The sequence below is a fragment of the Centroberyx gerrardi genome, chromosome 16 (assembly GCF_048128805.1).
Source record: "Centroberyx gerrardi isolate f3 chromosome 16, fCenGer3.hap1.cur.20231027, whole genome shotgun sequence".
NCBI lineage: Eukaryota > Metazoa > Chordata > Actinopteri > Beryciformes > Berycidae > Centroberyx > Centroberyx gerrardi.
The window spans coordinates 18,014,996-18,139,724 of NC_136012.1; the positions used below are offsets into that span (position 1 = coordinate 18,014,996).

At 42.5% G+C, this 124,729-nt stretch overlaps 1 protein-coding gene across 3 annotated transcripts; it reads left to right on the top strand.

The window, feature by feature from the left end:
- Positions 1 to 19,516: 19,516 nt before the first annotated feature.
- fgf13a (fibroblast growth factor 13a) lies at positions 19,517 to 73,604 on the top strand. 3 transcript variants are annotated; one of them, XM_071917089.2, is made up of 5 exons: positions 19,517 to 19,679; positions 47,882 to 47,992; positions 56,680 to 56,783; positions 69,948 to 70,146; positions 73,361 to 73,604. In XM_071917089.2, exons 1-5 carry the CDS (start codon positions 19,550 to 19,552, stop codon positions 73,495 to 73,497), a joined length of 681 nt encoding a protein of 226 aa, XP_071773190.1. In that variant the 5' UTR covers positions 19,517 to 19,549; the 3' UTR covers positions 73,498 to 73,604. The 3 variants fall into 3 exon arrangements, with proteins under 3 accessions (XP_071773190.1, XP_071773189.1, XP_071773188.1); XM_071917088.2 differs by lacking the exon at positions 19,517 to 19,679 and adding an exon at positions 41,880 to 41,910; XM_071917087.2 differs by lacking the exon at positions 19,517 to 19,679 and adding an exon at positions 44,569 to 44,884.
- Positions 73,605 to 124,729: the final 51,125 nt, after the last annotated feature.

Below are 124,729 nucleotides of genomic sequence, written 5' to 3' on the forward strand. Positions count from 1 at the left end.
TCATACTTTATTCATCAAACTGTCTCCCAGACCATCCCAAACATTTGGCTGCTTTGTGTCTCCAATAGCAGATTTTAAGTTAAACACACTGCTTGTAACACACTGTGGGCTATTTGATAAATTACAGGAACATGTGATTTCGTACTTTTGGGCATGCTAGTATTCCATTCAGGTTTATTTATTTATTTATTTATTTTTTTAAATTTCAGTTTAGTTTCTCTTAGATTGCACTTGCTAATTTTCTTTTTTTTTCTTTTTGCATACTGCATACTTCCTCCATGAACACGCTCTACTGGACGGCTAACCGAACTGCCGTCCTCCTATTACACACAGTCCTCTTCTGACAGAATGGGGTTGTTCTGAAGAATAGAAGAAGTAGTAGCTAAATTATTTTGAAAGGGTTTTTGCCTCCCAACTTACTGACAAATGGCAGTAATCAGCCCTTGTCAGCGCATTATGGATAACTCTTGCCCTTTTTGCACCTTGGCTAGTTTACTTCCCTGTGTATGAGCAATATGTTTTGGTCTCTTACTGACCCCGGTGTCATAACTTTGCTATGAAAGTATGTATAGCAACTTTAGTTTAATAAAATAACAGGCAATGTAATAACTTCAAAATGTAATAAAATCTTTCTCTAAATGCGTCAAAATGTAATAAAACCTTTCAGTGTAATAAATTGCCAGATAATGTAATAAAATCTTCAAACTGATACTGTAACAATAATAAAAAAAAAGTGTTACTTATAATGTAATAATTGCTGGTTAATGTGATAATGTAGTACATTATCAGGAAAAAAATCAGGTTTTATTGGATTTTGGACTCACAAGGTAATTTTATTTATAATTTTGTTTTACACTATCTGGCATTACATCGTCATTTGCCACAGTATCATTTCATGAATTTAAATAATGAATAAGACTGAAGGAATTAAAAAATAAGTGACTTTCCTTTTTTGCTTTCAAAATGGTGCCCAGCTGAACAAGTGTAACCTTGTCCAGTCACATTATCAAGTACAGTCACCCATGCAGGACAATGTAAAGAATTTGACTATAATAGTGATTAAAGTTGTAGCCCCGTGTTCCATTATGTGGCTCTCCCCAAAGCCTAATGTTTCATTTATCTGCCTGTTGTTCCAGATTAATTGTGGGAGGACAAGTAATCAATTCACGTCCGGAGCTCTATTGGGCGAACACAGGAAAGAGGAAAGAAGTGAAAAAAAGTGAGATTTGTGCCTTGAAGTTGGTGTGCAGGCTTGTGTCCCGCTGTATTTGGACGGGGTTTGCTGTAGCGCATCAGTGCTGGGCTGGGGCGGGTGCCACTTTGGATAACATCAGTGCAGTTTTAGCTACATGTCTCACTGGCGCTCAGGGGAGGAGGGTGGCTGGAACCGTTCTCACATTCACATGCTTTACCCAGACAAATAGAAACACATAGATACACACAAACCATACACAGACTGACAAAAAATGGAAGTATACGCTCACACACACACACACCCACCCACCCACCCACACACACACAAACAACCATCGTCTCTCGGCAGGTCTTTTCTCCCAATGCTTTTACACAAAGGAGACATTAGAGGCCTCTTGAGCACAACCATGGAAAGTAAAGCAGGCAGGAGGGATTTTGTTTTTAACACAAACATACACACTAAAAGAGCCACTTGTGTAGAACATGACCCAAAAGTAACTCAGTATGTCCTTTGACATCTGAGTGCTTAACTTAACGATTTAGTTTGAAACCACATACGGTGACCCGGTGGTTAGAGAGACTAGCCTGTAACCGGAAGGTCACAGGTTCAAATCCCCACAAAGCCAGAGTGCCCATCCCTGCTGAAGAGCAAAACACACACTTATCAGAAAACAAAAAAACAAAAAACAACAACATAATACAGAGAACACTGCCCGCTACTGTGTATTTTCCAGTCCAATTGAAATCTCAAAAACATTTTCCCATGTTGCTGTGGGCATTAAGAGGTAAATTCAAGTCAGTCAGTCAGGACAAATATCTGTATTGTTTTTCAATTTGATATCACACTGACATCACACTGGCTGCACTGACAGTATTGGCGTACAGTCCATTTGGTTAACAATGCTCTGAATATTGACAGACTCTGCTGTGAGAGTGCCAACATTAGCTAGTAGCATCAGTAACAGGACTGCTACCCAAAACTGTGAAATGAAGTATTTCACTGACAGCAGATTTAACAGTCTGGTATGGTAATTCAGCTAATAGCGTTAAATGGAGATTCAGTCCTGTAGGAGTAAATGTGTAGGTAGGAAATCGCTGCCAGGCCGTTGAGTAAGGTCGTTGAACCAGCTCTCTGCCAGGAGACTGAACTCATGCTTAAAGATATAAAGTGAAGTGACATATGCGTAAAGTAGCCATATGTGCTGCTGTGGTCTGGACTGCACAGAATCTTAATGTTTCCACTGCAGTGCAAAATCCGCAGTTTTTTACAAGCCTGACCTGATCAAATTATGTTGTTTAAGTTAGGGTTCTCAGCTTATTGAGACTACATTTTAACGTCAAATTACAGTTAAAGTCAAATTCAAATGCAGTGTCAAAACGTTCAATATTTAAATATTCAGTTAATGGTTGTGAACACACACACACACACACAAACAGAATGAGACTCTTTTTTCCAGAAAGGTTTCAGCTTGGATTTGTTGACGCTGTGTGCGTTTTGCACCATCAAGCGTCCTTGATCCTAATGGAAATGTCAAAATTAAAATCTATTGCAGCCATCTATTTCATTATGTAATGGAAATGTCCTCAAATCGTTGGACTGTGTCTGTACAGTAACATTTCTGCTAGAGAGGGTGCCGTTGGGTGTTGATTATTCCCAAAAACACAAATTCGAGGACAATATCATTGATGCTGAGATGCTTGATCTAAAACAAAATTAATTAATTAAGTAATGACATAAGTTCCTGTAACCAGTAACCTATGGAAATGACATGGTTCATTGTTTAATTGAGAGGATTTCAAGCTACACGTCATGACATTTGGACTGTGGTTTTGGACTCATGTATACACACACACACACACACACACACACACACACACACACACACACACTCACACACAGTCTCCAGATGCCCTGATGCCTCTTGGGCAGATGGACTCCCCAGACAAGCCCGCCTACACACATTGCAGTATGCGTTCTGTTATTTGTTATGTAAGCATGTTAAACACACAGCACGCGTACACGTGCGTTTGTGTGAGTCTGTCCAGAAACACAGACATGACAAGCAAGACAAACAGAGACCATGACATCACCATGACATCATCAACGATATTCCAGTCGTTGTCTTGATGTTACATGCTAGCGCTCTCTGTTTTGATTTTTTCAGAAGTGACATAGCACACATTAAAGGTTGTTGTTTCAATTTTTTTTGGTACAGGAATGAGAAAAGAGTGACACTCACCTCTATGGGTACTAAAAGACTCAAATTCCCAGAATCCTATAGGCATGTAAAAGTGACGAGACTTGGATCGAAACCACTGACGAGTCACTGAACCTAAAGTCCAGGCCAAAGACAAACAGCAGAGAGGTTGCAGGTTCTCTTCTCACACATGACTGTGTTGCCTGACTGTTCTACAAAGCATGGTGGAATGCTAGCGCTAATGGACCTGGCTCTGTGTTTAGCTCTAAAGGCCTATATAGAGAGCCAAAACCACACACACACACACACATAAAAGAGGCCTCTGAAGTGATGCAATCCTGCCACAATATTACATAGAAAACTAACAGAAATGAGTGAGATGTTTCTGTGAAGCCGAGCAGCGCCATGGCGGCCGGTGTGCCATGCATTCAGTATCTCTGTCTCTCCTGATGCACTCCCACTTCGGGTGGGGCTGAGTGCTAAATCTCCCATGGGGCCACTGTATAATCATAGGACAACTACTCTGGCATTATTATCATTAATGACTGCCACCGGCAACACCCTTCATTGTTCCTGTGCACCCTCTTCCTCCTAATTTTCCATTTGAGAAAGAGTGTGTGTGTGTGTGTACGCGCGTGTGTGTGTGTGTGTGTGTGTGTGTGTGCCTGTGTGTGTGAAGCACATGATAGGTTAACAGCTGAGGTTGGCTGATGGAGTCGGAACTGTTAAGACTGGGGAACAGCTGCCTTGGAGACTACTGTCTGAGCGAGCAGGATCCATTGTGTCAGACCAGTCTACTTGCAAAATGTTTTTCAGTTCATATTCTAAATAGTGGGGTGGAATGGCACTGATGCATTTTGTTTAGTGCACCAGGCTGTGTAGTATGAGACGGGCAGTGAATTCCACAATGCATTGAACCTCAGTTGACTTTATAACTTGGCAACTGCTGCAGAAGGGACTATTCTATAAAATTGTAAAAGAAAGATTACTCTCTAGATCCCTGCATACTGTAGTTTTAGCCAAAGTTTCCAAAGAACAGCATGAAACTATTCACACAGCTTTCTGGGTCAGATTAACTGCCTTTTTGGGCTGTTTTCAAGTCCTTGCTTGAAAGCAACCAGATTTCTGTGTTATTTTTTATAAAATGTATTAAAGTGGAGGGTCCTCGTGTACAAAATAGTTTGTAGATCACAGTTAGTAGGAGTGATTGCGTGGAGTTGTTGCTCATCAAATCAGAAAATGCTAGGAACACACATTGTAGATGTTTAGCCGATTGGAGAGTTCCCCCCCTGTCACTTAAACTCAGAAGGACGACAGCCTCCACCAATGACTATTGTTGTGGAATAACCTTATTTGTTCCAGTTCAGCTCGTCTGAGAGCCAAGAAGGAAAGGCAGAACTTGTTCTTCCCCGTGTTTCTCTCTCGCTGTGCTTCACATCAGAAAGTGTAACAAAAAGCTAGATGTTTTCCCAACTTGACACAAACAAAACAACAACTAAGGGACGTGTGTATGTGGATTTTGTCCCACCTCAAATGCGTCATCAGGAAACTGAGCCATCAAACGCTAATCCTATATACTTGATGATTCAGATAGCGTTGGCGTTAGCTGTTCCTAAATCTCCTCTCTCTGAATGCCTTTATGTAATCCTGCATCAAGGCCAAGCTAGTTGGGACTCTTAGGTCAATTGGAATTGACAGTGTGTTCATCACTCGTTTATATAGCAGAGGGGTTAGCCATAAAACCAGCTTAATACCTTTCTCTGATACTGTATTTTTTATTTTTTTTGGGCCATTCCACTTTGTTCCCCTCTTCCCACCGAATAATTTTGTCATTTAACCTTTATTTAATACTCATAAAATACATTGAAGGACAGAGGCCCTATTCTTCAAGAGTTTACATACATAGACACAAAAAAGAGCAAGACACAATCAAAACGTTCACCAAGCATAATTTAAAACATCAGTAATCAGGTTCTTCAGTCCAAAATCTAAAAGCAGTTTTTCCCAGTACTAACCTGAGTAACCTGGAGCATCAGCCAGCACTGAAGGTGGGGCAGATAAATTCCAATAAACCATAAGATATGATGGTCATTTTTAAATAAATTCATTTATAAATAAACAAAAAACAATGGTGGTATCTTCTCACTTCAAGAGAGGGCCAGCTTACTTTTTGCTAAAAAGAAAGAGTGGTGAGTACCAGACATCTGGTTATAAATAAAAACAGCAAGTTAAGAGTAGAGACTACAGCATATCTATAAATTACATTCCTATAATCTAAAACAGAGAGAAATTAAGTTTCCACATTGTTCTGTCTATAGAGAATGGGAATGAGCCTTGTTTATATGCAAAGAGTTAAGCTTTACTCTCAGTTTTTTAATCTATATACCTCAATATTTATATTGTAAGACTCTCAATATGAGCATCATTAAGAATACTGATCCGTAAGTTACTGTAATTAATATGTCTGGCTTTGGAGAACAATTTAGTTTTTAGTATTAAGCATTGAAGGCAAGCCTGCAGGTTTTTGATCGCCAGTTGTATCAAATCAGCATAACAGTAGATAACTGTGTCATCAACATAGAAATATATACAAGTATTTATGAACTACACATTGAGACATATTGTGTCTGATAGGTAGTTTCGAAACCAACCTCAGGCTTTAGGATTTAGGCCAATTAATGAAGCCTATAATAGCAGGGAACAATGAACGGTATTAAAGGCTTTAGAAAGGTCTATAAAAAGCGCAACACAATGTTGATCACTATCCAAAGCAGTCACAACATCAACCAGTGAAGTGGCAGAGATGGCACTATGTTCAGCACTAAATCCAGGTTGGGAAATAATTATTAAGACCATTCAAATCTAATCCTTTATGCAATGGGAGCGCATGAGCAGCTTTCCGCACTTTACTCCTGAAGTAACATTTAGATTGGATATATGTGCTATGTGCTGCCTGATCAAAGAGGCAGCAAGTTTATGAAAAATGGACCTAAGCTATCCTCCCCATTGGAATCAGTAGCAAACGTAATGTAAAAGAGAGATGATGTAAAACGACAAAGGGTAAAGTTGCTGTAAAATAATTTAAAAGAGAAGGCCATTGTTTGTCACATGTGATCCTTACATTCCTTATCAAAGAGATGGCTGGCAACAATAAAATGTCTATTAAAGGCGGAACTTCTCCTTTGTTGCCCAATTATGAAACAATCACAAGAGTTTACATGAGCAGGAAGAGAGGTAATGCTTTTATATTTAGCAGAATTGACTCTACCAAAACTTTGTTGGGCTGACACAAGAATTAGCAGCTGAGTTAACGTAATATCCTGATTTAGCTTTCCTCACAGAGGAGGTACATTTGTCTCTGAGCTGCCTGAAGGCAAGCCAATCAGAGGGGTTCCCTGATTGGCTAGCCAGCACCCAATTATTACTTCTTTATTGTAACAATATTAATAGTTTGTAAGACAACCAAGGATTAAATCTGCCTTTTATTCTAAACTATTTGAATGGAGCATGTGTATCACCCAAAGAGTGAAAAGTACTTACAAAGAAGCTTAGTGTCAATTCAGCTGCAGGGATTTGTAGAGTGTGACATAGCTCATCATGGTAGAGATCATGCATAAAGGCTCTTTAAAACTCCTGAGGTTTCATTAAATGACAAAATGGGGTTGAGTTCTTTTCATTCTCATATCTCTAATGCATGTAATAGGGCAGTGATCACCAGGATCAAAACCATCACTTACAATTATATTTTCTGGCCTATTGGATAAGATTAGATTAATAAGGATTGTTGGGTCTTTAAAGTATGGTCAGGTTGGCTCTGCAATGGCCTGTGTTAAATTAAGATTACCAGATCTCAGAAACATCAGTTAACCGATCTAGACTAAAGTGTCCCATGATTACCATTTCTGAGTCTTCATAAGAAGAGAGCAGATCTGACATTTATCAAGGGAGCATGGTCACATGCTTGGTCACACTTCACATATGTTTTACATCCAGTATATATAATATGTAATATACTATAGATAAGGTGATGGTAATGTATTGTATATTATTAGCACTCATAACACTTGTATAATACATGAATATTTATACAGTATTTCATGTAGATATAAAATGTAATATCAGTGGTTTATGTAGATACTGTCACCATGTATTGGTTATATGTCCCTTTTCAAATCTGCTTACATCTTAATTAAGTTGCTCGCCACACCATTCGTGTCTTCTATCCAATCATTGTCTACATCTATCCATATTTCCTCCTGTAACCTGTGCTATGATTCCTCTGTACTGTTGCAAATGTATTATTATTGTAAGCACACACAATAAAAAAAATGATGCCAAAAATTAAAACAATGCACCTTAATCTCATTGAAAACTTTAAAAATTGAATTAAAGTGAACAAAAAAACCCAACTTCAGATCCAACTGTGATAACAGTCTTTTGCGGAGCTCCGTGGATGTGATGTAGGCAGCGGTATCGCTGCGTTCATTGTCCTTTTCAACCTCTCACTCTCCATTTTAACCTTCCTCTATGTTCCTCCACTTCCTGCTTCCCTGCTTTGTTTCTCTGTAAAATATCCGTCTGGCAGATTTTAAGACGGAGCTGTGCTTGAGATAGCTGCAATCTTATTAAACATCCACTGAAACCTCTGTGGTGGACACACGCTGATGGAGTTTGATGGAGTGGAAATTGTACCCATTGCCTTCACTCTTCCTCTTTCTTTCTCCACCCCCTCTCCATCCCCTGACTTTCTGCCCCTAATGAACGGGCCGGGCTGTGAACGTGCATTAATAAAAAGCCAGAGTGTGTGGCTTTGATGCCCATCTGGGATCTGAACTGGTTGGCACAGGGCAGAGGAAGAAACTGCCCTCCATATCTGCTCTGCCAAGAAGACAGTTTTCTTGGCACAGAGGCTCGGATCAAGAAGGAGGTGTTTTTTTTTTGTAAATTAATTAAAAAGAGGCTTGTCAAATCACGACCTGTGCTGGCTTAGTGTTGGTCAAATGGCACACTCAACAGATTGCATATGATTTGCATTAATATATTTCTGTCAATGAGTTTGGCTGTGTTCTTTCACGTCTCCATTGTTCTTCACCTTTATTAACACTGCCTGGCAAAGACGCTGTCTAGATGGAAGCCATATTGACATGACCTGTCAGTGCCACGTCAAATCAGGTTGAGATCTGGAGGAAGAGGAGGCCAGGAGAGGCAGCTGAAATTTATGAGAAGTGGAGAGGATGGATGATTAAAGTTCCCAGTGTCTGACAGGTGCTGAGGCGGTACCAAGCACAGAGCCAGGAGGACTTGATAACTCCACATAAACTTATAGCGATGGATGGGTTTGGAATGGGTCTGTGCACTTAGCCATCCATGTGTTGAGAGATCAGTAAGTGCACTGAGGTTGATGACAGAACAGAAGGGGACAAGACAGACACTGCTGCTAAACAGCCAGCATAATCAAATAATTGATTTGACAGTATTTAAAGTCAAATATTATGCTTGTCATAGTCTTCAAATTCTAGACAGACTATGTTTTCTTGTAGTGAATTTGGAACAATCTGTTCTCTGTGTTGATTGCATTCCGTAGCTGTTTTATGGCTGTTAGGTTAGAGACTGTTAGTTACACGGCTCTCACTCCCTTTCTCTCTCTCTCTCTATCTGAGACACAGGTCCCATGCTGAGATTGCTTAACATTATGTAACTTGCTAGACTACTGCTTTGTGCTGGCAGAGTGCGGTGGGTGTGTATGGCCACTGCTCTCACTGGGCCAGTGAAGGACATGTCAGTGAATTTTGCAAACTTCAAATTGATTTGTGTGTATGTGTTTGCGAGGCAGAACACTCTGCAGTTTTTTTTTTTGTTTTGGCAAGTGTAAGGGCGCATTGTTTTGCTCTGAGCAGTGCAGCCTTTGTTGACTAGGGCCTCGTGCTGTGAGCCTATTCATTTGGCTCCCAACTGCACTTTTATAGAAGCAGGAACCTGTTTGGCTCAATACATTTAGAAGCAGAATTAGCTCAGCTACAGCAACAGTCTGTTTAGCCTAATAACCCAAAAGCGAGTGAGTGATTTTTATTTATCATCCCTTAGCTGGCTTGACAAATGAATGATAGCCTATATAGTTGTGGCGATTGTTGTAGCTATATGTATGTACGATTTTTTCAGCCTGCAGCAATTAACATGCTACTTGGGGCCAAGTACACACAGCTGCTACCTAAACTCACCTTCAACAAAATACAGAACATCATCAGAAAGCAAACATTTTAAGCCTTGTTAGTGGTTTGACCTCCTTTCTTGTAGGCTTGTGATAATTGGCTCATTAGCCATAAGTAAGCCAAAGGCAGTATCATGTCAAATGACTGGAAAAATGGCAAATAGTTGTAGGCAATGAATTAATTTAATATTTTTAGACTGAATATTTTGAGGCTCAGATTTTTGTTCGTTCTTATGACAGTGGTCAATGGAACAAGTTAATTTCAGATGCTTAGTTGATATTAATTATTTTTTAGTTGATTTGGCCAAATCATGGTTGAAGGTTACCCCCCATGAATGAGGTTGCCGGCTTTTTCCATACTGAACTCATCATTTCAGATTCACTTGTTCTATAGGCTGCTCATGAAAAAATGTTTGGAGCAATTGCTGTTTTTAAAAAGGCTTGAGTTTGAACAAAATAAAAAACAAGCTCATGTGGAATTTTCCAAATTACCACAAACTGATTTTACAGACTATTGTGAAGGGGAATCATTTTCCCTGCATTTAGATTTCTAATATACTAGACTACAATTATCTATTCATCCCCTGTCATATTTCAGGGTTTTGGTAAGGCTTTGGAAACCTTTTATTTTCCCAGAGTAATTAATAAATACTCTTTGGAATATATATATTCAAGCAACACACTTTGTGTCTTGAGTTGACACAGTTGAAAATCATTGCTATACACCATGTGTACATTTTTGCATATGTATGCACGTGGGTGGGTCATGGTACCTACTATGCATGTTCACTGGTTCGTGAACATGCATAGTAGTTTGTGGAGGAGGTAGCACTGTGCTGACTGTCTTATGCATGAAGGAAGACAGATGTCTCCTATTTAAAACCTTGATTAAAGATGAACTGCAGTTAATAAAGCACTTTCACCCTCCAGCAACCCTTAGTGAGATAGGCAGGCAAGCCGTATATTCTATAAGATTCACTAGATCTTTCAAATGCAACATACTTGAATCGCATGTGACTTTCATGGGGATTTGACACATGATATATCATAAGCTACTCTGTCACTCACTGCGCAGCCTTATGTTGATCCTATTACATTTGAACCTCCTCCCACAATGTTTCAGCCAGTCTCCCCAGTCTCAAAGGCCTAATGATCGGTTAAGCAGGCAGTAGTGTATGCTTTAAAATCCTATTTGCTCCTGTCAGCTGTTAATTGCGGTGAATGTGATCCTTAGCATTAATCCGCTTTAGCGCTGGTGTGGGTTTGATCCCTGTGTGTTGACTAGCCTGCTATCCATGAAACCTTTGAATCTATGCTAGGGGTTGAGGTTGTGTGCAAGCTGATGCTTGTATGCAACATGAAAATTATCATATTGTGTATTTTGTGTGTGTGTGTTGGTGCTCACGGGCATGTTTTGTGGTCTTTTGTAAACGTATACTAGGACGTACAGTATACAATATGTTGTCTTCATATAATGTCTATATGTGTTGCAACTGCACTTAGCTTTTCAATTTTCACCCATTATCACCTGAGATAACTACTTGGAATTTGTCTTTTGAACAATATAGCTGCTCATATGTGAATGCTTTGACACTTTCTCAGTAGTTGATGCTATACATTGACTATTTGTGCCCATAGTAAACCAAATGAGTGCACATGATGATACTGTTCAGCAAAGTCAGACAGAGAGAAATGAGGTAACACACCATACCCTAAACCACTTACTCACACCTCACTGAACTCTGTGATCATTCTTTTTCATAAGCTGGTACGCTGGCCAATAGAAGCTGTATTGAGCAAATACAAGTATGTACTGTAACATGTGACAGGATGTAGATTTAGTCAGGAAATGCTCTTGTCATTTTTTAATCATGAAAAGTACCAGCACCGGGCAGCAGCAGCGTCAGCAGCTAGAATGCTCAGCGTGAATGAGTTTAGAAGTAGGTCAGCTTAAATGGACCACCATGTCCGTGGGTTGCATTGCGATCAGTGTGCGTCAACGGTCAGCTGGTATCCGCTACCTGGATCATGCCACTGTAAAGTCTGCATGACTTTCCTGTCCCACCAGAAGTTGCGGACTGTTCTGTTTACTGTACTTTGTATACTGAAGGGTGGTCAGCTTCCAATGGTGTGTACAATAAGAAAGATGTCTTCATTTCCACATTATCATTATTATTTTGAACAATATTGACAGTTGTTTCCTCTACTTTCTTGTGTTGCCTTTTTGTAATATTTAGGCAGGGTCTCTGACATTCCATTAGGGGAGCTATTTTAAAAGTTGAGAGAGAAGACAACAGCCTTTTGTTATTTGTTGTTGATGCTCATCTCCTCCCACTCCAACCTGCAGAGCTTTTGGAGTTGTTTAATTGCATTCGCATTTTGGGTTAATTCACTCCTCTTTGTTTCCTGCTGTGAAGGTCTTTAGGATTTTATTTATATGCTGTAGTGTGACAGGAGTGGGCTTATTGTTTTCATTTGTTAGAAAGTATTACACCGTATGAGCAAAGGTACAGTGTGTGTGTGTGTGTGTGTGTGTGTAAGAGACAGAGAGAGACAGAGGAGAGGGAGAGAGAGAGAGAGAGAGAGAGACAGACAGACAGACAGACAGACACGGAAAGAGATAGAGAGACAGACAGAGAGAGAGAGACAAACAGACAGAGAGAGAGACAGAGAGAGAGAGAGAGAGAGAGACAGAGAGAGAGAGAGAGAGAGAGAGAGAGAGAGATTTGTTTGGACCCAAATGGAGTCCCTCCACATTGATTTTCCTCTACCCTGGCATATATTCAAGCCGACTGCTGCATTACAAGGATTTAGACCTCCATTAGAAAACTATTGGAGGCAAAACATAGTTTTGGGTGAAAAGGTGAAACAAGGACAATTTTTCAGAATTTGTGTTCAGGAGCGAGGCTCATCAGATTCAAATGAAACAGGACTTGAGGAGCAAGGGAGGATTAATTGCTAAAGTAATTGCCTGATTTTTTTTTCACTGCAAGCAGGAGAACATTGTATTTCCAATGATTACAACGAAATAATAATGATCTCAATATAGAGTTTACAAAATGTTAGGACCACCAGCTCTTTCCATGAAATAGGCCTAGATAACTAGATCAATGTAACTAGATCAATTCAAATCCAGTGAACTCATGAAGTTGAAATGTAGAAGATTTTTTTTAAATTTTATTTTAATAATGAAAGAGACTTGGGTTGTTCAAAAGTGGGTGCATCTCAATATCAGGAGGGTAGCCCTAATATTCTGTGCACTCAGTCTACTGTAGAAAGTTATTTGCACCATCAAATTCCACTGTTGGTGCTACGATGACTGTTAAGTGTCGGGAGAGAAGGTCCCATGGCAGATTTAGAAATGGTCCTTCATATCACACCACTTTCTTCTGTTCTTGTTAGAGGACCTAGCCTCTTAAACATGTTAAATGAGTATTGTTTGTACATTGTAACACCATTTTGAGTGTGGTTGTTTTTTCACTCCCTTTCACAGCTTCACCAGGACAAGTGTAAGTCTGGCCCTCTAGCCTTGCTTCCTGGAAACTGAGATTAAACTGAAATCCAATTCAATCCGTTTCAATTATCCTGTCAGGATTTCACTGTAAGGCCAGTGGCATGCTTTGGGACCCACACTGCTATTTTTTTTTGGCTGAAAAGAGAATGTTCAATTGTGCAAGTGGAAATTTTACGTAACTAAGTAAGAGATTTTGAGTTTGCCTTTGGTCTTCAAGAGCCAATCACAGCGGTCCTTTTATGAATCAGTGTTACACATTCCTGTTCTCCTGGTGTAACACACCACACTGACAATCCCCCCCCCCCCCCCCCCACACACACACACACACACACACACGCTCATACACAGATGGCATACGACATACATCTCTGACTCATCAAGTGGGATTGGTGTAGTGTGTGCGTGGACTACTAACCCCCCAGGCTAAGGAAGCTGTCAGAATGAAGCAAAATGGTTCCCTCTGCAAGGTCACTCTTTGATGTTGGATCAATACTTTTTCATATGAGCGCTGTATGCGTATATCATCAACAGTTTCATCATTCATCTCTCCAGGCAAGCCGTATTGGCAGCCAGTAGTATTACTCTGGTCCTCCACCACCTGCTCTCTCCCCTCTCCCGCAAGCACACATACATGCATACACACACACACACCTGAAATCCACCCAACCCCCCCTCAAACTGTCTGATACGCAGAGTAATGACGGGGCTCGTATGTATGACAATCTGTCAGAGTAGAAGTGACTCTACTCAATCTGGCCCTCTTCTCCATCCTCGCCGTTTCCCCCTCACCATTCATCATCCAGCCTGCTGTTACCTCAAATCTCAGCTTCATATACCTGATTGAATCCCTGTTTTTTTTTTAAAGAAAACACTTAAATCAGGCTATAGCCTTATTTAATTATAGCCCGTCTTGGCACACTGTACTTCCACTGTCTATGATGGTTTCTCCATGTGTGTCTGTGTGTGTTTGTGTATCTGTGTTTGTGTGCAAGATGGTTTTTACTTGCCATTCGCCCTAAGAGGAGCAGTCATAAATGAGGGACTCAGAGGTGCGTGTGTGTGTGTGTGTGTATATTTGTGTGTGTGTTTATAGTTTACAGGGTCATGGAAAGCATCAGGCGGGGGAAGGGATCATCTGGCAAAAGGGGATGAGGCCACTTCACTCCACACAGCCTTACCCTTGATGAATAAATAGATATAATAAGACGGCCGCCTTCCAAGGCAGATTCATTGCCTCTTTACATAGATTGGCTTAAATGAATTGCTTTCTTGCAGAGAGGCACGAGAGGCTTGAGCCATGACCATATTGTGCAGCATTTGAGTAATCGCCAGCATTAGTGGAAATTGTTTCCCTCTGTTCTTATATGCATCACACCTACTCTATACTAATGGAATGAGACTCTGACAGAAGTTTTAATACAGAATGTAAGCCACAGAATGGAGCAATGGTAATGCACACATTTCTCTGAAAATATGCAGTATATTTGACATTTTACTATGCTGATATGGTGTACTGTGTTATATGTCAGTGGTTCTGAAAAATTGCTAAATAACTATTACCTTCGACATAGACATAGACGTATAATAAAGATGAATGAATGACACTTGAAATGGAGGAACATGATTTCTCCTTTGCAGTGTTGTGTTTATTTTAATTGTCGTCTCTACATTTATCCAGCGATGAATCTGCTGATTAGAATCGGCCGAGAGATTTGTCCCAAGCTATCATGTCACTTTAGACAGCTTCTGTTTATAGCAAAATGGGGAAGGGACAGAGATAGAAGAGAAGAGAGACCGAGAGAAGAAGAGAGAGAGCGAGTCAAAGAAAGACAGAGAGAGAGTGACAGAGAGCTGAGAGGGATGAAAGAACCTGAATAAAATCTGCAAGCTCATTCTGTGCTTCAAAGAAAAACCTCAAGTTCATCTCCGCTCACTTCCGCCGGTGCCTGCAAGGTGACTTACAACCAAAATAAAACTATTCTTTCTTGAGATGGAGCCAGACTGAACCAATGGCATCCCAGAAGACAATGTGCTAGATTCCGCTCCTTGTAAAACCACATTGAGGGCAGGCTATTTTAGAAACACATACCTCAGGCTACAGACCTGTTTCTGTGCTTAATTCTGATTTAGTGAGTATGCTTTTCGCCAAGTCATGATGAATGTGTTCCACCTTCTTGATGGATATGAATCCTGACTTGAGTAAACTGCGCAGATTGTAACCCACCTCTTGTAAATCCTTACCTGTGACCCCAATCTGCTGTTATTGCTTGTTGTAGGTATACTGTATATGAAAGTGTAGCTCGTTACTCTGGAGCTGACACCGCCTCGGTTGATGAGCTAACATACATGTCCTTGAACCGCTGTCCAATCTGTTCGACATGACATGACAGGTGGCATTTGTGAGCGTGGACGTCACTGATGGTGCCTTGTCAGATAAAGCCTGTCTTTCTCCTATAGACACGTCAACACTTGAAAGTATTAGTAGTGTCATTGCATGGCGCCTACCTTACACTCCATGCTGTAAACACTGTCTGTACAGTACCACTGCCATATTACTGCCTCAGAACCTGAACATGTCCTGTCATTTTTTCGGGGTCTTGAAAAGATGAGCGACTAACACAAGCAAGATATGTCTCATCATCGCACTCCCACCCCCCCCACCCCCCCCACTCCATTTTTGTACCCCGTCTCTCCTTAGCGTGTGATTTGTTCTCGCCAGAGGGGCAAGGACATCTATCGCAGTGTGGTGAAGCTCCGGTGTGGCAACAGTGGCGCCTGTAGATCACGGACCATGATGCAGCCGGGTGACAGCTCACTCTGAGTGGCTGGCCTGATAGGGAGTACTGTCCCGGGCCGAGCTGTGTCATCCATCACGCTTCCTTCAATCCCAATGTACGCTCTTCATCATGGCTGGAGCAGGGAGCAAGGAGACAGGCTATAAAAGATGGCTCCCACCCCCTCCCTCGGTCGTCCTCTCAGCCCCCACCGTCACTCATCTTTATTACCTCTGATGAGCCGGCAGTTAGCAGGCTCATTAATAACCGCATGCTGGAATTAGACGTTTGTTGAAGTTCTCCAGAGTCTGTTCCCTCTCTCTCTTTCTCTCTCACTCACACACACACGCGCACTCTCTCTACCTCAGCTATCAGCTCCGTCAGGAATAATCAAATGTGGGCAGACAGACAGGATGCCGAGAATGACAGAGAGGGACAAAGCAAATGGAGTGCAGTGTGTTAGCCCATGTGCCAGTGAGCAGTTTGAAGTTTGACCTTTTGCTAGCTAACTTGTGGGTATAGTGTCTCAGGGCACCTTCACACCTGTCTTGCTGGGACAGTTGAAACAAACCCTGGACTGTTTAGTTGATTGTCATGTTTTGCCTTGGAAATAGCTAAACACCACTATACTAACCAAATTGCATACCAAATTGCATGCAGCATCAATTTTGTAACCTTTTTTCAAGTCCTAATAGCCAACATGGAAATGCTAAGATTCCATTTACTCAAATAACTGCTCGGTTCAATGAGTTAAGCTAACCTACACAACCACATGACTTTGTTCATAATTGGTTCCTTTGACAACCAGTGATGGGGAGCATCACCAAACCAATGAAAAACTGCAACAGAGAAGCAATTTCACTTCTGATTTGACTAGTATTTCATAAGCAGCCAGCCGCAGTAGGAAACTGTGCCGCTACACAGCTCTGGAGAATAGGTAAGACTAGGCCATTTAAAGGGCCTCAAAACCAATGCAGATCTTCAACATTAGACAAAAGTAGACTAGAACACCTTGGGGGATAAGAATTGTTGTCTGATAATGGCATACTGTAGTGTACAACGCCTGTGCTCCAGCAGAATAATTGCACAAACAACAGGGTTTGAAGACTGTAATCAGTTCTCACGTGTTGAAGAAATGTCTTACTCCCATCACTTTACATACAGCAAGACCGAAATATGTTTCTTGGGCATCTCAAAATGGTTTGAACTAAAACGGAAGTCTTTTTCCTCAATACTTCCACTCAGTTTTCCTCTGCTCCTCAGGAGCACAGAATGGGGTCAGATTCCTGGAAGGAAGCTCCAGACTTCCTCTCTGTCAACCCAGAACACCATTAAAGTTTCATTAGTGCAGTGGTTTCCTTGGCTAGGGATTGTGATGAGTAGTAATTGTGGGGTCTTCGGGGCTGAGGTGCTGCTGGGGTGGAGGTGTTAGTGTAGTAGGTTAGTCAGGATCCTGAAGGAGACACAGAGATACTGATAAGTCCTGCAGGAGAAGAGGCATGTGGCGATGAATCGCCCTGGGTATGGAACCCCGAGTCTCTGCCTATTACTGTGATTGTGTGTTTGTGTGTGTGTGTGTGTGTGTGTGTGTGTGTGTGTGTGCCTGTGTGTGTATGTGCACCGAGGCTACACTGTTGAGTCAGCTAGTCTGCCTACTTATTCCAATGCTCCGTCTCTCCTCCTTGCTAATTGTAAATCAGTCTGCATTAATTGTGCCAGTGATCTAGATATACTGTAAACAAGGACAGTTTTAGATTCTCATTAGGCGTTGCCATTGACTAAAGTCATGTTTAATGTTGTTTTCAATCAGCCTGTCCTTGTTCAGAGTCAAGGTAAAAGCACAAGTTAATTCTAATTATTACTCTCATTTGAAATGCACTTTTCACCCCCATTGCTATTTCTGTACAGCAGAGTTTGCTCTTAGTGTGCACACAGCGTACAATAGCTTCTAATTTTGTCTCTCTGTTCTTTTTAAAGACTGCTATTCGAAACCAATAATTGGACCCATGGGCCTCAGATTATTTACGTGTTATATATCTATGTATATGTATACTTGCGCACTTGGGTTTATGTTTATCTGTGTGTATGTGTTCTTGTGTGAGAGAGAGAGAGAGAGTGCATATGCGTGTGTGCGTGCTTCTTGATCTTGTTTGTATGTGTGCGTGTAGAAATGTGTACTCTTTGTGAATATGCATGGCAGTCTGTGTGGGAGAGTCTGTCTATATAACGTCTTTAGTTTATATTTAGTAGTTTATATTCCGTGCGTGCTCAGTGGAAGCAGAAACTGAGCCAGCTCTGTACTCCATTCATGTTTTAGCTTTCAGAACAAAGCTGGCAGAGGGTTAGCAGTACAAGACGATCATATTCTCACAGCATCAGATGTCAGGTCAAAGAATTCATCAAGGATAACTCCGTGTCAGGGAAAGTGGGTCATGAGTTGGATGTGTAAATTTTTAAAGCAATTTGATGGCTCTTTTCTTGTGAATTTAGTTAGACCCAAAATTGAAAATGATAACGTTGGTCCCAAGTGTCATAATTGGATGGGGAATTAATCATTATGGTGGGTCGATGGTGGGCAATGGCTAATTTGCGTTTGTCTACTATTGAAGCCTTCTCTATAGTCATTTTCATCAAGCACTAAATGTGTCAGAGAGGAGGCATGGCACTCAAATCCATTAGGAGAAGAAGATACCATTTAGTTGGACTGATTCCCTTGTAGCTAATCCATCAACATAGAGAAAATAGGTCAATGATCGAAGCCAAGCAGGAACTGTGCCCAGAAGAGGGCAGATGCGAGAGGTCCAATGCATACTAGCAGAAACACAGGACTTTTCACACGATCCCAACTCAGAATTCCTATAGAGACATGGACTGATGCTATAGAATCTCTCCTAAACATCATTTAAGCATGCTGCCATGAAAGCAAATCAGACCATTGTCTACTGCAACATATGCAGTGTGGTCTGGGAGCCTGTGCATGCCTTTGCATCTGCTTGCCTGCTCATAAAAGGGGCAATGTGTGGTCAGGAGTGGGGGCCATAATCGCCGACCATCTGATCCCAGCTCCACTGATGCTGACTGACCTGGCATAGAGCAGACTGCACGCTTGCCTTGCAACCCCACAACCTCTTTACTCCTCTACCAGCCCGACAATCACCTCATCCAAATGGAGCAGCTCCTGGTACAGTGCCTGCTAAAGCCTGCCACAGCTCTAATTGTGAACATCAAGCCGTTCCTATTTCCCTTTACCTTTACTTTGTGTTATTTTCTCACTTTTCCTTTTCAGCAACCAAGGGAATTTAAATTGAATTAAATTTAAAGAAGCTCCCACTGTTGTTCATTTAGTTGTCTTTAATTTTAGTTGTTTAGTGAACTTGGTGTTTTTGCTCTATCTCTTTGTATCTCTGTATTTCTCTCTCTTCTGTCCCTCACCCCTCTCTCTCTCTCTCTATCCTCTCTTTCTGTCCCTACAGTACTGTGTTATTTTAAAGCTATTGTTGTTGCTAATGTTTGATGTCTTTTTATTTGCCTGTGTTTCTGCCCTGTGTTCTTGCTGTTGTTGTTTTTTTCTGTGTGTGGTGAGCTTTCTAACCCCAGTTCATTCTGTTATGGCACCACCGCAGTCCAGGATGACGCTGCCCCAGGTACCCAGGAGTACATTATGTTACGGCAGGACTCCATCCACTCTGCGGATATAAGGAGTAAAGGGTCCCCCTTTCGTGCTAAGTGTCACGAAATCTTCTGCTGCCCACTGAAGCAAGCCGTCCACAAAGAGAGCGCAGAGCCCGAAGGTTTGTTCGCACCCCCTCCTTGTTTTGATTTGCTGATGCTCCCCTTCTCCCTCGCCCACTCCCGTCTTGTCCTCCCTTCTCTCTCATATTCTGTGTGAACTGATAGTTCTCCGCCCCTCCAAACTAAGTTCTCTTTCATTCCTGTCCCATTTTTAGAGAGCATCTGGTGTGCTTCTGCCCCTTCTAGCATGTGTGTGTTTGTGCACGTGCGCATTTGTGTATGTGTGTGTGTGTGTGTGTATGTGTGTGTCTGTGAGAGAGAGAGTGTGTGTCTGTGCACAGTATGAGACTGTCTGAACCTGTCTGAATGCTTAGAGCATGTTTGCTTGCAGGGTTCCTGTAGGACAGCTCTCCCTGGGTCCCTGTGCTCCCGTCCAGCGTGGTGTGTGTGTGTGTGTGTGTATGTGTGTCTGTGTTTGCTTGCGCACCCCTTATGTTTGACTGTGGAGCATAGCATCTGTAGCCCCTGCCCACCCTCCCTCCCCCAAACCATTAACTCGGTCGTTGCCACCCTGAGGCACATGCACCAACCAAAACAAAGTGCAAAAAGGAAGGGGTTATAGATGGAGGCAGCCGCTGCCTAATGAGTTCAATGACTGGGCAACTTCAGTATGCGCTTTCACTTCACTATCTTCGGCCGTTTGGCCTCACAGAATGAGACGGGTGAAACTCATACTCCCCAAACTCTCCTCTGCCTGTCCTGAAGACATTATGTGATAACAATGACAAAGTAGTCAACTAATCAACTACACACTGCTCTTCAGCTTCGCTCTTCGTCTTCACTCCCCTTGTTCCCCTTGCTTCCCATGCTTCTGCCTGTGGCACTGTGGTCTTGCTGGCTGCAGCCTACCCCCTCTACCCTTCCTTCCTTCCTTCCTTCTTTCCTTCCTTCCTTCCTTCCTTTCTTCCTTCCTTCCTTCTGCCTACCTTCTTTCCTTCTTGCTTTCCTCTCACCCCCCCCTTCACTACTCTCTCCCTTCCCCAACCTTGTTAACCTTTTCCTCTACCTCTACCTCTGCCTCCTTTCCTCTCCCTAGTGCTTGCAGCAGCATGAGGATATGCCTGTGCAAATGCCATCAGTCTTTGTAGAGTTAGGACATGCAGTACAGTGCAGTAAAATCCCTTTGTGCTCCAAGCATGCTGCCATACTGTCTCCTACACTGTCTGGCACTCAGGCTCTATGATTGCCTCATTTATCATCTATCTCTCAGTAGAGTGCTAAGATTGCAGGAATTGCTTTCCTTTTCAGACCTCAAGATGGGTAAGATACATATTATATCACTACTGATACTTTTTCTGCAATGTGTTTCTCTGTTTTCTGTTGTATTTGAAAGGTCGCCATAATGTTTGGTATTTCTGCCAGTTTACATGCAACAGCTGATATCACTTAACCTGTTGATGGGTGTTTGTGTAGCTGTTGAAGGACACAAGCACAGATCTTCGGTTTTGGTTGGAAAGAAAGATACGAAAAGAGGGAAAGAGTGTGTGTGTGTGTGTGTGTGTGTGTATGTGTTTGTGTGTGTGAGAGAGACAGAGAGAAAGAGAGATAAAAAAAGAGCAGGCTGTATAGTAGTGGAGGTCTGGCTGGAGAAGCACAGATGTATTATTCAGTTTGGCTGCAGCTCCAGTTGGACGTGACTGAATTTACAAAGGAAGGAGGGAGACTACAGCTCTTACGTAAGCTGTTGATGGGGACGTCATTAACGCCGATGCATGATATGGATAGAGAGTGTATGAAACCGTGTGGAGAAGGCTATACACACACACACACACACACACACACACTTGTAGACCCTAACAGAGCTGTGTGCCTGTATTCTTGTCAAAATGGATAAATAACACATAAAACACCCAAAATACTCGGCTAGCTAGATGTGGCTGCATTTTGACATACTTTCTTGTCATTGTCATTTGAGCACTGGTTTAAAAAAACATTTGTGTATTTGTCTGAGAGATTTGTGCAGGAAAATCAACCTTGTCGCATTGCAACCATGGTAACATCATTCCTACTGATTTAACCCTCACTGATTTCCACGGATTTTAGATTTTATTGACACCTAGCTGCATGTGAACAGAGTTTGTCAGTCACAGTGGATTGCAGCACATACAGTCAGGCACCCTGTCTTGTCTTTATTTTACTGACACCATAGGATTATGGAATGGCATTGTTAATGAGGCCTATATGTAGAAAAAGCGTAGCTGAAAGACTACGTTATTGAGATTTGATTGACGTTCGTTCAATAGAGGACGCTGGAGTGTGTCTATACTGTAGATGAGTTACAGTGACGCTGACAATCTCTCTGAAGGGTGGAAAAAAGTAGGTAATTGCAGGCTGTGGCAAAATCTGCAATCTATGCTTTCCTGGGTATCTGATCCTCCTGATGCACATCTCACCACTACACGGTATAGGTAGCTGATAGAGATAGTGATATATCTGTTTCACATGTCGCTAGAGACATGCTCGAACAACACATCAGCAGCCCATGGACTAGGACTGTAACATCCCCAGGGGGTGAGTTCAAATCTGATCAGTTCATCTCAGTAGAGCTGCAGGCATAAGAGCATAGACAGCCAGAGAGAGGGGTGGACTCTCTCTCTCTCTCTCTCCCTCTGCCCTCAGGCCAGTGTGTGCTGTCTGCTGTCTGTCTATCAGTCAGTTTGTTTTCCCTCTCACTCTCTTTGGCTCAGTCTCTGTCACTGCCTCTCAAACCTTTTCTTCATTCCCAAATCTCTCTCTCCTTCTTGCTCTGCCTTTGTCTCGCTCCATGGCTCTGTTCTGTTTCTTCACAGTAGAAACAAAAGCTGGTGATCTGTGTACATATTCCATCCATAATTCAGCCGGGTGCGAGGCTTTGTGTTTATAGTCTGAGTCCATGCCGTATATACACAGACAGACAGATGGACAGGTATACAGACAGGCGTCTCACACACACACACACACACACACACACCTGCTCTGTGTCAAAACATTTCACTCTCCTTCCAAGGTCACCCACACAATCAAACCCAAATCAGTCCTGTCCTGTTGTGGAATTTATTGAGCTCCGAGCCTTTCAACCAGAGATGTAAACATAAGAATAGAAGGCATGTGTGTGTGTGTGTGTGTGTGTGTGTGGTCCTTTGTGTGAAATAAACTCAGTCATTGCACCCTTTCACTCTTATTGCTGCAAGGAACAGGACTGTGTTCTTAAAGCTGCACTAGGCAAGTTTGTGCGTTGGTGGTCCGATTGGCAGCGAGAGGTAACTGTTTGACAGCAATACCCAGAAGTCATGTAATGTGACGTCAGTAAACTGAACTTTTTGGACGTAAATTTCTTCTTCTTAGTGCCTGGTAGGGGTGGAGGTGGTGGTTCAGCCATCATTGGTGACTTTTCTCTTGACCTGACACAAAAATAAGAAGAAGAGCAATTAGGCGAACTCTACGCCTTATCAATTATTCAGGATAGGACATTCTCCTCTGTTGCAGCCTCACTTAGTCATTTAGGCTGATAAGACAGGTGTGTTCTTGCCTAGTGCAGCTTTAAAAATGATGATCCATATTAGGCGGTCTTGTGTTTTTCTAGTTAGCCTAAGCCTCCTCCGGTGTGCCTAATTGTATGCTGCTGTTGCTCTCAGTTCCCCTCTTCCACCACTCAGAGCTTGGCGGAGTGGTGCGGCAAGTCTCTTAGAGACGGAATGAGGTACAGCGCCTATTAAGCTGAGCATTCAGGCCACTATTCAGTCCCTTTCAGTGACACCGACTGTCTTATTGACAAACTAACTCATCTGCTGCCCACCCAGCCACGGAGAGGGAAACATAAGCGCAAGAAGAGTGAGCCGGCCCATCCATTTCCCACTCCCAATGTAAATTGCATGGCTGTGATTCACCACACGGACGACACGGCGTGATTACATTTCAGGAGGAGCTGCGTCGCTCCTTATAACAGAGTATCCCCACACTGCCTCTCACTGAGCCCGCTCACTGCTGCAGTGTTGACAAGAGACAAACACACAGCCTCGGGACGCACTTATGCTCCAATAGCAGCCTGTTTAATTGTCTTTCTTTCTTTCTTTCTTTCTTTCTTTCTTTCTTTCTTTCTTTCTTTCTTTCTTTCCTTTCTGTCTCAGTCTGTCTTTCTCCATGAAAGCAACAGCTCTAGCTATTTGTGTACGTCGATACATAAATAGACAATGCATGAATAAATAATGTGCATGATAATGTGGTTTGGTGCCTGGAGAGGGTAGGCTGGCTGTGCAGGAGAGTGTTAACATTGTGTCAATGTCACAGCAGCGCTGCCTTAATAACAAGTTGACTGCCGTTCTGCTTGGCTTACCTGACCTCTCTAGTACCCTGGGACAGCATTAGGATGCATTTTACATCATATTACATTTTCGGCATGCAGCTTACACTCTTATCCAGATGGACTTACAACGAGCCCATCTGAAGAATAAGCTTAAATTCTCATTGGCAACCGATAGTAAGGAGTGCAAGGGTCAAAGCCGCAGTGGCCAGATAATATATGTACCAAATTATCCTGTGTCCCTGGAATATCTATGTATCAAGGAGAAGTGCTAGGTATTTTTTCAGTGTGGGGGGTCAAGGCGAATCACATTGCTGCTACTTCTCATTCTAGTACCGTCTGCTACTCCAGACTGAAACAGAAGGAACGGCAGCGAGAGAATGAGAGGGAGAGAAAGAGAGAGCGTGTGTGTGTGCATTAGTGTGATGTAATCACCACCCTCACATGTATTTTCAGTGCTATCAGCCGTAAGTGCAGAATAGTTTGCATGGTCGGTTATGAGCTACCTGCCCTCAATGATGCATGCTCATTCTCAGGCAACACACTCAGACACACGCACACGCACGCCAGCACACATTTTCACACGTTTCCTCACATTTAGGCCAAAATGCAGATGGAGTATTAATTTCTGGCTCCTTTGGGGGCTTGGTCTCAAGGGATAAACAAATAGCAGGAGTGGGTGTGTGTGTGTGTGTGACAGCATTAACAAGGAACTACTCCAGGGCCCATGGGGGAAGTGAAGCAGAGTCAAGTTGCCAGGCTCATTACATTCCATCATGGTCTATTTAATTAGCACTTTACTCCTATTCGCCTGCTCATCCCAGGTCCTTTCCTCATGGCAGACTTTACGACAGCCACACAGACGGGAGTGAAGGAGAAAAAGACTGAGACATGGAATCTGTGAGAAACTGAGGGAGAGAGTGAGAGAGAGAGTGTGTGTACGAGACAGACAGAGACAGAGAAAACAGACAGAGAGCAGGGAGGTAATTGATATCTAAAGTGAGGTTTTACAGACAGGGTTTTTTTTCTTTTCAAAAGACGGCAGATTTTTTTTTCATCCTCCTCCAATATGCCACAGCAGGGGCCTACTTCACTCAGCCTTATGGACCGCTCCACTTTGCTCTAGGCATGAGCAAACAGATCATCGGTCCCAAATTTACAGGCTTCATGTTTTTAAGCACAATACTGTAATGATTGATATTGTTTCTTTTCGTACAGTATCTGAGCTCTCAGTACAGATACATGCACACATTCAGAGACGGGGCTGAGCAGGAAAACACACTAGCGGGTTACACACACACACACACACACACACACATACACACTTGTCTCCTTCTCACACAGTAGATTTCATTCCAAACCATCTAATATTTATCACCGGAGAGCCCAAATCTCAACATCTGTTCTGTATGTTTGTTAGCCTGTTATGATGTTAGCAATGCCACCTTTCACAAATTCCACCGTTTTTATGGCAACAGACTGCAAGAAGTAAGAATTAATAATTATAACAGGGAATAAAGAGACTGGTAGCAATACCAGGCAGTTTGCTGTAGCTTGCATGTAACCGGACGGGGCATGTGTATATATCCTCCGGGTCCATATTAGCGGCTTTACTCTGGATGCAGAGCCAGTCCCCATCGCCTCTGCTGCCTGACTCAGATACAGCACATCTTAACCCAGCCTGAAACTAAAGCCCCCAGCTTATGTCACTAACGGACTTGCTCTGTCATTTTTTATTTTTATTAAGTTCCTGTTGAATTTTGGACTTGGACCACATTCCAGGTCTATAGGTTAAACAGGAACAATCAGTAGTGAAGTCAGGTTGTAGTGGTGGTGACAAAGGAGGATAGCGTAGGTTTTCCCTAGTGTAAACAAGCGCTAAGCTATTTAAGCGGCGCGGCGAGGCAAACTGCTGACTCAGCGCCATGTTGAAGGGGGCTAGCAGAGTGGCTGCTGACAGATGCCGAGATAGAGACCACACATACACACACACACACACACACGCAAACACACAGGGGAGTTTATGTCCCTCATGGGTGAGAAGTAGTGGTTTAATGAGGTAAAATCTGCATATGTCGTTTCTCAGTTGGCTATGCATGGCATCAAGTCAACAAATGCTCTATGATATCCTCCTTTTACATAAAGTGATATATCATATGTCTTTGCTTGGCATACTGTCTATCATGAGCATGAACGCACAGAAATGTTTGATGGAGCGATATAGCAGTTGTAACTCATGGAAAGTGCGCGTATGGAAGCCTCGGAGGTTCAGACTGTGATTTTTTTCCTGTCACACAGACAATTATCTCTACTCTGAAAGCCAACCTGGTCCCAGTCAAAGTCAATAGGCAGCACAGTAAGTGTTTGGTTCTCTGCCAACACTGCAGCATGCCTCTGCTGGTTATTCATCAGCTTGTTCCTCTCCCCAAGTCACAATACAGATTTACACTGGTACCGGCTGTTCTCACCCGCCCTTTTTGTACTCTCTAAAAGAGATGTCTTCTTCTTTTGGTATTTACTTATTTACTGTACGTAAAAAAGGTTTTGTGTATGTACTTGAGCAACCACTCTGCCCCAACGCTCCCATCCTCTTTCTTTTGCTGGAGTTGTCCTCTGAAAGAGGGTGATGTTGTTCGGAGCTGTACCAGGTGCTTTATCTGGCAGACCTGCCCCTGAGTGTGGGAAAGCTGTTTGACACCATATTCGCCAGGCACAATCAATCATTTCAGGCTGTATAGGTTCATTTAAAACTCATTTGCGTTCTTGCCCTGTTTTTTCTCATTTTTTATCCTCTGTTTTTGTTCAGCAATGCTCCCATTTGCTGTAAATGTTTATGAGAAAACCGCCAGGAGAACCAAGACAAACTACCCCATTTTATACGCTCTGTCACAACTCCCCAGCTTAGACAGTGGGATTTGAGTGGCTGTGTGTCTTCTCGTTATTTGAACTATAGGAGTCAGCATGGTGGCCAAAAGGCTGTCGGCTAATTGAGAGGCCACAGGTTTGATCCCCACATCAGCTAATGAGTCCTTGCCCTGTCAAAGTTTCCTTGTGCAAGAACCCTACCCAAGCTCCTTGTTTACTTGCCCTAGTCCCTCTGGTGAATGTGTCTGTCTGTCTCAGATGTACACTACCAGTCAAAAGTTTGGACACACGCATTTTTCTTTATTTTTACTATTTTTCACATTTTAGAATAATAGTAAAGACAACAAAACTATGAAATAACACAAATGGAATTAGCCACCCTTTGTCTTGATGGAAAGGCAAAGGCTTTGGGTAGAAATTCATACATAGGCATCAACTTCACTATTTATATTTGGCTAAAGAACAAATTTCAAGCATTTAAGCATAAGCCTTTAGATCAAACTGACTTTAAGATAATGAAAAACATAATACATTCAAACAGGTGTGTCCAAACCTTTGACTGGTAGTGTATATGTGACCAAACACATTCTTATCTATACCATGTGTAAAATAATGATTGAGTGTTCTAAATCCATAAAGAAAAAAACCCTAAACGGTGGGACCGTGACATTAAACACGTAGCAGTGTGACTATTTAAGACCTTAAATGTTCCTAATTTCTAAGCAGGGGACAGCAGAACTGTCTAAGCAGCACGTCAGGCGGAGACCCAGAGAGAAACAGTTTGGCTCTGACACACACAGACAGTTGCAGGGTCATCTTAGGTGCTGGTGGGGGGTTATGTAAAGCCCTGGCATGTCTCGTCTCAGGGGGCACCAGGCAATGTGCCAGCCTGCCAGCCTGGGCTAATGTTGGCTGGGATTCATACAGACACCCAATTTCTCCCATCAAATCGCCTGCCATGCCCCGAGACAGCTTGGCTGTCCCAGAGAGCCAGACGAAACCCAGATTAAGGACCAGAGAAGTCGTGCTCTCGTCTACATAGAAGGGATATACAGTGATACTGCCAGACCCCATAGAAGAAAAGTTGGTGAGTTCACATCCAGCTAGCTTTGGTCAGGAGTACGGTACAAAAGTAAACTTGAACAACAAATACGTTTAACTCTTAAATACTTTTTCACAAGGGCCAAGCATTACAGATAAGGCAGGGGAGCCACACTTCAATATAGTCTCAGGTATCTTTTAATAAAGCTAGAGCTCAGCATCATTATGTCTCACGTGGGGGATATTATATATAGTTTACAGCACAATGCACAAGAGCAATTTTCCTGTTTCTCTTGATGTAACTGCCCTTTAATGGATGTTGCGTTACAGCCAGACAATTCCACAAAGGCACCGATCAAGAGGGGAATTGTGCTGCCATCTCTGTAGTCGTGTTAAATGCTGTGCCAGCCAGACAGTCTTTCTGTCTTCTCCCCCCCCTCCTTGGTTTATTTTTGTGGGTTGTGCTGGAGATAGATTGTTTGTTTACTTGCTTTGCAATGGTGGTTAAATGTCTGGAAAGTGTCCAGGGTATTCCACAGTTGCCTTAGCCAATTTACTGCCGACTCATTGATCTGTGCGCTGAGCAAATCTCTTCCCCAACTTCGCACCAATAGCTACTGTAAATACAGCTAAAGCACCCAAACTATATTACTATATATTTAATCATGATTGTATTGCAATGGCTGTTTACTTTTGTATTCTGCACTTATGCCCAGAGAGTATCATGTTTCTCCCCTGGAGTTTGCAATGATCTGTTTGGTTAACCCAGCCTCTCTACTGCTCTGTACATTTGAGTGATAATACACACACGACTATTGTGGTGTGTGTGCAGCTGTGTGCATCCATTAGTTCTGTTTGTTTAAAAACTCATCTGACCTCTCACTCACTTTTTTTTTTTTTTTCCCAAAATAAATCCAAGTTTATATTGGAAGAGTGACAGATACATTTCAACCATAGGTTTGACTGAAACAATGTAAACCTTACATGAGAACAAAGTGCAATGATGTAGCACAGTCTTGTCAAACAGCATCTCATTTTCTCTCCATCATCAGGAGCCCAGTGTGAATTTTAGACTCTCAAGGTTACTGTACATGTAGGGCCAGCACAATAGATGAGTGAGACATAAATAATGCATACTGTTAATGAAGAGGTAATTCTTCAACTGTCAAACAGTGCTCCCTCCTGCTTCCCTTTGTTGGCAGTCCAATCCCTTCATCAGCCCCCCCCCCCCCCAACATGCTCTGCTGTGCACCAAGGCGTACAGTGCCACTCCATTACCCTCTGCAGGTGTTTGTCAAATGAGCAATGATGTAAGTAACTCGATTGGCCTGTATGACGTGCCCTTTTTCCCCAGCAACCTCCAGCAGAGTGTCGCGCTCCTGCGCTGCACAGCCTTGTTCCTCTCCATCGCTCTCACCACACACACACACACACACACACACACACACACAAACACACAGCCGGGTTTCTTGCATCAGCATGCAGGGAACAGGAGGCCCGCAAGTCATCATCGTAGACCCAAATCTAATTTTGCAGCAGGCGGGTGAGCGAGCGAACGGGGCGGGCTGGTGCGTTGGAATGAATAAACAACGCGGAGGCAGTGTGTGTGTGTGTGTGTGTGTCTGTGTGTGTCTGTGTGTGTGTCTGTTTGTGTGACTGTGCTGCAGCTCGGCAGACAGGTGCCAGGGAGAGATGGCAGAGCTTTCTCTCTTTCTCTTTTGCATTCTCTTTCTCTCTGTTCCCTCTCTTGTCTCCCGTTCTCTTTCTCTCTCTCACACGCACAAACACACACCTGCATGGCCACACACACACACACACACACACACACACACACACGTACACAACAGCAGCAACACAGGCAGGCTACTTCACTTGCCAAACATATTCCCACTGCTCAGCCAAGCATGCATTCTCCAGCCCAGCCCCCCAGACCCTCTGCCCAATGTGCCCTATCAAACAGTGCCAGCATAGCTTCCTCCTTCCTTGATACCTTCCACACAGCTTTGGCCTAGTAATAGCAGTCAGCTGTCAGATTCCTTTTTTCTCAAAGCCCCATCATACAGCAACCGGCCCCTTATTTTGGGAAAAGTACTGAAAAACAGAGCACATCTATCCTCTTTGTATTAGGAGAATTATCTGGTTGTGCTTGTTCTAAGTCTGTCTGATCTGCAGTTTTGAGCTGTGGGTGTGTGCGTGTGTTTGGGTGTGTGTGTGTGTGTGTGTGTGTGTGTGTGTGTGTGTGTGTCTCTGAGACCTACGGCCTTATGGCAGCCATTAGTGTTAGCTCGCTAATCCAGTGGCTGGACAGATAATTAGACATCGCGCATCACATCAGGCCCTGCCAGCACACATTGGCAGCTGCCTCTCTCTCTCTCTCTCTTTCCCTCTCTCCCTCTCTTTCCCTCTAACTCTCTCTCTCTGTCTCTCTCTCTCTCTCTCTCTCTCTCACACACACACACACTCTCTCTCTCTCTCAAAGAAAGACAACAGAAAAGGAACAGTGAAAAAAAGAAAAATGAAACACAAAAAGCTTAAAAGTGAAAGGTTGAGATTGGACAGATTGTCATAACATGGAGCAAAAGGAACTGGCAACTTAACAATAAATTTAACCACGCACAGAGACAGATTTTACACACAGTTTTAACAGCTGACTTACAGTAAAACCATGAGTGGCTCCCGAGTGTGATGCTGCATGGGTGAAAACGCCATTGCCTCTGCTGTTGGTGTGTGTGAGGAGAATGTCACAGGCCTCAGATGCATGTTCGGTATGATGTAATGGGTAGCAATCAGGCAGACAGGGAGGCAGTCCTTCAGCGGTACTGATGATCACACGTAAACCATCATCACAACAGGCCAATGTCACGCAGCCTCCCACCACTAATCTGGTTCCCTGACTGCCAAAGCATTGGTTAACATGTCCTAATCTCCTCATGTTATCTCCTCAACTGCAAACACACACTTTGACCCTAGATGATGGTGCAGATCACAGGTCATGCCTAGAGATTCAGAAATGGTTCTTTTTCCTGTAGTCTGTGGTACAAATGTGATTCCATATATTGACATAGACTTGTGCTAACTTGTTAAATATGAGTGCAAGTTGTGCCAACTGTTTCTGTAATAGCAGCTGCGTGGGTTGGGGAACTTAGCCTTAGTAATATGATATAGGTCACAGTCATTTGCACTGATCCTCCAATCAGTAGCAGAGGGCTCAGTGCAATCACTCAATCATGTTAAAGCATAACCTCTGACTTAGTGCATGACACGGGGTGTGTGTGGCTCTAGGGCCTAACAGGAGCAGGAGCGGCCTGTGATACCCTTGGGCGGTGTGATAACATTCCCCCTCGGCTCACACTAAGAACACACTAAGCCTCAGTCAGATAGGGAGTTCCACTCATCCACCACTGTCCTCCGCCTGTAATGACTCAATTCAATTCAGTTCAATTGTTTCACTCTCATTATGTGACTTAATTGATGTCTGTGCTTTAACATCAGCCTGTTATTTTTATGCTTGCTATAGCGTGGCAAATATCTACATCTAGATCTGTTGAAGTTGCTAAGCTACTGTAGGATTTTCATGAGGTCCTTGCGTGCATTTCTGAAATGCCTGTGGCAGTAACCTTTGTAAGCCAGCTGATGACCCTCATGTAAGATCACTCTTAACACAACATTGCGGCAAACACTGTTGTAAGAAGGCATAGCAATGGATAGGCCCCATAGGTGATGACATGTCTAGAATGAGACCATGGACAGATCGCCATCTCTCAAGATCAGTAAGGTTTCACTACATGCCAATCTTCATCCCAGTCTTAAACTGTAAAAATAAAATGATATGGCAAGAGAGGCAGAGAGATGTAAGAGAAAGGAGGAGCGGCGTCTTTTTCTTTTTTTTCTTCCACACACATACATACAAACAATCTCCTGATAAGCCTGTAAACAGGTGGGACCTCTTTGCAGAGATGAAGGCAGAACCGCTTCAGAATCGTATACAGATCTTTTCTCTCACCACTCAACAGGATTGCTGAACACAGCACACACACCACACAGCATGCACCACTATACGGCGGAGGTGGAGTCTGCTGTAGTGCCTTTGGATCTTTTGGGTTCCTCTCCATCCTTTTTGAGGAGATCATAAAGAAAGCAGGACAATAAAAAAAAGATGTGTGTATATTTCACAGGGTTCAGTCCTCTTCAACGGTTCACAAACAAATCAAAGAGAGGCCTAAATGTAAGATGTTAGCACAGTAAAAAAAAAAAAAAAAAAAAATCCTCTGTATTAAAGTCATGGGTAATGTTGGGCACAGGGATTAGATAACATTGTGGTATGACTTAATAGGCTTAATTTTGATTTTACTAGTCCAGTGGTTTTCTATAAATCCAAAGCAGTCTAATCTAAACTGGCCATGTTTTGTGCATAAAGCAGGCCTTATCAATAGTGTATTGCGTGTGTATTGTATGCCCAGTCCAGGCCACAGACAGCCATTGCTGCTTCACTGCTGTGTGTTGGCCCACATTTTATTTCTCTGGGGCGCTTCTCTGGGTTTTCTATCAGCTCTGCACAGCTCCTCCCACCTGTTATTTTCAAAACACTGGTCCACTACCATCCATTGTCATTATGTTTCCATTGATTTCTCTCTGCGCTGGATTCACAAACAAGCATGGGGAATGGAAGTGAAAAGTGGGATACTTTGAGTTGGGTAGGGAACATGACCTATTTACCCACCCACTCCCATCAGTTGAGTCACGTCTCCTGTCGTGTCATTTTCAGCTTAGTCGATCTGTTCCACCAAGCAGGGTGGGCTTTAAAGCCTGCAAAAATAATCCATGCCAATCTGAACCACGGCAATCAACCTAATCACATTGGAATGCTCACTCGCATTAAGATCTTTCTCTAAACATATATAATCATATTATCCTCAACTGCAGTGCCATACAGTAGATTTATAATCCATACATAGCCAGTATGGCCATTCATTACTGTATACACACATAAACAGTAACTGCTGAAGAAGCCTCTTCCACCCCCGGCCTCCCTCTGTCTCTGATCTGGAGTCAGGCATCATGGGACAGCTATGTCACCACTGCACCCTATAACACCCAGCCATGGGAACGAGACACCCAACACCCTCCTCAAGGAAATGCATCAGTAGTGAGAGAAATCCAGGGTGCGTGGCCAGACTAAATCGAGTTTCATTACGGGTCACATCCAGTTTGCCGCCCTGCAAATTAGACCTCATTGCAAAACATTCACAGTTATTGGAGCACAGACTGGGGATGTGATCTGGGTTATTTTGAGGTCACTGACCTGGTTGATGGCTAAGATTAGTGCCTAGTATAACTACATGCATGCAAGACGACAGACACTGATATGGGAGTCAGTGTTTCTTCCCACCAAGAAAGCACAATATTTGTCTATCATTTGAAATGTTTTCCCCTCCATTAGGACCTTGTTCTTGTTAGGTATTGAATAGTTTCAAGAATAGCATTGTTTGTTCCTTTTGTTTGTCCTTCATCCTAGTTCGGAAAAGTTTCCATCTTTAATGATTATGGTGTCATAAATTAGCAAGTCCTAAAGAAAGATACAGCCATGAACTTGTGTTCTTGTGTCAGTCTCAAAGCTTTCCTTTGTGTCCATCACACAGTTTAAACCAGTTGGTGTCTGGGACGATGCCTATAATCTCACTCCATTCCCTTCCTTGATGTGTCATACTGGGAGGGATATGTAGGGCGGCATCACTTCACATATTGTGCGACCAAGACTGATCCTGCTAGATGGGGTAAAATTAGCATGGAGTTATTAATACAAACTTTCTGTTCAGAAAGCCAGAGCTTCATTATTTTGGCAGTAGCAACCTTCCTTGATTCTGATAGATTTCTCTTTGATACCAGATGTGCTGTTTCACTGCGATGACAGCCGATTGCCTGGGTGTGTTCTGGTTAATGGAGAAGGAATAACTTGAAAGAGAATAAAGGTGATTTTCTTGTGACTTATGGTCTTTCATCTCCTAAATGCTGTCTCTGTAGCTTCCCTGTGATGGATATTGCCAAGGGGCTTTCATTGACTCACCAGCTATGACTCACATGTGACTGTTCAGTCATCCATTTTGGCAAGGGAGCGTCTCCCGCACTTGATTTTCTCCTCCGGCTACCTCCTGTTCTGGCACTGGCAATGACAGAGGCATGGATGTTGTTCTGATAACATTTATTTAGAGATTCGTTATCATCTTTGGCAGGCTTGCTGCCTATGTGTGTGTGTGTGTATGTGTGTGTCTGTGTGTGCATTTATGTGTATTATGTATACTTTTATTTGTGTGCAAGAGGGGGTCGGGAAGGTATACGTTTGTTTTGTGTGTGTGTGTGTTTAATATAGAGTGTAATATAGTGTATATGCGCATATGTCATACTGTGTGATCTTTTCTTCCACTTGCTTGTCCTCAGTTGACTGATGATGATGATGGAAAAGTAATGTAATCAGAGACTGTGTGCAGTGGCTAACCTAGAAACAGGCGTCATGTGCACCAACCTGATTCTGGAGTGCCAGTATTATGTTATTTTAGCCCCAGAAGTTGCTCTGAACTTGGTCCTCTGGCTTCTGTACAACACCTACCACACTAAACTACTTTCCATAGAATCAGAGCTGAATCTTTTTTAAAGAATGGACCTTATAATGTAGGCTGCCTTTAGTTCTCTAAGATTCGCTCTCCACCCCCCCGAAAACATTTAATGTTGTGCTTTTTAATGTGTTATTTACGCTCCCTGTGACCCCCTACACAGCTGTCAGTCACAGGGGCTTTTAGTCACCTTCGTCCTCCTTACAGCAACGGTCACATTGGCTATGGTTTACCCACAGTCCCCCTGGGGGAACTGGGAGCTGGCGGGGGTCACTGAATTGGCACAGACACATACACACGCGTCACACAAACACATGCGTCTACATACACACACACACACAGACGCACACGTCTCCATTTCAATTTCCATTAGTGACTTACACCAACAAAACCATAGTTCACTGACATCATCTCATGAATGTTTCATAACCGATACTGAGCGTTAAATAAAGCTGCCTCGTTTTCAGTCTTCTGCTCGGGGCACCTGAGGGACACAGAGGACATGCCACACTTTGTTAATCAGCCTTTTTTATCAGTGACAATGAGCTGTAGGTCTTCTAGGTCTGCGGCCTGGAGCTTTTAAGTAAAGTGTCCCCCACCACCGCCGTCTTTGTCTGGAGTGAAGGCACAGAAGGGGCGAAGTGTGTCAGGGGCATCTGTTTAGAGGAAGGGAGAAATGGGGAGCGTCCGTGTCCTGTAGTTTTACACTCTTGTGTCAGAGTAATGAGAGCACATCGCCGGTACAGCATTAGTCATTCCGAGCAGGCTGCTCTCCGAGCCCGAGCCATTTCACACACCGTTTGGTCTCTCTGATTGAGATTTCTTCACGTCATTACAGCCTAGGCACTCACCATACACGCGCACACACACACACACACACACACATCCGCAGACACCAAGAGAGCCATTGCGTGTGGAAGCTTACAGTATGCTTCCTGGCTAAATAATGTACTTAACATGCAATTTAATGAAGAAGTGATAAGCTTATGGAGACAAATATAATCTTAGTTACTCGGTTTGTGGGATTCATTCAATGTTGTTAAAGATGGGTAATTTTCCCAAGGAAGAGCTCATTTTTAAACAGAGGCATGTATATTGTTGTTTCCTAATTGATCATACAAGCTGAATAAGTTTCTTACCTTATAAGTCCTTTGTAAATTCCATTTTCACAATTGTCTTTGGTGTTGCATTTTTTAAACACATCCAGCTCAAATTGTACTTGAAGTAACTTTCATTTTTATGGCTAATAGGTTGCAGATATAGTTCAACTTATAATGACCCCCTCATTTGAATGTCAGGTAGTTGTTGCTTATTAAATTCCCAGGGAGAATTTAGTTTGCTCGCCCACCAGTAGAACAATCAAGCAAGTATGGAGCACTCAAAAATCACAAAGATGTACTAATATACTCTCTTCACCTTTTGACATCATCCATCTAACTCTAATAATCTTTCTTCCGCCTCATGAGTCTGGCATTTAGGGCATTTAGGGCTGTGAAGGTGCAGATTGCAAATAAATATGTCACGGTTAAAAATTATTCAGCAGTGCTTCTCTTCAACAGTGACCATTTGTATCAGTTAAGCAAACAGTTACAGTGTCTCTGGCACTCTCAGCTCAATGCCTGGAGTTGTTTCGGCACAATGTTTCAGTGCCATAATTAGCTTCCATTGACGTATGAAGTAGACTTCTGTTACTCTTGCCTGGGTGACAAAAAGATCTGCAATTATTCTCTCTGCCTGAGCGAGAAACTATGCCAAAGTGTTGATCAGTAGAACGACTTTGAAGGCTGTAGAAATCTGCTATACAAAAGGTGAGAGGTTGGATAGAAGCTGCCAGACATTCTATCTGCTCCACTTAGTTTCAGTGTTTTTAAGTGCGATGGAGATAGAATTGTGTGGCGGTTTAATGAGGAAGCGACTGGCACGCAGTTCAGATGGTGTCTGATTAATGTTGTACTGACGTGTCAAAGCATATCAGTTTTTGTTATATTCACTGTATCTTAAAACTGGCAAACCTGCGCTGCCAATAAATGAAAATTACGAAGTTTACACTTTGTGGCGCTTCAGACACAAGCACTTTTTGTGATAAAGCAGCGCAGTTGGTGGACAGTGGAGTTGATATCTGGGATTTCCATATGGAAAATGTCTGTTGTGACATGCAACTGCTCCTCAGTGCTGGTTCTTTCCCGCGGATGTTGGTCTCTAATGTGGAGCTTGTTTTGGTTCTGCTGTTGGAATGAACCCACTGGGAGAGATAATAGCAGTCACGTCTCCCAGTCCAAGTCCCTGAGCTCCTTGCTCTCATTTGGTGAACGCAGTCCTCCGGATCCAGAGAGGGCAGGATAGAGCGCACAGCCGTGGCGATGGCTCTGCTAGTCAGCCATGACTGCACACTAGCCCCCCTCCTGTACTGGAACCTTGAGTGGCTGAGGGTCTCTTCTTCTATCATACCCAACCCCCATTCTCAGCGCACAATCTCCCTCCCTTTCTCTCTCTCTAACACACACACCCTCTTACGTATGTGCAGTCTCCATGGCAACGCGTGGTATCACCATGGCACTGGTGGTCTTAGCATGCTGCAGGCTGCTGTTGTAGTGGATTTACTGTACCAGTGCATGCACAAAGCACAGGCAGCCAGCAGTGCGCTGCCAAGTGGCTGAATGGTTTAAGCAGAAACCCATTTCAGCTTATCAGAGATCATTCCTTTTTTCCTTGTGAATATTTTACTTTATCCTCTCCACCAATGCCAGGAAGTTACGCTAAAATGCCTGCTCTTGCAGTTTGCAATGTTAAGGCATTAATTTATTAAATATCTCGATATAATCAGTGTCACAATCCAAGTATGAAACTTTGCCCTCTATTAAGAACCATGAGCAAGGTTAACCTCCCCATTTATTCAATGCTTGCCCTTGGAGACCACCTCTCTGTCTGAATTTAGAAATTCATTAAACCGTGGGGTGTTATCACGACAGCCTCGGGTTATTAATAAAAAGGAGACAGCTTTAATTGTTTGGTTATATCGAATAATACAAAGGTCAACATGGTGCTCAACCTTGGTAGCACACACATGCCCATCTTCCCCCTGCTGCTCTCTAGTGGCCAGTGATAGTAAGAGCAGCAGGGTGCTGGGACCCTTTGGGGCTGTGTGATGTCATGCGAGGTGTGTGTGTGTGCAGGCTGAATGGTGCTCCTGGTAAAGCCATGTTCACAGTTTGAGCAGCTTACCATGAAGGGAAGTGTAAATGCCATGTGTGGGCCTTTTGGCAGCAGTATGTGCAATACTGCTGCTGTTTCTGCCTGTTTCACAGTTCTGGCTCTTAGTCACAGCTTGTAGCACTAAGTTCTGTATTATACAGAACTTAATATATAATAGTGTGTCCATGTGTAATGATCTATACTGTGACACATCTAAACTCACACTGCTTAAACATACGTTTAATTGTATTGCAAAACCTAATTATTTAGTGCAGGTGTTGTACATTTGGGAATTCTTAGAGTAATATGTCTGTGAATACCATGAAGGCACTATAATGGTAGCAGTCATCATGTAAACGTATGCATTTGGCTATTTTTAGTTTTTTCTCCTCATTTCTGTGTGTGTGTGTGCGTGTGTGTGTGTGTGTGTGTGTGTGTGTATGTGAGTACGGTATAGTGAAGGTGCCCCTGGGAGGCCACAGTAGACAGGCATTCTGGGGCACTACAGTAATTAATGTACCCATGGCACATTGCTACACAAGCAACCAAAGCGCACACGTGCACGCGCACACACACACACACACACACACACACACACACACACACTGTACAGAGACACAGGAGTAGTCTCTCTCTCTCTCTCTCTCTCTCTCTGTCTCTCTCTCCCCTCTCTCTCTGCCTTGTCTTTCTTATTTATCTACCCTCTAGGCCTCCTTGTCTATTTACAATATGCTTCTCTCCTTTTCTTATCTTCCCAATTCCATTCGTGTCAGTGTATGTTTTTCTCATTTTCCATTCCCCATCATAGCAGCAGCCAAGCATGCAGAAAAGCACCAACAGGAGGATAGACATTATCTGGGCTTGTACACACTTGCACTTTCTTTACTATCATCTTAGGTGTTTGATTAGTGTTGCTGTTGTACAATGCAGCCCTCCTCTCATCTGCTCCCTCTCTCCTCCCAGTTGTCGGTGATAAAGCCAGCCATCATCCTGTAGAGCCACACTGTCTGTTGAGTGATGGCCCAGGCTTATCAGTGGCGGGGGTGGGACTGAGGCTACTGAGGCAGAACCTGGGCTCTGCCTGTTGTTACAGTGTAGAGATCTGTCCGTCAGTATTATCCCAGGGAAGGATTAGAGATGATGGACAGTACCAGGCAGGGATACATGCAGTAGTGTAATTCAGGGTATACACATGTATGTGCGCCTGTTTCAGATGGTAAAATAAAATATATTGGTGGGTGGGATCAGAGTATTTCTACCTTCTAGTCACATTATAGCAACAACTACGTCTACATCACTGCATAAAAGGTTTGATTTTACAGGATACTGCATGAAGAGAGGACAGTGGCTTTTCTTCTTTTATAGATATACGGCCCACAGGATAAACAGTAACATTGGGTGTCCACTCAAGAAGGGGAGACCGGGAATGGTTGTAACACTTTTGGTTCCAGCATCTATAACTCAGTGGTTGTTTGTGCTCTCAAACTTTGATGTAATCTACCCCTTTAAACATCTACTACACAAATGTAATGAAATAAGACCGCACACTGTGAAATGAAAAAAAAAAAAAAAGACAACTGACAGAGAGTGTTTTCTGACAGAAAGTTTTTCTTAAATTTTAAAATGGCCCTTTCGTAACTTTTTCAATGTTTTCAAAACTAGTTTTGTTATCATCACGAAAGCACTTTGAGTGAAGTGTTACAACCATTCCGCTGTAGCCAACTGTTTTAGCATGCAGTTTTGAAGTTAGCATGAATTTAAAGTATCAGATTTAACTGGAGAGATTACTGATGTTATGTAAGCTAAACCATTTTGTCTACAACACCAAGAGTGCTAATCAAATATAAACTCCCTCAGAAATGTTTCTTTCTCATCTGAATATCATTTGGTGTAAAATCCTCAGTGTTGCACACGGCTCCATGGAACTTTTCCTGTGAGCTCAAGAAGGAAGTGGGTGTGCACAATATTGACAATAACAACGCTCGTTCCTGAGTGATCAAACAGAGACGGAGTTACGACCCTCTGTGTTACAACCGTCCCTGGTCACCTTTATTATTAGATTCTGCACAGATTTTATTTGTCCTGCGGGTTTTGTTAGTGTCATAAATGTTATGCTTTGCTTTATGGCATGTTGGGGGTAAATTATATACTCTTAACAAAATGGGTTCTATTGAGTACAAGAAAGAGGTTATTTTAAGTTGCACAAAGCAGAACCATTTTGGTGTGATAAAGTGTCATAAAGATAAGCTGTAATATCAGAAATTTTTCAAAAACTTTACTCTGATTTTCCTGTTTTTGTTTTGTTTAATGAATACAGCAAATAAATAGCTAAAAAAAACAAGTCAGTTTGGTTATCACTGGTTGCCGTTTTCTTCAAAAAGAAATATACAATGGGTAGTTTCAGCCAAGTAATCTGATTGGTTAAATACATCTTCCAATCTAATAATTCCCTTAAAGCTCTGCTAGGATTTATTGGTTGCTATGTCATCTTTCGTAGTAACCAGGGAGCTAATTAGTGATCTTGTTTGTTCTCTCCTGGTTTTTATTCTTATGTAGGCCTATGTACATGACTTTGACAAAACTTTTCAGTCTGTGCCCTTGTGTTGGTAACTAGCCCTTGAGTATGTTCTTTGCAGCGGTTATGGGTATTTATGGGTGCTGCTGACTGTTGCATTACCGTTTTACTCATCATCAGTAAAGAATGACCCCTCGGGTATTATTGCTGTATTGTGAAGTTCAAGTGTTTCTTCGAATAGTCATAATTCTATAAAGCACAGTTCAATCCTCAAAGGACCTTTGGTGAACCATCTGTCTTTTTTTAGAGTGTGTGGGGTTAAAGGTTAGATTGTTTTCCATGGAGCAATCCTATCTATTTCATTACGGAGCACCATCTATGGAGAACGCATCGATGACAGGAAAGGGGAAAACAAGTGCTTTCCTCTATATAGTTTGCTATATGTAATTCAACCCACATCCCTTATAGATCAATACACCAGCATATTGATCCATGAACATATTATATCCCTATCTGATGTTTCTGACCTTCAGTACATGGACACAATAATAGATGACCCTCTGATAAGGGCAGAAAAATACTTGCTTCAGCGCAGTTCACTGCTCTTTTTATCAGAGGTCAGCTTCTTGTGTGATTACTCAACCTGCAATGAAATATTTTGTTTGTTGCAGTGGTGACATTCACTTGATTAGTGATGTGTTGTTTCACTGTAAGGGGGTTAGGAAGTCGTAGATATAGTTTATATAGGTGCGACCATTGTACACTCTCTTCCAGGTTGATATACTGCTTTCTATAGCTGGTCCACTTGCGCCATCTAGCGTTCAAAAGTGTGCACTTGATTACTTGAGGCTCAGGCACCAGAGTGCACTAACCCTCAGGAACACTTAAGACTCCCAATATCTCACACATCATTAAACACATCAATAAACACGTTCTTTTCACTTAGGCCTGTCTGTGCTAACTTCTATAATAGCAATACATCACACTGTAGGCTATATTTGTCTTACATAGGACTGTAGTTTGTGTTAATATTTACAGGACAAACAGCTTTGTGTACAGTATGTCAATGCTGTATAGAAAGTAATCTGTGCAATTATGTTGATAAATAATCCCATGGCATATTGGGTCAAGCTCAATATTAGTTGGGCAGTTTGTATAAAACACCACTACAGTTTCAGAGAACAGAAAATCTTCTTTGTAAAAACGCTTAGCCTAATGCATATTGTCGTCTCAGTTGATTGTACATCGATATTTTTTTTCAGTCGAAAGAGGAAAGGCCCGCATAACCGGTTTAGCCAACGCATTATCGGATCATTTTACATCATTTTTTGTAATATGAGAGCAAAGTCTTCTCAGCCCAAGAAGGAAGTACAATCACAGCCTGCATTTTCTATCACTTTTCTTCATTCTGGCCCGCCGGCCGCAGCAGTATAGTGAACACACGCCCGTGTTTGCCGGATCAACAAGACCTCTAAATGAATGTTTAATGAGCATTTTAGAAGTCATAATGGCATGTCGCTAATGTCCTTTAATGATCTTCCTGTTGATGGCCCCGCCTCGATGCTTTCTCTTCTACTACGCCTCTGACAGTTCTTTGACAATGGTTTGAACTTTGTTGAATGTAGACTTCTCGCTTTCACTTCACTACCCAAGGACCGCACGTATCCAAGTCACTGCTTTGGCATCGGCATAGACAATCATGACTTTTCCCTTGAGAAAATCTGTATCAGGTAAGGCGGCTGTCGTTTTATTTTAGAATGTCTGCTGTACTTATTTTGTATTTTTCTTTAATGTTTCAGTATTATTGTGTTACAGTGGACTTTTTTTCCAAGTTATCTTACTTAAAATAGTTTCTGTAGTTGTGCTTATTTATTCTATTTCCATCCTCAGAGGTTGTGATTTTGCTTGGCATTAGTCTTGCAGTAGTTGACTGTCTTGGAGCTGTCCGTGGTGCTGAAGTGGCGATGCCTTCAGCGATAACAGTTTCAGCACCTCGTCCGATGCAGCAGCTCTGCTCTGGAGTTTGATGCTGTTTGGTTGCAGCTTTTTCGACATTGTTTCAGAACACAGGTTGGAGCTTTACATTATAGTTGTTTGTAATGCTTAGATTTAAAATGTTGTATATATATATATTTTTTTTTATTCGCTAGAGGACGGACTGAATTTAACCGACTCTTCATTTTAAGAGATGTTAATATTGTTCGTAATGTGTTTGATAGTTGGAGGGTGTGCTACTGGCATCTAATATAAATCATAAGAAACAGAAAATCTATACGGCAGTTTTAGTGGAGGACTGTAGATGGCACCATTGGGGAGGCTGTAACTGCTCGCTTCATGATCGCTGGACTGTGGAAGAGGATGACAGTCAGTTCAGTGTCAGAACGTGACATTTGGTCTGGGATTTAGCGTTATGTTACTCCTATGGATGTAGTAAATGGTAAATCCAACTTAACCTAGTTTTACCCGCATTTTCAGTTGACATTTTCTACAATGTAAATTCATAGTATGCATTATAGTAAGTAGGGAGTGATGCAGGTTATATGAGTATTTAAGGGGGAAATGCATACATTGATGTTTTTACTGAGAATACAGCTACATTGTGTTTATATTGCCGTTTGTGATGCCTTATGATCCCCGACTTGAGGTTAAAGTTTACTTTCCTTTCCATCCCACTACACTACAATTCTGCTTTTTCCACCATAGTCTAGTTGAATGGCTGTATGCGTCTGTCTGGTAACGGGGCAATGAACAAAGTTTTGTTGCGCTTTTTACTGCATGCACCCCCCGTGCGGTTGCAGGCTCATCCCCACCCAACTCTGGAAACAAGAGGATGTGGGTTATCGACCATCAGCTCATATAGCATATTTCCCCTGAAACACAAAAGCCTGGCTTGTTGCTGCTGCTGTTATTGTTGTTGCCCTTGTTTCGGTAGTTTGATGCTATTGATTGCTATATCTTGGCGATCACGTCGTCATTTGCACAAAGCGGGCCTGCAGCTAGAGCAGTCCCACGGAACGATTATACGTTGATTAGCTGTTTAAAAGACGCATAAATGGTTTATAGCCATCTAGGCTAAAATGAGGCTCCACAGGGTTTAAAAGTGAAAGTTTAGTAACGTCTACATCTTAGACTACATCTTCTGGGATATGACAAAGATAAATAATTATCTTGCACATACGGACTTCTATAGTGCATAGTTTGTTGATAATTACAGCTGCTATGCATTGTTTAAATATGTAATAATGTATGCACTGCTTGGTCTAAAACTGGGCTGTATCCAAAAAGATCCTGGGCTATAGGAGAGCTAAAGCAGAGACGTCACGGTGAAATCACGTCTAGTGCTCAGTGGGGTATAGGTCATGTAGTTAAGTTTTTTGTTTTTTTTCTCCTTCTTGTTCTTTCTTTCTCTCTCAGTTCAATTTAATTCAATGTGTGTCTCTCTCTGTTCAATTCAATTCTCTCTCTCTCTCTCTCTCTCTCTCTCTCTCTCTCTCTCTCTCTCTCTCTCCCTCCCTCTCTCTCTCTACGCCCCCTACCCTGGATATGAAATATGAAGAAGCCCAGATGATGGGCTATATGAGAATATTCATTTTCCACAATGTGGTCACTGACTGGGTTAGTGTCACACCGTAGACAGTTAGGATCCAGTCGGCTCCCCTCCCTCCTGCCTGCGCTCCTTCTCCAGCTTCTAGGTGGGATGGGATGCTCTCAGCAGTAAAGCTGAGTCTGTGCTTTGCGCTGGGGTCGGATCCTGCATCTAAAATGAGGCGACTCCTGCTATCACCTTGCGTTGCCTCGCTTCACCAAACGAGAGAAAAACAAGTGGAATCGCCTTAGTAATCGCTCACATCCTCTTCGTTGCCTTTCAGAAACGTGCTTAGTCTTTTTTGCAGCAGCAGCTTCAGTAAAGGATTAGGGGAACCAGATAAAGAGCATTACAAACATTCTCTCGGCGCTTGCAAACAGGTGTTTTTTTTTTATGGCTGCGCATTAAGCTTCATTCACGACTATCTGCCTATACCCGACTCCATGTGCGCGGCCATGTAGCCTAGTTTAGCGGGATGATGCAAAAGCGCTTACAGAGAATGGGTCTGTGCGTATTTGTTGTGATGGCGAGAAAATGACACAATCGGAGGACCATGCAATGTGCTGTGGTGAAACTCTTTGTGCAGCATCAGAGTGGAACGTGTGCCTTTCATTTTTTGTTGAGTGTCACTTTTTCTCGGAGAGACAGCGCACAATTTCCGAATAACGCCCAAAGTCATGAGAAAATGACCCATTTGGACGTCATCTAACTGGCTTTACAGCACTACGGGGACTTTTTTTAATTAACGACTGTAGCAAATTGTGCAAATTCCTCGCTATTTAACGATCTCATTGTAGTTACTGACGACTGTTATCACTGCGCCGGGACATTTTCCTTTAGAATCCAGTTTTCTGGATTCAGGAGGGGTGATTTTTTTTTTTTCTTACAATAGACTGGAAGTTTTTTCCAGCACGCTGTCAAACTGGCCATGGCTGCAGCAATCGCTAGCTCCCTTATTCGGCAGAAAAGGCAGGCGAGGGAGCGGGAGAAGTCCAATGCCTGCCGCTGTGTTAGCAGCCCAAATAAAGCCAAGGGAAGCTGTGAAAAACCCAGTCGACTGAGCGTTTTTTCCCGGGTCAAACTCTTTGGCTCCAAGAAGAGGCGAAGGAGGCGACCAGGTCTGGTGTGCAATTTCTTTAGGCCATCATTATAATGATCACTTATATCCTGTACATGTCTGTTTTCTATTGTGATGTACTATCATGTTTCAAAAAATCATCTAAATAAGGCAAGAAGATTATAGATGTGTTGTATTTGCCTGTAAGATTCAAAAGATTAATGTCTCTGCCAAAGTTGGTTGGAGACAAAGGGGATTCCCCTATTAAGTTTATCCACAGAGAAGTCACCTGGCATTTGAGAAGGTGCTGAGGGACATATTATATTGACGCTTCATTCCTCAAAGTCTCCTTATTCAATTCAAGGTGGACTAGATGCAGAAGTGCTTGCTAAGTAGATTTTGGAAATCACTAAAAACTTAAGTTATTGCTCATTGTTTCAAATTACAATGGACAATAAATTTCAATTCAGTTTCAATTCATCTTAGATTATCTATTTAATTTATCTCAGAATTATTATACACATATGACTTATCTATGTAGAAAAGGCTTTGGCCAATCATCACCCAGAAAACTAAAACCAAAAATCTTTGTAAAACTAATACTTGATTATGCTTATTAGTACAAGATAATAGTCCTGTTATTGCTAGGGTTTACTCTGGATGTAGTATGTATGTACCCTGCTATCAGGGCAGATCATTTAAGTATTGTTGCTTGATGAATCTGACACAAGGGAGAGAAAAGTTATTTAAGATTTAGAGTTTTTCATAGGCAGGCCCCACCTTTTATTTAGAATGTTTTTATGCAGATCTTGAAATTTCTTGACCTAACAATTAGCACAAAAAAAATATTTCAGTGATCATTGCCATTTTTTGTTGTTGTTGTACTTTACCAAACTAATTGATAAAAAAAATTATGACAGATAAGAAGAAATGAGAGGAACCTGGATGCTGAGCTCTAAGTGAACTGATAACTCTAAGTGCTTTATCCCCAGAGAGCTGAGCCCAGTTCCAGGGCGGCCAAGGCTCTTATTAAGATGCAGTTATTAATGCAGTCAGGAGAGCTTCACCCTCCGCAGCCTCCAGCAGCCACTGCCAGACACAAAGCCAGGGCAGAACTGACCACAGCTGTCTGTCTGAGGTCCGAGGCCCGCCTTCTGTCTGCGTCTCATTGATGTTTACAGAGCCGGGTTAACCGGGCTGCAGGTTAATGACGACTGTGGAGGCTTGCTGAGCGTGATTCAGCCCAGTGTTTTCTCCCCTTAATGAGCTTGGCTAATTCCACTCCCATCCACTTCCATCTCGTTTCCAGGCTGTTTTGTAACTCAGCATATTATGCACATGGAGGTTGAGGTGTATATTTATGAAGTGGGGCTTAACCATCCAACAGTTTTGCCTCCCTTCTCACTCCGCTGTCCCATTTCTACCCTGGGGAGGGAGCAACGAGTGCCAAGGAGCAGGAGTGTCTCTGTGTGGCTTACATAACACATGTGGCGCCTCACCAAACACACAACTGACTCCTTTTGGAGACACGGTGGGGAGTGGTCGCTATGTGTAGTTTAGTGCAGGGTAGTGTAATGTCGAGTAGTGTGTGTGTGTGTGTGTGTGTGTGTGTGTGTGTGTGTGTGTGTGTGTGTGTGTGTATACATGCTGCCATGTCTACGCATCTCAAAGCATACGCATGTGTGAAAAGCACCCCACTGTAGATTTGTTGTTTGCTGCACTGCTCTACTTAAAGCTAATTCCTTTGTCCAGTAGAGAGTGGGAAAGAATGAACTCTTTTTGGTCTAAAACTGCAGCAACAGAATCATCACAATACAGTTATAGCATGTGTAAACCTTGAGTGAGTAAACCTTGTGTGCTGCAGAAGTAACCTTAGTGTGGCTAGAAATGACAGTATTGAAAGGTAAGTGAGATGAAAGGATAGATGAAAGGTGTGGTAGACCACAGTAAAGGACACTCCACTTGGGACAGTGAGCAGGGAATGGATAGCACTTAGCACTTACCAGACATTACAGTGATGTGACACGGCCAGGATACCCAGCCACTTCAAAGATATATGCTCTACCACCTGAAACTATTGTCATTTTCACTTGTGAAGTCCAGGTGATTTTTTTTTATTGCCATGTACAGTACTGTAGTTTTTGTCTGTATGATGTTATGGGTTTAAATGATTAGTGACACTCAATTTTCTACTGTGTGTCCATATTTTAAATCATAGGGATATTTGAAGTCCTCATTTCCAAAATGTTATAAATCTTTTTTTGGGAAAAAAAATAATAAAAAAAACACCAATAAAAACCAAGACCAATCATTTAAGTTCCTTGTTCAATAGCTCAAATATAGAGGAACCAGTCTGTATAAGTGTTATCATTTAGTCCTAAGTTATCTACTCACATTTAAATACCACCATCATATTGTGCTATCAATATCTTGTAAGAGTAGGTATCACAATTTTTAACATTTGGATATCTCCTTTTGGATCACATGGCATTTTGCTAGGCTGCACAGCCACACAGCGCGATTTCAGAAAATGAAAGCAGCTTTTAAATGAGATATTTGCTTTTGCTCTCGAGCATCTATGCTGTTAATGCTGTGCGGTCTGGCTGAAGGGTCTGTGGAATAAGCCCAGACTGTCTTTGTAGTCACCTCTGTTCCTGTGAAGAGAAAAGATAGGAGCAGTTTGCCAATGCTCATGAATGTGTTCAGAATGCAGTAACACTGCACAAACTGTAGTTATTTATTTTCTATTTAAATACCATCAACATCAATTTGTCTATCTAATCTTGCACTTCCATTATATATCTAAACAACTTCTGATTTCCATCACTGTTCATTTGAGTGGGCATGCATGTTATAAAAGTTATTTCAAACCATGAGACCCCTTGGTTCTCCATTTGTTCATGCACCACTGAACAATTTAAATGGAAATGGCTCTTACAGTGGCTTATTGTGCCTGGAAACCTGCGTATAAGATATCATCAAGCCCAGAGCCTTGATAAAACCTCTGGTCTCACCCCTCTGTCTCCCTGTCTCTCTGTTTCCCTCTCTGCACCCACAGAGCCCCAGCTGAAGGGGATCGTGACGAAGCTGTACAGTCGACAGGGTTTCCACCTGCAGCTGCAGGCAGATGGGACCATTGATGGGACGAAGGAGGAGGACAATGGTTACAGTAAGTTTCACTCTGATTTTCTATTCCCTTTATTTTCATCATACATCTAGTGCTTTACCTGAGTTTTATGCGTAAGTAGGACAGGGAGAACTTTTAACCTTAGTGCTGTCAATTCCATGCACTACAAACAGGATTGCATTAACCTTATTCAGTCTACCATTTATCTCCCTACACCAGCATCAAACTTACTGCGTAACAACATTGCGTTATCCTGAACACCAAAGTCATGCCCCTTGGTTCTGTTTCAAAGAGACAAATAGTAGTAGCTTTGTTCTGCTTAGGTTTGAATATCATTGCTGCATTCTCTCTCTCTGAGTGGTGCTTAGTTTTGCACAGCACTGCATGCTGTTGTTTGTGTTTATTTTTATTTTTACTTCTGTGGATAAACAGTATGGATTTGTAGTATGTTGACGTACATAATGCTATTTTTTTCACGATGCATCTCAACCAGTTCAGTGGATAAGACCCCTAAACCTACAATTCAGTGGATAAGAAAATGTTGTTGCAGTGATGAGGAGCATTCAATTGTGTTTAATCAGAGTGATTCTATAGCAACCTGACCGCGGTTGTTGATTGGCTTTTTTAATCTCCTACACAATGCCTCTTTGGTGAGAGCCAGCCATGTTTTATACTCTGGTGTATTAATGCGTCCCTATCATTATCATTACACCCACCAGCTCTTTGTTTTCCAATGGACAGATTAAAGAGGAGATCAATGCAAGAGTAATAGCACACAGTCGCTTGTCTCAAAAAACAATACAGCAGAAATGGACCGACTGATAATTAGACAGACGGAGCATGTGAGCATTACATGCTTTTGACGATGTGAACTGGCCTTGCAGTGGTTAGTGATCTGTGCGATGTCCACTGTGCCCCCCATGCCAAAAAATGATGTTGAGAAAAAGAGCAGCATGACACATTGGAGCAGCTTTGATTTAATACGTACTGCATAATCCAGACACTAAGCGGATGTAACATTCTGGAGGCTTTGAATTAGTACCTCTATATTTAATTAGTCACTTAGCGGATACGACATGTATATCTTACAAATAAATACCAGCTCTGTGCAAGCTGGCTGTTGTCTGAACAATACAACACCTTTGTAATTTGTATGTAATTTGTTTCTTTCCTCAGTGAAGTGATGAGAAAGTGAAAGTCTACATAGAGCAGCCTATGTGCAGGAGTAGATATGAAGATGAACACTGAAGGGACAACATACTGTACACACACACACACACACACACACACACACACACACACACACACACACACACATACACGCACATATACGCATGTGCGAAACACACATGCACGCTAGATTTACACTAGACTACACACTTCGACCACCCTCCACCATGTCTGCATGGAGTCAGTTTCCTGTTGAGATGACTTACATAACAACTGGCCTGCTTTCCCACCAAAACAGTTTTGAAGAGAAAATTAAAGAGGGCTGCTGAATAGGAAAAGGAGAAAGAGTGAAGCTCTTTGCACTGCTCCAAAAATAGCGTTGTTAGGCGCTGGGTGCGCTTGTCTCCATGGTGACGGCAGCACAGTCCTCTTGGAGCCATGGGCGTAGGAAGCAGTTGGCCATTGGGGGGGACAAATTTGACTACTAGGGTCCAGGGGCATGCTCCACAGGAGGAAAATTAAAAAAAAAAAAACAGCTCTGCAATACTCATTTCTAGTAACTTTTAAAAAGGCTATCTGAAAATAAAGAAAGAATGACTCAGGTGCTAAGTGACAGATCAGACTTTATGTGTTGGTTACAGCAGGCTTTCAGCCAATCTATCTAGTTTCGCCTGTTTCTCATTAATAATAATACAATAACAATAATAATAATTTCTGTCTTGGAATTACAGTGTTTTATGTAGTTGTATTTTCCTTCCAACTAACTGCACTGATATTATCTTGTTTCTAGTTATTTATTTTTTGCGGTGCACTGGTCCTTTTTAAGAGCCAAGTGTGATTTTTCCCCAAGCCCTGCTACAACACTGACTGGCTTTAGCTTGAAAAGATGTTAATTATAAAGTACATACAAAAAGCCAGCACTGTACCTGTTCCATTACGGTAGGATAATGAGCCATGCAAAGAAACGTTTCAGACAAGATGCAAGCCATCCAATATGGTGAAGAATTAAGTTTAAGTTTAGCTGCAAAACATCTAGACCTAACCTACCTTGCCATTTTAAAAAATCAGCACAGACGAAAATATAGTGCTGTAATAATATCAGAGAAAGATTACATACTTACAAGCATACAGGACACTGAGGCAAATAGACAAAGTATTGTCTTTACATAACTGACGGACAGATGTCTGCTTTTTGGAAGCAGTGGCAACAAAGCTATTGACCTTTTTGTTGTTGACAGTCATGAAAACTAGCTTTATATAACTTTTTACACATTTATTCCTCCTTGGCGCAATATCATACCTTTCATTTGCTGCACATCCTCTTTTTTCCTTTCTCTCTCTATCGGCACCTGACCAGTAGTGTTGATTGGACATCTTGTTGTTTGATTACCATGAATTTCTTCATTATGATTGACACTTTAATGGCCCTGTGCTCGCTGACTGCTCTGCTCCATCAGATCAAGTGAAGAGGCATCACTCTGCTCACAATATAAATGTATTTATTTTTTCTACACAGTTAATATCATTCCATTGTCGTTTTGCCCACAGAGGCCTGCATCAGAATGTAAGCCATTATATTCTTTACAATCTGCATTTGCGGGCCAAAACGTCAGTGGAATGATTTTAATATTGCAGAACAGAACACGTAATTACAAGATATTTAATTTAGGCCCAGAGTGACACCTCTTCACACGATTTATGCAGCTTTGTTTTTGGCTGCAGTTTGGAGCGCTGCCTTGGCTGCTTTCTGCTCCTCACCGATATGAAGCCCTATCAAGTCTATTTCTTGTGGCGTACTTTTTTCATATGGAGATACTTCATTCAACTTCATTCCACATTGCACGAAGTCAAAGGCTTTCAAAATAAAAGTCCCGAGGTTGATTTTTCAATGCGGAGGCAAAATAACACAATGTCGTGGTTTATTTTTTGAGGGGGACATTTTAATCATATTTTAATATTGGAGGGGACATGTCCCCCCTGTCCCCCGTGCTTCCTACGCCCATGCTTGGAGCTACTGGTGTCTTGTGATGGTGGGAGAGGACCTACTCAAATGCATGCTCTTACACACACATACACACACACGCACACACACACGCACACTTGCAGAAACGCAAGGAGTCTAACTTTGCTACTGTCGTTATTACCGCATTCTCGTTTAAATAAACACATATTGTATCCAACTGCTGGTATTGCTGAGATGAGTTTGGATGTTGTAATAAAGAAGTTTGATATTTCACCGTGACATTTTCATTAGGAACGCAAACAACGTCACAAATTCAACCAATACATGTTTCATAAATCCCACTTTCTATTTCCATTCCATTTTATGTTGCCCATTTCCTGGTGCTGCATCTGCATTGGGGAAATAGATTGCATATCTAGAGCAAAAACAGGCAACTGTAGGTATCTGTGAAAGAAAGGAAGGTACAGTAGCAATGTCCAAAATGCAGTCCGTTCTCAGTCTTGAGCTAAATGGTAAGATCTACATCCATGTAAGCAATATCTTAGAAACAGACTCAAAAGTTCACAGAATTGCAAAAATGTCCACTCCTTTACTTTCCTTTGATGAAGATTAGAGACAGATCTTGAAATTTAATGATGGGCAAATTATCTCTTCTGTTGTGTATTTCATGTAAGATACATGCTAATTTTATAACCAACAAATTGTTTCAGTTTGAAATGTAAATCTTCTCCTTCGCAATACAGTGGAGCAACTTGTTTTTGATTTAACCTAAGAGTAGTTGTAGTGTTTCTTTATAATTTATCCTGTGGTGCAGTCCTTGTTGCACAAGGCTGCCTCAACATAGTCTAATTAAAAAAAGAGAAAAATCCATTTCCTTTTTGGAAAGGCGTTATGGCCACATACATATGCAATTAAGTCAAAACTAAAGTATTTTCTGTTGAATACAAATGAGCCTTACATTATTTACTTACTTCATACAGCCTTGCATGTTTCTTCAAGTAACCTACTTTACTCCAGAGAAAGAGCTGCTGTATAGGTACAGTAATCATTCAGATCACACCATATAAGTATAGTCGAGAAATATTATTTTCACAACAACTTACTTTTCTACTCCAAGAATATATGATACTGTCATATTCAGGGTGCTCTAATTATAGGTATGTTGCTCCCGGAGTGAATAACAGATGGGAAAAGTGTTTGAAATGCAACTACAGCCATTGCTGGGAATCTTCAGGTTTATCATCACATTGAATTGGCCATGACTCCTAGGCTTCTAGTGGGTGGAACTGAGACATAGAGACAGCCAGCAAGCAATCGTGAAAACTGTCCCTCAGGCCTCCTCACCTTTCTTATTCCCTGCGCCTCTCTGTGCCAGGAAAGGTCTGTGAGTGGGTGGCGGCCCTGTCATCCTCTTCAGTGTGCTCAGGTGTTTCTAGGAGCCAGGAAGTAATTGAGTTTCCCCTCTTGAAAATCCCCATCAGCACATGGCTGGTAATCCTTCTGAAATGAAGTGGACTGCAGATGTGTACGTGTGTGTCGTGGTGGGAGTGGTGGCCATGCAGGGAGAAAGCGAGAGAGAGTAAGAAGAGTGCAATTATAAAAGGAAGAACCCCTCGCACAGCAAGATGCTTCAGGAGAGGAAAAAAAGAAAAAAAAAACTAGTGAATAAGAGAAGACAAGGACGAGAGAATATTGTGAAAATATGGAAGGAAGAAATTGAACAGATTCTAAATGCCAGCAGCATCATGACATTGGAACCTTTGTCCAGGATCAGGCTGTGCCATAAACCTAAAAGCGCTCTACAGGAGAAAAAACTGAATTCGAAAAGTATTGAAAGGTGCCTCTTCACTAGAGTAATACTTAATATGTACTTGAATGGTAAAGGTAGTCACAGATCTGCACAGGGTGATGCCACAGAGACGGTGATTTGCTTGACAGAGTAGCGAGGTGAGATTTCCAGTGAAGACTAGACACTACCTCACGTCCCCTCTGGAGCTATATACAACTCATTTAAATGGATCTATTTGAAGAGAGACTAGCGAAGCAAGTTCACCGGTACTGGCATCTCTTTGACCCATCTTCTAGCAATTACCAAAAAATTCTGTGATGAATTCCTGGCAAGAAATCACTGAAATTCTGCAATCTGATATTGAAGAATGTACCAGAAAGTGGAAAAACCTTAAGGACAGATTTGTTAAAACAAGTAATTAATGTCATTCTGAAGGCTCACCCAAAATAGCACAACGGATAGCTACATAGTTTCTGTGTATTGGTTAATTCCAAATCAGTGCTTGGAATTCTTGTGAAGAACGTTCTTCCCCAGTATTATTGGGCAGAACAAACTACGTTAGTACGGAAAATGCAGTTTGAGATGGACTGTGTGCTTCAAGTCACGCAATTGGTTAAGTTCATTTTCCTGGCTCTGTATTATAGACTATAAACTATTATACTACAGACTGCACTATAGACTGTAGCACTGTTTATTCGTGTGAACTAGATTGGACCTAATGCACCTTTCTCGCAGTGAAAGTGGCTTCATTTCATTCTGGTCGGCCAGGTCACCATCCAGTGCATTCAAGTAAACATCCGGGATTTTGATTGTTCCTCGTTCCCTAGATTCTTGTTGTTTTGAAATCGTACTTTGGCCATTCGTTATCACATTATCAAACGTGTCATCAGGGATATAATAATGTACAAGAATGCATACTGAGAAAGACTTTTGATGTGGCATTTGAAGGGACAGAGGCAAAGAGAGAAAAAGGGAGAAAGAGGGAAAAAAGAGAGACAGGAGAAAGGACAGGGAAAAAAGATGGAGAGGAAAAGATAGAGGAGAGATAGAGAGAGAGAGAGATAGAGACAGAGAAGCACAGACAAAACGAAGATGAACAGAGACAGAGAGAAACAGAGCGAGACCGGCTGAGAGAGAAGGCGTGACATGGTGGTTCAGAGTGTATTTCTGGGACTTTTATGTCTTCCTGCTCAACCAAGGATACGCCGGCTATAGCTGTTTACTCCAGCAAATAAATAAAATATGCATTCCTATCCCTGTTGTTTACAATGAAAGCCCAGGGAGAGAGAAGGTCTGCAATGTTTAAGCGATAAGGGCAGATGAGAGAGCCCATCAAAATGCCTCTATAGTGCACTTCGCTGAAAGGAGCCAGAAGATAGGGATCTACTGAGTGGTTGACAAGAGGACCTATAGTGAGGGCACGCTCTGACTCACAATGCAGCTGATGTTAGAATGGAAGTTTAATTTCTCCTCTCACAGGTGTCCCTGGCAGACTTTGGTTATAGTCCATATGGACAACGTGGCAAGTAACAGTCTTAAAATGTTGGGGAGGAGCATTGTGGTTCTCACCTGTGCAGAATTGATTTGGCACCAACAAAATGCACATAGACTGTATAGGCTGAGGCTAATTAGGTGTAGGTGCACCTCACTGACCGTCTGGACCACTGCTGGCTCTCTCAGCCTCCCGACCAAGCCTCCCCACCCCACTGGCCACAGACAGGTGTGTGTGTGGGTGACGTCTCTGTGTGCACAGGTGTGCATGTGCTGCCTGTGTGTTTCCATGTGTACATGCACAAAAACAAGTTAATGTGTGCATCAGCAATTGAGTTAGTGAGCTTGAGTACATGTCTGCAGGAGCATTTTGCAGCATAGTAATTTAATTTACTACACCTGTAGTTAAAATATATTAAATGTCCATTTTTTTCCACCACAATAGCTGAAATCACAGTGAATAATTAGACCAGTGTGCGAGTGTGCTAATGCATGTGATGGATGTGTTTATGTGAGAATGAGTGTGCGTGTTTGGTTAAATCCCTTGCTGTACAGATGTGCTAGGCTGTGTCCCATGGTACAGAGTGACCCTGTCCACTGGTAGATGGCATGAAGCAGACAGCAGCACTGTCCAACACCAAACATTGACATGTAGCTGTGATGAGGCAGTTATGCAATTTATGTGCTTATATTCAATTTTTTAAATCACAAATAACTCATACTCAACAATAACTAATATTTTGCTTGAAATAGGGACATAGTTTTACAAATGAATCCATGTTGACTGGGTCTGCACAACATTACTTCATCACAGTTTATGTAAAGATAGAAGAAATATATATCTAATCTTAGAAACAGCTGAATTACTTAAAGAAATCTCTTTAGTTCAAGTAACTACATTGTAGTTGTCACAGGTTTAGAATGGTAACAGCCTGAGTTTAATGGCACGGTTCAGACAGAATTAGGCTACGCTTTCTTAGAAACACCTTAGAAACCTTGTCAGACCATAAGTGTTGTTTCCTTTTACAGTCCAGTTTCAGCTTTCTTATTTAATACATTTGATTTTTTAAATTTTGTTAGTATATACTGGTCTTAATGGAACTGAAAAGGAAACAACCATCATAAAGGATCTGGAACAAACAATTCTTCCCTTTACAGTCCAGTTTCAGTTTACTTACTCACAAAATTGTCATGTTTTACTTAGTACTGATGCACAACACACATTGCACATGTTCATCTTGATGGAATGGAAAACGAAAATAGACAATTACTGTATAATTATAAACCATTATACTATAATTATAAAGGACATGGTGGGAACCTGGTAATTCCATGGGAACAAACAACACTTTCTAAAACAGTCCAGGTAGGTTTAACAAACCCTTGCCAGTTATATCCTATTTCTAACACACATAAAAAAGTTGTTATCAAAAATAGGAAAACCCATGTTGAAAGAATGGTCAGATCTGTGAGCTGCTTTGTTACTTTCATTTTTCTGCTTCCTGCACTTGTTTATGATTTTGCTCATTTGCCTCTGGAACCCCCAAGAGTAGCCGAGTCCCTGAGCGTCTGCCATCTTTCTATTTGGGGTTTGACAATAGCGTTCTCCTTACCAACCAAAGACCCACTCTGCCGTCCAGATAGGGATAGGGAACACACAAAAAAAATTATGTAACCCCCTAAAAGTGACTGTAGCTATATTGGGCCTGTAGCAACTCACACTTGGCACTTGCTCTTGAAATTGGGTTTCTGTCTTTTGCCCTCCGATCCCTTTGCCTCTCTCTCTCTCTGTCTGTCTCTCTCTCTCTTAATCCCCTTTCTTGACCGAGAGAGCTGGTATTGGTATTGAAAGGAGACTTTGTCCACTTTCTGGCTTGTGTGGTGACAGTGGGACAAAGGTGCGTGTGGGTTTGACATGCGGGACAGCTCCAGATAGAGGTCTCTGTTTAGATCGCTAAGCACCAACTCTCCATTCAGGAGGCTGCTGCAGAGTTAAAGGAAGTGGTCGGCAGTGTTATTTTATCCTCTGTCGAGTTTAGCTCTGCTTCAGTGGATCTGCTTCTGGGCTTTACTTGCCTCATTGTTAACGCATACATGCTGCACTGTTGGAACACTTTCAAACATCACTTAAGTCTTAATTAGAGTCATAAGGAAGCTAGGTGCAGGTATTTTATATTTGTTGTTTTTTTTGTATTATTCCTCGTATTTCTTGTCTAATAAGAGGAAAAAAATGTTTTAATCTCAAGTGAAAACTTATCCTAACCCTAACCCTAACCCTCTGTTTCTGTCTCTCTCTTTGTCTCTCCCTCTCCCCAGCCATGTTCAACCTTATTCCAGTGGGGCTACGAGTGGTGGCCATCCAGGGGGTGCAGACCAAACTCTATCTGGCCATGAACAGTGAGGGCTACCTGTACACATCAGTAAGTCTAAGTCTGTCACTACGTTTAATTTGTGTGTGTGTGTGCGTGTGCGTGTTTGTGTGTATAGGCTGGGGTCCTGGCCTCTTCCCTAGCGGTTGACCTTCCAGTCCGGTTGTATGCAGACAAAACGCTGCCTCTCTGGCAGACATCTGAGTTACTATGGTGACATGAGGAAGAAGCAGATAGAGTATGTGGGCTGAATGAAGCCATGAAACACTGTTTCTCCACTACCAAAAAACGTGATGTGAGAGAGAGGAGCGAGATATGTTCCAATCAGTGCTTTGGTTAAAACAATAGCAGTTCTTTTGCCTTCAACTGATTCTATTTGATTTTGTTTGCTTGCATATATTTATAACACTGTTCCTGCAGAAATGGGTAACTCTCTCTCCCGCCCTGCCCACTCAGACACAACATCACTCTAAGCCTGTTGAGATAACAACAGCATCATTTTCTGATATAATTCAGTGTCAATAAAAAAGGTGAAGGATTGTATAGGCGGAGAGAGCAGTAACATATCCGGCCGTGGCAGCTGGCTCTTCATCTTTGATTAAATGTGCAAAGTTATGAATAATTCAGTTGCTGGCCGAACAATGTTCCTGTTCGTCTGCCTCCCAAATGTCACCATCGCATTGTGTGGCAGGCGTCACTGAGAAGACTGACAGGCTGGGTGGATGTGCGCCCACAGGGCATGTAGACACACTCGCACACACACACACACACTTGCGCTGTTGACAGACAATCCTCATAGTCAAATTAGTAAAGATTGTGCTGTATGTTAAAGGTCTCAGCAGGCAGGAACAATCCTGATTGATGGAAACAAGCTCAGAGAACAGCAAGGGATGCGCACAACTCAAGGATCTTGTAGCTGTTTATTCTCCAGTCGCTGCCAACAAATAATCTATTACTGTGACAGCAGTGTTGTGAAGGGAGCAGGGAAACCACCCTTCAACCAAAGGATCCGGGGTCAAGCCCCTGTGTCGGCAAGCATCCGCTCTGCTGAAGTGTCCTTGAGCAAGACACTGAATCCCTACCAGCTCCAAGGCGCTGATCTGTAGCTGAACCTGACCTCTGACCTCCCTGTATAGGAGGGAAAGCAGAGAGCGAATTTCCCTACAGGGATCAATATGTCACATTATATTATTAGTGGTAGTATATTTAACATTTGAATGCCATTCTGAAATCTGTTACATTCAGGAATGGGAGCAATTTTCATTATCAGTGCCAATACTGAGTTTTATACTTAGCTTTATTTGTAGGCCTATCAATTTGCATTTACAATAGTGAAACACTGGAATAGGTTTTATTTATTAGTTTGAAATAGAAAGTGTGAAACTGACATAACCTGAAGGAACCCAGATAATCTGTGGTTTTAAGCAGGCTACATTACCTGTGGTTCAGCAGGTAATAATAATTAGAATCAATTGATCTGCTGTATAGAGATATGTGTCAATCTCTCTAAATCTATGCTTTAACCACTTTATTAATTGAATATAAATATGTGCTTCCTGGTAAGAAAAAGTACCAATCCAATGTAGCCTTTGTAAGATCAAAACAATGACAGCCTACTCACCGTAGCCTGTTGAGAATGTAGTTTGGTCTGTCTGTAATTACAATTTAATGAGCACTAGCAGTGGTTTGAAAACATATCCGTGGGGATTGCCCCAGCTGAGCGCGCCTTAGGAGAATATACAAATATAATTGAAATAAAACATACTCCTTCAACCCTTCCCCACATACACATACACACACTGTATTTAACACGGCTCCCCACCAGTCCACAGTTCCCAGTGAGTGATTTTAATGATGTGAGCTTGGCTGTCAGTAATTAAGCGTATGAAGCAAGCTGCAGGTTTAATTTAATAAAGATGAATCTCGTTGGTTAAGGCTCTACAAGTGGAGTCTAGCAACAGAGGCTGTGTTGCCTGTTTGCTAGTTTAGAGCTCTTCACCTCAGTCATCTGCAAATACTTTGTAATGTTGGCTTTAACCTGCTGTGAGTACCAGATGGGTGTGGTTTTGGTCAGGTGAATTGTTAGTCAAAAAAAAAAATTAAATTAACTTTCAAAGACTTCTTTTCTCAACTTTGCAGCATGTTATCCTATGCCACAGTCTATGCTATGTGGCAAACTCCACCAATCTTGTATTCCACGCGGACTAAAGCAAAAGCTAAGAATTATTTGCAAATACTGCTTGACCCAACTCTGATAGAAACACGAAGCAATCCCTCTGAAATGCTATGTGCACTGTGAATCACAGAGTAAAGCCAAAAAGCCTTTCTTTCTGGCTTTGGGTTATAGTAGAGAGAATATAAAGGGAAGGTTACATTATAGAGTATAATGCTTTGAAATATTTCCCCATGGACTGAACCCCTCATGGCTCGGCTGTGGCCTCCCTCTCTCATTACCACATGAAGACGCTTCAAGAAACTTTGAGGTTTTAACGAGCCTTGATTTTGCCTTTTATATTCGTTTGGGTTTTTTTTATGGTGGTATTCATGGTGGTGTTAACCTTTAATCTGATGTTCAAGAATATAAAACCAGTGATCTGAGAAGAATATTGCTAACTGGCTTGGATATCATCTATACCCTTTAAAACCCAAGCTCTCATGTGAAATACAGTACATCTTCTAGGAGTGTTCAGTTTGCCTCTAGCCTGTTAAATTGGAAGAATGCAGTTGGGGGAAGGGGGTGTAGCGCTTTCTATTTCAACTAAATTAGAGGGTGAATTGAATTGAACGTGTAGCTGGCTGCCTAATAGTGCCTGTCTTTCTTGCTGCGATTGCTGCTATGGTAAAGCGCTGCCTTGAAGCTACACACTACAACCAGCCAATGGCAGGCCGGCATTGCAGGGAGATTCCCAATCAATGGTGGAGAAACAATACATGATGCGTTCTAGGTAGGGGGATGGAGCGCTGCCGCTGGGATCCGACTGTCTCCCATTCTTCTTTGTCCATGTGTGTGTGTGCATAAGTGCGTGCACGTGTTTGAATGGAGAGACTTGAGTGGGTGTACTATAATGCATTAAATGCATATGCTGGCACTATACATTTTTATACTCCATTTAGATTTTAGACACATTAAATTATACATTTTTTCTGTATGTTTTAGTCTAATCTACTCTAATCTGATTTTTTTTCCCTTAGCCTTAATTTCGGTGGATTTTAGTGTTTGGCCTTTGGGTTGCTTCACATGTCTCTGTGCATCTGTTTGTACATAACTGTGTATTCTGTACATATGAGAGAGAGACACACACATGCCAAGAAAGAGAGAGAGAGAGAGAGAGGGGGGAGAGTGATTGGGAAATGAGGAGTGAGAAAAAGAGTGCATATGTGTGGGTGAGGCAGAATGCACCAGTGAAAATGTATTCATCCATCAGTGTCACAGTGTGTGGGAGAGGGAGAATCAATTAAACATGTATTTTACTCTATCCTCTCTTCTCTCTTTTGCCCCTCTACTTTTGCAGTTTTTCCCTCTACTTCAAAACTGCTCAAAGTGTCTTCCTTTCTCAGCTGTAAAATACAGCTGGTCTAAAGCAAACCATGAGAAAGGGAAAAAAAATTGTGTTGTCATCACAAACTAAGATCATCCACAATAGCACACAATTACCACCTTAACATATCCTCTCATATTTCTGTGGAAATGCAGCGAATATTTCTATTGAATCTGGAAAATTAAATTTCTTGATATGTTTTCAGATCTAAGGTTCATTTTTAGATCCTGAGCTAAGTGGTCTTTATATATTTCATGAGGCGCCTTTGAAGTGCAGTTATTAATTTCCTGGTGGGTCACTGGGATTAGTGTGACTCACTGAGGCTGCAGTCTAGTCCCGTCTGGACTGCGATGGGTGTGTGTGTGTGTGTGTGTGTGTGTGTGTATGTAAAATGCTCTTGGGATGGAGAGATTCTCGGGGCATCAGGAAGGCCTGGTGGTTAAAGAGACTGTTTGTAACTTAAAGTTAACAAGTTTGATCCCCGTAACAGCCTTGTGTCCTGTTGAAGTAGTTCCTGCGTATGACACCAAACCCCCTACATGCTAACTCATTTATAAGGCCCTCTATGTAAGAGTGCCAGCTAAATGTCTGAAATGAAAAATATAATCTAAATAATGCACAGGAGAAGACAAAAGAGGTGGCCGCTGTCTGGCAGTAGTTACATGATGAGGTAAAAAGAAAAAGTCTTTCTCTCCCGTTTAGCAGTCTAAATTTAGATGTAAATTCTAGCTTCAAAATAGGGCTTTTGCAAAATCATTGAGACGTTATATAATGCAGAAGTTGTGTAAGAGTATATTGTATTCTTAACAACATAATCTTAGCCTTTGTATGTTTGTGTGAGAGAAATAGAGAAAGGAAAAGAGACAGGCAGAAAAAAAGGAGTGTGTATGGCATTGTACTGTATGTATTTATATTTTAGTAAGCTCCTGTTAGATATGTATTTGGCTCACACCCATGCCTCTTCAACCATTTAGTAAGCGCAATGCCTTTGGTAAATAACCATTGCCGTAAGGTCTCTCTCCATTGAGCTGTGTCATTAACTAGCCTGTGTGTGTGTGTGTGTGTGTGTGTGTGTGTGTGTGTGTGTGTGTGGTGCTGGCTTGCGCATGCCCCCTCTTGCATGTGTGTGTTTGTGTTTGGTATTTGCAAGGGTCTTTTCCACTAGCTTAAAGCTCTCCAAATTATTCCCAAACAAATGAGCACTGTAAGAGCGTACTTTATCTTGAGCTAAAGAAAAAGGTGCCTTCTAATCCACTTCCACTCCAGTGAAAAGACTGGGACATTGAAAAGCAGCATTTAGGGGGATTTGTCTCCACAGCCCAGCCGTAGCATTAGCTTTTGTGAGTCTCACAAGCACTGATGTGGCTGCAAAGAAACTAGAACAGCACTCAGCCCTGATGCTATTGGCATAATTGGTGTCATTTTAGTTCAGATATGGCTGCTGAATCCACACGGGACGGAGTGCAGCATTGATTTGGCTTGTCTTGTGAAGGACCTAGCCAATATCTTTACGGAGGAGATCAGATCCATTATGCTAGTATTTCTCCTCCCGCTGATCGGATCAGGAAAACATTGGGTATAATTACTCCCCTGAAGCCAACAGATTGCTGTTTGAGAGTACATTGTAATTGATAGTGTTTTCTTGACATGGCTGCAACAATGATGGAATATTTAGTTCACAGTTATCCGTTGCTGAATTGTATAGTTGTGTGAGTACAAGAGGTTTCCCGGATGAGTTGTGTGTGCGTGTGTCTGTGTGTGTTACATGCGTGGATATTATAAACGTGCAGGGAACCCTCCTGCAGTATGTTACACTGAACGCTCGCGTCAGCCGGTAAATGTCTCCACCCTGCATGCAGTTATTGGATTGTAAAGCGCTAAGGCAATGCTGCTTTAACATGAGCCGGGATTCCCCCCTCTGCTGTAAATCACACGACTCTCCTCCGCCTCTCCCTGCCCTGGTCCCACGAGACAAAATGCACTTGATATAGAAAGGCAAGTGTGAATGGGTTTGTGGATGTGCAAGAAGGGATATCATTGGGAGGGGAGACAGAGATAGTGAAGATTTTGACCAAATTCAAACCAACGTTGTGATTTACAAAAAATAAATCTTGATGTCAAAATCAGTAGGTTTAATTGGTCGTTTTTCCCCACTTCCCACTAAAGAAGCTAAAATAAGTTCTTATCATTTCAGGAATTTCAGATATGGGTGCTATAGATACAAGTTTCATTTGGTTAGATTCTATTCTTTAAAATGATCATACAGTGGAATCTAGGATAAAGTATTAATTGGTTCATGGGGTGGCAGGATGGCCAAGACCATACTATAACTACAAGTTTGATCCCTGCAACAGCCTTGTGTCCCACATACTCACTAATTTGTAAGACACTCTGCATACGAGTGTCAGCTAAACACCTGAAATGAAAAATGAAATAATGGGCAGGAGGAGACAAAAGTATATAAATAAAAAAAGGCTGGCAGATGAAAGTGAAAGATCCTTTAGCATTCAATCCACTCTATCTTACTTATCTTATCTTATCTTACTATTCATTGTCTTTCTTCCTCTGCTGTCTATCATTCAAATTCTTTCTATAGTATGAGGTAAGACAAACAGTTGAAGAATGAAAAGTGGAAAAAGATGACGCGAAGAAAATAGAAGCTAAGGGGAGTGGAGTAAGAAAGAAAATGGAAGCAGCACACAAGTAAAGCAATTGAATGAATTACCACATTTCTCGCACACACCTGACCACACACTTTTTATTTTAAAACATAAAACATGAAAGAATAATACTCATTCACAGAGAACTGACACAATACAAAGAGGTCCCTATACACACCTACACACACCTATTGTCTGCCTCCCTCTCATTCACCATCATGTCTTCTCTTTACCTACGCTATACTCTCCCACACAAGGACACACACACACACACACACACACACACACACACACACACACACACACACACACACACACAAACACACATGGTCCTACCCAGATAGGGAATACCCTGTGGGGGAGGGGAGCTTCAGAAAAGTGGGGTGGGGAGGGGGGTTACTGCGGGGTTTCCCTGTGCCACTCCCATAAAAATGAGGAGAAATGCGTCACAGAGCTCCCAGCAACGTGACTGCACTACCCAATCCTTGATATATGAGATAGGAGAGAGTCTAGGGAACAGCCAAGAGGCATGCACAGCAGGGGTAATGTACTGTGTGTGTGTGTGTGTGTGTGTGTATCTGTGTGTCTGTGTGCATGTGCGTGTGTATTTTCACATGTTTAAGTACACAAAGCACATGAGGTTGTTCCTATTTTTCCACAATGAGCTACTTCCGAATCTATCTCAAACACAGCGACAGCAGCAGAGCCTTTCATCTCATTCTCCTTCAGCATAATTGGCTGTATATGAAGGGGGCTGCTGTATTACTGCAACTCCCCACAGCATATTTACACTAAGGCTGAGCTGTAATAATGTCCGCTTTTACAAAACCACTTGCCTGGACATAGAACGCTAGTGAAGGCTGCCAGCTGTGCATCATTTGGACAAGGACTCGTCATGGTTGCGTTTTTCAAGGAAAAGCCCGAGTAGTATAATGGGATCATTAAAAGTCCATTTAGCCAAACCACCATGGAGACATTGGGGGGGGTATGACACAACAAATCATTTCTATGCAGATAGCTTCCTCTTTTTCTATTTCTAAAATGATTTTCCCTTGCTCCGTCTGGCACTGGAGTCGTGATTAAAGTGCTGATTTTTTTTTTTTTTTTTTTTTTTTCTTCACCACCGGGAGATTGGTTTCAGTGAACAAAAGCTATGCTATTGACTGAAGGAGGCACTGTTGGATCCCATTCAAAAGAATCTGGATGTTTCTGTCTATCACAGTCCTGTTATAATAGAAATGGGGTTCCCCTGCCATTTTGGCCCCTCCTTGCGTCAGTCTGAGGGAGTCTCTTTCCTGTAGACCCACTCTAATACAATAGTACTGGCCAGCAGCCTCTCCTCCATCTTGGCTCTCAGTGTGTCTGCGTCTATCTGTGTGCGTTTGTCATCAATAGACTCTGTTAGTCCTCTCCAGGGTGACTGTGGCCGGCCAAATCCACATAAGCTCATTATTAGAGGTAGAACAGAACTCCTGGCTGAAGAGCTGAGCAGCCCATTATTTAGCCACCAACTGCTGCTAGCGCATTACTCAGCCCTGAGATGGATGCTGCCCAGCCTCCCTGAGACTGCTGCTGCTAATCAGGCTGACCGGAGGGAGAGAGAGAGAGAGAGAGAGAGAGAGAGAGAGAGAGTCAGGCAGCGAGAGGGAGGAAGAGAGAAAGAAATATAGCAAGAGGTTGAGGTTGCGAAGGGGATGGACAGTGATGGAAATAATAAGAATGTGAGAGAGAGAGAGATGGAGGGAGCAATGAAAGAGAGACAAAATATGACTTATATTATTAAGTAAGCAGGGAGAATGGGATGTTTCGAAGGTATTGGTTTAATGTTTTGCCCTTTTAGAATAACCGGTCTCCTCCACAGTCTAGACAAATGCCCTATCCTGACGCTAAGCTTAATGTGTGGCCAAAGCACAGAAAGAAGAAATAAAGCAAGGTTAGGAGCATGAAAATACTATTAATATATTATGCTGCTATACTACTCTTCCTGTTCTTCATGTTCTCACAAATTCTGTTGTTTTTTTGTTTTTTACTGAGTGCTAAAGGTGGAGATGAAACCACAGATAGGCAGGGTAAAATCTGCTGTTAGACTAAGAGGAAAGCTGTGTGATCTGTGATGATACATGGGCTTTTTAAGTTTTAGTCAGGGTTAATCATGAGAATACGAGATGACACAATTTACATATATAGACAATACTATACAGTTTAATACTTGGAGAAAATTGCTATTTAGCTCACCGCTATCCAGCTCAAACATGAATCTCTCTGGCTCAACTCTGCATCCCGTGAAATTTTTTCATGAATGTCATCATTATAATTGTAGTTAATTATCTCTCGCCAGATAAAATTACACCTTTAATCCAATCCCTCACCAAATACAGAAAGCAGATTTGCATTCGGGTCTGAGGGCTCAATTGATTCTAATTAAGCTGACCTTCAAACCCTCTGCATTAGCTGTTCAATGCCAGCAGACCGGTTATGTAAGCGGCAGCGAGTCTCCTGGTAATCTTTTTAAACTGTGAAGAGGCTCCGCTTGTCTGGGAGAGTGTGTTCATGAGGCTATTCATACGGATCGGATGGCAGGAAGGCCAGACACTCAGAGAATCCTCGTTTCCCCACAGTTACTTTTTACAAGACACATGGACACAGGACACAGTGTGAAGCACAATGGCGAGATGATGATCTGAGCTCACTTGCATGCTCAAGACCTTGACATTGAGTCTAGATCCAAACATGAGGACGCAAAATAATAATTGCAATTTCCAGACACAGAGGAAAGATGTCCAGCTACAAGAGATAGAGATAGGCAGTTGAGGCACAGAGCAGTTGAAATAAGACAAATGGGAGACATTGGCTGGTAGGCAGACACACACACACACACACACACACACACACACACACACACAGGCAGTCTAGATATCCCTAGGCTTGTCTAGGGCTGAGGCTGAGATCAAAGACAAAGCTAAGTGCAGACATGGCCTCTGATAGACATTGATTTCCATGGCGTCAGCTCAGAGCTGACTATTGAAAACCAGATAAACTATTAGTGACTACAGATACGCATTTCAACACTGCTGAATCAAATCGAAAAGAGCTGAGTAAAAGGATCTCTGTTGCCTTACAACATTTTCTAGAACCTCACCCTATACTCAAAAAATGTGTTGCATTTGTTTTCATGTAGAAGCCTTTTTTGCATTTTTTTCTTAGAATGCAAACTGTGTATGATTAGACATGAAATTTCTCACCTTTGGAAAGGTTCTACCTAAAGGCGACATATTTAACCATACATGCATTGGTCAAAGACGTGCTCCAACCATGTAATTCCAATAAAGCACGGCTCATTGGGCTTTGTTGGTTGCTATGCCAACTGTTGTGGTACCTAGGGAGGTAGTTAGCAATCTTTCCTGTTTTCTACTGTTTTTTTACCGTTGATGTACTGTGCACATGCTTTGGTAATTGTTGTATGAAAGCCATAATACCATTTAAGACATTCTATACTATGATTATGGGTACAAATTAGATGCAATAGGTATGAGGCACAGCCTCAAAGAATGCCCTCTCAAAATGTGTTTTTGTTTAATAAATGACAATATTTCAATATCGTGTATAAAGGTGTTGATCTTCTGGTGAATGGTCTGTGGATTTCATATTGTGCTGTGTATCTTATTGCCTTATCTCTTCCAAATCTACTTCACTATTGTTGAGAGAACCCTCATTCTAAGTCCATAAGAACCCTTTGTCAGTAGATATGATTTGTCGTGAAAAAATAGTTATTTTTTAACCATTTCCAAAATCAGGTCCTAGGTGGATCAAAGGAAAATAATGTCACAACCCTGGGATTTAAGCATATTTGACCAATTGGAGGAACTGAAACAGTTCAAGTGTGTATGAGATCAGAAAAAAACAACAAATTAAAAAAAAAAAAAAAAAAAAAAAAAAAAGAAACATACCGTATTTCCTCTAATAGTGGCCTGTAGTCAATTAAAAGCCGGGTCTCCGATAATGGCCGGGGCCGTCGTCGACACGAACAAATAAAGGCCGGTCTCAAATACAGGCCGGGGGAAAAAACAAAGGAAACAAGACTAGGTCAAAACCTAGTATATAGCTGCACCGTGTCCGTCTCCTCTCTCCGCCGCTGCCTCTCCACCGCGCCCACGGCCCGCATTGATCCTTCCGATCCAAGCCCCGGACCCCCGCCGAAATCTCGGCCGGATCACCGGGAACACATCGGCGCCCAGGTTCAGTTAGCTTCAGTTAGCTTCAGCTTACATGCAAACAACGGTGGATACCGGTAAACTCCTGGTGCCTGTTTGTAACTGTAGTTTGTAGTAACGTACAAGTGCCACAAGATGGCTCGGCCGGCGGAAGTCTCTGGAGCATGCCGTCGTCGATTACCGTAATTATCGTAATGCATTGCAGTAACAAAAAAACGGCTACCTAACGTACCCCAACAGAAGCAGATCAGAAAACAAGGAGGCTTCGTACTAAAATATGAGCAAATATACTTATCAAACAGAGGGAATTAGAAATAAAGGCCTGTCTCTAATATAAGCCTGCTTCCAATAAAGGCCTGGTACCCTCTGCAGTTGAGGTAAATAAAGGCCCGGGCCACTATTAGAGGAAATACGGTATATATATATATATATATATATATATATATTCTTTTATTTATATATATATATTGCATGGTTACCATGGAAACATCACAGTGCTTTCACAAAGATTAGGAAGGGTTACACATAAATATACCATGTCTAATTTTTTCAAAAAGCCTTTGGGACAAAACACTACCACAAATCTATGTGAACAGAGGAATAGTGTACAAGTGCACATGTCACTTCTCGTTCACTTTATAACCAATCCTTCAACCTCTTCATTTCAAGATCTTCTTTGTGATTTCTTTTACAAAGTAAGTAGCATTTGGGAGTCTTCAGTTTTTACTGAGCAGCCACATCGTCTGCCCCCGGCCGCTTCTCCAGCCCTCCTGGTGCGCTTAGCATTTAGACAAATGGAGTGTTGGTCCCCTCCTGTTAGTTTGCAGCTTAGCTAAGAACCGAGGCTGAGCCAACAGGATGTATCCCCATAGAGGCGGCATGTCACCAGCCTCCTGTGACATCAGCTTTGTTTCTGTTACCGCTTTTTGTCTGGCGTTGTCTGTGCAAGGCAAGGCATGGGTGAGAGAGGATGATGGAGGGATGACTGAGTCCATGATGAGTGTGGTTGTGAACTACTGTAGGTTAGGGCTGAGATTCTGCGTCCAGGATGGAATCGCTGTGGCTGAGAAAAGGCATGATAGGGTGTGGTAGGATTCAATGATAGGTTGCTCTTTTAGCAAGCTCAGAATTAATGGACATTTCTTGTAACATTTTCAGAATAAAGTTCACTCTTTTTACATTGCATGGTTTTTATCTGTTTCATTGTTTGCAAATGCTTCAACTCAAAAGCACATCACCAGACACAAACCTCACTCGGTCTTGTGAAGCCGTATTGCCCCCGCACATGGAGAGTGACACTGTTATGAAAAGCGGAGAGGCCGTTATTGATGACTGCCTGCGTGACAGTGACATGTTGTTTGTCATGATCTCACAGCGGGTCTTCGGCCCCAGGGACACGTCATCTGTCTTGCCACTGACACCCACCCAGGTGAAGTTCTTTTAGCCAAAGTAGGACTGATGCTGGCTTGACCTGCCTCAGTCTGACAGAGGCACCCATCCCTCTCTCTCCAAGGAATCTCTCTTTGCAATTCCCATTAGTTTAACTTATTGGCATTTTCAAATGTGTGTGTGTCCATGTGCTCACATAATATAGTTGTGTGGGTGTGCGATGTTTGCATATGTTTTCATTTGCAGACAGAGTGCATATTCTGTGCTAACAAGGGAATAAAAATCAGAAAGCAGATCGAATGCAGTTAGAAGAAATGAGAGCATGGCAGGAACGATGCTCTGCCGAGTAGCTTCAGTTGCCCCAGTAATGCCTCTCCCCCATGCACACACTGTCCCTCCTCTCTCAGGGGGGACGCTCTCTTCTCCTAACTGATTAGATTCTGCTCTGTAGACTCACCACCAAGCAGCTCCACAAATTGGACAAACTAAGGTGCAGAACACACGCGCGCACATACGCACACACACACCAGCCTGCCTCAAGGGAAATAAACGTCAGCCACGCTAGTGTAGCATTAATGGCCAAATCCTATATAGGCACTGGAATCTAAACCAAACATAGGCAGTGGAGAGAAAAAAAGGGAGAGTGAACTATTGTACAGTATGGAGTCAGGAAGATGAACGACGAAACCAAGCGTCTCTAAAGAGTCTCCAAGTTCCCCCTTAGAGCCATGCTCCGTAGAACAGTCAGCTCATTAGCGAATGGGACATGGGAGTACCTGGATATCATATATAAAAAAAAGCACAACACACACACATACATACACCATGCAGGTACACACAGATTGCATTTAAACCTGTTAGTGAAAGCACCTCAATTATTTTCTTTGTCTGTACTTTAAAAAGAGGTCAGCACTTAAATAGTATGATGACAATTCAAATGATAGTAATCGCTTATCATGCTGAACAAAATCTTAAATACAGGGCACCAACCTCTGAAAGATAATGAATTGCCTAATACATAATTTAGAGCTGGGAGTAAAATGAGAATATACGCTTCATCTTGCCTGTATGTTTTATTAATGCTCCTCTGTATCTGTCATATCACTGTTATCTATGCCATAAAGAGCTACATTATTCACTACAGTAAATGGAATGAATACATTTAGAAAAGTCTCAAGAGATGGGAATCTTGAATCAGGGGCGTGAGATAGAGCCTTGATTCTTTTTCGTGTTTGAGTGTGTGTTGGGTGTGCAGCGCGCCGCACCGTGCCGTTATTAAGTTGCACTCTCAAGTAATGAACTATTACGTTTCAGTCGCTGTCTCTTCGTAAGAGGATGTAAAAGACTCTCGGGACCGTGTTGATTACTGTCCAACAACTATTATACACTGTATCTGCGTCTCTCTTTTCCCCCCAGGAACACTTTACGCCGGAGTGCAAGTTCAAGGAGTCGGTGTTTGAGAACTATTATGTGACATACTCCTCCATGATCTACCGCCAGCAGCAGTCGGGCAGGGGCTGGTACCTCGGTCTGAACAAAGAAGGAGAAATCATGAAGGGGAACCATGTCAAGAAGAACAAGCCAGCAGCCCACTTCCTCCCCAAACCTCTGAAAGGTGAGCCAGCCCAGATCCTCCTTCACATCATGCTGTTAAAGCTTCAGAACAGTGCAGTAGTTTACTTTGAGGATAAAGTTCCTGTACCTGCACAATCTATTGAGAAAGTTTCTCGATTATTCAGCAATGTCACTTTTCTAGCTTTGGCAAAGGGGCTTGTTTGTTAAAGTGGGACACCTTCCAGGAAGACCACTAGGTTTTCTCTGTGATTAAATGTCCCCATTCCCTCTATGCTCTCTGTCCATGCGGGTATTCTCTTTCTAAAGACTAAGAGAATTGCTGCCTCCCTGCCATTTAGCTTCCTCCTTGGAGGTGGTGGCGTGGACCGCACTATTCAGTGGCTCCTTCCAGCTGGTCACACTCCACTGCAGACCGAATATAGAACGAGGCACAGCCATTGTCTGTGGCCAGAGGCAGCAGGAACGATATGGTTATGTACTTTGAATAGAAGCACCCGGCACTTTATTTTACAGTGAAGTCAGGAGGAACCCCACCCATCCAGGCCCATGTGCCTGTGTGTGTAGCGTGGCTGTGGAGAAGAGAGGAGAAGGGGAGGAGAGGGGGAAAAATGGTTCTGTTCTCTCTGTTGAAAAGGCCACGGTCCTTTCATCTCCAACAAGACACAGATTTACCTGTCAACAGAAAGAAGAGAGAGAGAGAGAGAGAGTGTGTCTGTTTTCACTTCAGTGGGATGAAAGGAGAGCACTCAGATGAAATTCTGTCTGAGTGAGAAAGGAACCGCTTGCAGCACAAAATACTCAAGCAATGAAAAAAGAGGGCAATTTATTTAGATTGTTGATTGTTTGGATCTGTCAAATTTGGCCTCATTTGTGGTTTCACTACATCCTTTTTTTGTCTCAGCACATCGCTAGTGCCTCCTAGCACTGTCAAGTAATTACCGGTGTCTAAATAGACAAGTGAAAGGATCATAACTGGTGAATCCAATGCAATGCATGGTATTATAGTATGGTAAGTATTAGATACAGTACAGTCAAATGATCTATGGCTGGCTGATACAGACAAAATTAATATCAGGATAATCATAAGAAAGTATTTCAGTATCGATCTTTAATGATATCTGCTAGCATTGATATTCATCACATTGAACTGCATGGTAATATAAAGTAAGATAAAAAATAGTACTCCCTAATCTCAGTCTAAGTTTTGTGAGAGATTGTAATTAATATTTGTTTTTTATCATTACTTTAGATCCCAGAATTGTATCCTTATTTCATCCCAATATGATTCTATTAAAAGACAATAAATGATAATATTGAATTATTGCCTAGACCTTTTGTTATAATTACAGTATAGTATTATATAGTATGGTGGTGGAGCTGAATTTTTCAGAGGAATGGAAAAGAAGCCGTACATATTCTATGTGGAGACGGATATTGCACACCACGGCATTCTTCTTCATTGCAGAGACTTTCATTAGTTGGATAAAACTACCGTTATAAAGCCTGGTGAGTTAAAATTTTATGCCAGCAATCATTTTGTAAGAATAGGCGAAATGGTGGATATCTCATTTTGGAGTGAAATTCTTCATTTGCCAGTGTGATGCTGCCCCTTCTAGGGTGGCTGGTGGAGCTCCTCCAGCCAGCAGCTTATTAAGAATCCATGTCTGCCCCCTGAGATCACTATAATAGCTTTTCACTTCCATTTAACGGACCATCCAGGGGGTCTCAAACACACTTAAGAGCAATAGCCAGAGAATGATTTCTTTATGCTGAGAGAGAAATAGAGGAGTAAGAGAGAATAATAAGAATAGATGAACGCTGGATGAGAATATTAATGTCTCAAAGAGATACTGTGGCTTTCAGCTGCCTTTTGTGTATTTTATCCAAAAGCACAAATATAACATTTTATGAAGGCCAAAGGCAAATACAAAATGAAAGAATTAAATTCAATGAGGAAGTTAGCTCTAATACCCAAAGATGTTCAACATTCTCGCTGGTTTGCACAAACTTTAAATTATACAGTAATGCGCGATATTTACTAAATCTTTTATGTAACCAAAATTCCAGATGTAGCTAGTGCTTTGCAGCTTTGCAAAGGAAAAAAGAAAGAAAGGGAGAGAGAGAGAGAGAGAGAGAGAGAGAGAGAGAAAGAGAGAGAGAAAATAAAGGAGAATTTGTTCCAGCAGCTCATAAAGATTCAGAGGCAGTGGTGTTACAGGGCACCAATTAAGAAGCTGTCTCTGCACTGGCAACAGCGTCTCCAGCAGCCACTCCTCTCTCCCCATCTGGTTCCAGTCTGCGAGTCTCAACCCACAGCCTCTCCTTCTGTCTTCCTCTGGATGAAGCGATTGTGCAAGTGCAGTCTGTGTCATTCAAACCCAAACAGGAAAATCCTCTTAAAACCCCTCCTAGAAGTCATGATGCATTACCACAAAGAGCCGCCTTTATCACGAGTGTGATAGTCTGTCATGTGGTGCGTTTCTGTCACTGAAAAGATAGGGACAAATAGATGGAGAGATGGAACAAATATGGAGAGATGGATGATTGTTAACGGAGATGGCGGTGTAAAAATGAAAAAACAGCGGTGGTGTTGAGGTGATACCATGCCCCTGAGGTCAGCCGCCTACCATTATAATTACACGATACCTTCACTAACAAGCCAGGTATCGATCATCAGCAGTTTCCCATTGAAGTCCTGCCATTGATTGATGTGTGTACATAGGGATGCTCTGTGGATTGCTGCTGTAACTAAAAATGCTAGGCTAAGGGAAGTGTCTGAAGGACTGGGTTTGCTGTTTCAGCCGCACGCTCCCTAAGGAACGGACATCAAATAGCATTCTCGGCAGAAGGATGTTGACTGCATCCTGAAACCAAAGACTGTGAACCTCAGATTACTGATATTTCTTCTGAAAAGTGGCTGCTGAGATGCAGAATGGGCCATTGATGCATACACAGCAAAGCTAAAGTACTAGCAGCTCCTGAATTTATAATGCCATGCTGTGGACATAAGAACACTTTCTGCCCTCAAAGCCAACCTGGTTGCGTTCCCTCGATTCTGCAGTTTGCAGGATACTGTGTGAATTCTGAAATGTTTCGCCATTAAAATGAGCCACTGTGGAGGAAACTAAGGACACTCATTTTATTCTATTTTGTTGTTTCATAATAGACAATAAATCACAGTTCCGCTTTCCGTTGTCGTCGGTCTAATGTATGCGTCAGTATGTCTGATCGGCACTCTTTCTGTGTTTCTGCAGTGGCCATGTACAGAGAGCCGTCCCTCCATGACTTGACAGAGTTCTCCCGCTCCGGCAGCGGCACGCCCACCAAGAGCCGGAGTGCCTCAGCTGTGCTCAACGGAGGCAAAGCCGTGAGCCAGAATGAGTCCACGTAGCCCGGCCACCAGACCCAGGCCTGGGGCAGAACCACGAAACCTTACCTCCAGCAGAGCGTGAATCCAAGCAGACTTCTCTCTCCAATCAGCGGTTCAGGACTAGCTACGACGACAAACCACACACACACACCCACCCACCACCACCTGTCGCAATCCAATAGGTACCATCCCGGTCAGTCTTTGTTTCCTTCGCAACACAACATCAATAGTAAGAAAATAACGGCACATAAACCATCCTGGACTTGAAAAAAAAAATGAAAAATGACTTTCTTTTCTGGGCTTGACATTTATTTCTTCTCTTGGTCACTCTCTTTTGGCAATGGCCACATACGAGTTAGCTCATCTTTAAGTTGTTTTATTTTTCTTTATTTCCTGTGGACAATAACTTGTTTTCTTAGGTCATGTAGACACCAACCACTCGTGCATCTGTCAGACAGGGACAGGGAGGTAGACAGGTAGGCGTCCAGGGCAGCCAGTAATGGTGCTGGTCTACAAGGCTGCAGAGGTACAGTAGAGTACCCCTGTCCTCTGTCTCATCCATGCTTCTGTGAATACGAAGCCTATAAACCTCCCTGGTGCGGCACAGCCTAGCGCTGCTGGGGTTGCAGCCAGCCAGACGGTAGCTCTCCTGCGTCCTAGTGCACACGCTCAGAGACTGAGCTCTCTAGCATGGGAAAATAAAGCCTATGTTCAGCTGACCTGAAATATGAGGGACAGCGTGGCTCCTGCAGTTTTTTTTGTTTTGTTTTTCTGAGATGCCACAGCTGCACCTTGCTTTTGCTAATTTTCTGAATTAGCTGAGAGCTTTTTATTTGTTAATCGGTTTTGTTTTCTCCCCCCTCGTTCTCTTCCCTCGCCCCCTCCTCAGTATTTGTGTTTTTGTTGCTGTTTCACCATTGAAAGGAGTTCCAGCACACCAAAGACAGAACTGAAAGAGTGTCCCTTTAAGCCGTTGAAAACCAAGCCAGTATAGAGGCACAGCTGGACTTTTTTTTTTTTTATGTACATTTTTCGATGAGAGAAAGCAAAGTTTTTGAGGAAAAGAGAAACAATGGAAAGAGGAAGGGATTTTTAAACACATGGGAGTTGGCAGCGTGCTCGGTGTTCTAGTGCTTTTTGCTGATGCGCTCTAAGAAAGAGGTATGAAACGACTGTTCAGTGTCCCCGTTCCCTTCTGTTTCTACTGTGTCACACTGTCTCTGTCTCCTGTCTTCGTGGTCTGTTTCCTCCCCTGTGCTTGTGTCATACTTCGACTCCCCCCGCCATCCTCTTTTGTGGACTTAATTGACTGATTCAGTTCACCATAGGAATATGGTGTGAGCCCCTTCCCAGGATGCTTGTTATGTGTTTGAGTAACTTATTGTGGTGACAATTTTCTATATTTAAAAAAGAATACTGTGGACTTTTAGGTGGCTTAACATTTTATAGGATATGTCATATTTGTAAAAGTGAAAAAAAAAAAATAGAAAAAAAACATATACAGTATACAAAAAATTAACATCTTCCCTTTCTTGCACAGGGCATGTACAAACACAATTATGTACAAAAAGGACCCTTTTTGTGGGCTATGTACTCTTTCCCTTCAGCTACATAACTTCTTTCTGGTACATGCTTCTGGGAGGCTTTCTTTTCTTGGTTTCCTCCAGAGGTGGTTTTTATTAGGTGAACCTATCTGTTGCATGGGAGAAAGCAGGGAAATTCTGGTCTAGAGCTGCATGATGTAGGCTATGTGTATTAACCCATGTTGGATCATGTGTTCCAAACTACCAGGCTAAATCTGATAAAACAACATGTACAGGCAGACGATGTGGCTGTCTGATACCTTCCAGTTGTTTATTATTTGTTGTATACACAAAATGCACTGAATAAAATGTTTATATTAAGATATACTTTTAAAATGTGTCAGACTTTCTTCTTTGTCACATCAATTCCCTTGTGTATGTAATCAACATGCTCCATATATTTCATCCTCCAGGCACGGCAAATATAGTAAAGATGGGGATGTGGGCGTTTGATTTTGGTTGGCAGGATGGTTGGTGGTGTGGGATTGAGGGGGTGGGGGAGGGGTGGGTACTGCATTATGGTATGATAAGCCCTTCTCCCTTGAGGAGCTACTGAACATATAGTCCTACTCCATCTTTCCTGTCTGCGGACACAGATGAATTACCCAGAGGCAGGATAGGCCTTTAATTGCCTTCAGAGTCAAGGCTGATGGACAGGCTTATAGGGCTCGCTGGCTCGTTCTATCTGATGAATCGATATCTCTGTTGTATTGAAAGGCTGAAGAACAGATACCTGGAAATAACTCCACTGATGTGGACTATTGCCTATGTCTGTATGAGCTCACCCTTGACACACTAACGTAAGGCCACTTTTACATTTTTACATTTTTGGTGGTAAAAATTACCTAAGTCCGGCCTGCCCAACAGATGAAACTTGTTTGAGTCTAGGCACGAGCCTGCACATCCTGACCTCAGTGTTCCTCCTAAATGAGGGGAGCTGCAAGCACTTCACGCTCACAAAACTCTTGACATAATTAGCCCCATACAAAGGAAACATTCCCATTTGATGAGCAAAACATCTGGCAGAACACTTTAATGCAATATGGTCTTCACACATGCGGAGAGGACGTGACATAGTGGAATAATGACCTGATGAGCCCTTCAGTGCCAAGACAAGATGGGAAAGGATGATTTGAATGATGGCACGACACAGAGTTAACCTACACGGCTTTGTTAATAAGGTCAGCTCTCTCCCTCGCCCTCTCTGTCATCTTGGGAAGAAGCACTTCCTCTAATGAGAGATTTTGTCCATGATCACTCCGCTCTGATTGTCGCCCACAGTGCATGTCAGGAATGATAAGGGTAAAGGGTGTCAAAATGTCACACACAGATCCAGCCATGTAGGAAAAAAGTCAAACTGACTGCAGTAATTGTCGTACTGAGAGAGTAGTAGCGTAATGGAAAATACCAGAATTATTGAGGTTTTTCAGAACTTTTCTAGTTGTTTACTGCCTATGGTGTTTCGTAAGATTTATAACTGAAAGTCTCAACGCCTTCCACTGTTCATAAGATTCCATTTAGTTTGAAAATCTATGAAATCCTGCATTCCGACATTCCCATGAAGCCAAAGCAATAATGCATCATTGTGAATTTGGTGTTGTCCACTTTCTGCAAGTCAATAGCTTCACTGTTCTTTTCGGGTAATAACTTTGATGACTGCCACTGAGTTCTTGCACAAGTATTTGAACCAAAGCAGGAGCAATACAGTTTGCATGCGAATTGATCACTTTAAAGACTGAATTCGACAATTATTATGAATCACCATTCCCTCCAAAATAATAAAGCAAACATTACAACAAAGCTATAACATGGAAAATATATTCTGGATACTGTAAGACCGAGGCAAAAAAAAAAGAGTCAAAAAGTGAAAAATCTTTCCTTTCCTTTTAATCTTTCTTTTCCTTTCATGATCCTTTAACTGATCATGATTGTCAAGCTAGTTTATCAAAGATCAGTGACCACAGTAATAGCACCACCTCCATACAGCAGAGTATTGTGCCTTTTTAATTGCTATATCGTTTCTAGATTTAATGCATTGACATACTGTACATTAGCTGGAAAGCATTGTAAATGCGGCACGGCAAATGATAAAACGTACAGTGCAATGCCAGGTTGAAGTCAAGTTTCAATTAAACTGAAAGTAAGTGGCAATTTATTACTGGGTCTGAGAACATTTTTTATGATAAACTCTGCAATTGTCAAAGCAGAAAGAAAAAACAATTCCTTAATTGACTGAAGTGAAATTGATTTCACCAAAGAAAATGAAAAATCCTTACACTCTCCTACAGATATGTGCCTGAGTCATGTCCATTTTATAAGAAGAACAGCCTATTGTACAATGCATCTGCAAGGCTGTTCATCCTTCATCTGCCTGATCTTTATTCTGAAGTCGACTGTGTGGGATAGAGTAAGCATCAATTTGGTCTGTGGAGTCTGCCTCATTACGTCTATGGCCAGTAGAGACAGGAGAACTAATAGGCCTCTGTAATATAGGCCCTGATATGAGCTACTTCATCGTTCATGTAGTTTGACACCTCCCTACTCCCTTCATTTCCTTTCACCCATCTCCAGGCTCCATTCATTAGCATGGGACAGTCCAATTCATTAACGAAGGCTGCTTGCCTTGTTCAGAGATGGGGACGTGAGGAGCAGGCACTTTCACTCTATGGTATCTCTCTCTCTCTCTCTCTCTCTCGCTCTCTCTCTCTCTCTCCATCTCTCCCTCTTTCTCTCTTTCTCTCTGTCTCTTTCGCTCACTGACCAATCAGTTATTCTGCCCTTCACTTGGCCAGACTAATGAGTCTTCATGGAGCACCGAAAAAGAGCAGATGCAAATCCTGAGGGTGTGTCAAAAAAAAAACACACACTTGCACACACACACACACACACACACACACATACACATACACACACGCACATAAACAAATGCACACGTCAAGCGCAGCTATTGCCGCTCTAGTGTGCAAGGATTTGAGATCTTCAGTGAGATCAGTCTGTAATAATCAGTCACGAATCAGGCAGAGCTGATGGAGCTGTGATGCATGTGACGGCTGTGTACCTGTGAATGCTATAACTCATTACCCTTTATCACTGCCAGCACAGGCTGACTGGCCTCATCTCTCTCTCTCTCTCTCTCTCTCTCTCTCTCTCTCTCTTTCTCTCTCTCTCTCTCTCTCTAGTTTCTTTTTCTTTCATTCTTTCATCTGTCTTTCTTTCCTCTCCCTCACGGTCACATTGTTACTTTAATTCCCAGTGCCACATACTGTGGATATACAGACATAAACATTTACATAATATGCATTGTATGGAAAATTCTAGAGCAGGGCTCACATAATAGTCAGCATGTTTTTTTTTTCCTTGCTTATGTTTTTTTTCTTCTTCTTTTGCTAGGCAGAGTATGTGTAGGAAATGCCAGAATTACCAGAGCCTAAAAGCTAAAACTATAATCTCATTCCATTTCCCACTCATGTATTTTTCATGTGCCTTAATATTTCATAGGGATTTGGAGTTTTTTCCTCTGTTAATTCTCAAAGATGTGATATAACCAATCTTTGTTCTACAGATGTTGAGTCTTGTTGCCCTTATATAACTCTTTACTTACAGGGTTGTCCCGAGAGGTGTGTTTTACAGAAAACAATTTTCCACCTGTCAGTCAAGAAGTCAGCGCATGAAATTGCTGTGATTATGAAACAAGTTCAAATGATTTGCTCCTTTGCATTTTCCAGAAGATTTAATATACAGCAACTGAGTTAAGTGCAGCTTCCCAGAAATATTGATGTTTTTACAACCTTCGGAAGAGGAAGACGACTGAATTTAATTGACTGACTGACTGACGCAGAAACCTCCCACGAGGGGCAGCTGCTGCTCTCATTTACGTCTCTTTCCCTGCTCCTGCTCCTTCTCAATCTCTCCCTTTCTCTCTAACTCATTCTCATGGTAAGGGCTCATTCACTCTACATTGATGTGTTATTATCAGCTGAAAGGGGCAAATGAAGATTATTTTTTGTTGAGCGCTGGTGTACTGATCAGTAACAGCTTGCTGAGTTCATAAAGCTTTAGGGTTGTTTTTCACAGGTACTGAGCCCTGAAAATCCACTACAGCAAAACAAACAGAGGGGAAGAGGGTGTAAAATAAAATTGAAGCTAATAGTAAATTGCCTAGTTATTATTTGGCTCCAAACCCTGGAGACATACTAAGCTTGAGCAAGTGGGAGAGGAGAGAGAGAGAAAATGAGGCAGAGGAGATAGAAATGGGGGGAGAAAGGCTTAACAGCGAGATAAATAAAGACACCCAGCAAGCGATAGGAAACAAAGATGTGCATAAGACCTCCTGGGGAGAACACAGCGGAAATGAGTGGCACTGAGTTTAGTTATTGTGTAAAAACAGTGAGCTGAGCTGGCAAATGATGTCTGGGTTTTCAGGAGAGAAACAAAACAAAAGAAAACAAAACAAAAAAAAAAGGCGAATTGGGTGACAGCAGCCACAGACACAAGCCAACTGACACTCTACAATCCTTCAAATAATTCGTGAAATACTTGTCAAGTTGTAAGGATATGATGAAACTGAATGAAATGCAATGCCGCTGAACCTGAAACATGGGTGTAAAGTGCCAGTCCTGCCGGTCCATCTCCAATACCACAGTGCCCTCTGTGAGCCGAGAGTCTAAATAGAGTCTGCCGCCGTCTGTCCCTGCAGCGACCTCTCTCTCCATCCTCCTCCCCAGCGAGCCCCCGGTTGGCGCAGGGAAGGCAGCGAAGCTTCATCTCAACAGATTACCCTGAGCAGAGAGTGTCTCACACTCCTTCTTATCAGTCCCACTAGCACATCAGAGCACCAGGGGCCGGAGGAGAAGACGGATAAGACTCACTGCCCGGCGAACGCACCGTGATAACATCCACCACGAATAGTAACACACACCACTGCTTCCCCCCATCAGAGGTGCAATACAGCTGGGTGTCACAGCAGAGCCTCCTGCTTCTTCCTCAGGCTGTAGGTGAGTGGAATGTCTGTCTGTCTATCTATCTATCTCTGTAATTGTGTGTGCTAGGTTTTCTCTCATCTCTCAATTGTGGCTGAGAGAGCATGTATAGATTAATGTAGAGAGGGAATTGTTGAAAATTATGCAAATTCACGCTTGCGTATTCAGAGTACAACACTGTGGGCGAGTTCAGAGAAGGATGACTATACACAAGACTTCTCCTAGTAGCACTCAAAGGGATGGTATCACTTCTCAAGAGAGGAAAACACAGCTGCTGATTTCTAGCTACAAACCGTTCGGACATACACTGAAGAATGGGAAGTTGCATCATTGCGGATGCTCTTTCTCACAGCACAACATTCAATCCATTATCTCTTTATTCGATAACACACTTTGACCACACAGCATTAAAAATGACATGAAAGCAGAATGAAAATTCATTAATTAAAGCCCTGTGTCTAGATTGAGCAACCTTTGTGAAATCCACTAATGACATATTTATCCCCACAGCTATGAGTCATATGTTAGAGGTCTGCTGCGCTCCTGGACCTCCTGGGCTCTGTTATCTGGGATCCTACATGCCGTGACACTGTTGCGTGAGTCCCATCATTATGTCAAAGATGACGTCATTCTCTGCCTCTGTGGCTTATATAACCAGATGAGGAGTAATTACACATACACATATATTTGAAATATAATTGGTCGATGCAGCACAATGAAAGCCTGAAAGGCCTTTGACCAGCCAACGAGTGACCACATATCCAGGTCTCAGCCAGGAAAGTCGGATTAACGTCATTATAATCCAGACAAAGAGCCCAACCCATTATTTTAATGAATAATCCCCAGCTAATAACCTGGAAGCGTAGCTTTGGACAGCCTATCTGTCATTGGTTATGAATTGTAATATGATAATATAGGGAGAAAACAAACAATATTTTCGTTTTTGTGCATGCCAGTTGTTTTCATTCCAGCTTTATTATGCTCTAGCCTTGAAATACCAACCTAGTTGCCCAGTGGCCATGAAGTAAGGAAGGCTACCAGCTGTAGTTTTATTGTCTTATGCAAGAGAGAGAGAGAGAGTTTCAGAGATAGAGTTTCTGAATGTGCATTGCTAACACTGTTCATCTGAGGAGCTATAATCTAAAAGGGGCTTATAACCAGTCTGAAGAGCAGCTATGTCACTGTATTTCCACTCTATTTAGAGTATTCAAACCTGGCACACATGCCTTACCTCTCCTCAACAGCTTATACTGGTCTGCAGTGAATATTTAAGGCCACATGAATGTCTTCATCCTCTGCATAAAATCATAAGACACTTTCCTCCTGTTACCCAATCTGTTCAGAAAAAAGTCTGCAGATCCTTTGGACAAAAACTGCCAAAATTGTGAGAGATGCCAAACTGCATTGAGAAACAACTATTAGGTCCTGTAAACACAACTGTAAACCTATGTCTGAATCTATTTTATTTGTCTATTCTTTTACACCATAAAATTGAACTATCAATAAAGTCATTCTCAAAATGCATCTCCACTTTCAGCAGCCAAGTGCAGATTCACTTGGAATTCTTAACGTAAATAAAGAAAGAAAGTGGAAATTTCAATTAATGAAAACAAACACTAGCTATTTTGTATAAACCAAGTGCATAATCTAGAAATAGTACTTCTGGGTGAGTGCTTTCTTTTCTTGTATTGAAACATATTTTTTTCTTAGTGTCGGGGAAAATGGAATATTACATTTCAATTTAGACCTGTAATTTTTAGATTGGATTACATATTAATCTCAGTGAGAGGTCAGAAATACAAGTATATTGCATTTTCTCCCTTGAAAGGGCACATGCCACCGTACAAAACTCACCAGAAATGAGTTTTTAAAAGCAGATTTTCAAAAATTTCTCCCCCGGGGGGCATCATGCCCCCGGCCCCCCTAGCATTTGTGGGGAAGTGCCCTTTTAAAGATTAATTTCATGGCATTTCTGCTTTATTAGACAGTTCACAGTGAAAAGAGACAGAAAGGACTGAACAAACCCATCTTTCATAAGCAACAAAGATTCCATTTCAAACCCAAGACATTGTTTTTACATGGTAGGCGCCTTAGCCAACTGACCCAGGACAGTCCAGAAGTTGCCATTGCTCTTTTAGAGAATTTTGCCCCTGCCTCTTCTACATTGGATTTCTCCTTGCATGATTGATAAACATTGGTGATTTTTTTTAGATAGCTGATAGCTTTTTTTTCTGCTATCAACCTACAGTTTGGGCTGTTGAAAATATCTTGATGTGACATCACATTCACGAGACAGAGATGTTCATGGACACACGCCTATAACCTATATCAATCATATTGCTATATAAATAAACTTTATCAATTGATATAGACAGAGACACCAATTAATTTTACTCCCTGAAAAAGAAAAATTCAATGAAAATCACATTCATTCTAGAGGGAAGAACCTCCAATCTTCATGTTCAAGTTTAGTCAACTGCAATACAGTTTGCGTATGCTTCCATTATTTCGCTATTTCTGTACCTGCTCCAATTGGATTTGCTTCAATAATTTCACTCACTAACTGATTCAACTCCCAGTCTCCCAAAGCCAAGTCACTCCCCCAGGACTGGAGGAAACACTTGATGTACTTCTCCCTTCCCTTGCCTCACTGGTCATCTAACATCTTCACTATGTCATCTCCAGCACTATGAATCATCCCTTCTTATTTACCATAACCAGCCACGCAATCCAGTGAGCAACAGAAAACAAGAATGAATAGTTCCATCTTACTCATTCTTTTTCATTCTTAATTTTTTTGGTTATTACCATATATTTGGCTTCATATTGTAGTCATCTACAATCAGAATGAATTTCTTTCAGCTAATACCTACCTCCCATACTGCCTGTGTCCCTACTCTTATCTTTCATACCACCCATCTTTCTCTTTGTGCCTTTGTTCTCCCTCCTTCCCCTCCCCTCTCTCTCCTCCCTCCTTCCCCCTCCTTGTTTCCATGTGCAGGAGGGAATCCCGACTCTTGCCTCACTGCAGTGGATGAGGTCTGGTATTACGTAACGGAGAGAGACGGAGACAGACAACCAGCACTCACCGCTGTTAGCATGCAGTCAAGCAAGCAGGCAGGCAGGCAGCGAGAGGCAGGCAGGCAGGCAGGTAGGCAGGCAGGGGCCACATCCAATATTTATGAAGCCTCTGCAGCATCAGAAAATGCATTCTTCTCCTGTGCTGTGCGGGCAGCTGAGCCTTTCCCTGCCCTGCTACAGTACAGCAGACAGCTCTCTGTAAAGAGCTGTGAGGGGAAAACATTTTACCTCCAGTCCTCCATCCTGCATCCTGCACCCCTCCAGCACATCCCCCCCGAAGGATGAGGTATGTGTATTACACAAGCACTTGGAACATCTACTGCTTACTGAGATACAACAAGAAACACAGAGCCTGAGGGAACATTAATGAGGACTCACATCACTGCCTGTTTAATGTGTACAGCTGAGCAGACGGATGTAAGAGTGGATATCGTACGATAAAATCACTGGCTGAGATTACATTATGAAATGAAATGTCATAACGTTATGATATTGCATTCAATATGCATGACTGATAAACAGCAAAACCAAAACAAACTGTGTAAAAGATGTGGTGTGTGATGTCTGTCCCTGTCAAAACAACAAGAGCAGCTTTAATATCCTGTGGGATTGACTGCCACAAGCCAAAGCCTGGGGATGCATCAATATTGCCGCCCTTATCATATTGGGGGAACGACATGATTTACCGATCTGATATTTGAAGAAAGCAATTTGCTCTTCTAAGAAAACAGGATGGTGTGTGAAGGCTATTTCCTCTCCCACATATACATACCAATAACATACACCCACGCACAAATGAACGGCCTTGACACGGAACATGCGAGGGGAAAATGGAGCGAGGGAATGGAAGATAAAAATTGGTGAAAAGTGCGTGAGCCAGAGGAAACGCAAAGAGGTGAAGGGAGAGAGACAGATGAACAGCACAGAAAAATAGGACAAAAATCCAGTGCCCTGTAGGAGAACTCTCTATTTGATCAATGGTTGACTGTTTGCAATAATTGAACTGTTCATAAAGGGAGCACAGATGGAGCCGGCTTCTAGTCTACCAGTGTTGAAGAGCATCACTTTATTTGTGTCATCCTATTAACTCTGCCCTCTTCTTACACACCAAGCTGGGATCTTCTCTCTCTCTCCCTCTCTCTCTCTCTCTCTCTCTCCTACACACTCGACCCCGCACCATCTCCCCCTCCTCTTCCACACCATTACACTCCCTTTCTCAGTTTCTCTCTTGGCTCCCCTGTTCCGCTATATCTCTTGGTCTCATCTCCCAATCACTTTCTCTTTCCCTCCGGCTCGAGCCTCCCTGTGCTTTATACTCCTGCGTCATATCTGCGCTCCGAATCTCGTGTGTGATTGTTATCGCCGTGCCTCGCACAAGTGGCGTTGCTGTTGTGGAAATTGCCTCAGCCCGGCACCACCCTCCCCTTCCCCTCTCCGATGATTTGGTGCTGATCCCACTCGTCAATAGCGGGACTTGTGGTTAGGGCCAATAATGCACATGCTTGGAGATCCGTGGCTTAGATCCCCATTAGCAGCTCAGCCTCTAAGCTCAAATGAACCAGAATGTCGATATCTTGGCCACCTATCCATGAGCCTTCTAAGTGGTGCAGGAGACAGCGACCTTAGGGAGACCTTTGAACCGGCTGGGGGACAAGGCATCAGCATTCAGTGATACTTGAAGACAAGACATAGACACAAGAATCACTACACTTTACCATGAATAAACACTGAAATGGGAAAACGGATATGCATCTACAGGACCATAAAAATCTGGAATTTATGTCACTAACATTGTCTTTTCATTATTGCTCTCTCTCTCTCTCTTGTTGTTGATGTTGATGTTTTATAAGTGTTTAACTTTGTGTTGTTTTTAAAAAGATGGACTCTTGGAAGATTAGCCCTTGGGCATCAAATCAAATCAGTGTAATGTTTATAATCATCATTATCTTATTGCTGTAACACAATAATCCTCATCACCCACCCCCTTTTCTTCCTCCTCCTCCTCCTCATCATCACATCTTCATCGTTATTATCATCATGGTCATCATCACTTTCCTCATCACCCGCAATAACTTCATTTTTGCCTCACGTCTATTTTCCATTTGGTATTTCCACTGTCTACTTACCACTGTATCAGGCAAGTAGACCTAGAATAAGAATGAGAAACGTTTCAGAACAATTTAGCTTGGTAAACAATTTAGCAGAAACATTTAGCTTGATAGTACAACAAAAACACAAGGTGATGAGAGGCACAGTGAGTGGTTTCAGTCACAGCTTTTATGCAAGCCATGGCTAGAGGAAATCTGCTTTGTGAATTATCTGATCTTGTATTTGCATAATACCAGTGAGTGTTTACATTGGGAAGCAGAGAGTTTAGCCCATTTCACCAAGAGGCAGTACTGTCTGCCAGTCTCACTGGGTGAGCTGGCAAGAAGACGGCATCTCCGCCGCCTACTTTTTATCAGCCACACATATGCACATTTACACACAAAGATGTGCAAACACAGGCCTACACACACATGCATGCATGCCCAACATAGCCATTGAGATAGGCCTATCATGATGGAGTTTTACTGAATGCATAGGTACATACGTCTACAAGGACATACATATGTGCACACACAAACACAAACACGCACACACAGGCTCATGCACACACACACACACGCATTTCGTGTCAAACACCAACAAAGACATGTCTTTATAGCGGCGCCTACTTTTTTTAGATTACTGACATAACCACTTTCCTCTCTGGATGGATCTGACTCAGTTTCTCTGCATGCCCTACTTGTGAAAACTTTTTTTTTTTCTCCAGAATGATTTGTAAAAGACTTAATTAAGGCTAACAAGCTGTCAAAAATAAGATCAGAGTTAGGCAAAAACCAGAAGCGTCTACATTTTGGCTTTTTGGCTGAAATTCATAAAGCATCCAGCAGCAAGATATCAGATGAAATATGTGTTGAAGAAGGTGATAGATCAGGAAGTGTTTTGCAGTGTGTGTTTGTGCCTGCATGTGTGCCTGCGTGCATGTCAGAGGTGTTATGGATTGACAGAAATCACTAGAAATCACTGAGGAGTCTACAGACTGCTGTTGTGAAAAGAGGGGGAAGAAGTGTGTGTGTATGTGTGTGTGTGTGTGTGTGGTTGTGTACGTATTTGTCATTAATATTACCTATTACTATCTTATTCTATACTTAGGCTACTCAGCCAGTTTGAATGCACATATATTGCTACAAGGCTTCCCAGTCGGTAAAAATGAATGATGATTCATCTGTCAAAGAGCTTGTTAGAATATCTCTCTCTTTGCTCCTGTTTGTAAAATACAATACCTCTTATTAACTTCATGTTCATGTCAGAATTGTTCACTTAATAGCCAAGAACATGCCTCCATTTCTCTATTTCTCTTTCTCTTTCTCTCACTCTCTTGTCCAACCACTCATGTTCAAATCTGGTAATAATGAACATGAGTATTCTCAAACAATACCTCTAATATCCCAAATATTTCTGTTGCTGAATCCAGGAGGTGTTCATTATATAAATGTATCTTGCCATGAGTTACAGCTTAGAAGAACCATTTAACCAAGCTGTAAAAACAGCATCGACTGTCTCAGGTAATTTCATTACCAGGCTGCAGGTGCCAGCTACTGGTTTTCACATATTAGTGGCCATACTGTAAAAACACATACATGCCCATGCTGCTAGAAAGCATCTGTTTAGCATATGTTATTATTAGTATTCAAGGAGAAGATCTGGCTTTTTAAACGTATGAACTACTAATGTACAGCTCAACTGGTAAATCTTGTACATTTCCAGCATCTAGTTTGTTTATGTCTCTGTGAGCAATTGTAACTGATATGGGAATAAATTAATCATTCATATGAGTGTGTGCATGTGTGTATGTGTTTCTGTTTATGTGTGAATTTGTTTGTGGGTGCCGTTTGCAGAGTGGAGTAGGGGATGTATCTCTGTGGGTGATGAGGGTTGAGGTGGGGGTCCCTGGAGCTGGGAGTGCCGATAATCAATCTCTCAACAGGAGATGAGGAGAGAGAGAGACTAGAGGCCTCACTGGATGGATGGGATCGTCCCTGGGTGTGTTCACTTCAGGCTCTGGGAGATTGAGAATGATAATTTGGTTTGAGTGTGTGTGTGTGTGTGTGTGTGTGTGTGTGTGTGTGTGTGTGTGTGTGTGTGCATGTATGGGATCGAGTCTGTCTGTGCATGTGCGATTGAATGAGAGCAAAAGGGACGCTGTGTGGGTGTGTAATGTGAGTGGGCTGGGTGAGCATGTTCATAGCATGTGCCGCGATATATTGATATAGCGCATATGTTGCATGTGAATACACTGTATAGTAGTCTTGTACTCTAATAACTTTCTGTATTACATTTGTCTTTATATCATCAGAAAAGCAGATCTTACACAATGAAGACGAATATACACACACGCAGTTTACATTTTTAATTTTAGAAACGAAGGACCTTCTCTTAACAAAAAGAGGATGAGAAGAAGGGAAGGAGAAAGCGGAGGGGGCCAGTCGTTACTGGAAGCCCACAGGAGGGAGCCGGTTGCCATGGTTTCGGAGTATGTTAGTTGTGGCTGGTGTTGCTAGGCCGATGGGAGGCAGGCAGCTGGCTGCCTAACAGCAGCAGATGGAGCAGCGCAGGTTTCCAAGAACACACAGGCGCTGTCCCTCGCCTACATGTGTCATATCATTCCCGTCATCATCATCCACACACACATACACACACACACACACACACACACACTCATATATACATTCATACATGCACACACACACACACACACACACACACACACACACACACACACACACACACACACTCATACACACCAGACTCTGTGGGGAGCTATGATTGGGCTTTAGCAGCCTTTTAGCCTTTGATGTGGCAACCTCTTCCAACAGCATATACAGCACAAAGGACCACAGAGTATGTCAAAAGTCTTCAACTAGAGAAATTAAATTCTTAGGCTGGATTTAGACAGATACAAGAAATACAATGTTTAAGTGACCTAGATATGGCTTAAACCGATTCTTTGTTCTTGTGCCAATCCAGTGGAAAATTGAGATCCATCAGTGTGCCAGCTAAATAACCTGAGGGGGCTGTACCTTTTTAACCAAGAATAATACATTGTTCTAATCCATACAGATGTGGTTGCAGTAGCATCTGACCAAAAAAATATGACAAATGACCAAAATAAATCATTCTTTGTCCTCATTAAAGGGGATCAGGAGAGTAGGCTTGAAGAAACAAATCCATTAAGCGTGAAGTAAAAAAGATCTGCAGGATTATTTGGATCGGATGCTGTTTGCAAAAATCTTGCCCTGTCTCTATGGGATCATTTTGCAGTATGTTTTAGTCCTTGAGCTAATAAAGCTTAGACAACAAGAAAAAAATATCCTCAGAAGTATTCTGAAGTGTACTATATTTAACTGAGTAATAGTCTTTGCAGATTTTTGTCAAAAACACACGCGCCTGTGTGCACACCCACACACATACAGTACCAAGAGTTGCTTCTGCTGGGCTTTGAAGTTGGTTGGCAGTAATAAGAATTTCTGCTGCTGATTTTTATAATATATATATATGTGTGTGTGTGTGTGTGTGTGTGTGTGTGTGTGTGTGTGTGTGTGTGTGTGTGTGTGTGCATGCATGCATGCCTTCATGTATGCGTACATGTGCTTGCATGTGTGTGTGTGTGCTTGTGTGTGAGTATCTTTGTGCAAGATTTTTTTTAAAGTTGAGAAAGGGAGATAAGCAGAGGAGGCAGCTGAAAACAATAACCAGAGGATCACTGAACCCACGACTCTGAACTTTAATAACTTCACAGACCTGTGCTCTCACCCTGGGCAAGATAAGTCTAAACATAGCCAGGCAGCATGAGATATGATAGAAGAATTTCTTTCAGACCGCACACAGAAATTCACACTGTAATTCTGTGCCATCCATCTAGGCAGGATAGCATCAAAAGATTAGCATGGATTTGAGTTAAAGCCACCTGAGGTATTTTAGGTACAGAAGCAGGAAAAGAACAGATGAATGCATACCGTACATATGCTACCGTCTTAAAATGCCTCTTCCTCAAACCTATCACGACTTGAGAGATAAAAAGCCTTTTTTGTGCTGTTACCATGGAAACCATAATTGGAGTCCAGTGTGATGGCACTGTTTCCAATTAGAGCATGGCTTTGTACCAAGCGGAGCCATGCCAACTGGTTGCTGGGTTTTATCATATATCAGGGACAGCACAGCCGTGAAAGGTGCGTCTAACAGAGCAGAGTTATCCTGGCCCAAATCAATGTTACTGCCAGGCTGGAAAGAGAGAGAGAGAGGGAGAGAGAGAGAGAGAGAGAGAGAGAGGGAGGACAAAAGTGGGGAGCAGTCATCACCACAACCAACAAACAACTTTCTTTATATGTTTGGACAGCACTGACTTGGCTAACTTCCAACGGATGAATGTACTGCAAAAAAAAAGAAAATGTAGCCAGAGGGGACGCTCTCAACATAAGCTAATTAATATTTATTAGATTGTTATGACTTGATTACTCATAACTATCACCCCCCCCCCCACCCCCCCCGGCACCGTGCCCCCGGGAAGCATCAGCAAACTCCGGGAAGCGTCGGCAGTAAGCCCTCCGCGCGCTGAAACCTCCATGCTTGTCTGTGTCTCTCTCTCCGCCGACAGAACAGAGGGCTGCATATACGGCATATGCATCGAAATAAACGGCGATATAATTGTATAGATTCTACTTTAGCTTCAGTTAGCTTCAGCTTACATGCAAGCAACGGTGGATACCGGTAAACTCCTGGTGCCTGTTTGTAACTGTAGTTTGTAGTAACGTACAAGTGCCACAAGACAGCTCGGCCGGCGGAAGTCTCTGGAGCATGCCGTCGTCGATTACCGTAATTATCGTAATGCATTGCAGTAACAAAAAAACGGCTACCTAACGTACCCCAACAGAAGCAGATCAGAAAACAAGGAGGCTTCGTACTAAAATATGAGCAAATATACTTATCAAACAGAGGGAATTAGAAATAAAGGCCTGTCTCTAATATAAGCCTGCTTCCAATAAAGGCCTGGTACCCTCTGCAGTTGAGGTAAATAAAGGCCCGGGCCAATATTAGAGGAAATACGGTATTTGAATGAATCAGACCCTGATGAAAATGTAGCTCATGTGCAAGTGTTTTCCTGGGCAGCACATGCCGGCCCTGGAGTCATGCTCATAGCTCAGCTTAAGAGGCTCTGATCGCTACATCCATGTCACTGTTCCACTCAATCACGCATCTCATCCATCTCGCCCCGCATGTTAAGGAGTGGGGATTGGACAGACAATGGAATTATCCCCATTAGAATAATTCATTTCCCCCTGGCGGGCCAAATGAGAATGTATCAGCGTTATTAATAATGTGGTAGCCAGGTCCAAAAACAGCCTTCCTTTTGACAGAGATGGAGGAGGCGAGTCAAACTGAGAAGAGAAACTCACCACGGGCCTCAGGCTGCTGCTGGGCTATGCTGCAATGCACTTTACCTATGCACACACACACACACACACACACACACACAAAGACACAAAGATATATAGACAGTGTATAAAGAGTGTATACTTGGTATATGCAGCACTTAGGCACTTGTATTGAATATGTGTAGTGCACTATGACACCAGTGTACGAACTCGATGCATTGATTCACTCCCAAGGATACAGCAGCCTATTCATCATTTCTATAGAGCGCTATGCATTTCCCACACAGCTATAAATCACGGTCTGTAATTGCCCACGATATAGCATGATTTTTTGCGGTATCCAGAATACAGGCGGACAGAATATGTTCATATTGATTCAGAGTGGTGTTTTTCGGTTTGCTCGTGTGACAGAGAAAAAATTCCCTCTATTTTTTTAACACTGGGGTATAATTACTGATCAGCGCCCTTTGTTACCGACTAAAAACATCAAACCTTTGAAAGGATAGTAGACTTTGTACTCCATTTTTTTCTTTCACCTTGACAGGACTTAATGAACAGTCATCCTCTGATATTAGTTGATCTCAGAATAGCATTTTCATAATTGACTCTTTACTCATGGTCATATTCAGGTGGAATTATTAAATGGAAAAATGGAAAAATCACAGAAAACCATATGTAATTAATTTCACCCGTGATTAAAACAGGACAGTCAGAGGAGTGTAACATTTCACATACCCACAAAGCCCTTGTAGCTTAAAGGGAAACTTTGCTGATTTTCAACCAGCATTGTATCATTACAATATGGGTAGTATATGCAAATGAACAATGTTTAGCTTCCCTCCATGTTGCCTGCACCCAGAGCTCCCCGCACATTTGCCGGCAAATGTGGAGGAGATCGGATTTAGACTACAAACTACGTTTCTGCATTTTCTGTAGTGGTGCCTTCAAGGACGGTAAAATGTGGGTCTCCCAAAACACTCCTGTCCCATGCTACACTAGCGATAGGGAAAAGCAGACACTAAAATATCATACTACTAAATACTTTAAAATATCAGTACATTTGGAAGAAAACTAGTTTCATGATACGAGGCCGAATATCGCACTGTTGAATCAGACACAACAGAGTCTGGAAGAGGAAGCGACCACCGGACCGGAGCGACGTTTCAGCCACAGCTAAGCCAAGCTGCTAAGTTTCTCCGTGATTCATCCGGAAGAGCTGAATGTAACTCAAAAAAACAACTAGCTTTACAATATCATGTCGGAGCAGAGATGTGGCGCCACTATTACAACTTATGAGGCCGAATATAGTGCTGTGGAATCAGACAAAACAGAGTGTGGAGGAGAGGGCGACCACGGGAGCTGTAACAGCGTCACTATGATTAGCCAACAGGTGTTCCCGCCTGTGGAGTATGTTATTGTGACAGCAACACACAGCTGGCAGAGGCATGATGTCATCACTCTTGGTTCCGTTTGCATCTGCTCACATAGACCCAGATTTGTCACAAAATGAGATAAAGGGTCACACCCACCCTTATGCAATGAATGACAGCACAAAATTAAATACTACTCTGGTTAGGCGACCATTTAAAGGAGAATACGGTGTCATTGAGACTTATAGCCCATTTACATGTCTAAGTCTAGTTTACATTTTTCCCAAACAGTTTGCAATGCTAATTACATTTTTAGAATCGGCCCGTCTCTAATGTTTTAAATTTTGTGCTGGTTTTCATCATCTATATCTATTGATCCCAAACTCGCACTGATATGAGTGATGGCTTGTCGGACTCGGAGGAGAGTTGACAATTGATTGGTTATGTTGTTTAAGCCCCCCCCCCCTTTCCTGATTATCTGTATTGATCCTGAAGTTGCGTTGAGGTATGTGATCATGTTAATCCCAAAGTCACATTTAAATGAGTGACTGATCATCGGACACAGGATAGAGTTTCCTATCAATTAGTGATGTCATTTAAGCTCGTCGTACTTGGAAGTGAGTATCCTATTGATTGGTGATGTCATTGAAGCACCTCCCCTTTCATGATTGGCTGATTTTTGATCATATATATTTATTAATCTCACACTGAGATCAGTGAGAGATCATCCTCAGGAAAGAGTTTCCTATTAACTGGTGATGTCATTAATGACCCTCCCTCTTGCCTGAATGGTTGTTTTCCTTTGTCTATATCAGTGGTTCTCAGTTCTGGTCCTCAGTAGCCAGAGTCCTGCTGGTTTTGTACTGTATCTGGTAGTTAATTACATTCACCTGGTGGCAACTACCAAGTAAAATATAAAACCAGCAGGGCTGTGTAATCAACTACAGGTGTATTGCACTGATTTCAAATCTGTGGAAGTTGTTTTTCACACTGTACAAGAATGAACGGCAGCAAATGACTTCTTCTGAAAACGAGCCCTGAAACTTAGACAAAAAACATCACTGTTATCCTTTAACAACAGTATATGCTCAGTTTTTGAGGAAGGATTGATGCATCCGCTGAAACTGAATCAATAGAAACAAATGTTAGTGGTTTACTGCTTCTCAAATGGATTTACACACCATGTGGGAGCCTCATGAGCCTCATACAAGCTGACTGTGCTTTAAGTACATGTTGTTCAGCTCTGGTAGAACATCACCATGTCAGCCTGACATTAACCCACTTAAAAAGAGAGCAGATGTATCTAACCACAAACACACAGCAGCCCCACCCCCAGCAGAGTGTGTCTATTATTCCGTAATGCAGTTCTCTAAGCTGCACTGTCATACGGCCCTCAGTCTGACCCTCGAAAAACCTGTTAGTCACAGCAGGGAGCTCAGCAAGAGCTCAAAGAGCTTGGGTGTTTGTTTGCTGGGAATTTTTCAAGAAAGATATACAGCCTGTGTGTATGTGTGTGTGTAAGTGTGTATGAGAGAGAGAGAGAGAGGGGGGGGGGGGGGAGAGAGAGAGAGAGAACATTGCTACTGCATACTACCTGTATGCTGCTGTGTGAGTGAGAGTTAGTTTAGTTGGCTTGCACTAAAGCCTACAGAACATGCTCCTGAAAAAATAATTGCATGCTGATGCAAGTGGCCCATTCCGCCTCACCTCAGCATTTGAACCTAGCCACACCTTCCATTATTCATGACTCCAGCAGAGCCACCTTGCCACTTTTTCTTCCTGTTAGCCTTTTAAGTTGTTTATCGTACTGCTGCCCACTTTTCATTGGATGATCCAACTCTATTCTTTCCTCACTCTTCCTCTGAAAAGCAACTATGCTTTTCAGAGCCACTGGGAGGGGTACACAGTTCATGGGGCATTATTTAAGTGTTTAATAAAAGTTACAGGCATGTAACTAACCCTGTACTGAAAAATCTTTCCCATGGAAGCTCCTCAAGCCCCCCATAGGAGCCAGGATTTGGGGCCACATCATTAGACACTTCAAACTCCAGGATGTGAAAGAGGATGAGTGTTAATTTGCTCAAATCAAATCAAATCAAATCGAATTACATGGAATGACCAAAAAAAAGTGTGTGTGCGTGTGCGTGTGTGTGTGTGTGTGTGTGTGTGTGTGTGTGTGTGTGTGTGTGTGTGTATGGAATAGCATGGAGTTGTATGGAAGAAGGGTCTTATGGACTGAATGAGTGCTGCTGATGAAAAATGCAGTGAAAAGGCCTCTGAATCGTAAATCCATAAAATTTTAATTAAAGACACTCTGCCTCCTGCCCTTGATTCTTAGGTGTTTTTGTGCACTTTTTTTTCTTGTTTGGCTGCATAAACTTGACTGAATACAGACTTCCATTTAAAGTCCTCCGAAGTCCATCCGATCATCATTACAATGAAATGTAAGAAATGTAAGAAACTCAGAACCAAAGGATTAGCCAAACAACAATTCCCCAAAAAACAGGTTAACAGCTGAATGTCCCCGTTACAGATCTACCACTTAATGTTCCTTCACTTCCTCATCCAACTCCCTGTCCAAAAGCTCCCACATGATAGACATGCAATCAGAGAATTTCTCTAGAGTCAAGAACAGCTGTAATGTGTCTGCCTTCATCTCATAGCCACTCTAACCCAGAATGCAATGTTTCAGCACTAAAATGGAATATTTCATGTAATCTGTGGTGTGAAAATGGTTGAAGCCCTTAGAGACTTGATATGAATGCCTTGAGCTAAGGTAAAGAAATATGATTTCTTAATGGTTCATTTGGGAACCATTTGGGAATCATTAAGTGGTACATTACACCATAAAAGAAGTGGCCTATACATCTCAAAAGAGCTTTTAAATCAAATACCTCTACCTTGTTCTTATGCTACATGATAAAAAATGATGTCATTTCCCCTAACGACTCATGCATCACTGAGTAGTTTGCTGCAAATAAGCACTGACATGGCATGCATTACACCTTAACAACATCAGCGACTATTGCTCTGCTGGCATTTCTCACAGGTAATGCCTATTTATTTTAATATGTGATAGTTCTCTGCAGTGAAATGGTCTGATGTGTGAGCAAAAGCACAATTATCTATTCATCAGAGCCCAACATGTTTTTGGCCTCCTATAGTGACACAGCCATTACACTATTATATGCTGACAGTGAATGAGTGAGTCAGTAACCAAACAACCCTTACTCTGTCTGACACACACACACACACACACACACACACACCCCACACACAATCACATATCAGCTTACCACTCTGATAAAGTAAAAATCAAAACAAAAGAGCCAGTAATGGTTTCATAGGCAATATAATAATAATAATAATAATAATAATAATAATAATAATAATAATAATAATAATAATAATAATAATAGGCATGTAAAATTTGTTACAGATTTCCCATTTTTGGATTTGGCTCCAACATTTTCAGTTCTTACAATGTTTATCCCCATTCATGCTGTAAATGCCTTTAATCCTGTAATATTATTACATGGATAAGATTAAATATTAACCTTATTTAAGCAAAATAGCCTCCCATCTGTGTTTGCAATAGCCATAAACAAAATTAGGTTTCCATGACCATTGTTTAATGAAGGGTTTATTGATACGTGGAAACAAAGACATTCAGTGGAAAATATTGTGCAATGTCCACTAAAAACACACAGCATCTTATATGCAGGTTGAAACCAAACTTAATGAGGGTGAACTTTGGAAGCTGGGTACTATGTTCGATATTTTTATGTTCCACCACAATGGTACATGGTGTGCGGGACATCGTGTTGTCATGGTGATATCTGTGTGTATGTGTGTGAGTGTCTGTGTGTCTGTCTGTTTGTCTGTGGTTAGACACATTCTTGTAAACACAATAACTCAATAACAATTAATGATAGAAACTTCATACTTACACCACAGATTCCCCCTATAGAGTAGATGATCTGATTAGATTTTGGAGCACCTTGCTGCATCATGTGAATACCACCCATGTGTTCTGTGGCGACAAGTATGTTGACATATGTTGAAATATTTGCTAATTATCGCTTTAATTCACTTAATTAACAACCTCATTAGCATAACTGGTTATGTTTAATATATCATGGTGATTATTGCAGCTCAAGTGCCTCTTGTTTTCTTGTCTGTTTTTGCAAGTATTTGCAGAACATGTTTTCTAAGTTCATTAAAAATTTAAGTGAAATTGTACCAGCCATAAAAAAAAGATTGGAGGAGGCAACATTACACTGACAATCACCTGCAGCGGAGCTTGGGAGACAAAGCCCTACCCATAGCCAATGCTTTGTATATAGGTAAAGGTCAGTTCTGTGAATGAATGAGTGAGTAAGTGAGTTAGTAAATGAGCAAACAAAAATGATATTGGTATGCCATTCAAAATCGAAATGGCTGACAATGGTTTTAGGTGAATAATACTCTGCTTTTGTCATCCCGGGGCATTTGTGTATTTACAGTACGTGTGCAGGCTCACAATGCTTGTGTGTATATGTGTGTGCGTGTGTGTGCGTGTGTATGTGCGTGTGTGCGTGTGTGTGTGTGTATTTGTGTATCAGGCTGTCAGGGCTGTACTCCACTCCTAATGGTTTAATGGGCACCCTGTGGTGCCTCTCAAGCCCCCTGGAGTGGGGCACACTCAGAGTGTGTGGGAGCACAAAGGCGCAGCCATGTCTCTGGAGAGGAGTGTCTTTGTGACGAGGGGCCACTGCTGCGCTGACTGCGGCTGGCCTCATGGTGATTACCCTCCCCGGGGGGTCCGCTTTGTGGGCCCTGAGACCCAGAACCTCACCTTTACATACCCCCCTGCTGCGCCCCAACAGGGGGTCGCAACGCACCACCGTCGATCACCCCGGCACTTCACAAGAGCAGCCTGCCCGCAGAGGAAACGTCCTGCCTCAGCGCAGTCTCCTGATCAAGGAGAGCAAACACACATCTAGCAGACAGTGACAAGTCATACATCCAGATGTTTCACAACCACACATACAGATACACATGATTACCTACATTTAAAGGGAAATTAAGGCACCTGACTATAGAAATCAACATACATACACACACATACATATATGCATACAGACATATCAGTGTTTCCCCCTGAATTTTATTCTTGGCAGGGTGGAAAAGCCTCAGAAACAGCATTTAGATGTGGGACACTAAAATTCTCCAAATTACTCTCTTCAAACTACTATTGAAATTATTTTAGGTTTTAGGTTTTAGGGTTAGCAGCTCCTTAAAGCAATGTGACCCACCCCACCTATTCAGTGGTAGGGGAAACTGTGATACATACACACATAGATACATAGATACATAAAAAACATACATGCATATGTACAATGCATACATACATACAAACATGCATACATAGAGTACATACATCAGCAACCCCTTAAAATCTCCTCCTGTGTGATGACCTACTTATAAGCAAATGCATATTTCATATGTCGAGCAATTTCAGGCACATCACACACAGTACAGTATGCAGATCCTTTCCCACACACTCTGCCCACTGGCTTCTATGTTCACACCGCATACACACCATGCACCATGCAAGAGGCTGTAATTGTGTTTTGACTATGTTCCTTAATAAAGAACCCTGGGACTTAATATGCCTTTGAGGAGGCTCTAGCCTGGAGCAGCAGAGCGGGCATCCCAGTGCCTGGCTCCAGGTCCAGGGGCCACGGGGGCGAGCAGCTCGGCTCCTCTGTTTCCACTGATCAGGGTCACACTGTGGGGGCCCGTCCCCGGTGGACGGTTCAACGCCCACCGCTGCATTTTGCTGTCATGGAGACTGTGGTCGTTTCTTGTTCAATCTTGATAAATCTGGAGACTAATGTGTATGTCTGCCTATCTTCTTATTAACCTCCTCCTCTCTCTCTCTCTCTCTCTCTGCCCCCCCCCCCTCTCTCTCTCTCTCTCGGTCTTTGTCTCTCTCTCTGTGTTTTCTGGACTGACCTTCCTGTTGTGTTACCGGTCAATTTGATCCATTTTTGACTGAAATACTGGTTAACCTCTCTTTCAATCCATGAAACTGTATGACTGTTCCTTATTTAAGTTCATGAAGTTAAGTTCATATTTGAAAAACAACAACACACTGATGGGTTGTGTATGTCTATGCTGATTTTGTATGCAAAGTTGATGCTGCATTTTTTTTTTTACAGTATACGTGCATGCCCAAAATAAAACAGAGGCTTTGATGTGTTTTATTTTTTCGAATTTATCTATATTTAGACTCTCGTATGTTCGTATCTCGACTCTCGTCTCTCCCTCGCACACGAACATCCCCAGGATTACTACACACACACACACACACACACACACACACACACACACAAACATACATTTTTTTTCAAGGGATAGAGCAAACACCCACACCTTTGAATCAAATCCAATAATAACACACAAAGGTAAGTAGGTAGTTGTTCAAGGCTGGCCTGGTGGAGAAGATTAGAGAGTGGAGTGCAGATGGAGAGTATGGCAGACAGCAGTAAATCTAGCCCTGCATGGAATATGCATGTCGACACTGAAAAGCTACCTGGAGGAGAAGAATCAGGGAATGTGGGTGGCGTTGGATCTGTGCGAAGGGCTGCAAGTTAAAGATATCACATGTGACAACTTCCTCACATCCTATTGCCTTTGAGTTGAACTGCAGAAGAGAAAGCTGACCATGGTGGTAACAGTCAGATACAGAACATTTTCTGCCCTGCATTGTCTTTGTCTGAAAACTGCAAAGGTTATCTCACACTGCCCAAAGAAAACCAAGAATGTTTTGTAATGAGCATAAATCACAAACATGCATCTCTGAGTGAAAGAGAGCAGATGAAGCCACAAATCATCCTGGACTCCAATTCACTGCAAAATACAGTAAGCAGCGCGAACATTGTGGTTGTGCTACAATGTTCATATCCTGTGACTTGAAATCAGCCAGCATTGCAATGTCGGCAAAGTGTACCGATGTCAGCTTTCTCAATCTGAAGATCCACTTAGATTACAAGTGTCATGTTTCCATGATTTTTTCACCTTCTGTTTTTGTGGCTTGTTGAATTGAGATGTTTAATTTCACAATTGAACTGCTCACATTCAGTGTCTAATTTTGGGAGCAATTTTCCAGTATGTTAAAATTTAAAGACTTAAGGTAAGGGACCCTGTATATTAATATTTTAGACTTTATGGACAATTCATTGTTTTACTACTGTATGTCATCTGCATAAAGGAAATATTTTACCTGTCTATCAGGCTGATGGGTGGAGAGTGGGGTCTGTCTCTTTCTGTCTTTTTATCATTCTGTTTCTCTCTCTTATCTGTTTCTCTACACAATAATGCCCATACCTCCACCATGGCTTCAACCTGGAATTAGACACCGAGCCATTGTGAGGACATGTTTAATTTTGCTATCGTGATTGAGGATGCATCTGCGGTGTCTGCTTGTCCACCACAATCAATAAGCTCTCTGAGCAGCGTCTGGGAACAATGTTAGTGAAAAGGTCTGCTTAATGTGGAAATCAATGACCAGGGTGGTTCAGGGAAAATGCTGACATGAAAATGGGCCATTGTATTTTATTCTTTTTTTAATCTTCTCTTTACTTTCATTTATCTGTGGCAATTTGTTCTATCATCTCTTGCCTCAGCGTTATAGTCACCGCACCCTTTGAAATCAACTCTAAAACCGGAGTTGGGCTTGTCCTTGAACCACAGGTCTAGTTGCATCGATCATTGAGTTTGTGGGGTTGTGACTTAAAGGAGACCTGGTTTCTCTTTCACCAGTGCAGAGAAAGCTTTCACCAGCATCTCCGCTTCCAAGGCCGGGTCCGTGCAAGTGTCAGAGCAGTGGAAATCAGGGTGGAAATGTTCACAAGCTTAATGTGTGAACTTATTTGTGTGAGGGTGTGTGTGTGTGTGCCCCATAATGTGTTCACCCCTAGCAGTAGATGTTGAGCCCATCGCTTCTCCACCATATGACATTAGATAACTTCATTGAACAAAGCCGGCCTTTCAGCGCTAATTTAACACAAAAACATGCAGTTGCAAATGCAGTTTCATATTCAATATTCTGTCCTCCCTTTCCAAACAGTAGCTCAATGGCAGTTTATGGCCACATAAAGTTTTGGCAACAACAAGGGGAGAAGCAGTGAGTCGTGACTGAGGCAATGTAGTCTATTTCCCAACAACCCTCTCCTTTTCAATTAACTTCTTTCACGCTCAGCTGCGATTCAGCTCTACAATAAGCATTCAGGCAAACATTCAAAGGCACCACCCCAAGTGATGTCTAAATAAGGCTTTGTTTAATGGAAACATTTGGACAGGGGATTTAGGGTTACATGTTTACTGGTTGTGAGCCTGCTGTATGTGCTCAGCTTCCATTTGAGCTCCCTGCTAAATTGGAGATGCGTTGTCTCTGCCATTATCAACTCAGAATCTATAAGGTCTCCTCTACATGCAGAGAAATTAAATTTACAGTGAAGTGGGTACTTCAGTCAGAGTTCACTTGGAAATATCTATTTTATTAGAGCAATACAGGCGAAATTACAATCTCTCTCTCTGTGTCATGTCATTTCTGAACAGACAAAGCAGTGACTGTTTTTCGGAAGCTCTCTCTCTTTCTCTCTCTCTCTCTCTCTCTCTCTCTCTCTCTTTCGCACAGACAGATTGAAGGACCGACCAGCAGAGGGCAGGTCAAAATCCTCCACTCATTCATACAGTATACTGCACTGCCTAAAATGGGCAGAAATATATGGAGAGATACAATATATAAGGGTGTGTGTGTGTCTGCTTACTTATAGCCAAACAAACTGTGGGTCTCCTCACTCACAACACAGCCACTGATTTCGGTCCTTTAATAGGAGTAGGAATTTAGGTATTTCTCCATCTCAGCCATCAGTCCTGGTGTGTGTGTGTGAGAGAGAGAGAGAGAGAGAGAGAGAGAGAGAATGCAATGCAATGCGAATGCCACTCACGTTGTATGCCTGCATATTGGCAAACAACTCACACTTCCAGTGCATTATGTAATTCTGGAGGAGTTCCCACTGTAGAGCCTAGCAGCAAGCATTCAGAGGCAGCAAGGTATGCTACTGCCTTCAGGAAAAACCACTATGAACTATTTATGACACTTCCATTATAGCCACAGTGTTTCTTCTTGCTTTTCCTGCTTTTTTAAGGGCTGTGCAAAGTTGCCATCATGGGAGAAGTCACAAGTGATTAAGATCAGTTTTTGGCATTAGTGTGCATGTGAGCATGTGTCTGAGTGTGGACATAAAAATGCAGTCTTCCGGATTCAGGTCATTCAGTCCATCCAGCCCATGCGGGCCACAGTGCAGAGCGCACTCACCCACTGGTTCATTTGTTTTGCTTATGATGGGCCAGGAAGACTGAGCGTTGCCTTAATAAAGATAAACACAGAGAAGAAATAAAATAGGAAATAACCAATTAGGGCGGTACACATTCGCCTCCCACTTGTAGATTCCCATCCAAACCATGTCATTTTCAGTAAACCAGATCCAAACATCTATTTTGTATTGTTAGCCTGTCATGATGTTGGCCATGTTGACTGGCATATTTGGCTGTCTCTGCTGTAAACAAACTGTAGAATGGTAAGATTGAATAATGCTAATATCCCATGTGTGTCTGTGTTTATGTCCCCACCTCCACTGACATACAGTCTATACAACAATGTACAATATTGCAACATACAATATACAACAAAATAAACATGCAGCCCAGACCAGTGAAATACCTTTGCAATATTTTCTCATTCAACAAATCCAATCCAAGTATAAAATTGTAATTGGCACACACCTTTTGCATTGTGTAAATTGAATTCAGTTGATTCAGCCCAGCCTTTGTCCTGAGACAATGATTCAACCAGTCTATAATTAGAGGGGTTTGGAGCCTTTGACTGTGTGATAACTACACACAGGGAAAGAGGAAATGGAATTGTTACGGCTAATCCGTTGTTAATGGCCTATCACACGTTCTCCACAGCTTTAATGGCAGTGTTTAACTGTGAGGCTGGATAAGGTGGGAGGCGGAGAGGGGGAGAGAAAAACAGAGAAAGGGAGAGAGAGAGAGAGAGAGCGAGAGAGAGAAAAAGCTACAGGGTGAAAACAGAGGGAGCATGATGGGAAGACAGAAGTAGACAGAGAGAGAGAGAGAGAGGAGAGAAAAAGATGGATGTGCTGGCCAACAACCGAGACAAACAGATGAGGGGGAGAAAGATTCAAATCCTTCACACACACTTAGCGGTCTTGACTTGGGTCGACTGTAGCCCCAATACTGCCACCACTGCTACTTTAGTTACTGCATTCACCTTATTCATCTCCGTGCAATTTGTTCTGTGATGTTCGAGTCCCATGTTCACTTTCATGTTAAGGCAAATAGAAGTCCTACATCAAGACAGGAAGATAGACATAATCAATCTATACACTGAAGGGATAAATGGCGACGAGTGTGTTGACTCTGTTTGTCCTCCTGCAAGGCTTGGCCCATTTTCAGTGTCTAACTAATGAAAAATGATGTCTTGACGCCACAATCTCAAATCAAATTTGTTCATCAAATTTCTACAAAGGTGAGTGTCTGTATCGATACATCCAGCCTATATTCATCCAGCTTATATAAGCCCCAGCATGGGAGTTTTCTGTTTGAGAAAATATTGTGTTGCACATCAGTTGACTGGCTTTATCCTGCATGTGAAGGACAAGGGAAGAGTGCAAGAAAACAAGCAGAAGCTGTATTTAGGCATGTTGTTCTGCTCATCTCTCAATATTGCATTAGGCTGTCATGCAGAATATCCAGGGGAGACGAGCAGAAGCAGCGCTTATGGGGAAAACTCCGATAGTGCTTTACTTTCAGCAACAAAACAAAGCTTAAGTGAAACAAACTGTGAGACCAAACACCTCAGCAACTAGCATAAAGCATACAGTACACTTTGCAAACAGCATTTTACAGTGTTGTTTCTCAGTCAGAAAGTCAGTTTGAAAGCAGATATCTTACTGAGTACATCATGACCAGTTAGAAGACAAGATATATATTTTTTTCTATTGTTGCCGACTTTGCTCACTCTCAGGTCTTTGTTCCCATTCCTTAATGTTGAAAAGACTCTTTCCTGTCCATGGTAACAAACTGGCTGCACACCTCTGAAAACACTTCTGAGGGCAGATATTATTAAGAATTTTCCACTTTACTTGTCTCTTAAAGGATTTTCTAACAAAAGAGTTGTGTGTGTCTAGTTCCCATCTCCTCTGTGGCTCTGCAGAACAAACATAATGGGGTGTATCCATGTGTGCAGAGAATCCATGGAGTTCAGGTCTCCCTAGGAATGATCACACACAACTGCCTTCTGCTGCGTAATGACACCGGAGAGATGACTTGCAGATTGCCACCCCTCTAATTGCTAATAAAGTTGAGCCTCCCTCTCTGCAGGTCAACAATGATACATCTCTGTCCCTGTGACTAAAAGTTTTTTTCCATTGATCTTAAGTAAACTCAACAGGGGAAAACACTCTAAAGTCTTCTGTGTCCTCCGTCTAATCAGGCTGTTAATACTGCAGTGCACTATTAGCCCAGTTATGGTACTTCTGAAAAATATCACTTCCACTGCCCAGTTTGTGGATAAATACTTGTGACATTTGCCATATGGCTGCACGTCCACTGCACCATATGTTGTGTACAGTAGCAAATACAGCGGGGAAGAGAAAGGAGGAAAAAGGGGGTCAGCTTTAGAAGTTACAGTACAGCGCTGTACATTAAGTGTCAAGTACAGAGTGGTTCTGCGGCAGACCTGTCTGGGTTATGCAATGGCTGAGCCTGGCCTGTGAAGCCTCTGCTGTTATCATTAATTCATGTCACCCAGGATAACATCCACAGGAGCCGAGGAGCCACCATGGGAGACACTGAGAAGGAGGCTGATCCTGTGGGAGGATCAGGCAGCACAGAGGATGGAGGGATGGAGGGATGGAGGGATGGAGGGACAGAGGGATGGAGGGAAAATGGGAGCTTGAGGCTTGGGTGTGGTCTGACAGACTATACTGTCATACAGCCAGACAGACACAAAGACACAATTTATTTATGTGATGTCGGAAATAAAGTGGCCGTGGTATTTTAGATGAATATCAGCGTTCTTGTGAATATTAGATTAATAGCTCACCCCTACCCCTTATGAATTAGTCACAGAATTAAAACATGCTCATTTTAGGGAATAAAATGACATCACTGGAGGATGACCCGAAACCTTTTGTTCTTTTCCGTTGCAATGCGCTCAGCCTCCAATAAATATGTCTGACATTCTGGGACAATTTGTGCAAGCTTTCTTTCTGTAACTGCATTTTTTATTACATTACTTTCCTCGAATCAAATGGCCGATGACACTAGGGGGAAAGCTTCAGTAATACATTCCATCTGTTTGACGCCCTTGTCAACAGGTAGGGTGCTCCCATCCAAAACATGTGTGAGTGTATGCACGCACACACACACACACACACACACACACACACTAATTTAACAATAAAATAGGGTACGGCAACTTCAGTGTTTTTATCTACTGGGTAGAGTCATCAGTAGGGTTCCAGTAATGGTAATAAGTTGCAGCAATGAAGATATTACATTGCACTTTGCATTTCATATTGATGGGTGTGGTATTTTATCCTTTTTTAATCTTTTCCTGCATTAAAATCTACTGTATTTGTAGTATACTGTAGTGTGACAGCTTTGATTTAATCCCACACTTGTGGACTTTGCATGGTGAGCCTATCCTGTGCGTTGAAAGCACACAGTTGCCGCTGTACGGATGGAGATTTATAGAGCAGGGGTTGACTCAGAGGCCCCATGGTTCCACAGGGGAGGTACCAGGGGGCCGTGTCAGCGCTGCCCGCTCCTCAGTGACACATCAGAGGGTTGTCGTCCTTCCCTCACTCCCTCCATCTGGCCCACTAAGCTGTTGTACCCCTGATAAGCCTTTGGTCACAGAGTTTTACACTCAGCAGAGGAGGCATAAAATGCTTCAGCTCCCTCCACACAGATTGGTATTCACTTTCTTTTTCTCTCACTGCTTCCTCCACGTGATTTACAAGCTCTAGTCATGTCACCCATAGCCTTAACCCTAACCTAACCTCTGGCAGCACTTAACCCCAACCCCACCTCTCCCAGGAGGTCACAACATCATAATCAGACACAGTTAAGCCTATAAACACAACTCCTGGTGGAGCGAATGTGTCACATAAAACCTGCCCTGTGTAAAAGTCTAAAGGCATGAAGTTTATCTTCTTTGGGCATTGGAGCGTAGAGACAAGAACATAGTTTAAGTAGCTTGTATTCACATTTGTTCACAGAGAATGAATATTTGGCATTTTCACAAATAGGAAATAGAAATTTTCTCCCACAACGGCCTGATAAGCTCATTTTTCCTTCAGGCAGATGGCAGGTGGCTCAGCTAGATTGGAAAGTTATTGCCATCAATCAATGGAGAGTAAACAAAAATGCACCACTGCTTCTCAAAGAAATGAGAAACCTCAGGTCAGGAAATCAATAGAGCCCCTCCTTTTTGGAGGTCTTCGACACTCATAGCTGAGCTTGATCAGATATGCATGATTCATCAAGATACCTATTCCTCTTCAGTGCCAAGGTCACACTTTAACTTTCTCTTTGCTGCAATAAAGCTACCAAAGTATAATTAGAACTGAATGAATTTTGATTAACACTAAGTTCTTTTCTGAGTCTAACAGTGAATGCAGACTGTTCTTATCTTTGTATTATAACTACAACAATTGACCCTCTTTATTATTATCTAACTACAAATTAATTTTTAAATCATAATACAATAAGATTACAGAATTATCGTTATTAGATAAGCCATTATTAAATAAGTCATTACAAATGCTACAGTGTTGCTACTTCTCACAGAAAGACAAAAGACAGAACATCTCTTCACCTTCAAAGAATCTGTGAAAATCTGAATTTGAATTTTGTGTTTCTGATGTATTGTACAGCCAGTATTATTGGAGTCTGTTACAGTCCTGGAGTGGAGCGCTAGATAATTATCATCGTTATGTCTGTTCCTTCTTTTCTTCTCTCCCATATTCAGATTCTGGTTATGTAATCACAGCGTGTCGGGTCTGTGGAGGCTGACAGCGTTGGATGTCAGGCTGCGGATATAGATCTCTTTTATAAGCCTGGAAGCCTCTGTGAGCTTTTTGGAGCAGTCCACACCTCCTGAGTGAGATTGGTCATTTGGATCAATCAGGGATGTCTCTGAAAAGGTGGGATGCTATTATGTCATGCCATGTCCACATCTAGTGCTCAATCTTGACAGACCAATAACAAGAAAACAATCTGAGTTGAACAGGGTGGATGAAGAATTCACGGTTTAGACTAGGAAGTGCTCCAGGGCCAAGGCAGCGGGCCAAGGTCACTTCCGCTGAGAGCGAGAGTGAAAGAGGAGAGGAGGAGAGAAAAAAAGCATCGGTCTTGTCTTGTAGCACAGTGTGAACCATTTTATCAGAGCTGATGGAAGCTCAGGCTCTTGTAAGGATTGTGTGGGACAATTTCTTGTAAATGAGTGCAGCCCAATCCTCAGTGGGCAGGTAGCTGGAGAGGGGCAATGCGTTTGATGCGTTTGTTGTTTTCATCTCACCCCAGGGCAAAATGAATAGTGACACAGGAGAAATGAAGACAGTCTACATGCAGGTGATGCTGAAGCCCTTGTCCTTTGCAGTTAACCTTACATGGTAGATGGATGACCTGGATCCATACTGTTCTGTTCGTATAGACAGCAACGATCAACCAAAATAGATGTGCACACGCACACGCACACGCACACGCACACGCACACGCACACGCACACGCACACGCACACGCACACGCACACACACACACACATTTTTCTTCTAACTGATCCTAACTGAAAACAAGAAGGGTATTGTATTGCAGCTAAACAACAGACTTGTTCTTTAGCTCTTTAGTCATGTCTTGTTGTTGGGAATGAAAGTCCTCAGAGACATCAGTAAACCCGTCTCTTTCTCAAAAGTGATTCTGGACAGACATCAGTGCTGTTGCGGTGTCACTAATGGATTTATGCATGTGTCAGCCAGGCTTTGAGCAGTTTGAGCAGTTGCTATAGCCTTTATAAGAGCATGACTCCAGGAAAAGAAGAGAGACAAGCAATTCACTTGTTTCATCTTCAAAGAAAACCCCCAAAAGCAGAAACACTAAATAACTCGACTCTTTTTATTTATTCATATTTAGGATGAAGCCAGCAGAGACAGCAAGGCACTTAGAGGCGATAGCCTGTAGGCAGAGATCCACACAACCAGCTTATTTGTGTCTTCTGCAGCAGTGGTTCAGTAGCACTATACTCTATGCCTGGCTGTCCACACTCACCTTGAGTTCAGCTTGATTGTCTTTGGCATATCCCCCAGGCTTAACCCAGGTAAATCAACTCCTGAAGCCAGAGATTCCAGTGTTAATGCCCCCTGTGGTTCAACTAATCTCACTTTACAGCGGTCTTTGCAGTGGGATAATGCCCTGGGGTCGTGTTTCTCTGAACGGCTCCACACCTCCTCCACTCGTTCGGCACTCCACTCCTCTTCCCCGGCCATTGGACATCATCTCATTCCTTGCACCGACTTCCTGTTTTTGCTAGACCCTCATATCCTATTTGGTGCATTAGGAGTCCACAGACCACCAGCCACAGCCTATACTCGCTCTTTCACAAAGTGCTTCCAGAGGTTTGCCTTCATAAGTGGGGATGTTCCCTGTGGAGTGTGGGCCTATCAGGCAGATCCATTTCACACTGAAGGGTCAATAGCTAGTACTGTGTGATACGACAAAAGAGCCAGCAAAGGCCCTTTAGGGTTACATGTTGAAGGCCTCAAAAGGGCCCCACAGCATGGGACACTTTACACTGTCCCAGTCTGTGCAGTTCAAGTAGCAAGATGATAAGACTGACAGGACAGCATTACTAATAAAGACCAACAACAATTTTGTCACTTGTTTTCTATGCTGCAAGGCCCCTTTAAACCCCATCTTCATTTCTTCTTTTAAAATTGTCCCTGTGTGTGCCTGTCTAGCTGCAGACATTACTCAGAGAGATAATAATACAGTGAGATGATAAGAGGACAGAGATTCACGCTTCAGCAATCCCATGAGACTCGTGTCAAAACATGTTCATTTGAGTTCTGTCATTGTTGTGTGAGCATTAAAAATGATCTGGCAGCCACAAACGAACCTGGTCCATTTGTCTGCTGAAGACAAACAAAAATGCTCTGGATATAAATACATCAAGGAGATAGATGGAATTAATTATGGCCCCTGTGACATGTTATTGATTTTAGTTTCTCCTGATGGGGATTGGCCCTGCCTTGGATTCCATTTCATGTGCAATGCTGCCACCTGTTGAAAAAAACAAGGAACTGATTTATGTTAATTGAACCTTTACAGTACATACATAAGCAGCTGTATGCATTTTTGTGAATGTAAAGAAAAAGTGCAAAAATATGCGTCTTTATGTTCAGGTGAAGAAACTGAAGAAAAAAAAAAGGGGTTCAGTCTATGTGTCTATATGTGTGATATATACTGAGACAAGTTGGTGTAATGTCAGGTGTCTTATCTTGGTTGGTACAAATGATATATGGATTGCATGACATGGGATCAACACAGGCTTGGCATCTGACAGCCATGTCTCTTCTGACACCAGGCAGCTGCCACATCCCCCCCTGGATCAAAACAAACAGGAAGACAGATTTGTCTTTCAACCGCTTCCACTTGGGCTTGGAAATGGCTTTCATGTTGCTGTTAAAGGTTTCTATTCCAGGAATGTTAAGTGCCGAGTAAAGTTTGAAATGTTTAATTACAGCACCTCGCTGACTGCTTTTGAACAGCCCAAGCTAAAAATATAATGTGTGTAAATTTGGTGTCACCTTGCCTCACCTTGTCTGTCTCCTCTCCTCTCCTCTCCTCTCCTCTCCTCTCCTCTCCTCTCCTCTCCTCTCCTCTCCTCTCCTCCTCTAACCTCCAAAGTGCACTGCGCTAACCTCATTTTCCCATGCTCCCCAGTGAGAGCTAAACTCCATACTGGATAGCCTTGCTCTGGGATAAGCGCAGAGAGCGAGGGGCTCTTTGATGTAGTAAATGGAATCCAGCAAAGGGCAGTGAGACACACCCTGCCGGCCACGCTGAGGGCCAGGCTATTTGCTTGCATCACTCAGACCTCGGGGCTCCACAGACCCATAAACAGGCAGTCTAATCCCCCAAATGGCAGTCTTTTAGGACAAAAACAAAGAAAGGTCAGTGGTTTCAGACGCAACATTGTTCTTAGACATTTGACAGTTTGCAACCAGGCTAGACTAAGCGTTTTCACCAAGATTAGTCATGTCTTAGACAGCATCCTCTTTTCTGGCTGGGCTGGGTTTTCAGTGGGATGCTGAGGAGGGGGCCAGCAGAGATCAGCTTAACCGTCCTGCCTCTTATCCTCTCTTACTAACCTACATTAAATTAAACGAGCACAAGGCCAGCTCTTGATATGTGTGAAAACCCTTGGAGATTACACAGTGGTAATTAATAGGAGTGGCTGAGATTACGGCATGCTTGCATCTGTGTGTGTGTGACCCCCAAGCTCACAGGAGGTCTCCAGCCGGACATACCCCCCACTGACCGAGCCCCCTACTGGGCAGTGTCTCGCCAAAGTCCCTGTTTGAGAGGATTCCTGCTATTTTGTATCTCCGCTCCTTCAGGCAGATAAAGAGAATGTCTCTTTTGTAACTCTGAAGGTACCTGATACAAATTTCAAGATTCAAGTGTAAACCTGGGACATGTGCAGCTCGGTACATGTTAAACTCAGACTTATAGGTATAAAATTTTGTTCTAAGAAATGAATCGTTATGAGTGAGATAAATCTATCCTTTTATGCTTCCCATCAAAATGCTTTTTTCTGCTTTGATCCCTCATTTCAGTACACACACTGTAAAGGAGTTGTCTCCAAAGTAGGTGTAAATTTCTAACTGAAGCATGAACAAAGTGACAAGTGAAGCTCATCCTGACAGGAAATCATTTCAAGTAACACTGAGAGCATATCATATCCCATGCCAGGTGCATAAATACAGTCTGTATTATACATTAACACAAACGGAAACACACAGACAAACTTGCGCACACTTGAAAAAGCAATTGGGATGTCAGAGGAAGCCACATGATCGAGATTAGTTAATTCTCTCTGAAACCAGATGCAATTGGTATGCACATAGATCCTGGGGAAGGAAGGAAGGCAGGCAGTGAACAGTGAGGGAAAGGAAAGACACTTTCATGTCACCCCTTTCTCAGTGTGATTCAACATTTCATCAGCTGTGCCCTCAAAACACTATTTTCACCTCAGATCCACTCTGCACCTCAGTCAGTGTATGCAGGGCAGCAGATCAGGGACATGAAAGACGTAGCTGCTGCCGTGTCACAGCAGCTCCCTCTAGTGGCTACAGGAGGAAGAACACAATGAGGCATGTGACTGATTTATTCTGCTTTATTCTAAGTATTCATTGAAGGGGATATACAGTAAAGTAATGCACTGGGTGGGATGCCTAAATTTATGACTTGATGACTTGAAATTGATGATCACTTACTGCATCAAGCAAGGACACAGTTGCTTTTTAATCTAGAATTAAAGAACAACTAAAGTGTGATATAAAAAGCACCCATAATAATAGAGCTGAACCAATTATGGTAATCTTCTATAGGTAAGTAATTGGGAAAAGGTCAATTCTTCTCTCTTCTTCTCCCGTTCTCTGACAACACTATTTACAGCAACTTGGCTCATGTTTTGAACACTTGTTTTCTACACTGGCCAGTGGTGTTTGATAGATATCCGGCGTTAGTCTGCTTTTTAGGAGATAAATCAGATGCTAACCATCTTAGGAAGCCAAGCCCTGCCCTCCCTGCTCATCGGACTCCATCCTTAATTACATAATGGGATGAAATAATTGACTCAATTAATCCAGGTGACCATCTGTTGGCCAGTCTCAGTCCAGACAGTGTCCTGTGATAGTGTAAGCCAGTCCTCACCCGACCTTCCGTGCCAAGCATCACGGCTAATCTATTACATTGCAGGAGACCTGTCTTGTCAGAAAGTTGTAGTCAGTTCGTTTAATCATGGAGGCTATTTGATCTGCTTTCCTCTTCCTCCCCTACACGGCTGATTTGAAGGAAACTGGAGGGGTAAAAAATGTGTTTTGCAAGGGCTTATTTTGACATAGGTGTCAGACAGAGAGTGGCTGAGTGTACATACGTACTCCCCCATACCAATCTCTTATCGCAGCTCAGCTGTCACACCGTAAAAGACAAGGAACAAAGCAGCAACTTTGTGTCATGTCATTTCTGAACAGACAAAGCAGTGACTGTTTTTTGGAAGCTCTTTATCTCCCCCCCCTCCCCCCCCCCCCCCCTCTCTCTCTCTCTCTCTCTCTCTCTCTCCTTCTCTCTCTCTCTTTCACCTTGTCTTTTCTCTCTCACTCCAGGGGCCTCAAGCTGCTATAAACTTTAAAACATTGTGTTCAAATAGGTGCAGCTTAGAGCGCTGTACGCACATTCAGGAAGCTGGGAACAAAGGCCAACCTCCACCCTCTCTCCAGCCTTTCAACTTGAAATCAGCCCCCTTATCAGTTTCCAACAAAAGCATACTGGATTTAAATAAAACATCTTTATTTTTGGTCTTTTTTTACTAGCTCAGAATGTGTAAACATTACAATAGCTCATACACATCCTGGAGAAAGACGTAGCAACAAATGACCATTGCCATCGCTGCTGTGTAGAAATTAACAAGATGAGGCCCCCTAATAGCTGTTATTTGTAGCTATTCTGGTATTTGAAAAGGCAGTTTGCCAACAAGCTTCAACACTCTTATGCCAGTCCCTACTGACACCAGTCCACAACCAATGAGAGGATTAGTGGGGTTTTGGTGTAAATATAACACACTTCCTGTTTACTCCTGTAGTGCGGAAGCTGCCTCAATCTGTCTCAACCCTCAAAATGTCTCAGGGACGATGCGGTGCACCTGACATCATGACACAGACCCAAAGATGCTGTTTTTACATTACAAAAAAAAAAAAAAAAGCGTACTGTCACATTAACATATTTGCCCATGATCCTCTTAAGGATATGTATTTTATTTCAAATCTGAATTTCTTTTAAATATACTGTATATCATCATTCACAAACACAACCTATAAAAGGAAGTTGTGACGTCTGCAGTAGAGTCGTTATCATTGAATAACTGTGATTACATACATTTAAGAGGCGAGTAAAATCTGAAAGCAGAGTGGCATGCGTGTCTTCTAGTCCAGCAGAGGGCGGCACACAGCCTCTTTGAGAGTCTTTCAGAGAGCAATGGCCTCGGCTTGCAGACTGTTTTCAGCTCAGGCAAAAGACTCTTGAAAAGCTGCATATGGACCGTAACATCAGTCTATTTACCTTCTCATTTCAATGTTGTGACAAAGTTATGAATGAATGCTTTTATTGCCCGCTGGAAACCTTTAAGGATCTAGTTTTGGACTTCCACCGAAGGTATCATTTCCATTTCAGTCTTGCAGAGATGTGTGTTAGTCTTTGTGTGCCTACAGGGATAATAAAGACAAGGTTATGGAAACCAGTTAAGAGGACTGGGTGCTTTTGTGGTTTATGTTGTCACTCCTATGGCTCTGCACAGGCGGCATTGCACGGGAAAGTTATGGCTGCAAATACCAGCCAATATGCAAGCCTTTGCTGTGCTGGGCTTTTTTGCACTAAATAAATCCTTTTCTTTCAGGGTCGTAATGAGCAGGAGGCGTATAAAACTCTAAAGAGGAGGGAGAATAGAGACGCAATGAAGAGAGATGGGAGAAGCGAGGGAAGAGAAGAGAGACTTGATAGTTTGTGCCAGATCTGTGGTACAGGCAGAGGGAAAGAGGGAGCGAGTACTCCTCTAGTCTTAGCCCCATTTGAAACAGATGCTGTTTATAACCCAAAACCTTAATGGGGAGCTCTCTGGTCTGGTGCTGGCCTATGATCACGTTCCAGCCTAGCTCCAGTGCCCATCTTTTTTCTTGTATGGGGAAAAATGCCACAGGAAAAAGAAAAAAAAAATTATCTTCTCCCCCCCCCCCCCGTACCAGGGGCAGCTTCTCTGTGAAGCCCTAGATTTATCCAATCAAACCCAGCTCTCTGTGCTCACTTCAAATAGCCAACCCCCTGACTTCAGCCCTGCACTAAAAGGAGCCCTCGTCTTCCCTCTGACCACACAGCAATATGACCAAAGACATGCTTATTATTTTATAGACTGTGATCTCTGAGCACATGTAAAAGCATAACCTAAAAGTGTGGATTTTCAGGTTACACGTGATCCCTTAATAAAACTGCACCCGCCTGGCACTGCATTTCAAATGAGGACATCAGAAATATACTAGGTTATGGATGTGAGACAGCTGTTGGTATTGCCACCGTGTGCATATGTCCCTGACGTTTTGCATAAAGCTAATTTATGATTTAAGCGCCTCCACTAAAAACCAATTTGAGATTTATTTTGATTTCATGAACCTTTTAATCTACTTCTTCCTGGCGAGTGCACAAGATCAAAGGGAGAGCCGACCACATCTCATCATGCAAGAAATAACATGAAATCCATTCCATTACTTGAAAACATTGCCAAGATTACGACAGATGATTACTCATGTATGTGCTATTTCAAGCAGAGAATTAACTGTTATTAACTTTTCGCCCACTAACCGCACTGAACAAGTGAAATTTAAGATTCGGGGTATCCATACGAAGCACATCCAAATGAGGGAATCAGAATAGCTCAATATACTGCAGGTATGAACAGATTATCAATTGGTAAATTGACCACAGCAGTAAACAATGCAGTAATACGCACGCTGTTCAGTAGCCATATAATTCACAATAACCAGCATTCAGTAGCTTTATAATTCATAATATCCATCGGATGACTGCTGGATTTGACTGATAATTGCATTTGTTCGACCAAACATTTGTTGGTCAATATCAAAGCCTAAGATAAAATATCTTTTTGTCGAACATATACAGCACATTATTGATCAGGTCTCGTGCTGTACGGCCTACTGTAGAGAGATGATATTGCAGTGGAAAGGAGCCTGTGTCTGGATTAGGAGGTCAGGCTATTGAGATCAAACACTGTGTCAAGGCCTGCAGACTGGTTTACTGCAGACGTGGCAACATAAAGTTGGTGTTTGTGATTTACAGGGTTGATATCTGCAGGGGCAGAATGAAGATGAGATTACACACATGGATTGAGCTGGACTTTAGCCTGACACACAGTGTAAATGCTCTCCACAGAGCCCCAGGGCACATACACTCTGATTTACAGCACGCACTGAAAGAAAATGGGGCATTGGGGAAATTATACACTTATTTCTTGGCTTGAGCATAAAGACACTTCCCATTCAAATAAAGGATAAACTTAGCTACTACTGTTCTGTTTCACACTGCAGAATCTTTCCTCAGAGTCGCGGAGAAGCTGGAACCAGAAGATTCTTCTGGGGCTCTTTTTTTTTTTTTCTGTTTTTTTCTTTTTTTAAAGAGGGGGGTACTGTAGGGGATTACTTGACTGGAATTGGGAAATAAAAGAACCAAACAATCTCTTACTGTTCAGCTTATTCTTTGTGAGAGAAAACAGAGAAACAGCCAGAGAAATAGATAGTAGAGGCATTGATGTACACTTGATTCTTTATCTTCTCTGAAAGAATGCCTGTGCCATTGTTGTGTGCTGTGTGAGGTTTAAGAGGTATTTTAAGGTCACATCATTTTCCCTTGTTTGTCTACTTGAGTAGAACTGAACTATTGCGCAGACTGTGAGATTAGCTTGCTATAATTGGATGTCTGTGTTGATAAATCTGACTTTCCAAATGCTCACTGGTCCAACCTGTTTATTTTCACATTTTTGTGTTTGACAGACTTTTTTAATTTATAAAAAAAACCTGTGCCGTTCAAACATTTTGATGCTCCTCTCCCCATAATTTACAATATAATTGACTGTTTTTGCCAATGCATTAGCCTGGGATCACAGGCCCCCAAGGTTCAGACATCTCTTTTCTCAGCACAGATCAAATGGAGCCAGCTAACCAACACATTGAGTTCCCTCGCAAGGAAAATTGGGCTGCATAAATATGGATTTTAATCGCTGGCCAGTATTTATCTTTCTTCTCCACTCATCTTTTGATGTTGCCACATTTTCTGGCTAACATATGAGTAACATCTTAATCAGAGTATGATGGGGAAAGCACTATCTTACTACTTATTCCCTTTTTTTGTTTTTCATTGGAATGGAGACCCCCATGTGTACTTAAACAAAATTACGTCAACAGAGAGTATCTAGTTATTCAGTTTTTGCTGGGGAACTAACAGCTAGAAGGAAAGGAAAACCGGGACTCCACAGCCAAGTGTCTGTGATTGACTTTTCTCATGGACCCAGAGCACAGACAAAGACTCAAAAGGGGGTCCAAGTGGGAACGGCCTAAAAAATGTGCCCAGCAAGCTCCTTCAGTATTTTCCAGCCGCCTTTTGTGGCCACAGCCACATTTCTTGAATTGTCAGTGACTCTCCGGCACCATCCATACACATCAGTCACAGGGGCTGTCTTATTTATTTTATCTGTTGTTCCCCCTCTTTCTCTTTGTTTTTGTCTCTTTTCTTACTGTCAGGTATTTAAGCAGCCTGTCGGTTTTATAGAGTCTGGTGAATGGTCTTGATGGGCCAGAGACTCAATGGACAGCATGTGACCCATCTGACCAAAGCTCCTTTATGTACCGCCTCTCTTTGTTGTTTTGTTTTTGTTTGTCTGGGAGAAAAGAGAGAAAAGACCACTTCATTGGGTAGGAGGTTACCAACTTGCTCTATTAAGGCATTGGGGATTTCATTAGCCACAGTCAAACAAGTCAATAAATAATAACTTGTGACCTTTGAAGTCCAAGAGACTGAAAAGTGGAAAAAGACGGCTTCACTCTGGCAAGTCTAAATGAGAGCTGACAAAGACTCCTCTAGCCTGCTGAAATTGTTTGCTGAGCAAGGGGCCAAACCTGTTATTCTTATCGTTTTATCATCATCTCACTCTGGCCAGAAACTCCTTTTTCTCCTGGTGATTGCAGGCAATCACAGAAAGGCAATCTCTGGGCCGGCTGTGTCGGCCAGGCCAGCGTGGAGCAGCAGAGTCGGAGTAAAACAAGGTTCATTATGAAGTGTGCGAGAGATGGTGCCTTCACGGTCCAGTACACACATGTTTGCTCAGAGGTGATTAACTGCCCCCCAAAGAGGAAATGCTGTATTACTTTAGCTACTGTGTTTCCGAGAGTGGGGTGGCGGGCTGAGTAGGGTTGTGGACTAAGAGGTTAGACCTCAGACTGAGACCCCAGTGAGTTTTTTAAAAACATCCGGAACTCAAACAGTACTTCTGCATTTACATAATTTTCATCCGCCCTCAGACAAAACTATTTAGTCAATTTCATCAAGACACCTCTACTTGACTGATTTCTTTTGTTTTAGAACTGCTGAGACAGTGTGTGGGGGCTCTTTAATTAAAGATTAAAAGAGAGCGACCCCCCGTCACACTTAAATTTCATTGGGCCCTAAATTTGCGCGACCTGGCAAAGATAGGGCTTTTGCTGAGCCGAGACCACTCGCCCAACACAATGGCCTCTGGGAATGCACTGCCTCTGTGCCCCAACTGAGCCTCCCACACCCACCCCCAAACTCCCGAGGTCCCCTGCAACTCTGCGCCACTTCCTGTAATCATCCCCACATGTGGTGGCATTAAGCCCCCTCCACCATGGCACACTTCATTAGGCCAAGCTTTAAGCAGGTCTACCTTGCTCCAGGCCAAAGGGGAAACTTTCTTTAAGGAAGTAAGGGGGGTGGAGGGGGTGGTCAGGGGTGGGGGTTAATGAACCACTGGCTGAATCATACCACCTAGAGAGGTTTTGACGCGCTGAGGTAGCACTAGCAGCCTACACATCAGCAAGCAGTAGCTCTTATCCAGCTTCTGGGCCGCATTCACGTGAAGGGAGTGTCTGTAGGGTGTTGGGTGGCAAAGGTCAAGCCAGTGAAAGCTGTAAATCCCAGAAGGGGGCCAGCCCAAAGGTCAGCCAGTCATGGCGATTAGAAGAGCCATCTACAAGATGCGAGAGAATCGGGGGTGGCACAGAAACACCCCCCCATGGAATCCTGCACTGGAGGAAAGACACTTTTGTTTTCCAAAAGCCACTTTGACGACAAGTGTGTTCTGTATTTGAAGATAATAGGGAAGACTTCCTCAAAAGTGAAAGGAGCGCTTAAGCAAACATATGAATAACATGTAACCATTTCAGAGCTGTATGTTTGCACGTGTGTGTGTGTGTGTGTGTGTGTGTGTGCTTGTATCATCTACAGTATCATTGCTGCTGTTCCTTACAAAATTGATGTTTTATTATCTTGTAAGGGCTTCTACTCTAGGCTTTATTTTTGGAGGATTTATTTTTATCTGGAGCATACATTTTTATGGAATCCAGTTTGACAGCCTCTCTCTGGTTGAATCATGCCCAGGATGCTAGGGACTTCTGTCCTAGCCTCTTTTGGTTTGATACCTCTCCCAGTGTGTTTGTCCTTCACCATCAGAGGTGAGTGATGTGCACAGCAACTGTCTACACTCTGCATAAATCTTTCTGTCTGGACAACTGTTTGTGGAAAAAAAAAATGTTCTGAGATGATTCTTGAGTATAAATGCTTTTGCAATAGTGAGTTTTCCATTCTTTATCAGCAAATAATCAGAAAAACCTATAGAACAGAACCCTAAATGTGCTGATTCGATCAGTGATTTTTCATGACTTTAGTGTTCAAATAACAGATGCACAGTCTTAAAAGTTAGTAGAGAAAGTGCATAAAACATTCCCTAAAAAGTGATATTGACTCTAATAAAATTTGTGACAGCCATGGAGAACTGCAGCTGCCAACAAGAGATGTTTAGCTTAGGAAGTTCTTAATGTCTTAGTCATGTGAGCCTGTACATGTTGTTTGTGGATGCAAGCCATACAGAGCTTTCATACTTCAGTATGGGTTTTTGCCAGCGCATGCACAGCTGGCCAGTGAGACCGCTCATTTTCTCAGCAACCCCTTGGAAACCACACATCTCTGTGCACTGTCTGCAGTGCATGTGTAGTTACAGTTTTGCAGATATTTATGCTATATTTCTGTGACTTCTACGGGCTCCAGAGACCCATCTGTGTGGCTCTGCACACAATATCAAAACATAAACCGAGCTTTAGTCCGCTGTCATGGTTGGTTTTTTCCACCTCCATCATTACAAGGGATAGCTACAAAATTAAATGATAAATCCTATAGTTTTCAACCTTGGCCTTATTTTCCTAGTTTTTACCAATATGCCAATCGAAGCAAGCAGAAGGTTCAAGTACTCTGATGCTCCGTTCATGTCATATGGATCGAATTTCCCATAAATATGACCTACCAACTGGGGAAAACCGTTCACTTCAACCTCCGAGTGGTAATTACATGTAGGATGTCTGTAGGATATCTCCCACTTTGCATCGAGTTGCAGAAGCAATAAATATATAAATATAGCAGGGAATTCACTAATGTTGGCTACTAAAAATCTAAATTATGAGCTATATTCACACTAATACAATCAACCCTACTTATGAAAAGTGAGTAATATCTTCTGCAGTTTGTCTATGGTTGATTTTAAACTCATAGATACAAATGATTTTGGGTGTGGGCATTCAAACAAGTAAAAAAACATAAAGAATGCTTTTTTGTTGAAGTAACAAAATCCTGTTCCTCCATTTTTTCTGATATGACGTGAATGTGGCAGAAGACCGGCTGCCAGCGGAGTAAACAAGACGGTGTGTGAGCAATGCCAAAAAGTATCAAATGGACTATTTATTAACTGACATGCCGTGTGATAATTGTTCAACCACCTCTATTTAAAGACACATGTAACTGCAGTGTGAGTGTCATTGTGTTGAAGGGGTTTTAATTGATTTTTGTGTTCCACTGTTTGAATTTTCATTTACCCGTTGAATTGTATTGGAGAACAGCGCTGCAAACTGAGAGGTACTTAGCTCTTTTTCTAGTTTAATCCCAGGCAGGCAAGACCTCTGAAAAAAACAAACAAAATACATTCAAGAGGACTCTATGTTGCATCTGTAAGGTTCCTCCCCCATGGACACCAATGAAATAAAAAAAGGTGTTTAGTTGCACTTTTTAATGCGCTCTTTTAGATTATTCACTTGGTTCCTGTAAATTTGTCAAACCCTATCTAGTAATCCCATGCTCCACTTCACACTCATGCTATGACCCTATTCACCTCTAGACAAGTTAACTATGTCCCCCACTCACCCTTGGCCTAAACCAAAGGAGGATGAGTGGTGCACCACTTAAAATGAGCCTGCTGAAATTGAGGCGTAGCCATCACCTCCCTACATTCAGAACTACCCCCTTAAATGAGGAGAAGTCAAAGACAGAAATTCTAATCACTTGCCTTCCCCTCCTTTTTATTAAGGGAGATGAATAAAGAACAGAATACAATTTGAACTGAGGCCAAAGGCAGGGGAGGCACTCAAAGTATTGTTGGATGATCTCCACTTAGTGGAGGCAGGGGCTGAAAAGAGTGCTGTCTTGTTAGTTAGTGTGTAATGAACAACTTTCACAAGCCAGTTGGTCAACGGGAATCACAATGTTCCATTCTTGTGTTCTTAGAAATTCACATTGAAGATGGCTGGCACGCAACCGACTTGCCTTAAAACAAATAATGAATGAATTAATACTAATATGATAAAGAATTCATTTTTATCTGGTATGTTTGTCTCATATTGGTCACCAGAGACCTGGGCTTCATCTTTCATGTTGCTGGTTAAAAGGAACGAGAGTGGAGGCGTACAGAGGCTAAAAAGGACCGCCTCTGTTTGGTAATCTTTCTCTCTCTATCTTTTCATATGACCAGACCTTTTCTTCCATCCCTTTCACCTCAAAAGAAAAAGAAAAAAGTTTGTCAGCCCCCTGTTTCTTTTGTTGTGCTCTTTCTTCTCCATGCTCTTTCTACTTTTATCCTAATCCCAGCCATGCATGAGCGATCAGTTGTGTCCTGTTGTTTCACTGTTCTGCTAGTTTTCAATCAGTAGGGTTCCGCCTTTGTTCCTTTTCTTTGCCAAACACAGAAAAGGTAAGGAGAGGAACGAGTAATGAAATCTCCTCTGTAGACTTAGGCCTTTGTATCCCTCATCAGGATTTTTAGATATAGCTCTGACTGTAATTAAGGGGGATTGTTGCTGTGATGCTGCTCTCTGCTGCCTTTCCTGTTGGTCTTTGGAGAGTTAGAGGAAGGCAGCATCAAAGCATATATCTGGAGTCCAGCAGTCACGGAAACTGCACTGTTTTGATGTATGAATCCAATATAAAGATCAGCAGACATCAGGCCCTGTCGAAAACCAATACCTGACAGGCCAAGACATCCCTCTTTTTGTCTTCACTGAAGACAAAAACAGATAGTTGCGCTTCTGAAAATCTACCTGAAACCAAAAACAGAATTATGAACTGACTACTGCAGAAAGGCATCCTGGGTTGTCCTTAAAAACATTTCAGAATAAGCGTTGATCCTTTCACAGTATAGTTGGAAAACACGGTAACAAAATTGACTAATATTTTCTTTTACACTTAAAATTGGTTCATTTTCCCCCAAAGGTTTTGTTAAGCAAGATTAAGTCTTATTACCCCTGTTGAACGTTTTTCAGAACTCATATTTGCATACAGAGAACAGTGCAGATCTACAGAACATGTGGTCCAGTGTAGAGCCTACTGCTGGGTACTATTGCGGAGGTGATCGTTATTAGCGTGATCATGGCTCTGTGCTCTCCATCTGGGCACAGTGGGGACAGAGGCTGAGGCCCGTTCAAAGGGACAGTCATTGTTACAGGCTGATCTCTAATCTCTGTGGTTGTCGGCCCTAATTAAAAGTCTTGTGGGTGCGTGGGGTGCCTGGGCCTCTGCTCTGCAGGAAATTATGATCGCAAACGTCTTCCTGTCGAGTCCTGCACTTGGCACTACAAAGTGAACCAGGCCGCCATTACCTGAATGGGCTGGAATCAGAGCAGACAGCCGCATCATCCCGGCTCTTAGTCTATCAGGGCCGTGCACAAGTGGCCATTGTTGACGCCAAAAACGGGATTAAGGAGGGTCTTCAAGGGAATTGATTTTCATGTGAGAACAATGGTGGGGCGCGGAGAGCTGGGGCCTGGGTCTGAATCACACGGCCAGAGAGCTTTATGAAAAGGGGTGCGCCGCGAGCACTGAGATTAAAGCAATCAGGTTCTTTACCCCCACTCTCTTTGGATAACCCTCCTCCTCCTTCGTCCCTCCCTCCCTCCCTCCACCCTCGTCCGCTCCGCACAGTCATTTTAGCCCAAATAATGACCACGGAGGAAAGAGTGATGAAGAGGTGGGGAGAAAAAAAAGGCACAAGTTGTTTACTTTTCCCCACATTTCCTTTTTCACTTTGGTCTAACAAAGGTTCAAGAGCCATTGACAGGGTGGAGGTATGTGGGTCACTATGTAGAATGTCTAAGCAGATTCTGGACACTCTGTCCAATGCTCCAAAGAGCCAGGCCAAAGGCTCATCTGTGTGTATAGAGGAAAGCTGTGGGGTGGGGGTAGGGGGGGGCAGCGGCAGGGGGGGGTCTGGGAAGGGAGGCGACACGGTTCTTTGGCGGGGACCAGTGTTGGGGTGAACATGACGTGTCACTGAGAGGAGATCAGGGGTTACAGATGAAAGGGATGGCCGCCTCGTCCTCTGTCTTTGGCCGACTGCGTGCAGCTGTGGGCACCATTGTGGACGTGCTCATTTGCATACGTTTGGCAGGGACTCCGGGCGGCAGCACAGGCCAAGAGGAGCGGCCCTGTTTAAAATGGAGGCGAAAGGGCGGGCAAGTAAACACCCAGTGTATGGAGATACATACCCATACATTATCTGCACTACAGTACACACAATGGCAGTGGCCAAGAGAGAAAAAAAGGCTTGTTATTCCAGTCTCATCATGTAAATACAAACACTAGTGAGAGAGAGTGTAAGTAGTATTTCAGCGGGTGATAAGGCCATGTCACCCTGATGTCATAATGACAGAGTGAGGGACTGAAGGAGTGTGCTGTGTGGGGCTCTTGGCTGGCGGCAGAGGGGTGTGTCCTACCCTGACTAGAGACAGGTTTATTGGGCCTGATGAGTGCTAAGCTCCTGTGCATAGCCACAATGGAGCCTGTGATCTCCCTTTGTGGCTCATTGGGAAGCGCTGGTGCGCTCGGCAGCCCCCGCTCTGTCATTAGACAGATTGTGAACAGGCTGCACAAGGCCCAGCCAGGGCTGACGGAGCCACCAGCCACTTCATTAGGGGCATTATGAAGAGGACTGAGGCTTTCTTCTCTCCGCCTGTGTCCAGAATTCACAGGTCTGTTTAATCACATAATTCTCCTCAAGTGCCCCGAGGAGGCTGCAGCACAGCAAGGGCCCTTTAGACCCATGACAACTTGGAGAGATTAATTATATTCATCTTTTGGAATATCTGCAGAATAAGAGGGAATTTGATATTGGCTCGCTTTTATTTTTTTCTCTCTTGTCTTTTTCCAACTAGGTCTTTGATGTCTTCCTGTTTTTGTTGGGGGACGTCTGTGCAACCCTCTGCTGCCGGAGCTTTGATATGCTCCAGCAGGGGTTAAGGGTTAGCGTCCAGAGGTCCAGGGCTGGGACGTCCTAACTTCTCTCTTGGAGAGGGTTGACCTCTAGACCTGAGGGGTGGTCAGAGAGACTCCAGATTCCGCCTCCCTTTGATGCGTGCTCTTTCACAGCAGTTAATTAGCTAGGGTGGCTAAACGTTTAGCTTGGGCGTGAAAGAGTCTGGGAGAGCATGTGTGTCCAAGACATTGGCTGCTTTTTTGTGTGTCACAAGGTCTTTTGAAACAATGTGGTACTTGGACACAAACTTGTTTGCATAGGGTAGTGGGTGAATGCTGCAGCCTATTCACAAGCGCTCATTCACCGGGAAGAGTTTTGAGGAGGCCTTTCTGGTAAGGAAGTCATTCAAAGTCCTTGACATTTCTCTCATTTCCTCTCATCAACAGCATGATTCACCCCTTTTTATGTTTCTTTGTTTGCTATGTTACATGTATATATCACAAGGAGAAATGAAACAGAAAGAGCTCTTATCTGGCAGGCGGCAGTTGCAGCCTGTGAATCATTTCAAGCTACACTGCTACGTATCTACTCCTGATCTTCATACACTCTTTGGGGAGCATTAATATCAATTTCTGAGGATATGGCTTTCATCAAGTATCCAGTGAGCGGTCAGGGTTTCAAGCAGGATCCAATTTCCCCTTCCTTCTTTTCTAACAGCTCCTATAAGCAGCCATGAGCCAGACTGGTAGCCTCAGCTGTAACATACTGGATTCATCACCAGTGGAATATCAATTCTTTATTGCTGCACTTTGGGGATAATAATTTCCCTGTGTCTCAGTGGGAAAGGGCAAATAAAGCCTGTTTGTTCGATTTTGGAGCGGCAGTAAAACTCCCCTTCGCTGCTGGCCAGACATCAGCCCCACTCCTGGCCCTCGGCGCACAGGCCCACAATAAATAGGTAATATATTGCGTAAAGACAAACAGCAATAGGCTTGAATTAAGATAGGCATTACTTGCAATAAACACATCTCCGCTTTTCACTACAGTGCCAGGAACCTATATGTCATTAAGCACTGGTGACCTATTTAATTTTTCTTTTCCTACCACATCTTCTTTAGCCTAAGGCAACCTTCAATCATTTGCCCACAGAACAACATCAAATGAAATTTCACTTCATGTTGTTTGTGCTTCAGATAGTGGGAGGAGTGAGGCGGGTTGGGTCTGGTTGATATTGTGGTGATATTGATCTGCTATTGAGTGCACACCGTGTCCAGACAGTTCCCATCCCCAGGGACCCAAACACTAAATCATTCTCTCATTTTGAGGTAACTTGTACCGCCTGTGGAACTGCCAAATCTCTCTAAGCAGACAAAGTTTAAAGAAAAAAATACTTTCTTGCTTTCCATCTCTCTCTCTCTCTCTCTCTGTCTCTCTCTCTCTCTGTCTCTGTCTCTCTCACTCTTTCTCTTTTCCTCTTCCTTCTTCTTTGCGTCTGTCTCTTACACCATCACACCTTATATCACATCCCCAAGATTCAAATTTAGTTGTTGCCGCAGCAAACTATGAGCTAAAATGCATGTTCCCAAACAAGACCCTTTTGTCTAACAAGCATAAAAGGATTTTAGGAGATTTACACTCTGCCTGTGATTTAAACATCAAGGCTTAACCTATTTCTTTATGAATAAGGAGTTGCAGGGGATGGAGCGACGTTCACTGCATAACATGATGATTCACTCATCTGGGTATATGTGTATATGTGATGTGAACTGTTTTGTTAGTTGCAGATTTATCTTACTTCTGTGATCAAACACAATGTTTCTCGTATATGCTGATGTGATAGCATGGCCTGCAAAAAGGCATGTTAAGTCTCCATTCACAAATATTCAGTCTTAATGGAGAGATGCTAAGCATTCTCATTGCTTCTTTTTTAGCAAGAAACCATTGTACAATGACAGACAAAATATGCCTTTATACACTGTATGCTAAATTACAGGCTCAAAGACCATCATTGTCTCCAGGCAGGTAATATTAAATT

Bases quoted from the DNA above. Each gene is read 5' to 3' on its own strand.
- fgf13a (XM_071917087.2), top strand. From the start codon at position 44,695: ATGGCTGCAGCAATCGCTAGCTCCCTTATTCGGCAGAAAAGGCAGGCG. The intron at 44,885-47,881 runs GTCTGGTGTGCA...CTGCACCCACAG, and splicing joins GAGGCGAAGGAGGCGACCAG to AGCCCCAGCTGAAGGGGATC. The intron at 47,993-56,679 runs GTAAGTTTCACT...CCCTCTCCCCAG, and splicing joins GGAGGAGGACAATGGTTACA to CCATGTTCAACCTTATTCCA.